Source organism: Pleurodeles waltl, chromosome 9, assembly GCF_031143425.1.
Source record: "Pleurodeles waltl isolate 20211129_DDA chromosome 9, aPleWal1.hap1.20221129, whole genome shotgun sequence".
In the NCBI taxonomy this organism is placed as follows: domain Eukaryota; kingdom Metazoa; phylum Chordata; class Amphibia; order Caudata; family Salamandridae; genus Pleurodeles; species Pleurodeles waltl.
The window spans coordinates 761,641,882-761,786,060 of NC_090448.1; positions in this window are offsets into that span (position 1 = coordinate 761,641,882).

A 144,179-nucleotide genomic window follows, 5' to 3' on the forward strand; every position below is an offset into this window, starting at 1 on the left:
CTTTAGCTCCAACTGGCAGGATCACCTGGTCCACCTGAAGAAGGTTTTGAAGGCCCTGCAAGCTGCAGGCCTCTTTATCAAGGCATCCAAATGTCAGATAGGGCAGGGAACTGTGGTTTACTTGGGACACCTGGTAGGTGTAGGCCAAGGTCAGCCACTCCAGCCCAAGATTCAGACTATTCTGGACTGGGCAGCTCCAAAAACCCAGAACCAAGTCAGGGCATTCCTTGGCTTGACTGGCTACTATAGGAGGTTTGTGGAGGGATATGGATCAATAGTGACACCCCTCACAGAACTTACCTCCAAGAAAATGCCCAAGAAGGTAAACTGGACTGTAGAATGCCAACAGGCCTTTGACACCCTGGAACAAGCTATGTGCACAGCACCAGTTCTAAAAGCTCCAGATTACTCCAAGCAGTTCATTGTGCAGACTGATGCCTCTGAACATGGGTTAGGGGCAGTTTTGTCCCAAACAATTGATGATGGCCTTGACCAGCCTGTTGCTTTCATTAGCAGGAGGTTACTCCCCAGGGAGCAGCGTTGGAGTGCCATTGAGAGCGAGGCCTTTGCTGTGGTTTGGTCCCTGAAGAAGCTGAGACCATACCTCTTTGGTACTCACTTTGTAGTTCAAACTGACCACAGACCTCTCAGATGGCTTATGCAAATGAAAGGTGAAAATCCAAAACTGTTGAGGTGGTCCATCTCCCTACAGGGAATGGACTTCATAGTGGAACGCAGACCTGGGACTGCCCATGCCAATGCAGATGGCCTTTCCAGGTTCTTCCACTTAGAAAATGAAGACTCTCTTGGGAAAGGTTAGTCTCATCCTCTTTCGTTTGGGGTTGGGGTTGTGTAAGGAAATGCCTCCTTGGCATGGTTACCCCCTGACTTTTTGCCTTTACTGATGCCAAGTTATGATTTGAAAGTGTGCTGAGGCCTGCTAACCAGGCCCCAGCACCAGTGTTCTTTCCCTAAAACTGTACCTTTGTCTCCACATTTGGCACACCCTGGCATCCAGGTAAGTCCCTTGTAACTGGTACCCCTGGTACCAAGGGCCCTGATGCCAGGGAAGGTCTCTAAGGGCTGCAGCATATCTTATGCCACCCTGGGGACCCCTCACTCAACACAGACACACTGCTTGCCAGCTTGTGTGTGCTGGTGGGGAGAAAATGACTAGGTCGACATGGCACTCCCCTCAGGGTGCCATGCCAACCTCACACTGCCTATGGCATAGATAAGTCACCCCTCTAGCAGGCCTTACAGCCCTAAGGCAGGGTGTACTATACCATAGGTGAGGGCATAGGTGCATGAGCACTATGCCCCTACGGTGTCTAAGCAGAACCTTAGACATTGTAAGTGCAGGGTAGCCATAAGAGTATATGGTCTGGGAGTCTGTCAAACACAAACTCCACAGCACCATAATGGCTACACTGAAAACTGGGAAGTTTGGTATCAAGCTTCTCAGCACAATAAATGCACACTGATGCCAGTGTACATTTTATTGTGAAATACACCCCAGAGGGCATCTTAGAGATGCCCCCTGAAAACATACCCGACTTCCAGTGTGGGATGACTAGTTTTGCCAGCCTGCCACACACCAGACATGTTGCTGGCCACATGGGGAGAGTGCCTTTGTCACTCTGTGGCTAGTAACAAAGCCTGTACTGGGTGGAGGTGCTTCTCACCTCCCCCTGCAGGAACTGTAACACCTGGCGGTGAGCCTCAAAGGCTCACCCCCTTTGTTACAGCTCCACAGGGCATCCCAGCTAGTGGAGATGCTCGCCCCCTCTGGCCACAGCCCCACTTTTGGCGGCAAGGCCGGGGGATATTATGAGAAAAACAAGGAGGAGTCATTGGCCAGTCAGGACAACCCCTAAGGTGCCCTGAGCTGAGCTGACACTGACTTTTAGAAATTCTCCATCTTGCAGATGGAGGATTCCCCCAATAGGATTAGGGATGTGCCCCCCTCCCTTCCGGGAGGAGGCACAAAGAGTGTGTAGCCACCCTCAGGGCTAGTAGCCATTGGCTACTAACCCCCCAGACCTAAACACACCCCTAAATTGAGTATTTAGGGGCCCCCAGAACCAAATAAGATAGATTCCTGCAACCCGAAGACGAAGAAGGACTGCTGACATGAAGCCCTGCAGAGAAGACGGAGACACCAACTGCTTTGGCCCCAGCCCTACCGGCCTGTCTCCCCACTTCAAGAACAACTGCAACAGCGATGCGTCCCCCAGGGTCCAGCGACCTCTGAAGCCCCAGAGGACTACCCTGCATCTAAAAGGACCAAGAACTCCCGAGGACCGCAGCCCTGTTCCAAAGAAACTGCAACTTTGCAACAAAGATGCAACTTTTAAAGACCACACGTTTCCCGCCGGAAGCGTGAGAATTTCCACTCTGCACCCGACGCCCCCGGCTCGACCTGCGGAGAAACAACACTACAGGGAGGACTCCCCGGCGACTGCGAGCCCGTGAGTAGCCAGAGTTGACCCCCCTGAGTCCCCACAGCGACGCCTGCAGAGGGAATCCAGAGGCTCCCCCTGACTGCGACTGCCTGCTTCAAAGAACCCAAGGCCTGGTAAAGACACTGCACCCGCAGCCCCCAGGACCTGAAGGATCCGACCTCCAGTGCAGAAGCGACCTCCAGGTGGCCCTCTCCCTTGCCCAGGTGGTGGCTACCCCGAGGAGCCCCCCCCTTGCCTGCCTGCTTTGCTGACGAGACCCCTGGGTCTCCCATTGAAACCAATTGCAAACCCGACGCCTGTTTGCACACTGCACCCAGCCGCCCCTGTGCCGCTGAGGGTGTACTTTCTGTGCTGACTTGTGTCCCCGGCTGGCAGACTGGAACTGGGGCACCCCTATTTCCATTGAAGCCTATGTGTTTTGAGCACCACTTTGACCTCTGCACCTGACCGGCCCTGAGCTGCTGGTGTGGTAACTTTGGGGTTGCCCTGAACCCCCAACGGTGGGCTACCTTGGACCCAACTTTGAACCCTGTAGGCGTTTTACTCACCTGCAAAACTAACCAATACTTACCTCCCCCGTGAACTGTTGAAAATTGCACTGTCTAGTTTTAAAATAGCTTATTGCCATTTTTGCTAAAACTGTACATGATATTGTGTTGATTCAAAGTTCCTAAGATACCTGATTGAAATACCTTTCATTTAAAGTATTGTTTGTAAATCTTGAACCTGTGGTTCTTAAAATAAACTAAGAAAATATATTTTTCTATATAAAAACCTATTGGCCTGGAATTGTCTTTGAGTGTGTGTTCCTCATTTATTGCCTGTGTGTGTACAACAAATGCTTAACACTACCCTCTGATAAGCCTACTGCTCGACCACACTACCACAAAATAGAGCATTAGAATTATCTCTTTTTGCCACTATCTTACCTCTAAGGGGAACCCTTGGACTCTGTGCATGCTATTTCTTACTTTGAAATAGTGCATACAGAGCCAGCTTCCTACAGAGGCACTGAAAGTTGTTATTAGAGGGGAAAGCCTTAGTTAAACATATGGAATTAGGCAGCACCTGCAGCGGGAATTCACGAGTCAAGAGGAGGTGTTGGCTACTCTACAGCGTTGAGTTGATAATGGCGACGCTTCAAGGGCAGATTGCCTTAAGGTGGGAGGTAGAATTGTGGACCTCTGGGATAGGCTAGAGAATTATGTCCGCAGGAACTATAGGCAGCCACTATTCTGGGAAGGAGACCGTTCTGGGCGTATGCTGGCTTGGCTCCTCTGGCGAGAGACACCAGTCCCCGTTATTCAGTTGCTCCGCGACTCCTCTGGGGAAAGGATTTTAGGGCAGCTGAGGATAAACGCGCACCTGCGTGAGCACTTGCGAGTTATTTATGCTGCACTACGGAGAGCGGGCGAGGCCCAGATTCGGGCGTACCTGAATGGTCTCCAGTTACCTTGTCTTACGGCAGCCCAGGCGGAGGAATTGGAAGGAGAGGTTTCATTGGACGACCTGGGAGAGGCTTTGAGTGGTATGGCAACTGGGAAAGCACCTGGTCCGGACGGGCTGCCAGTCGAATTTTATCGTACATACTCTGCTGTGCTTCTTCCTCGATTGTTGGAAATACTCCATGAGGCGCAAGGGGAGGGTCTGCTACCGGTGCATATGTGAGAAGCTCTGATAGTTATGCTACAAAAGCCAGGAAAGGAGGTTCACGACCCCAGCTCATATAGGCCTTTATCCATGCTGAATGTTGATGTTAAATTACTCGCTAAAGTATTGGCCTCTCAGTTGAGTAGAGTGGTGACGCATTTAGTGCCGGGGAAGGGAACTCATATAAACATACGGTGAGTATCGCATATAGTTCACGAGAGTCGAGGCTCTGCGTTTCCTGCAGTACAAGTGGTGCTAGATATGGAAAAAGAGTTCAACACCCTCTCATGGGACTACCTATGGGAGAAGTTGCGCAGGATGTGCATTGGTCCTGTCTTCTTATCCTGGGTGCGTCTTTTGTACTCGGAGCCCCGGGCGAGAGTGCGTACAGGGGCGATTGTGTCAGACTCCTTTATGATCGAACGCGGCACACAGCAGTGTTGCTCCCTGTCGCCGCTGCTGTTCACGTTGGCCACGGAGCCCCTAGCTATTCAACTGCGGACTGGCTTGGATGGTTGGGGTATCCAGGTGGGGGCGAGAACGCACATAATTTCATTGTATGCAGATGATGCTCTAGTGTACATATCGGAGCCTGAACAGGCGGTCCCTCTCTTGTTGGGAATGATGGATGATTTTGGGCAGGTGTCGGGTTTACGCATTAACAGACACAAAACGGTGTTGTTCCCGATGGCAGGTCTGTCTGTGGTAGAGGCTTTGGAGTTGCCCCAATTGGGCTTAACCTGGGAAACTGAATCCTTTTCATATTTAGGCATCCGAGTTGCACATTCGCCGCAATTGCAATTCAATTTAAACCTGGGAAGAGAACTGAAGGGCCTCCGTGCATCTGTTCAGTTTTGGACCTCTCTCCCACTATCAGTTATGGGTAGAGTCGCGCTCAGTAAAATGATCTTGCTTCCTCGATGCCTATATGTTATGCAGAATTCACTCTGTGAGCTCCCTCTTTTGATATTTCGGCAACTAGTGCTTTTATCCTTAGTCTGGGCAGGCAAACGATGCAGAGTTCGCATGGAAATCCTGAAACTGGACCTGGCTGATGGCTTGGGACTGCCAGGCTTATATTTATATTACTTGGCTGGGCTACTGCAGTACGCAGTCCGATGGTGTGAGGATACGCCCAATTGGGAAAAGGATTTGTTAGCCGGCTCGGTCTGTGTGGAGAGCTTTTGCATATACTAATGGGCGGCTCCAGGGTTCCGTAAGGCACACCCTACCTGGTGGAGCAGGTGTCGAGGGCTTGGGAGAGTGAGGTGGTGCGGGTCCTACATAAGGCCCCATATGCTCATCTGCTTCCCCTGTGGTGGATCCGGCCTTTTACTGAAGCTGCTGAAGTAATGGATTTTGCACAGTGGCATGCAGGGGGTTGTAACAATGCTGGTGACTTATATCATAATGGCACGTTCATTACGAGGGAGGAGGCAGACTCCATGTTTGGTATAGGTCCAAGACAGTTCTTACAATATGCAGACATCTTGCAGACGGTCAGAGACATTTGAACGTCCTTTCTGGAGGAGCCTGTTGAATCTCGCCTCCTGGCGTCATTGCTTGATCCCGGAGGTGATCGGGGCCTGCTATCCCGAACTTATAAAGCTCTCAAGGGTGACAGACAGACCGACCTTCAGGGGATTAGAGTGCAATGGGACACTAGTCTCGGAGTGGTGCTCACAGATGGGGAATGGAATAGGACCCGTTCTTTGGTGCGGAATGCGACCAGCAACGCTAGGTTTAAGTTGACGCACTTTTATTACTTACATAGAGCATTCCTGACACCTCAACGGTTAAATAGGATACTTCCCTCAAGACCTGATAGTTGTAATCGTTGTGGAGAGCAGTCGATTACATTTGATCACATGGCATGGGTCTGTGGCTCTGTCCAACCTTATCAGCATCAAGTGGTGAAGACGCTAAGGAAGGTTACTGCTGTGAGAGTGCAGGTGACAATGAAGCACTGCCTGCTGGGCCTGATCCCGGTTCCCAAAAAGGGTCGGAAAATGGCATTTAGATTTGCACAGCTGGGGCTTTTATTGGCGAAAAGTCGCATTGCGATTTGTTGGGCCAGCCTGCAACCCCGCTACATGTTACTTGGTTAAGTGATTTAGTTGAATGGGCTACTGCAGAAGAATGCTGGTTGCTGAAGGTTCGATTAGATGAGTATGCTGACCGAGATTTGGAACTCTGGCGTGCCATGAATGGTGTGCAGGAGAGCGAGAGTGAGAGTTCTTTGACTGATGCTTCTGCCCATTGAGCCCTGGTCAGGGTTGAGCCTTGGGGTGCTGGACCCAGGGATTCCCGTGGCACGAATGTGTGTCTTGGTGTGCCCAGGAAGGCATGCTTCTGGTCTTGCTATTTGAGGGGGGTCGCCATAGGTGGCTCCACCCTCGCTTCCTCGGCCTGGCCACTGTGTCACTCTGGAATGCTGCTGTGTTCCCTTGCTGGGTCTCCCCCTCCCCCCCACCCGACCAGACCTGTTGCACTAGATGAATGACGATCATTTGTAGCACTGTCCGCTGGTTTGTCGATGCTTACTATACTTACAGTGTACTGTTGTTGGTTAATATGTGATAGTGCAGTGCATTTTCTCTGAAGGGGTGGGCTCTGCTTTATCGGGCCGCTGTGTTAGTCATGTTGGTTGGGTTCCCTAATCTAACAGCACGGATGCCTTATCTCCTTGTGTGTGCTCTGTCAGAGCAGTTAAGTGGACCTGGATCTGAACTCTTCGAAATTGTATGAACATATAAGGTGCGACTGGTCTGATCTTCCCCCGCTGAAAGCACTATATAATAATGTAGTACACAGTTGTTGTATGTGTTTATCTTATGCATAAATGAACAAGTTAAAAAAAATTAAACAGATCTTTCAGTCAGTCCTAGAGAAAGGCATCCATGGCTTTCATCTCTAGATCTTGCCTCCATCTGAACAGCATGTCAACCTGCCTGTTCAATCTAAAGGCAAACTGGTGAAGCTGACAATGGAATTTAGTGAAGAATCAATTCTGGAAAGACCTCTCGCTTCAGCATCCAGTCGTTGCACTTCTTGCAGTTACCTGGAGGTCCAGTCTGCAACCAGATTGACTTTCTTGGCAACTGTTTCGCCATCACTGCGATCCTGTGATTGCTAGGCGTCCTTGGCCAGTTCAGCTAGGAGCTTCAACCTCGGCCCGTCTAGTTTGTTGATAAAGCTGACTGCCAAAATGTTGTCTATCTTTTGCAGAACACACAATCCAACCTATTTGTCGCTTGGCATCTCATCACAAATTAGCTTTCTAGGAGCTCTAGGCAGTTGATTTTTAATTATAACTCTGAACAATCACCCTGGCAACCACCTGTGAAGATTGATCTTTATCTAGTACCCCAGCCTGTCCTGCTAGCATTTGACGCTTATCAAGTCTGCAAGTAAACAGAAGATTGCCTAGACAGTTTATACTTTCATGTGGTGTAGCCACCACTGCACCACAAGTTTGGCATACTTCATCAAGAGGACCGCATCCACATAAAACAAATCCCTGTAGAGTAAGTAATCTTCAATCTGAACATCTGAAAAGTCCTAAAATGATGGCACCTAGAGAAGATAGTCTGAATTTAAGTTGACAGGAGACCCTTTATTCTCCCCAAATAAGAGATCCTTAATAATCTATCCCTAATGTTCACAAATGTTCAGCATCTAACTCTCACAGTGCTGTGTTATACCTTGAAGTCATCTCTGTATTTTTTTTTATATGAAGTACATAAACCTGAGAAGACTTTTGGTGGCATTCCAAGCAAGCCCCTAGTCCACGCTGCTCCTTGCTGATGACGGGCTAAACCCAGAAACATGTGTACAGGGATATGCAGCACTTGCTGCACCTACGGAGGTGAAAGACTCTTTTTTTTTTTAATGGACTACGAATCGACTGCATTTACCAGGATGCTTTGGGGTTATACTTTGTTGCTGGAGTGAAGGCAGTGTGCTCCCTCTCTTTGAAACTGTCTTTTGACAGTTCCCTTGAACCACGGCTGACGAGCCTTGGGAGGCACCTGTGCGCCATGAGCAGTACTTAAACCTGAGAAGACATTTGGCGGCATTCCAAGCAAGCCCCTAGTCCACGCTTCTCCCTGCTGATGACGGGCTAAACCCAGAAAAACGTGTACAGGGATATACAGCACTTGCTGCACCTACGGAGGTGAAAGACTCTTTTTACTTTTTGAACGGACTATGAATCTACTTCATTTACCAGGATGCTTTGGGGTTGTACTTTGTTGCCGAAGTGCAGGCAGTGTGCTCCCTCTCTTTGAAACTGAATTTTTGATGGCTCCCTTGAGCCACAGCTGATGATCCTTGGGAGGCACCTGTGTGTCATGAGCGGTACTTAAACCTGAGAAGACATTTGGCGGCATTCCAAGCAAGCCCCTAGTCCACACTGCTCCCTGCTAATGAAGGGCTAAACCCAGAAACAGGTGTACAGGGATATACAGCACTTACTGCACCTACGGAGGTGAAAGACTCTTTTTACTTTTGGAACGGACTATGAATCGACTGCATTTACCAGGATGCTCTGCGGTTATACTATGTTGCTGGAGTGGAGGCAGTGTGCGCCCTCTCTTTGAAACCGTCTTCTGACGGCTCCCTTAAGCCACGGCTGACAAGCCTTGGGAGGCACCTGTGCGCCATGAGCGGTACTTAAACCTGTGAAGACATTTGGCGGCATTCCAAGCAAGCCCCTAGTCCATGCTGCTCCCTGCTGATGATGTGCTAAACCCAGAAACATGTGTACAGGGATATACAGCACTTGCTGCACCTACGGAGGTGAAAGACTCTCTACTTTTTGAACGGATTACGAATCGACTGCATTTACCAGAATGCTTTGGGGTTATACTTTGTTGCTCGAGTGCAGGCAGTGTGCTCCCTTTCTTTGAAACTGGGTGAAACTGAATTTAGGTCAGCTTAATTTGTGAAATTTCAGAAGTTTGATATTATGGTTGTTACGTGAAATTACAGAAATTACAGAACTCTGCATAATTACGTGCTATTCGCTGTACCAATATACCACAAATGCATTTTAGTTTCTGTGTTTTTGTTTGTTTTTTCCATTAACGTAGATGAAATTGTGTAGTTACACAAAAGCAAATTATACTAATTTCCACTCCCTAATATAGAGCGGACCCTCCTTAAACTGAAATGTAGCACAATGTAAGCAATCACAGAAACTGTTATTGCCCTCCGTTGTGACAAGTTAACTACCTCCAACTTCATATGTTTGTGCCTTGTGCTATTGATGGACTTCGCTTCTGATTGAACTTGGGTGCAATTGAAAATTATTTAGCAAGTATTAATTCTCTCTGCTTCCTAATCTAGCTACACATATATCAGTTAGTAAATGCTGTTTGTACTTTAATGCACATTAAATATACAAATTTGATGGTGATCAATACTTGAGTTCTTCGGTTCTTTCAATAAAACGCTGCAGTGCAAAAAAGAATGCAATACTCCCATACATTTTGACTAATGTGGTCTCAGTTCACAAACTGTTGAAATTTTGTATTCCAATTGGCTTTATTTCCAGAATACTCTTCTGAATCAAGAATGTCTTTAAGCAAAATCTCAAGGAAGGTAGTTGTTCCTCTGCCATGAATCCACAAAGCGAGAGACCTCCTTGCACCAAGGTAGTATCTGGATTGTTTAGATGTATGCCACGAACCATGAAAGTTCTACTCGACAAGCCAAGATGGCAGCAGCCATCACTAGCTCTTGTGAGTTCAGGGTCCTCTGAGAAATGTAGTTAATTGACTGCCGGTATCATATGGCGCAACCTTAATGAGCCCAAAGCTTTCTGTCAGGCACTGCCAATGCCACCAGCCTGTGCACCCATTCAGTGAGTTTGGCATATAGTGCTCCCATCCCAGTTGCATAGCCAGCAGTAAGTCCAGACCCTGAGCCTGTTTTCTACACCTGTGAATAAACTTGACCACCAGAACTATGTTCCAACTGCTACTAAAATCTTAGCTGTTCCGGGATGTCTAGCAAACTTAAAATAATGAAGTCAGCTCACTGCCTGCTACCTTAACAGAACCGAAAGGAAAGTCATAGTTTTTCCTTGATGCAGAAATCCATCTTTTTCATGTCTACCATCTTGTTCCTTAGTTCAGTTCCATTTATCATTAGACTGAATTTCTATATGTAATGTTGTCATATAATGAGTCTACATCAGTGGATCCTAACCTTTTGACTTCTGTGGACCCCCACCTTATCATTAATGGAACTCAGGGACACCCACTGAATCATCATTGGAATCCGGGGACCCCCACTGAGTCATGACTGGAAGCTTGAGACCTAATTTGGCAACATTTGTTAATATTTTTTTATTTTTTAAGCAGTCACGGACCCCCTGAGAAGGCTTTGCGGACCCCCAGGGGTCCACGACCACAGGTTGAGAACGACTGGTCTACATTATTCAACCTAATAGATTGATCATTTGAAATCATAGGGGACAAATTAAAAGTGTAACATCAATTGACTCATTTTTATAACTGATCCTATCTGGACAGTGCATCACCTTTTCCATTATTGGGACTTAGGGGGTCATTTAGAGTGTGGTGTCCTATAGACCGTAACACTCGCAGTGGTGGGCTGGACTGCCACCAATGCAGCAGTCTACTGCCACAATAAAACCCTAGTGGTCAGACCACCAGGGATTCGCCAGCTCCGCCAGCATCTTGGATCCCGGTGGTCTGGAGGTGGCAGAGATCCTAATCTGCCAGGACAGCGGTGCAAGCAGCGCTGCCCTGGGGATTACGACCTCGGTCTCCACCAGTCTTTTCATGGCAGTAACACTACCATGAAAAGGCTGGTGGAGGACAGGTGCAGGGGGCAACGGGGGGCCTCTGCACTGCCCATGCACTTGGCATGGGCAGTGCAGGGGCTCCCCTGCCCAGCACCATTGCAGTGTTCACTCTGCTTTTCAGAGAAAGAACATTGCGAGATTGCTGGTGCACCCTGCAGGCTACAGCATTGTGCCAGCGCGATTTCGAACCAGTGACAATGGTTTAGCCTGTTTCTGCTAGACTGGCAGGCAGAAACCAAAGTTTCCGCCTGCCACCCTAGCAAGAAACTCTTAACTGTGCCGGCGAGGAGGTAGCCTGTGTGGCGGCAACCTCCCCATCGGAAGATCAGCAGGTGGTGAAAACCGTCCGCCGAGCTCATAATGACCCTCTTGGTCTTTAGTCTATTGCAAAGTCATAGTCAGAAAAATAACAAGGTCCACCTAAGCTGCCGGAATCAGGGTTCTTGCTGACTTTAGAAACTGCAGATTTCAGTGACGTACATATAATTCCTGAGTGTATTTTGCCCCTCACAAGTAATGTTGTCACTATTTGAAAGGCATTTTAAATATCGAACATTCCTTAGCAGTGGTAGTGTAGTTTAACTCTGCTAGTGATATATTATTTGTTTTAAGAGAAATTAACTACTGGATGAAAATGGCCCATACATGGCTTTCTCTGGGACAAACCCATCCCCAAGACTTAACAGGAAGTATCTATTTCCACAAACAATGGGCATTGTGTTGCAGATTAGGAGCACAGGAAAAGTTTTCTTTTGACTATTTTGCTATCACAAACTCCTATCTTGCATAGTAACTTGATAAAAGACCAGAAACTGATGAATGAATCTCCTAAAAATTTGCAAAGTCCTAGAAAACCCTGACTAGCCTTGACTGTGGAGGGAGTGGGCCACTGAGGAATTGCTGAAACCTTCTTTTCACAAATCTCAATACCCTCTGGTGTAATTATGTACCACCAAAATATCTTACTGTAGTAATATAGAAAACATTTATCCAACTTGACAAAATTATGTTGATTTTTCAAGCATTGTAAGCCTGTCGTCATATGTTGTATGTACATTTCTGAGAAGTCTGAATAAATCAAATTATCATCCAGTAGATAATACAAAACATATCCAAGAATCCTCATAACACTTAATCACTACCGTATTGAAATGACGCAGGAGCATTGCAGACCTAACAGCCCATACTTAGTTGCGAAATGCGGTCTTTCCTTTGTCAACCTCTCGTACTTTCATGAGCACATTTTGAAGTCCTATTTCATGAATGGCGTTGTATTGAAACTGTTATTGCCGGCCATAGAATGAAGGTTACGTTAATTTAACCGACATACTCAAAATGATCTTAAACTATGGAGTATTTATTAAATCAAAACGAATCTTTTTACTGTGATTTTCAAAAGCAAGTTAAAAAATATTGTGCATACATAACCATACCGGACCTTTAGGTAACATACAACCAGCCACTACTTTAATACTCCTCTAATAAAAGGAACCTTGTTCCTAATTACTGTCATTTGTAAATATCGTTCAAACTGCAGTTCCGTAAAACTTCCTGAAGCTCTAGAATCTAAAGGTCCTGAAACTGACTTTTTCAGTCAATTTGACAAACCATTTTCATTGCAATTATCATACGAGGCACGAACGTATGGTATTTTGCATCCGACTTAATTTCTTCACTTACAAGCCATTGTGGAGGAATCTAACCTTCCATCAGCTGCTGCCTTTCAACTTCTCTAGACGCAGTTGCCATCACCTGATTCTTGGATGATCTTTTTGTACTTCTAGAGTTTTTAACAAAATTACCTGACCTACTGCAGTTTAAACTTTGTGTATGTCTTCTCTCTATTTCTTCTTTAGATATAGGGCCTTTTGCACGGCCGAGTTGCATGGGTTTTTAGATCCAGTTACTGGGCCATTAGCTTTTCTGAATGATGTTCAGATAGACTGTCATCTTATTGCATCAGTAATTGGGACTTCTGAATATTTGGTAGAAGGATTAACTACTTGTGCAAAATCATCTTTCAATAATTGTGTTTCCCCTTTTGTTTCGGCCCACCCTGGTTCAAGGATTAAGTGATTGAACGTGTATATATAAGTTAACACATGTTATGGCCCTGTCCCATGGCTAACAACTTATTATCTAAAAAACACTATGTAACTTTCTATAAAACAATTTCCACATTCGACCTCAGAAAGTGGAAACTTTGTATAGCAAACATGATTTAGCTCCACAGCTGGAATACTCCAGCTGGCAACATTTGCACTTAGATATTACACAACAACTGCTTTTTTTGTTTGATCATCTGCAAATGTTGAGTTTACAAAAACAGTGTAACGCATTGATTAAGGTATAAAGCAAACTTCTTGGATGTCCAGTGAATCTTTCAGGGTCAACCAAATGTATGATTGAAGGCACTGCTGAATATAAACGTGTTAGAGGTCTTGTTTTTCAAACTGCACGACGTAATGCCCAAGAATCTATCTTTTGGTTTTATAGGCAGTAACACATAAATAGCATCTTTCCTCTGTCTTCTGATTGACATACGTTTCTTGCTTAACCATAATATATTCTAACCTCCCAGAACTGAACCCCTGTTGCAGTTTGGTTAAAATTTCAAATATCTGAGATTGAGCAGCTTCAAAATCAATTGCTCAGGATGGACAATAACGTGGCATAAGCAGTCCTTCAGAAAGCCCTCACCCTGAAACTTGGATCAAACAGGAGTGATGCATTCTTCTGCTTCTCTGCACAACCAATACTGACCATGCACAGAGGTAAATTTAGTAGCTTTTGCATTGTTTTTGTGCCACGCAACCCAGCAGATTTACTAAAAAGTGCAATGTAGGAATTGCGAGTTTTTCTTTTTCTTTACCCCTTGCATGGCTCAAAAACAACTGAGTTGCACCATACTGCTTGAAGGCATTTTTTAATGTACGCAAGGTGCATATGTAAGGGCAGAACCATCACAAAACAAGTGCATAACCCAAACAAAGCAGTTTTTAATTTTCACACAATACAGTGGAAATGTCGATTTGCATGGAAAAATAAAACGAGGTCAGAGAAGGTGCTAAGGAAATAAGTGCTACCATCAGCAGTATATAGAGAGGCATGAGGAAATCCACCACTCATTGTTTTACAACCTTGGTGTAATGGCTTATACGTGTCCGTTTGGTTCCACCAGCTGTCAATGCTCACTTGAACCACAATTGGAAAAACATAATAAATGTGAAGACAATTTGTGATTCATTTTTGCTAACACTTTAGCAAAATGTCCTGGGAGTGTACTTGAGGGTTAAGTTTTCTGTCGCTACTCTAACTCTTCAATTTGAGGGTGGCCTTTCCTAAAATGCACACCTTACATGTTTGTTGCTTTTTTGTATTTATTTTTTTAATGCAAATTAATTTTTAAAGTATAAATATTATAGAATTTAGTGATTATTACCCTTTTACAAATGTTTAAATAGTTTACATTTGTATTCTTGATTGACTCATTTTGAACCATAGGTGACCATGGATATGCCCGACAGCCATGGATAACCCCATCTGATATCTGAAGCCTTTGCCTGAATATTAATACAATTCTTCATTTAAAAACAAGCAGTATAGTAGTACAAACTTTTAGAATCTTAAAGTCTAGATTATACTATCTTGATCAGTCTGGAAATATCTGCCACTCACTCCACATTTGATTTGGAAAATGGCAGTAGTATATGCTGTACAATATAATAAAGCTGTCAATGGAACTCTATCATTTGATTAAGATTTGGTCAATGTCGGCGAAGAACAGTGTTCAAAATGTTTCACATTTTGCCTCTTACATATAGGTGGGCCAAAGAAAAAGATATGAAACTGCTTAAAAAATTCTTGAAGCTATTGTTTTCATGAACTTTGACTTATACTATTTAGTTCTTAAAACGAATAGTTTATGTATTATTATAATAAAGATTCTATAAAAAGCTTAATGTCTTCAGTTGTTTAGTTGTTTTGTAAGGATATATGTTAACGCTAAAGAGCTGATGTTATTTTGTGTTAATTTTGATCTAAAATATTTAATAGAATTAGGGCCTGAGTATGTGTTTGGCGGTCTGTGTGGACCGCCATGGCGGCAATTCAACTGCCTTTCATTGGGGGGGGGGGTCAGACCACCGTATTAGGATGCATACGTGGGTCCACAGACTAAAGACCACTGCGGTCTCCCGGCACCATCAGGCAGCGCAGAGTGGTGCAGTGGTGAGATAGGCCAGTGAAGCCATCGGAGCCAGTGTTTCCGGCAGACAAATTATGATGTTGACGTTTGCCAACGTGACTGTGGCGGTGCAACCACCATGACCCAGCTGGCAGAAACGGAGGCATAAAAGGAAGTAACTCACCTGCATGTAGCGTCACACATTCTGTGCTGCCATGGAGCTGATAACAAACATCCTGCCGCTGCTGTAGGAAAGTACCATCTTTCTTAGCATGTTACCCCCATTTTTACCTGTATGTCAGTATGTTTTTGCCTGTCTCACTGGGATCCTGCTGGTCAGGACCCCAGTGCTCATAATTTATGGCATAATGTTTATGTGTCAGTAGTGCTTGACTGTGTCACTGAGGCTCTGCTAACCAGAACCTCAGTGCTTATGTCCTCTCTGCTTTTAAATTTGTCACTATAGGCTAGTGACTTCATTTACCAATTGCAATTGGAACACTGGACCCCCCGTATAAGTCCCTAGCATATGGTACGTAGGTACCCAGGGCATTGGGGTTCCAGGAGATCCTTATGGGCTGCAGCATTTCTTTTGCACCCATAAGGAGCTCGGACAAACCCTTCCGCAGGCCTGCCATTGCAGCCTGCGTGTAATAGTGCACACGCTACTTCACAGTCATTTTCACTGCACTTAAGTAACTTATAAGTCACCTATATGTCTAACCTTCATTTACTGAAGGCTAGGTGCAAAGTTACTAAGTGTGAGGGCACCCTTGCACTAGCAAAGGTGCCCCCACATAGTTCAAGGCCAATTCCCGGGACCTTGTGAGTGTGGGGACGCCATTACACATGTGCACTACATATAGGTCAATTCCTATATGTAGCTTCAAAATGGTAACTCCGAATATGGCCATGTGAGGTGTCTAAGATCATAGAATTGTCCCCCCATTCCAAATCTGGTATTGAAGAGACAATTCAATGCATCCTGGGGGCCCCACCATGGACCCACAGTACTCCCAAACCAGCTGTCTGAGGCATGCAATGCAGCCACATCTGCTGCCTACTAACAGACAGGGTTCTGCCCTCCTGGGGTCTGAGCAGCTCAGTCCCAGGAAGGCAGAGCAAAGCATTGACTTTGGGAGGAGGATGTTACATTCTCTCCCTTTGGAAATAGGTGTAACAGGCTGGGGAGGGGTAGCCTCCCCCAGTCTCTGGAAATGCTTTGCAGGGCACAGATGGTGCCTTCCTTGCATAAGCCAGTCTACACCAGTTCAGGGACCCCCTGTCCCTGCTCTTGTGCGAAACTGGACAAAGGAAAGGGGAGTGACCACTACCCTGTCCATCACCACCCCAGGGGTGGTGCCCAGAGCTCCTCCAGTGTGTCCCAGACTTGTGCCATCTCATTTTCCAAGGTGTGGGGACATCCTGGAGGCCTCTGAGTGGCGAGTGCTAGCAGGTGACATCAGAGACCCCCGATAGGTCCATACCTGATAGGGTAGCCAATCCCCCTCTCAGGGATATTTAGGGTCTCTCCTGTGGGTTTCTCTTCAGATTCTACTTGCAAGTTTCCAGCAGGAATCCTCTGCAACTACTACTTCGTCCTCTGACCTTGGATCGACCACAGACTGCTCCAGGAACCGCTCTAACAGCAACAAAGTATCCAGAAGGGCTACTTTTCCTCTACAACTTCAGCTCCAGCCAGCAACTGCAACAGTTTCCATGGTGTGGACGCTCTGGGGACTCCTTGTCTGCACCCTTTACCATAAGGACCGATAAAATCTCCAATGGAGTGACGGAGTCACTTCCCTGCTCACGAAGGCACCTTCTATGTCGACGACCGGTTCTGTTGGACTCCTCTCCTGGCGACAAGCGTGCTCCTTGGAACACAGGTGGTGGACCCCTCCGACACAGACTGTCCTGAGGTCCTGCTGTCCCAATTTGGAGGAGGTAAGAGCTTGCCTTCCCCGAGTATGACAGTACCCCTGTGCACCCTGTCTTCTTCACCTCCTGCGGCCTCTGTGCACTATTTGCAAAATTCCTTCATGCACAACCTGGCCCAGGTCCCCAGCACTCTATCCTGCGATGCTCAACTCGCTGAGTGGACCTCCGGCGGCATGGGACCTTCCTTTGTAGTGCTGCACCAACCGCATTTTGCACCTCCTTTGTCCCTGTGTCCTGGTACTCCTGTGGGTGCTGTCTGGTCGACTGAGGTCTCCCTGAAGTGCTGAGAACCCCTCTTCCTCCTCATGCAGAGTTGAGGCCCCCAGGTCCCTCCTGTGTCCAGACAGTGACACTGACTCAAAACACGACTTTGCCGGAACCAAGGCTTATTGGACGAATCCAGCTCCAAAACTCACCTGCATCCAACATCTCTTCATGGGACATCCATTGCATCATGCAGGAACCCACTGACATCTTCCTTGGGTGCATTTCTGCAGTCTTCGTCCAACAAGGGACTCTTCTTTTGCACCCTCTTCTGGGTTGGCAGGGGCTCCTGTCCTTCGTGGAACTTCTTCCGACTTCTGGACTTGGTCTCCTTCCTTTGCAGGTCTTCAGGTCCAGGAATCCACCATTTGTTGTTTGCAGTCTTGCTTGGTTCTTGCAATAACTCTAATCACGACTTGTAGTGTGTCCTAAGGAAACTTGCAGTACTTTGCTCCTACTTTCCTGGGCTTTGGGGTGGGGTCATTTTCTTACCTTTACTGTATTCTTACTCTCCCAGCGATTCTCTACACACTACACTTGTCTAGGGGGGAATTTGTGGTTCGCATTCCACTTTCTTAGTATATGGTTTGTGTTGCCCTTAGACCTACTTTCTCCCATTGCATTCTATAGCATTTCCTATTGTTTGCACTATTGTATGTCTAATTACATACCTTATTTTGATGTCTGGTGTATATATTGTGTATAATACTTACCTCCGGAAGGAGTATTGCCTCTAAGATGTGTTTGGCCTTGTGTCACCCAAATAAACTACCTTTATTTATGGTAACACTGAGTATTGTCTTTACTTGTGTATAAGTACTGTGTAACTATAAGTGGTATTGCAGGAGCTTTGCATGTCTCCTAGTTCAGCCTAAGCTGCTCTGCTATAGCTACCTCTATCAGCCTAACATGCTAGAACACTACTACATTTCACTAATAAGGGATAACTGGAGCTGGTGTAAGGGGTAAGTACCCAAGTCATCCACTACAAACCAGGCCAGCCTCCTACAGCTGCTCATAGATGAAGACCAAAATCCATGCAGCTGTGGACACAACCGATAGTAAGATCATACACCTACCGTGTTCCGAAACTCAACAACAGATCATCGCGTTGCCATCTACCTGGTGTGTGGGTTACGTTTCGTTAACCAAGTACACTTATTTGTGTCCCGGTTCTGAGTCGTTCACAACTAAATGACCCAAAGGCAGCCCCATGACGCCCCCTTTGGGCAAGTCACTGACACTGCACTGCCACACTCCACAAACAAGGAACAGTGAAGTGTGCAAAACATTGTGTTACACAACAGCAACACCTCATCAACATCACACATAATTAAACTGACACCCTCACATTGCTCACATGCCATGGACTGTCATGATTTTGAGACACATATGTATGGCTGTGTCATTTAACCCAAACACATCTTCCATGAAACAACCCTGGGGTGGACCCACACATCACCCACATTGCAACACAATGAAATTACAGACACAGGGCCTTCTGGGAGTTGCAGTCAGGTCACTTCCTCTACTTCCCACACTTGACAAATGGTATCCTCCCAGCTGAGTACACTTCAATTGAGAGTTGATAAACAGGTGTATTTGGTCAAGTGGCCACTACAGACACAGGACCTCATGGGAGTTGGAGTCAGGTCACTCCCTTTACTTCCCACACTTGACAAATGGCATCCCCCCAGCTCAGTACACTTCAATTGAGAGTTCACCAACAGGGGTATTTTGGCAAGTGACCACTGGGCTGGTGGTTGGAATTATAGACACGGGGTCTTCTGGAAGATTTAGTCAGGTGACACACTCTACTTCCAATACTTGACAAATGGTATCCTCCTAGCTGAGTACACTTCAATTGAGAGTTGACAAACGGGTGTGTTTGGGCAAGTGATGTAGAAGGCTGGCCTGGCTTATAGTGGGTACCTGATGGTACTTACACCTTGTGCCAGGTCCAGTTATCCCTTATTAGTAGATAAGTAGTGTTCTAGCAGCTTAGGCTGATAGAGGTAGCTATAGCAGAGCAGCTTAGGCTGAACTAGGAGACATATAAGTGGTATAGTAGGAACTTTGCATATCATATAGCACTATATCATAAGAAAAGACAATACTCAGAGTTACTAAAAATAAAGGTACTTTATTTTAGTGACCAAATACCAAAAGTATCTTAGAGGATATACATGGGCAGTGCAGGGGCCCCCAGGGGCCCCGCGACTCCCCTTTCTGCCAGCCTTTTCATGGCGGTTCCTACCGCCATGAAAAAGCTGGCAGGAGGGGGACTCGTAATCCCCTGGGCAGCGCTGCAAGCAGCGCTGCCGTGGAGGATTACAACCGCCGGGACCAACGTGGCAGAAAACCGCCGGTCCCGGCGGTGCGACCGTGGCAGTCGTAATTCACAAGATTGCACCGCCAGCCTGTTGGCGGTGCAATCGTCAAAGCAGCCCTGGCGGTCTTTGACCACCAGGGTTGTAATGAGGGCCGATATCACAAGAAAATACAATACTCAGTTACTAAAAATAAAGGTACTTTATTTTAGTGACAATATGCCAAAGGCATCTCAGAGGATATACTCCCTTAGGAGGTAAGTAATATACACAAAATATATGCACACAAACCAAAATCAGGTAAGTAACAGTTAGAAAAGTAGTGCAAAGACTGTAGAACACAATAGAATGCAATAGGAAGAAATAGGCCTAGGGGCAACACAAACCATATACTCCAAAAGTGGAATGCAAACCACGAATGGACCCCAGGCCTAGTGTAGTGTGTAGAGGGTCACCGGGACTGTAAGAAAACACTAATGGTGTCCAAGATACCCCACCCCAAGACCCTGAAAAGTAGGAGTAAAGTTACCCTGGAGAAGTGTGGCACAATGGTTAGAGCGGCAGACACTGATGCAGAGATCTGGTCCGGGACCATGGTTCAATTCCCACCTCGGCGGGTCTTGGGCTCAATTCCCTTGGACCAGATAATTCTCGCCTCGGTGCCTCATCTAATTAATGGGGCCCACTCTGTAACTCTGGGCAATAGCTTGCTTAATCTCCACCACCGCCCTCACAGCGCTTGGATGCTTGGCTTCACCCTGGGGCTGTCCAGGAGTGGGCGCCTGACAGGGAAAAGCCAGGAGGGGTTCCACAGCGGTATGCGTACAGCGCCTTGAGACCCTAACGGGTGAGTAGTGCGCTATACAAGTGCAAAGTTTACAGTTTTACCCTACTACCCCAGAAAGACAGTAAAGTCGAGATAGGGGATTCTGCAAAGACAACAACTGACTGCAAAACAATGAAGACAGATTCCTGGACCTGACGACCTGTAAAGGAAGGGGACCAAGTCCAAGAGTCACGCAAGTGTCCAGGGGGGGCAGGAGCCCACTAAACCACAGATGAAGGTGCAAAAGGGCTACCTCCGGGTGGAGGAAGCCAAAGATTCTGCAACAACGGAAGGTGCCAGGAATTTCTTCTTTGGTCAGAAGATGTCCCATGGCGTGCTGGAGGATGCAGAATTGTTTCCACGCAGAAAGACCGCAAACAAGCCTTGCTAGCTGCAGGAGTCGCGGTTAAGGATTTTGGGTGCTGTCAGTGCCCAGGAAGGACCAGGAGGTCGCCCCTTGGAGGAGGAGACAGAGGGGACGCTCAGCAACACAAAGAGCCCATGCAGAAGCAGGCAGAAACCGCAGAAGCACCTGAACAGGCACTTAGAAGATCTGAAGACAAAGGTCGACTCAGAGCCACAAAAGAGGGTCCCACGGTGTCAGAGTCCAACTCAGCGGTTTGGGCAATGCAGGACGGAGTGCTGGGGACCTGGGCTAGGCTGTGCACAAAGGAAGTTTTGCAAAAGTGTACGGAAGCCCGAACAGCTGCAATTTACGCAGTACACAGGATTGGTGTCTGGCGTGGTAAGGCAAGGACTTACCTCCACCAAATTTGGACAGAAGAGCCACTGGACTGTCGTAGACACTTGGACCCAGCTCCTGTGTTCCAGGGACCATGCTTGTCAGGATAAGAGGGGACCCAGAGGACCGGTGATGCAGAAGTTTGGTGCCTGCGTTAGCAGGGGGAAGATTCCGTCGACCCACGGGAGATTTCTTCTTGGCTTCCAGTGCAGGGTGAAGGCAGACAGCCCTCAGAGCATGCACCACCAGGAAATAGTCGAGAAAGCCGGCAGGATGAGGCGCTACAATGTTGCTGGTAGTCTTCTTGCTACTTTGTTGCGATTATGCAGGTGTCCTGGAGCAGTCAGCGGTCGATCCTTGGCAGAAGTCAAAGAGGGAAGTGCAGAGGAACTCTGGTGAGCTTTTGCATTCCTTATCTGGTGAGATGCCCACAGGTGAGACCCCAAATAGCCCACAGAGGAGGATTGGCTACAGAGAAAGGTAAACGCCTATCAGGAGGGGTCTCTGACGTCACCTGCTGGCGCTGGCCACTCAGAGCTGTCCATTGTGCCCTCACACCTCTGTATCCAAGATGGCAGAGGTCTGGGACACACTGGAGGAGCTCTGGACACCTCCCTTGGGAGGTGCTGGTCAGGGGAGTGCTCACTCCCCTTTCCTTTGTCCAGTTTCGTGCCAGAGCAGGGCTGGGTGGGGATCCCTGAACCGGTGTAGACTGGCTTATGCAAAGAGGGCACCATCTGTGCCCTTCAAAGCATTTCAAGAGGCCAGGAGAGGCTACTCTTCCCAGGCCCTTCACACCTATTTCCAAAGGGAGAGCGTGTAACACCCTCTCTCAGAGGAAATCCTTTGTTCTGCCTTCCTGGGACCAGGCTGCCCAGGCCCCAGGGGGGCAGAAACCTGTCTGAGGGGTTGGCAGTAGCGGTAGCTGCAGTGGAGACACCGGAAAGTTAGTTTGGCAGTACCCAGGCTCTATGTTGGAGACCCAGGAATGCATGGGGGGACAATTCCATGATCCTAGACATGTTACATGGCCATGTTTGGAGTTACCATTGTGACGCTACATATAGGTAGTGACCTATACGTAGAGTATGCGTGTAATGGTGTCCCGCACTCACAAAGTCCAGGGAATTTGCCCTGAACAACGTGGGGGCACCTTGGCTAGTGCCAGGGTGCCACACACTAAGTAACTTTGCGCCTAACCTTCACCAAGTGAGGGTTAGACATATAGGTGACTTATAAGTTACTTATGTGCAGTGAAAAATGGCTGTGAAATAACATGGACGTTATTTCACTCAGGCTGCAGTGGCAGTCCTGTGTAAGAATTGTCTGAGCTCCCTATGGGTGGCAAAAGAAATGCTGCAGCCCATAGGGATCTCCTGGAACCCCAATACCCTGGGTACCTAGGTACCATACACAAGGGAATTATAAGGGTGTTCCAGTGTGCCAATGAGAATTGGTAAAATGAGTCACTAGCCTGCAGTGACAATTTTAAAAGCAGAGAGAGCATAAACACTGAGGTCCTGGTTAGCAGAGCCTCAGTGATACAGTTAGGCACCACAAAGGGAACACATACAGGGCATACTTTATGAGCACTGGGGTCCTGACTAGTAGGATCCCAGTGACACATAGGCAAAAACAAACATACATACAGTAAAAATGGGGGTAACATGCCAGGCAAGATGGTACTTTCCTACACAACCCCCCCCCCTCCCCCACCCCCCCCCCAAAAACAATGGACAATAAGACTAATCTTGCCCAGATAAGTCTTCATTGTCTAAGTGGAAATATCTGGAGGGTCCATCTGCATTGGAGTGGGTACTCCCAGGTCTATGTTCCACTGTATAGTCCATTCCCTGTAGGGATATGGACCACCTCAACAATTTAGGGTTTTCACCTTTCATTTGTTTTAGCCAAAGTAGAGGTTTGTGGTCTGTCTGAACAATACAGTGAGTACCAAACAGGTATGGCCTCAACCTTTTCAGTGCCCAGACCACAGCAAAGGCCTCCCTCTCTATGGCAGAACAACGCTTTTCTCTAGGGGTCAACCTCCTGCTGATAAAAGCGACAGGTTGATCCTGGCCCTCAGTATTCAACTGTGAAAGCACTGCCCAAACCCCTAATTCAGAAGCATCAGTCTGGACTATGAATTTCTTGGAGTAGCAAGGGCTTTTTAGGACAGGTGCAGAGCACATGGCCTGTTTGAGCTCATCAAAAGCTTTTTGACAGCTAGCTGTCCACAATACCTTTTTAGGCATTTTCTTACTAGTGAGATCATTAAGAGGGGCTGCTATGGAGCCATATTTCTTGATGAATCTCCTGTAGTACCCTGTGAGACCTAAAGAGGCTCTCACCTGGGTTTGCGTTGTAGGGGGAGCCCATTCTACAATGGTCTGGATCTTCCCTTGCAGTGGTGCAATCTGTTCCCCACCTACCAGGTGGCCCCGATAAACCACTTTCCCCTGCCCTATCTGGCATTTGAGGACTTGATAGTGAGGCATGCCTTTTGCAGGGCCTCCAAAACTTTCCACAGGTGGACCAGGTGATCATCCTAGGTGGAGCTAAAGACAGCTATATCATCTAGATATGCTGCACTAAAAGCTTCCAACCCTTGCAGGACTGTGTTCACCAACCTTTGAAAAGTGGCAGGTGCATTTTTCAGACCAAAGGGCATTACAGTAAATTGACAGTGCCACCAATAGTTGAAAATGCAGTCTTTGGTTTAGCATCTTCTAATACCTAATCTGCCAATACCCTGCAGTTAGATCAAAAGTGCTTAGATACTTGGCAGAAGCCAGTGTATCTATGAGCTCATCTGCCCTGGGTATAGGGCGAGCATCTGTTTTGGTTACTTTGTTGAGCCCTCTATAGTCAACACAAAACCTCATCTCTTTTTTTCCATCTTTACTGTGAGGTTTAGGGACAAGCACCACTGGGCTAGCCCATGGGCTTTCTGAAGGCTCAATCACTCCTAAGTCTAGCATTTTCTGAACCTCTTGTTTAATGCAGTCCTTGACATGGTCATGCTGCCTATAAATCTTACTTTTGACAGGTAAACTGTCTCCGGTATCAATTGTATGCTCACACCAAGTAGTGGTACCTGGTATCAGTGAGAAGAGTTCAGAAAATTGACTTAAAAGATTTATACAGTTATCTTTCTGCTCAGCAGTAAGACAATCTGCAAGCACTACTCCCTCCACTAAGCCACCAGCTTCAGTGGTGGAGAAGAGATCAGGGAGAGGGTCACTCTCTTCTTCCTGTCCCTCATAAGTTGCCATGAGCAGGGTGAGATCAGCCCTGTCATAGTAGGGTTTCAGGCGATTGACATGGAGCACCCTAAGGGGACTCCTGGCAGTGCCAAGGTTTACAAAATAGGTAACCTCACTTTTTTTTCAACAATTAGATGGGGTCCACTCCATTTGTCTTGGAGTGCTCTTGGGGCCACAGGCTCCAATACCCACACCTTCTGTCCTGGGTGGTACTGAGTCAGGACAGCCTTCTGGTCATGCCATTGCTTTTGCAGCTCCTGGCTGGCCTGAAGGTTTTTACTGGCCCTTTTCATGTACTCAGCCATTCAAGATCTTAGGCCAAGCACATAGTCCACAATGTCCTGTTTAGGAGCTTTCAAAGGTTGTTCCCAACCCTCCTTAACAAGAGCAAGGGGACTTCTCACAGGGTGCCCAAAGAGGAGTTCAAAGGGGCTAAAGCCCCCACCTTTTGGGGTACCTCCCTGTAAGCAAAAAGGAGGCAAGGTAACGGGACATCCCATCTCCTTCTGAGTTTTTCAGGGAGTTCCATTATCATACCTTTGAGAGTTTTATTAAACCTCTCAACCAGACCATTTGTTTGTGGATGATAAGGGGTAGTGAACTTGTAAGTTACACCACATTCCTTCCACATTGCCTTGAGGTATGCAGACATGAAGTTACTACCTCTGTCTGACACCACTTCCTTAGGGAAACCCACTCTGGAAAAGATTCCCAGGAGGGCCTTTGCCACTGCAGGAGCTGTAGTGGTCCTTGAGGGGATGGCTTCAGGGTACCTAGTGGCATGGTCCACTACCACTAGGATAAACCTATTGCCTGAAGCTGTTGGAGGGTCAAGGGGGCCAACTATGTCAACCCCTACCGTTTCAAAGTGCACCCAACCACTGGAAGTGGAATTAAGGGGGTCTTTGGAGTGCCACCAGTCTTGCCACTGGCTTGGCAGGTCATACAAGAGCAACAAAACTCTTTAGTGTCCTCTGACATATGAGGCCAGTGAAACGGGAACAAGCCTGTCCCAAGTTTTACTTTGGCCCAAATGCCCAGCCAAAGGAATGTCATGTGCCAAGGTAAAAAGAAACTCTCTGTATTGCAAGAGAATTATCAATCTCCTGGCAGCTCCAGGTTTAGAGTCCCTTGACTCAGTATATAAGAGGTTGTCTTTCCAATACACCTTATGGCTATCACTGACATCCCCATTCTGCTGTTTGACAGCTTGCTGTCTTAAACCCTCTAGTGTGGGACAGGTCTGCTGTGCTACACTCAGCTCTTCCCTAGCAGGCCCGCCTGCACCCAAAAGCTCAGCAGTGTCTGCTGTCAGCTCATCTGGTGTAGGTTCAGCACAGGGAGAGGATTCCTCTTCCTCAAAAGGGGAATCTTCTGGATAGGGAGGGATAGAGGGCAGGGATTTACCCTTTCTACCCCTAGCTTTTGGGAACACTTGGTCCATTGTTCCAGGATCCAAGTTTCCCTGTCCTTTTTGCTTTTTGGCCTGAGCCCTTGTCAAAGCAAAAATATGCCCTGGAATGCCCAGCATTGCTGCATGAGCCTCCAACTCCACTTCAGCCCAAGATGATGACTCCAAATCATTGCCTAGTAAGAAATCTACAGGTAATTCAGTGGCTACCTGTAAGGAAATGCCTCCTTGGCATGGTTACCCCCTGACTTTTTGCCTTTGCTGATGCTATGTTTTGATTTGAAAGTGTGCTGAGGCCTGCTAACCAGGCCCCAGCACCAGTGTTCTTTCCCTAACCTGTACTTTTGTTTTCACAGTTGGCACACCCTGGCATCCAGGTAAGTCCCTTGTAACTGGTACCCCTGGTACCAAGTGCCCTGATGCCAGGGAAGGTCTCTAAGGGATGCAGCATGTCTTATGCCACCCTGGGGACCCCTCACTCAGCACAGACACACTGCTTGCCAGCTTGTGTGTGCTGGTGAGGACAAAACGGGTAAGTCGACATGGCACTCCCCTCAGGGTGCCATGCCAACCTCACACTGCCTATGCAGTATAGATAAGTCACCCCTCTAGCAGGCCTTACAGCCCTAAGGCAGGGTGCACTATACCATAGGTGAGGGCACCAGTGCATGAGCACTGTGCCCCTACAGTGTCTAAGCAAAACCTTAGACATTGTAAGTGCAGGGTAGCCATAAGAGTATATGGTCTGGGAGTCTGTCAAACACGAACTCCACAGCACCATAATGGCTACACTGAAAACTGGGAAGTTTGGTATCAAACTTCTCAGCACAATAAATGCACACTGATGCCAGTGTACATTTTATTGTAACATACACCCCAGAGGGCACCTTAGAGGTGCCCGCTGAAACCTTAGCCAACTACCCGTGTAGGCTGACTGGTTTTAGCAGCCTGCCATACTCGAGACATGTTGCTGGCCACATGGGGAGAGTGCCTTTGTCACTCTGTGGCTAGTAACAAAGCCTGCACTGGGTGGAGATGCTTATCACCTCCCCCTTGCAGGAGCTCTAACACCTGGCTGTGAGCCTCAAAGGCTCACCCCCTTTGTTACAGCACCACAGGGCATTCCAGCTAGTGGAGTTGCCCGCCCCCTCCGGCCACGGTCCCACTTTTGGCGGCAAGGCCGGAGGAGATAATGAGAAAAACAAGGAGGAGTCACTGACCAGTCAGGACAGCCCCTAAGGCAACCTGAGCTGAAGTGACTCTGACTTTTAGGAATCCTCCATCTTGCAGATGGAGGATCCCCCCAATAGGGATAGGAATGTGACCCCCTCCCCTTGGGAGGAGGCACAAAGAGGGTGTAGCCACCCTCAGGGCTAGTAGCCATTGGCTACTGCCCTCCCTGACCTAAACACACCCCTAAATTCTGTATTTAGGGGCTCCCCTGAACCTAGGAACTCAGATTCCTGCAACCTAAGAAGAAGAGGACTGCTGAGCTGAAAAACCCTGCAGAGAAGACGGAGACACCAACTGCTTTGGCCCCAGCTCTACGGGCCCGTCTCCCCACTTCGAAAAGACACTGCTCAAGCGACGCTTTCCCCAGGACCAGCGACCTCTGAATCCTCAGAGGACTGCCCTGCTCTAGAAGGACCAAGAAACTCCCGAGGACAGCGGCTCTGTTCATCCAAGACTGCAACTTTGTTTCCAAAGAAGCAACTTCAAGACAACTGCGTTTCCCGCCGGAAGCATGAGACTTGCAACTCTGCACCCGACGCCCCCGGCTTGACTTGTGGAGAAACAACACTTCAGGGAGGACTCCCCGGCGACTACGAGACCGTGAGTAGCCAGAGTTGCCCCCCTGAGCCTTCACAGCGACGCCTGCAGAGGGAATCCCGAGGCTCCCCTGACCGCGACTGCCTGCTTCCCAGATCCCGACGCCTGGTAAAGACTCTGCACCCGCAGCCCCCAGGACCTGAAAGATCGGAACTCCAGTGCAGGAGTGACCCCCAGGAGGCCCTCTCCCTTGCCCAGGTGGTGGCTACCCCGAGGAGCCCCCCCCCCTTGCCTGCCTGCATCGCTGAAGAGACCCCTTGGTCTCTCATTGATTTCCATTGGAAACCTGACGTGTGTTTGCACACTGCACCCGGCCGCCCCCGTGCTGCTGAGGGTGTACTTTCTGTGCTAACTTGTGTCCCCCCCGGTGCCCTACAAAACCCCCCTGGTCTGCCCTCTGAAGACGCGGGTACTTACCTGCTGGCAGACTGGAACCGGGGCACCCCCTTCTCCATTGAACCCTATGCGTTTTGGGCACCACTTTGACCTTTGCACCTGACCGGCCCTGAGCTGCTGGTGTGGTAACTTTGGGGTTGCTCTGAACCCCCAACGGTGGGCTACTTTGGACCCAAACTTGAACACCATAGGTGGTTTACTTACCTGCAAGAACTAACAAACTCTTACTCCCCCTAGGAACTGTGAAAATTGCACTAAGGGCCAGATGTAAGTACAAAAAAATTAGCGACTCGCAATTTGCGAGCATGTGTGACTCGCAAATTGCATGTCGCTAATAGGAATGCAGGTACAATGTCTGTGTACAAATTGCGACTCGCACCCGGAGTCACAACGCAGATAGCGAGTCCGCTGTCTGCGAGGTCGCTGTTTGCGACCACGCAGAAAACGGACTCACAATTTGCGAGTACCATGTAAATTGATTGCAGGTGCTGCAGAACACTCCAGAAACCACTCCAGAACACTCTGGAAACACTTCCTGGCACATGATGATGACATCACAGCCAGGAAGTTTACTAATACACCTGGGAGGAGGGAGGACCACACCCATTTTAAACTACTGAACAGCCAACAGGAGGAACAGCAGCTACAATGGCAGAAACACCCAGAAAGAGAAAACTGAAATTTTCTGAGAAGGAGCTGGAGGTGCTGACAGAAGAATGCTGTCAGCACTATGATGATCTTTTTGGGAAGGCAGCCCTCAATGTGCCTGACTCAACAAAAAAACAACTCTGGCTGGAAATTCAGGAAAAAGTGAATCCCTGGGGGTCAGCCACAGGAGTGTGGATGAGATCAAAAAGAGGTGGTATGACCTCCGCTCCCGGACCAAGGAGAGGGTGGCAGAAAGGCTCCGGGAGATGAGAGGCACAGGAGGGGGACCATCATCCGTACCACCACCCACACCCCTGGAGGAAAGGGTGGAGGAGACCCTGGAGCAGGAGGCAGTTACAGGATTTGGAGATCTGGACACCTCTGAGCCCACTACATCAACCGGTGAGTACAATGTGATTTGCCTGTACCCCCATCAATGCCATACCCCCACCCACCATGTACACAGGGGCATGAACAACCAAGATAGCTCCATTTCAGGGTAGCAAACACCAGAATGATGCATTATGGTCAATGTAGTCAAGTAGGCAGTCAATAGGCAAATGTTTATTAGGAAGTGTGCAACAGATAGTAGACACTGACAGTTTGTTCCCCATCTCCACAGGTCTCCCACAAGACACCACCACAAGCCACAGCAGCCAGGTGCCAACAGTCAGCCAGCCCCATGAGGAAAGCACAGGAGCTGCCACCACTCCCACCTGCACCACCAACACCATCCCCTTGATGTCTACACCTGCTGCAACAGTGGTTCCGGAGGCTGCGCCAGCAACAGCCAGGAGTGCCACAGTACAGCTCACAGGGCATCCACCGCTGCGCAGGCGACGCAGGTTGAGGAGAGCAGGGCTGCAGGCTGAGTCCGGGCGTCCATCCACCACCATGACCGAGGCACAACTGCTCCGTGGTCAGCGCCTGCAGAACCAAATGTTAGGGAGAATTAGTGGGGTTCTGCACCGCTTTGTGAGGAGCAATGAGACCAGCATGCAGCAGCTCCATGCCCAATTGGACGTCATTGGCACAAACACTGGGGACCTAGCCCTGTCCATGCGGGAACTGGTGGCAGGACTACTGTCACAGAGCGAGGGTGGGTGGCGCAGGGACCGCCAGCTGCTCCAGAGGCTGGACAGGATGGCCTCATCAATTGGCAGACTGGCAGTCAACACCACTGGCCTGTCAAGAAGGACAGTCGGGCTCCAAGTGGAAATGGGCAGGGGATGTGGCAAGAGGCCTGGGCCGGATCACACATGTGATCGATTTAATGGAGGCACGGCATGTGTCCAGGGGTACAGGGGACACCCCCCAGGATAGCGAAGAGGGCTCCACTGTGAGCAGTGTCTCTGCCACTGACACTAGGTTGCTCCGGAGTGGGAGTACCAGGCAGAGCACTGCAGAACAACCTGGGACCAGCCAGGCTGGCAGAGGCCACCGTAGGTCATAGACAAAACCCTGTCCCTGATGTTGGGGCACATGACGGCAATGTGCCCCATGCATGGTTGGCTTTTCGAAGTACATGAACAGTTTGTCATTGTAAATAGTTCACTTTCTGCACATATTAAATAGTTTTTTTGTTACACTTAACAAATTAAGTTTTTGGTCAATAGGTGAGTATGGTTGAAGTTGACACGTACCTTCCAAAGTATTGGGTTGCGATGTGTTCCCGTCTCAGTCTGCCTTGATTTGTGATGCTCCGATCCCCATGATGGTGATGTGGTTGCTCCTGCTCTTCATCCTCAGAATCAGGGTCTGCAGGGGTGAGAGGTAGCCCACGTCGGGTGGCAATATTGTGCAGGATGGCGCATGCGACAACAATTTTTAATGCTGTAATGGGGGTATACTGGAGGGCACCTCCACTGCGGTGGAGGCATCTGAACCTTGCTTTCAGCAAACCAAAGGTGCGTTCAATCAGGTTCCTAGTCCTCTTATGTGCACTGTTGTATCGCCTCTCCGAATCATTGCTGGGTGTTAAGAACGGAGTCATTATCCATGGCCGTAGTGCATATGCACTGTCACCTGTTGGGCACAAACATTACACTGTTAGAAATTCCTGGTTGGTGTGCAGCATTGATCTGTGTGTATGTCTACGAGGTGTATGCAGCTCTACCTAGGAGGTATCCGTCTCCAAACTCCCCACGTTGCAAGCGTTGGTGTATCCCACTGTACCTAAAAATGTATGAGCCATGGGTACTGCCTGGAAATTTTGCGACAATGTCAGTGATGACATAATGAGCGTCACAAACAACCTGAATATTGAGTGAGTGGGTACACTTTCTGTTGCGGAACAGATATTCCAGGTTAGCAGGGGGGCATATTTGAATATGTGTCCCATCTACACACCCTATGACATGGGGAAAGTTGGCAATCCGGTAAAATTCCAACTTGGTGCTGTTCATTTCTGCCTCATTCCTGGGTAGGTATATGAAGTGAGACATGTGTGTGAGTATGGCATCTAGGAATGCCCTGAGGAACCTTGATAGTGCACTTTGAGATACCCCACCTGCCACAGCAATGACCCCCTGATAGCTCCCCGAGGCCAAGAGGTGCAGTGAGCATAGCACTTGCACATGCGTAGGGATGGCGCAGCCGCGCAGAGTCTGGCGTTCTAGCTGTGGTTTTAGTAATTTAATTAATTCTAGTATGGCTGCGCTGCTAAGTCGGTATTTGTCATATATCTTTTCCTCAGTTTGCTGAAAAAGAGTCTGCCTTGTTCTGTAAATCTTCTCCTGTCTGTGGCTCCTCCTCCTCCTCTGCTGGGCTGCGTGGACTCTCCTCCTCACTGCTATCAGGTATATCTCCGCCATCTTGAGTTACCCAGATGCCTTCTGGGTCCCCTTTTATACTTTGGTAATGATTACCACCTGCTCTGAGTTAGTGGTAAATGGGACATGCAAACTGGGCTTTTTGCGACTAGTTGCAATTTGCGAGTTGCAATTGCATATGGTTTGCGACTCGCAAATTGCGACTTCCTATTTGCGGTTCTCAAAATGGGGTTGCAATTTTTGCGAGTCGGTAACGGCTCGCATCGCTTTTTGCGAGTCGGAAATGGGATTTTTGCATCCTATTTCCGATTTTGCGCAGTCGCAAATAGCGATTCGGGCCATTTGCGACTCGCAAAACTTTGCTACATCTGGCCCTAAGTGTCTAGTTTTAAAATAGCTATATGTGATTTATGTGAAAAGTATATATGCTATTTTGATTATTCAAAGTTCCTAAAGTACCTACCTGCAATACCTTTCATTTAAAGTATTACATGTAAAACTTGAACCTGTGGTTCTTAATATAAACTAAGAAAATATATTTTTCTATACAAAAACCTATTGGCCTGGAATTGTCTCTGAGTGTGTGTTCCTCATTTATTGCCTGTGTGTGTACAACAAATGCTTAACACTACTCCTTTGATAAGCCTACTGCTCGACCACACTACCACAAAATAGAGCATTAGTATTATCTCTTTTTGCCACTATCTTACCTCTAAGGGGAACCCTTGGACTCTGTGCATACTATTCCTTACTTTGAAATAGTGCATACAGAGCCAACTTCCTACACTACCACAACTTTCTTTGGACCAGTACCCCCCCCAGTTGAGATTCACAACAGCCATGGGGTGGCTAAGTGTGTTATTATGAGCATCAGTCACTTGGTACTTCTGACCAAGTAGGTATTGATCAGGGTGAACCAGTTTCTCTGTCACCATAGTTACACTGGCTCCTGTGTCCCTGTAGGCCTCAACCTCAACACCATTGATTAGGGGTAGTTGCTTATACTTACCCATATTAAGGGGACAAGCAACCAAGGTGGCAAAGTCAATGCCACCATCAGAGACTAAAACAGCCTCTGTGGTCTCCCTAACAAGACCAACCCCAACTACACTGCCAATGGTGAGCCCAGCTACACCCTTGGATTGGCTATTTGTAGTAGACTTCCCACCACCACTGCTATTACTAGGGGCACTAGAGGTTGCAGTTGGGGTTGTGGTGGTGGTGGGAGGTTTGGTGTTTTTCTTTGGGCAAGTGGAATCACTTGCCCAATGGCCTTTTACTTTACATAAATAACACCAAGGCTTTTTCTGATTGTTAGAAGAGGATTTGGACCCACCACCCCCAGAGGATTTTTGTGGGCCTGATGAAGACTCAGAATGTTTTTTATATTTGTCCCCACCCGTGTCAGAAGACTTACCATCCTTCTTCTTGCCATCCTTGTTACCCCCTGTATGAACTTTTCTGTTCACTCTTGTTCTGACCCATTTGTCTGCATTCATTCCCATTTCTTGGGGAGAGGTCAGATCTGAGTCTACCAAGTACGGGTGCAACAAATCTGACACACAATTGTTAAGAATATGCTCTCTCAGGATTAGATTGTACAGGCTTTCATAGTCACCTTACTGCCATGCAACCAACCCTCCAAGGCCTTCACTGAACAGTCTACAAAGTCTGTCCAGTCTTGAGAGGACTATTTTCTGGTGTCTCTGAACTTAATCCTGTATTGTTCAGTGGTTAAGCCAAATCCATCCAAGAGTGCATCCTTCAAAACTTTGTCGTTGTTAGCATCACTTTCTCTGACAGTAAGGAGCCTATCCCTACCCTTACCAGTGAAAGATAGCCACAAGATAGCAGCCCACTGCCTGTTAGGGACCAACTGTACCATACCAGCCCTCTCACGTGCAGCAAACCACTTGTTAATGTCATCCCCCTCCTTGTAAGGGGGAACTATCTTATGCAGGTTTCTGGAATCTTGCTTTCTAACAGGATTACTATCAAAAACACTGCTGCTGCCACCATGGGGAACGAACCACAATCTCTGCCTTTTCCTCTCTACATCCAGAGATTCCCCACCTAAGGCCAGCTGCTGCTGTTTAAAGCTTCAGCCTGGCCTCTTCCAACCTCAGCTTTCTGAGTTCCCTTTCCATTAAGTTATCCTCAGGGTGGGAGGCTTGGGAATGGTGAGATACAGAGGAAATGTGGGAATTGGCAGAGAGAGACCTGTTCCTAACTGGCTGGACCCTAGTAACCTGGCCTTTAGGAGTGAAAGATGCCCTAATAATGTGTGACCCCCTCCCACTACCAGTGTCACTAGGTGACCCTCCCCAGTCTCTTCAGGGAACTCCTCTGAGTCTGACTGGGCACCCTCCCCTCCTACCTCCTGTTCTTGAGATGGGCTAGACTGGTTCTGGTCACTTTCTAGGAGAAGGTTAAAGAGAAAATCTTCGGTAGGATTCTTGCTAAATCCTTAAACCTCTTTCTAGGCAGAGACCCCTCAAACTTTTAAAGTTTAAACTCTCATAAGTTGCCTGAACAGTTTTGGGAGTGAGCTTTACTGCAGACATGATAGAAAAGATTTAGGACAGAGAGAGAAAAAGTTTTAGAACTTTTGAAAGTACAGAGGAAAACATTTTTTCAAACTTTTTGAAAACTTTTGGAAGTTTTCTGAACTTTTCAGAAACTTTTTAGAGAAGGCCATTTAAACTGTTTGGTTCAATGTGTATATATTGAAATATTTGGTATATGTTTTTCTCATGAAAAGCACCAATGACAAAGTGGTAAAGCAGTTACAAGTACTTATCCCACCGCTGCACCACCAATGTAGAAGGCTGGCCTGGCTTATAGTGGGTACCTTGTGGTACTTACACCTTGTGCAAGGTCCAGTTATCCCTTATTAGTAGATTAGAGGTGTTCTAGCACTTATATCATATAGCACTATATCATAAGAAAACAAAATACTCAGAGTTACTAAAAATAAAGGTACTTTATTTTAGTGACAATATGCCAAAAGTATCTCAGAGGCTATACTCCCTTAGGAGGTAAGCAATATACACAAAATATATATACCCAACCCAAAATCAGGTAAGTAACAGTTCGAAAAGTAGTGCAAACAATGTAGAACAAAATAGAATGCAATAGGAAGAAATAGGCCTAGGGGCAACACAAACCATATACTCCAAAAGTGGAATGCGAACCACGAATGGACCCCAGGCCTAGTGTAGTGTGTAGAGGGTCGCTGGGAGTGTAAGGAAACACTAAGGGTGTCCCAGATACCCCACCCCAAGACCCTGAAAAGTAGGAGTAAAGTTACCCTACTGTCCCAGAAAGACAGTAAAGTCGTGCTAGGGGATTCTGCAAGGACAACAACTGACTGCAAAACACTGAAGACGGATTCCTGGACCTGAGGACTTGTAAAGGAAGGGGACCAAGTCCAAGAGTCACGCAAGTGTCCGGGGGGGCAGGAGTCCACTAAACCCCGGATGAAGGTGCAAAAGGGCTGCCTCTGGGTGGAAGAACCCAAAGATTCTGCAACAACGGAAGGCACCAGAAACTTCTCCTTTGGTCAGAAGATGTCCCACAGTGTGCTGGAGGATGCAGTTGTTTCCACGCAGATAGACTGCAAACAAGCCTTGCTAGCTGCAAGAGTCACAGTTGAGGATTTTGGGTGCTGCCAGGGCCCAGGAAGGACCAGGAGGTCGCCCCTTGGAGGAGGAGACAGAGGTGGCGTTCACCAACACAGAGAGCCCACGCAGAAGCAGGCAGCACCCGCAGAAGCACCTGAACAGGCACTTAGAAGATCTGAGGACAACAGTCGACTCAGAGCCACAAAAGAGGGTCCCACGACGTCGGAGTCCAGCTCAGTGAGTTGAGCAATGCAGGACGGAGTGCTGGGGACCTGGGCTAGGCTGTGCACGAAGGAAGTCTTGCAAAAGTGCATGGAAGCCCGAGCAGCTGCAGTTCACGCAGTACACAGGATTATTGTCTGGCGTGGTGAGGCAAGGACTTACCTCCACCAAATTTAAATTTGGACAGAAGGGCCACTGGACTGTCGTAGACACTTGGACCCAGTTCCTGTGTTCCAGGGACCACTCTGGTCAGGATGAGAGGGGACCCAGAGGACGGGTGAAGCAGAAGTTTGGTGCCTGTGTTAGCAGGGGGAAGATTCCGTCGACTCACGGAAGATTTCTTCTTGGCTTCCAGGGCAGGGTGAAGGCAGACAGCCCTCAGAGCATGCACCACCAGGAAACAGTCGAGAAAGCTGGCAGGATGAGGCGCTACAATGTTGCTGGTAGTCTTTTTGCTACTTTGTTGCGATTATGCAGGCGTCCTGGAGCAGTCAGTGGTCGATCCTTGGCAGAAGTCAAAGACGGAAGTGCAGAGGAACTTTGGTGAGCTCTTGCATTCGTTATCTGGTGAGATGCCCACAGGAGAGACCCTAAATAGCCCACAGAGGAGGCTTGGCTACAGAGAAAGGAAGCACCTATCAGGAGGGGTCTCTGATGTCACTTGCTGGCACTGGCCACTCAGAGCTGTCCATTGTGCCCTCACACCTCTGTATCCAAGATGGCAGAGGTCCGGGACACACTGGAGGAGCACTGGGCACCTCCCCTGGGAGGTGCTGGTCTGGGGAGTGGTCACTCCCCTTTCCTTTGTCCAGTTTCGTGCCAGAGCAGGGCTGGGGGGATCCCTGAACCGGTGTAGACTGGCTTATGCAAGGAGGGCACCATCTGTGCCCTTCAAAGCATTTCCAGAGGCCAGGAGAGGCTACTGCAACCAGGCCTTTCACAACTATTTCCAAAGGGAGAGGGTGTAACACCCTTTCTCAGAGGAAATTCTTTGTTCTGCCTTCCTGGTACCAGGCTGCCCAGGCCCCAGGGGGGCAGAAACCTGTCTGAGGGGTTGGCAGCAGCGGTGTAGTGGAGCGTAGTGTAGTGCACATGTGTAATGGTGTCCCCGCTCTCACAAAGTCTGGGGAATTTGCCCTGAACAATGTGGGGCCACCTTGGCTAGTGCCAGGGTGCCCACACACTAAGTAACTTTGCACCTAACCTTCACCAAGTGAGGGTTAGACATATAGGTGACTTATAAGTTACTTAAGTGCAGTGTGAAATTGCTGTGAAATAATGTGGATGTTATTTCACTCAGCCTGCAGTGGCAGTCCTGTGTAAGAATTGTCTGAGCTCCCTATGGGTGGCAAAAGAAATGCTGCAGCCCATAGGGATCTCCTGGAACCCCAAATCCCTGGGTACCTAGGTACCATATACAAGGGAATTATAAGGGTGTTCCAGTGTGCCATTGAGAATTGGTAAAATTAGTCACTAGCCTGCAGTGACAATTTTAAAAGCAGAGAGAGTATAAACACTGAGGTCCTGGTTAGCAGAGCCTCAGTGATACAGTTAGGCACCACACAGGGAACACATACAGAGCATACTTTATGAGCACTGGGGTCTAGACTAGCAGGATCCCAGTGACACATAGGCAAAAACAAACATACATACAGTAAAAATGGGGGTAACATGCCAGGCAAGATGGTACTTTCCTACAGTTCCCATAATTGTCTTCTCAACATGGTCTTTAATAAGTCTTTCTGGCTTGCTGTATCTACTGGAGAGTTTCCTCTGTATTTTGTAGAGTTCTTTCAAATTTCCATGACTTACTACTTCCAGGGCTCCTATGGCAGACCAGTGATAAATCTTTGCTTGTCTGCTGGTAAGCTTCTCTCTGAGTCCTTGTTGGTTTTGGTGTACTCTTCTTCAGCGTTTGGTTTTTTCTGCTCTTGTTTGGCCGGTGTTCGCTTCAGCTTTACTTTCTCTCTTGGATTTTGCAGTGTCTCAGTAGAGATCCATTCGTTATGCTGTGTTTCTTGGGACCCAATTCCTCCTGGCAGGTTGATGTCACTGTTTATTTGATATTTTCACACATACTTTCTACTGTATTTCCTTGATGTAAAAGATTCTAGCTACAGAAACGTCTACCAGAAAAAATTCCAGCCTTGGGGAGAGAGGAATCTCCTTCAGAGAGCTGATGCCTTATGGTGAAAGCAAGAGATCATTGGAAGCCACAGAGCCAATCCACCTGCTGTCAAATAAGACCATCACCATCAGGACCTGGCACATTTGGACTATGTATGACACAAGCAGACTTCCCAAGTGGCAGTGGAGATGAAATAAATACAGCCTTGGCCTGCTTGACATCAGCAATACCAGATGGAAACAGCCTAGACAGAAAAGACTGGCTCCTGCTGCTGTATTCTGGGTACGAGGAAGCGAATGCCATACACACTCATGGAAAAGAAGATCAACATGAATGTACTATGCACTTACAAATGACATTGAAGAAGAGGAAAAATAAACTCCAGTCTCAAGACTCAATCTCCTGTCTATCCTGGAGAAATGCCTTGAGAGAGACATCACCATACTCATGGGGGACCTCAATGCCAAGACTGGAGCAACAACACTGGGTACAAATAAGGCAAGAGCATCTGTGACCATGATGACATGAATGAGAATGGTAAAAGGCATGCAGGTCTCTGTGCCCGGAACAGTCTGGTAATAAGCGGCAGAGTATTCCCACACAAAAACATACACCAGGCAACGTAGTAGTCACCAGACCATTCAACCAAGAATCAGATCGATCATGTCTTCATAGCCAAGAATGTCCGGCAGTCGCTGTAGGGTGCTACCATGATGAGAGAAGTAGATTTAGCGTCAACCATCCCTTTATTGTGGCCATGCAACAGCTGAAGAAAGAATGGATGGAACTGACGCTTGAGATATACTACCACCCTCCTCAAAGATGCACAGAAATGGTGTGAATACCCAGTCACCCTCAATAACAAGGTTCAAGTCCTGCAAGAACTAGAGGATGACAGAGATCTCACAACTCCTACTTCCCTTTAATGACACCTTAGAGCCAGTCATGGCAGCCTGTAAAAAGCCCACCTCAGCTCTGACGTTCAAATGGCTAATGGCAAGGCATTAATGCCTCACACAAAGAGATCCACCCTTCCTCTTGGCACACTCATCACCAGAGAGTTTGGTCATTCAAGCTTCCTGTTCCTCACGACAAATAGCGGGTACCTTCCATTCAGTGCCATCAGACAGGTAATCTAAACAGCTTGCATTGGGAAAGGAAATGTATTTGATGGGCAGTACTGCATCAGAGTCAACGAATGCCACCCGTGTTTTTTTTAGCATGATAAACTCCTCAATTTTGGGACATGGCTCAGCTGGTCACTCCACATGTCCCAGGAGGCCGTCTAAGATGGGTAGAATGCCTCACACCATATTATCAAATCTGGCCTGGACGCAGCAGATTCCAGGTTTCACGCCATGGAGACCTCCTTTTCTCTGTGCCCCCATGCCTGGCTTTGGACTTCAGGTTTCTCGTCTGATGTGCAAAACAACCTGGTGGACCTCCCCTTCAATGAAGTGTGTTTATTTGTGGACAAAGCTGGTACTACCTTGGCAAGCATTCAATGTTTGGAACTCCAACAGCATCAGCCTGTAAGGGACTAATGTGAGTTGTGATGCTTTTGGGGATTCTCTAGTGGCATGTCCTTTAGTCAGTGTCAGGTCTTCCAATCCAAGGCTCAATGATCCAGGAACCCTCTGGGCGAGCAGTATGGGGGTAGAGCTGGAGGTAAGGTCTGTGGATCCCTCTAGAAAGCCTCCTCCTTATCTTCCTCCACTGCACCAACAGGAAAACAGGTCTAGTTTGCTCCTCCAAGCTGTAAGGGAGTGCTTTCCCTTCTTTCTAGCAGCCTGAAAGGCCATTTCTTGAGGTCAGTGGGTCCTTCAAATCATATAAAGGGGTTATACCCTACCCTTCCTTCAGCCTTAACCACCCATCCCTCTCTTGCCTTCTTCTCTTCCAGTAGATTACCTTTCCGTCCTGCAGCAAGAAGTGGCAATACTCTTCATGAAAGGAGCAATGGAGCTAGTGCCAGAGCACCCCCGAATGAACCAAGTGTTTGTTGCATTAGAATTACCGTGGTTCATAGGGTTATAGTGTTACCCGGTATATTGCTGCAGAGCAGAAAGGATGTTACTATCAATATTTCCATGTTCCCAAGAAAGACGGTGATCATTGTCCAACTCTGGACCTTAGGGACTTGAATTTCTTCTTCAGGAATGAGACATTTAAGATCCTGACTCTAGATAATCTCTCGTTGCCATTGACAGCAGGAGACTGGATGCTGTTTTTTGACCTGCAAAATGCATATTTCCACATTCTGATCAAGCTGTGCCATTGTACGTAGTTGCCCTTTGTAGTGGGTTCCACACATTACCAGTTTGCAGTACTCCCGTTTAGTCTGACATCGGCACCTGTACAATTCACCAATGCGATGGTGGTTCGTGCACCAGCGTGAAAGCTGGGTTGCCAGATGTTGACACGTCATCTGTAATGGGCAGTCTTCTTACTGTTTGACCTAGTATTTTCAATCAATCTGCCTAAATGTCTCCCAGAGCCTTCTCAGCACCTCCAGTATATTGGCTTGGTTGTGGGCAGTACTTTTCTCTGTGCCTTCCTTCCTCCTCAAAGAATCCTCAACATCCAGGCAATGGTCCCACCCTTTTGAGGGATGCATAGTTCCAATCCTCAATGTCTTCCACCTGTTAGCTTCCTAAATACTGCTTGTCACACATACATGTTGGCATATGAGGTCCCTGCAGTGGTGCCTCTGCATGCCGTGGTTCCAGCACAGGGGAGACATGTTGGACACCACTGTAGTCTCCCCAGGTGCTGCAGCAGATGTGTCTTGATTTGGAAATGAGGTGACCCTACACTGTGAGATGGCCTTCAGTCCCTCTCCGACTATGGCTACAGTACTGACTCATGTCGCTGCTCTAGGATGGGTGGCTTATCTGGAGATCAGAGTCTTTTTTTTCTCTGTAGGAGGAGGCACTTCATATCAACCTGCTGGACCTGCTTGTGACTTTGCTGGCGCTTAATTCCTTCCTCCCCTCAATCCAAGATCAGTCTGTTCAGATCTTGACTGACAACACAACAGTGTTGTGCTATGTGAACAAGCAAGTGGTAGTAAGTTCTCAGCTCCTTTGCTTCAAGGCATTGAAGCTGTGGTTTTGGGCACACATTCAAGGGATCTGTTTAACAGCCTATCATCTGGTGGCATATCTGACTGTAAAATCAGACAGCCTGAGCTGGTTCTATCGTGCTGATCATGAATGGCACCTTGAGGATTTCCAGGATATCTTTGCCAAGTCGGGAGCTCCTCAGATGGACTTGTTCAACTTCTCGACAAATGTTCAATTCCAGCAGTTCTGCGCCCTCCAGTTTCTATTGAGGGGAGCCTTGGAGGATGTGTTTTTCTTGAAATGGAAGTTGCTGCTGCACCATGAGTTTACTTCCCCCACCCTCATAAAGTTGATTTCTCAAGTTTTGAGGAAAAAGCTGCCAAGTCTGGGTCCCAGTAATTCTGATTGCCCAGATCGGCCAAGGAGGTTGTGGTATGCAGAACTTTGGCACTTCTCCATTTGCCCCTGCTCAGGGTGCCATCAAGACCGGACCTTCTCTCCCAATTGACGCAAATCTTACTGCACTCCCAATCTCCAAGGTGTCCACCTTCATGTATGGAGATCAAGCGGGGACATTTAAGCTCCTTTCAGCTGCCTTCAAAGGTAGTGAACTTTATTCTGTCAGCTCATCACCCATGCACAGAATCTGTGCATTCTGGAAGGTGGAACTGTTTTGTTGTGGACTCTTTACAGTCCTGTTTGTCCCAGATTCTGCAGTTCATACTCCGTAGCTCAGAGGGGTTTTGCAATAGGTACCGTAAACAGTACTTAGCTTCATTGTCACTGTTCCACTTTCTCCTAGATTAGACTTCCTGTTCAGATGCCCTATTGTGATGCAGTTCATGAAGGGGTTGACCTGTCTGTCTCCGCCAACCCCATTTGTTATGCCCTAGTCAGACTTCAATCTTGTTCTGAGCCCATTTGTCAAAAGTGGTTGTTAACAATGAAAACAATGATTTTGGTAGTGATCATCTTGGCAAGGCGAATCACAGACGGTCAAGCCCTGAGCACCCATCCACCACTCAAATCATGTTTTCCAAATTTGTTTTTCCTGGGCTATTGATTTACTTTGAACCAAGGCTGGCTTCCTACCTAGGTGGTGACCCTTTCATTTAGGATAGTCCATTATCCTGCTAACCTACTGGAGGAGCAGCTTCACAGGTTGGATCCAAGGCAGGGGTGCTAAGGTACCTAGCTAACACAATGCAACAGGATGACCAGCTCTTTGTTGGGTTCTGCAGTTCCAAGAAAGACAAAGCGGTCCAGAAGCAGACACTGTACAAATGGATTGCTCTTTGCATCAAGACCTAATAAACCAAGAAAGAACACCTGGAAGGAATTGTGGTTCATTCTACCATTATTGTTCTCCCGACACAGAAATCTAAAAGCATACTTTTGTTATTCTATACTGCCAGGGTTCTGAAGTGCATACGGATTGTCCCCTTTGCCAGATGAGTCTTGCAAGACTTCCTCATTTAACCATCCATCAACCCTGCTCCAAGGAAGAGTACTGCTTCAGAATCTATTGTACAGGTGAGGAAATTGCAGGTAGAAGTGTCAGGCCTCAAGAGCGCTACTTGCCCACTCGCTATGGCGAGTCAGATTCCCTCTAGGTTGGTAAAAGTTTCCTTTGTATATTGCATACAGTAGGGTGGTTAAGGTACAATGGACTGGCTTGTCGTCTCTAAAGCTTCCTCTCAACATAATGATAGAGCTCTTAGGGTGAAAACCTTTATGATAAAGTCTTGCTAGAGTCCTCCTTCTTTGTCACCACTGATATCTTGCTTACAAGGTGTAGTAAAGTACCCTCTTTTTGGCATGTTACCCCCAATTTCTGCCTGATGTCAGTGTGTTTTGACTGTGTCACTGGAGTCCTGCTAATCATGACCCCAGTGCTTGTGCTCTCTCTCCTCTCAAATTGATCACTACATACTGGTGACTCAGTATTTCACTCCAAATTGGCATACTGTTCCCCTCTTATAAGTCCCTAGTATATGGTACCTAGGTACCCAGGGCATTGGGGTCCCAGGGGATCCCTATGGGCTGCAGCATTACTTTTGCCACCCATAGGGACCCCATGCAAAGGCTTCTACATGACTGCCATTGCAGCCTGGGTGAAATGGTGCATGCACCATTTCACAACCATTTATGCTGCACCAGGTCACTTATAAGTCACCTATGTCAGGCCTTCCAACCCTGAAGGCTGGGTGCAAGTACCTGTGTGTAAGGGCACCCCTGCACTAGCAGAGATGCCCCTACGTTGCCCAGGGCCTTTTTCCCAGACTTCATGAGTACGGGGATGCCATTTTACGCGTGCACTGGACATAGGTCAATACCTATGTCCAGCTTCACAATGGTAACCCCGAATATGGCCGTGGAAGGTGTCTAACAACTGGGAATTGTACCCCAATTCTGATTGTAGTATTGGTTGCACAATCCCATGCACTCTGGGGTCTCCACAGTGGACCTCCAGTGCTGCCATACCAGCCTTCTGAGGTTTTCACAGCAGCCCAGCTGCTGCCACCTCACAGACTGGTTTCTGCCCTCCTGCTGCTTGAGCAGCTCAAGCCCAGAAACGCAGAACAAAGGATCCCCTTTGGGAGAGGGGTGTTACACCCTCTCCCTTTGGAAATAGGTGTTACAGGCATGGGAGGGGTAGCCTCCCAGAGCCTCTGAAAATGTTTGAAGGGCACAGATGGTGCCCTCCTTGCATAATCCAGTCTACACCAGTTCAGGGACCCCCAGTCCATGCTCTGGCATGAAACTGGACAAAGGAAAGGGGAGTGACCACTCACCTGTCCATCACCACCCAAGGGGTGGTGCCCAGAACTCCTCCAGTGTCCCTGGGTTTTGCCATCTTGGATTCCAAGGTGGTGGGGCACTCTGGGAGCATTTGAGTGTCCAGTGCCAGCAGGTGACATCAGAGCCCTCCCCTGATAGGTGCTTACCTGTGTAGCTAGCCAGTCCCCCTTTCAGGGCTATTTAGGGTCTCTCTCCTGGGTATTTCCTCAGATTTAGATTGCAAGACTCCAGCAGGAACCCTCTGCATCCTTTACTTCATCTTCTACTGACGGAACCACAGCTGAACCCTCCAGGAACTCTACAAACTGCAACAAAGAAGCAAAGACAAGTTCTGCAACATTCTATCTTCAGCTCCTACCAGCAACTGCAACAGTTTCCAGGTCGTATATCCTCCGAGGACTGCCAGTCTTCAGCCAGCACCAGAAGAACCAAAGGAATCTCCAGTGGAGTGACAGAGTCACTTCCCTGCTTCAGCAGGCACCTCTCTGCAGCGACGACCGGTGGCGTTGGTCCCCTCTCCAGATGACGGGTGTGGATCCAGCAACACGGGTGGTGGACTAAAGTGAACCCGACAGTCCCAAGGTCCAGCTGTCCAACTTTGGTGGAGGTAAGAGCTTGCATCCCCATGCAAGACAGTACTCCTGTGCACCGTGTGACTTGCAGTTGCCAAGACTTGTGTGTGACCTTCCAAAAAGTTATTTGTGCACTGCACAGCTTAGGCCCCTAGCACTGCATTCTGTGACGCACAGCTTCCTGAGTGGTTCTGCGGAGGCGTGGGATCCCTTTGTGTCGTGCTGCATGGGCCTCCATTTGCACTTTTTTTGTCCCTGTGCTGTGGGACTCTGTTTTGCTTTCACTAATGACTGAGCTGACAAAACTCTCTGGCATGCACCTCTTGGTTCAAAGAAGACATTTATTATTATTTCACCACGAGGTTCCTAAAAAGGAGATTAGCATGTTGAAAGCACACGTTTAAAAATAGTCACAGCAATGAAAGGAAAACATACCAAAATTATTCTCAACTGCAATGTACACAGCAAATATATGTAGTTATATTATATTATGCAAAGCAAATAATGAAGTAAAAATTAATTAATCACCATAGGGCATGCCAAGCTCTTCATCTTTGAGTTCACAGTCCTACCTTTCAGCGTCTTCTAGGCTCCATGATGTTTCAGCAAGCTTATAAGGCTGCTAGCAGAGTCCTTGAGGGCAAGAGGAGTCAAGCTAATTGTGTCCCTGTGATGACTTTCTTCTTATGGACCAGTCACAGGAATATCTGGTTTCTCATCTGTAGATCAAGATTACATTCCTTCAGGGCCATGGGTTTGTGGTCAACAAGGAGAAGTTGGACCTTACTCTGTCAGTCCATCACCATTCCGTGGCTCCTGATCTGATCGACCTCAGCCTCCATGCACCTCCCGAAATCCAAGATCTTGGACTTTTTGAGGGAACTGTGGAATTAGCATGGCAGGTGGGCCTGTTGTCCTCGTCCATTCTCACCATCTTCACAGGTGCTCTTCACTATAGGGCCCTTTGAGTTTGAAAGCTGTTCATCTTTGGAAGGTCTTGGCATATTCAGAGCTGGTTCTCTTAGCAGGGGCAGCCAAGACGTAGGTCTGGTAGTGGCTGATCACTTGAGGCCTGCAATGGCAGAGCGATCTTTGGGAATGCACCAGACTGGAAAGCAAGCCATTCAGGCTGGGGCAATTATTGTGCCTACATTTCCACAGGTGGACATTGCTGAGCAGAGTTTGATTTACACATTAACTGCCATAAAGGTGATGGCTGGCTCTTTCACAGTGAAGACTATAGTAAAGGACCGCTCCTCCTTCTATGTCCTGCTGAGGATGGATAATGTATATGCATTAACTGGATGGGCAGAACAAAATCCAAGGTGCTGGAGAAACTGACCATTGATTTCTGGCATTTTTACCTGGCCAACAACGTTTCAGTGGTACCGGAGCATCCTCTGTTTTCCTCCATCATAGTGTCAGATTTGAACGTCTGATTCCGGGACAATTCCAGTGATTTGATTTTTAGTTAACATTTCCCCTACCCCAATCTTCCTTAGGTGGATGGTGTGTGGGGGGGGGGTGAACCTTGCAAAGTCTACCTCTTTGCTTTATGTCTGAAACACCACCTGGGGAAGTTCTTCTGTTTGTGCCCAAATCCGAAAGCCTGGGCAGTAGACGCTTTTCTCAAAGATTAAGGAAGATTTGCAATTATGCCACCAATCACCATGATGAGGAGGCAAATGGCAGAGAGAATCTTGTTGAGTCCTTTTCGGGGAGCTCAAGTTAGGCTTCCAGTTCTTTCCTGGGATTCTCCAGTCCTTTTATGCCCCCTGTCCTGTCCCTACTCCCCACACACCCAATGATGTAAACATTCTGAAGAATTGTTGAGGGCACCCACATCACCTATTCACAGAAGGGTCTCTCTATCTCACGGTATGGAGGATTTAATTGGCCTTTCAAAACAAACTGAGATTCTAATCCACTGGTCATGGGCGACAGTACTAACAAACTTTCTTGCTCAGCATGGCGATCATGTTCTAACTGATGTGTGGGATGGTGTTTTGATGCCAGGGGAGCTGGTATGATCCACACTGTGAACTTTCTTACAGAATTGTCAGAGGAGGACTTGGCTAATCATTCAGTCAACTCTGCACATTCAGCCATTTCGGTTGGGCACTTGCCCCTGAATGGGCTCCTTCCATCCCTTGGTCTGCAAACTACTTTTTTTATAAACTGAATTTTATTGTTTTGAATCAAAAGCACAATGGTACATATTGATGCACATTAAAGTAATGGGGGTCCGAAAGGTGCAAAATACAGTATAGAACAAAATGTTTACAAATTAGATTAGCCCACGTTATTCCAACCATTTCTCCTCATATTTTGTTGAGTTTCCAGGTGTGCAATTGTGTCCTGCAGGCTCTGAAATAGGTGGGAACCCTACCATATATCTCCCACTGTGAAGATCCCTATTTCATCCTAGCCCCAAAAACCTGATAGAGAGGTTGTGTGCCAAAAACCTATCCATTTCGGCGCTGAGTTCCATGTCCGGAGGACTACCCGAGTGGGTTCAGGGAGGTGAGAAGGGATGTGGTTCCCATAGAGCATACCTCTAATACTATCTATACCCAGGACTGTAACCTCCAGCTGAAATGCTGGATCTCCCCATCCACCATGCAGCTAGTTGTTGACTACTGTTAAATGAGCTGCCCAGTAATATAGGCAGACATCCGCTATACCCATCCTACCATTCTAGAGGGATTAAGTACACTTATCAAAGGCTATGTTGATGGGACGGTTAAGCCACAAGAATGAGTATATTTTATTTAAAAGGTTGTGAAACCAAGCTTGTGGGATGATCAGAGGGTAATTTTGTAACACATATAACAAGCGGGCAGTGCAATAATTTTAAACAGGGTTATGTGGCCCAAATGTTAAGGGGGGTGGGAGGGTTCACCCAATGGCTAATGTCTGTTGTGAGTGGGGACACAAGGGGTTTTATGTTGAGACTCCAGGTCAGATAAGGTTTAAGTGCTATATGTATTCCTAGATAACGGAAACTGAGTCTGTATTGTGAGTTGAGATTGCCAGTCTGACCCGTCCGTATCTCCACTGAGTGGGACCATGACAAATTTGTGTCAACTGAGTGTAAATCCCGATGCGAGTGAGTATTTGGAGCAGCCTTGGAATCATGGGAGATGGGCAGGAAATATAGGGAAGGATGTTGTCTGTTTATAAGGCAATACTGTCCTCTGTCGCTACTTGCCAGTCAAATACCCATATTTGTGCATCACAGTGGTTCCATGCTTCCAGGGTTTCTACGATCAGGGTGGAGAGAAATGGTGACAAGGGTCATTCCTTATTGAAGCCGTGGCCTATGGCAAAAGGGGCTGAAAAATTGCAGTTAATGGGCACCTGAGCCCAGGGGTTGGAGTACAGCACTTAGACATACATTATTTATGGGCTAGGCCTACCTTTACCATCACCTCATCAAGGAAATCCCAGTGGACAGAGTCAAATGTTTTTTTTCAAAATCTAGAATGAGGAGAGGGGTCTGATCCCCCTAGCACTGAGAGATGAGTTGAACCATATGAACTCTATGAAAGCAGTGCATGGTACTCCTCTTGAGCATAGACCTGCATTAGTCTGGGTGGAGCATAAAAGGGAGGTAAGGTAGGCAGCTGGATAGTATTTTTTAGATTTTAATTTCATTTGATGAGAGACATGGGGCAATAAGACGCACAGCGGTCGATCTGGCTTTGATAATAATACTGAGGTGGCCAGTTCGAATTCAGGCGGGAATTGCACTTTATCAATCACCTCCTGGTGTAAGGTTAGAAGGTGGGAAAGTCAGCTGGGTCTGGAAGTGTTGCTAGTATTCCAAGGGGTCCTCCAGGGGGTTGTTTCAGAGTGTCAGTGTGATTTCCTCAGGTGTGATTGGAAGGTCCAGCTCTGCCCTTTCGCTCCAAGAGTTTCGGCATGGGGATTTCGGACACCAAAGGGCAATCAGCCTCCCTCTGAAGCCAGTCTCGGGTAGCATATAGTGCACAGGAGTATTCCTCAAATGCAGCTGCAATGGCTGCCTCTATCTCCACCACCGTACTGTCCTCGGTTTTAATCGATGGAACAATCCTCAATGCCACCTCTTTTGTCCCCTGCCAGTAGGGAAGCTTGGCTGACTCATCTCCCCACGGGTAAACCCATCTTGTGGATGCCTGACTTTATTGACAGGCTTCGTCAAGAAATAGTTGACAGAGGGAAATGTTCTCTATTGCCAGTTGGTGGTGTTCCAAATCAGTCAGGTGTGCGCAGTCTGTCTGTTCAGATTGGAGGATTTTAGGGGCATATTTAAGAGCCCCTAGCGCCACCTTAGGGCCGCCATGGTGTCATTTGTTTGACGCTAAGGCAGCACTAAAGTGACATTTTCCCCGGGCCACATTTACAAAGAGGCCCAATGCATGCATTGCGCCACTTTGTAAACCTTTGTGCCACATTATTCCTGCACCAGGCATAATGTATGCAAGGGGGTGTTCTCCCATTAGGGAGACTGAAACAAATGACGCAAGGAAATCCAACAGATTTGCTTTCACCATTTGTTTCAGCATTTTTAATGCCTGCTCAGAGCAGGCGTTAAAAGAGGGCATACCATTATCTATAATGGGCCCCTATGTACTCTGCATGAGTAGTGCCAACATTTTGGTTCTACTCCTGCAGAGTACATCAACAGGATAGAAAAAAAATGACGCTATTGCCCCCTACCCTGCACCATGGTGTGCCGTATTTTAAATATGGTGCACACATGGTGGTGGTAGGGGGTGCTAAGGGGCGCAAAGAAAGAGGTGCTGCAGTACATGCAGTGCCACTTTTCTTAAATCTGCCCCTAAGTTTCTAGGTCTGTCATTTGTTGGTGTTTGGCTCTATCCTTCCCTTTCAGCTAGAACCATGCCAATCCTCAGAGGGTGATTTTACCCATCAACCATCGTGTGCAAGGGAAATTTATGGAACCCCGGTTTAGGTCATAATAATCTATTTTCTGGGCGAGAAGGTCCCTAAACTCACTTTGCTGCAGATGCCAGGCATTGAGTTGCCACATCGGACTTGGGCGCAGTGATTACCGGCCAAAGGTAAGGGTCACTGGGGCATGACCAGAAATACCTAGGAGGAATATTTGCACACCTGTGGTATTTGGGAGGTGAAAGGCCAGTAGTAGTAGTAGTAGGTCAATTCAGGACAGGAATCTGTGCACTGACGAGAGATGGCTTTATGCTTGGGTTTCAATGTTCCATGCTTGCCATACGTCACAGAAGCCTAGGCCTTCAGTCTAGTTCAGTAGCCCTCCCCATCACTGAAGTATATGCCTAAACCTGTGGAGCTTGACGCTGTGACTATGAAATTGTTGAAGTCCACTCCTGTGAGGATGATCCCATGGGGTAGCCGGAGAAAAAACGTCCGTAGGACCTCCATGGTGTGGTGTTTCAAGGTGGGTAGGATGTATACAATAATAAAATGATGTATGCTGCCTGTAAGGGTACCCTCAACCACAACGTAACCCCCAGGGGGTGCGTGTGTGTGCGAAACAACCAGGGGGAATGTCTTGTGAAGAAACCCTGCTGTTCCCCTGGTCCCCTCTGCGTATTCAACATGGTAGATTCTGTTGTATCCATGGTAGGCCAGGGAGGAGTAGTGGATACCCAGCAGTAGTGGGTTTCCTGTGGAAGCAGAACTTGCTGGACTGTGTTGTTTAGTGAAAATGAGTACTGCCCCCATTTTCATGGTTTCATTAAAGCGTTGACATTCCATGTCATCATGGTATCACAGTCCTGATGCCAGCCAGGTTGCTGAGCAGGCGTCCTCTGATCCATCTGTGGCAGGTGTCTGAAGGCTTCCACTGCGCATGGCTCCAGAGTTGTCAAAGGAACCACACAACTGCCATTATCACTGTGGGACTCTGCTCAGTGCACTTTCTGTGGTGTGCGTTGCAGTGACCCGGGACAGTCACATGTTTTTTCTGGGGTGCCATGGTCCCCACGAATGCTGTGGGGACTCTCTGGGCCATGGATATCTCGTCAGGAGTGGCAATGCGGATGCGGCCCACTGGGAGCTCCAATAGAGAGCATTCACCTTTTTGGGCCGTGTTATGCCATTAATTGTGTTTGACCACTGACTTTGTGTTTCACCACTGCGCATATACGTTTTTCAATGTTCACCAGTAGCACATTACATGTTGAATTCAGTTTAGCTGCCTATTGGCTTTAACATGGCATTAGACATTACATTTTGTATTTCGGTTAGCTGCCTATTGGCTTTAACGTGGCATTAGACATTACATTCTGTATTCAGTTTAGCTGCCTATTGGCTTTATTGTGGAGTTAGACAATGCAGTTGAGGCATTGCAGATGAGCTGTGTTTTTTCACATGGTAGACCAAGCTGTGTTTTTCGTATTTTGTTCTCACCGAACCCTAGCGGGATAAGGGAGTGTATATTTTGTGTTTGTTCCCTTCTGCCCAGCCTTGGGAAGGAACGGGCTTTGGAGACTTTGCCAACCTCCAGCTTGTTCTTTTCCAACTCTGATCTACAGTAGCCAGCATGTTTTAACTATTAGAGGAAAGGGCCTGTTAGCAGGCTTTTTCATTATAAAAGGTGTCCCTGGGCAGCAGCGAGGGGGAATTTTCCGAGGCTTCAGTCAGGAGCGGACATCAGCTGCCTGACCTCCCGTATGGGTGGAAAATCTCTTTCACGCAGTTGGACAGGAGTCATCAACTTGCAGGCATGAGAAAGATGAAGAGCAGTGATAAGCCCTACGGTGATGAATTCTGACTTTTATTCTTTGCTTTGAAGTTATGCTATAATATAATCACATATATTTGCTGTGTACATTGCAATTGAGAATCACTTTGATATATTTTCCTTTCATTGCTGTGACTACTTTTAAACGGGTGCCTCCAACCTACTAATCTCTTCTCTCAGGAACCTCATGGTGAAGTAATCATAAATGTCTTCTTTAAACTAAGAAGTGCATTCCTGAGATTGTTTTCAGCTCGGTCATTGATGAAAGCAAAACAGGCCGTTAGGCCAAACCCCGGTCTGCAAACTACTTTGATGAAATTGTATTTCCACGCCTCAGACTCCAAGTTCTCCTTCTGAATAGATATGAACTTGGCGCTCAACCTTTTCTAGTCTTTGCTCTCTAATGAGTTCCTCTTCTGAAAGCAGCTCTCAGAGAACCAAGCAAAGCCACTCTGTTTAATGTCTAGCAGACGGGTCTCTGATGTGTGGTCCTTGGGCTTGTCCGGCAGAATGTTCACCCAGGAACAGGTGAACTTTGTCATTGCAATTCGAAATAAATGTAATACTCGATCAGTAAATTACCCTTCTTTTCCTAATTCTCCTAAGCTTTGTGTTGTAATTTGTCTTAAGGCGTGTAAAGACAAGATGGCTGAGGTTCGCCATCACATTAGCCTTCCCTCCTGGAACATGGAGCATCTAAGGTCTAAGTACGTCTCTTGGTATATTTGAGTTGTATTGTTTCGATTCATTTAAAGTTTTGCTATGAAATACCTTTGAGCAATATAAGCTTTTCGGAACAGGACTAGTTATTCTGTTTGTGTGTAAAGAGTCCAGGCAAGACTAATAAATAGAAGTGAAGGTGATCTTTGCAATTCAGATGAAGAAAAGAGGACCTCTCGGAAGAAAATGTGATGGTTATTGGGGTTGCTGGCTCCTGATTGGTTTAAGTTTAGGGCAACCTACCCTGGGACTTGTAGTTTCTTCTTTCTTGCTGCTGCATATTGGCCATTGTGAGAATGTGTGTGATTAATTAACTTTTGGATGTTGTTGAAATTGGACTAAAATAATTTTATTCATAATCCTCGCTTCTGTATCCTTGATGGAATTAAAACTTTCTTTCCCAAAGGCTATAAAATTATACATTTTCTGTTTCTTCAGAAGAAATCCAAAGTTTAAAAAGTGTAATAGAGTCTTTTACTAATTTAGTATAAATTCAAAAACACTTCAATTTAGTTTTCTGCTTGACTTGATTTTCCAGAATATCTCTCTGAACAAAAATGTAATTTTTCAAACCCCAAGGATTAACATTGTTTTTTCAATATGAATCAACAAAGCTAGGGCCCTCTATGCAACAACATAGCTGATCTTTTGCCTATCAAGTACACTGTGGAACACAAAGAAAGTTATATCCTACAGTCCAAGATGGCCACGCCATCCTCAGCCCTCACAAGTTCCGGGGCCTCTGGAAAATGTAGTGCTTTGTCTACTGGCATCCTGTGGTACAACCTTAATACGTGCAAAGCTTATGTTATTCAGCATAAACACTTGATGAATACTGCAGGTCTCTCAAACCATATAAAATATTCAGTTCAGGTGAGTTTGAAGTATGACACCCCTCACACCTGTGGCCTAACCTGGAGTAGACCCTGCTTCCTGACAGGAACCAATTTCTGCTTCGGAATATTGATCAGGAAGCTTGGTCCAACAACAAGTAAACTGTCATTGAGAGTTGTGCAACAGAACTTGAGGGTGGTCCTGAGACATGAGTTTCACCTTGTCCAAGTAGACCGATCCCTTTGGCCTGTAGAATTCCAACTCTGTCTTCTGCACCTTTCTGAAGCGCCAGTAGGTAGAGGGAAAACTGATTGGGTAGAGCTGTGCATTCGTATGTCTGGCCCTAACAAAGTCACTGCAGAAACTAGGGTATGGTCACATAAGCATTTTTAGTCTGACCTTCTTATCACCCGGACACAAGATGTCTCTTAAGAAATGGATACCCTCTATATTGGAGCGGTGATACCACAACCAAAATCGAACTCTCTCAGTTTGAGCTGTACCTTATGACTTCCACTGTGTTGACCACAGAAATATTGCTCATGAAACCCAAGGTACGGGGGCAAAGACTCCCCTATTGCCCCTTTAGCAACATTTAGGTGATTTCCTCATCTATATGGGTCATCTGTTGGGAAGAAAACATTTTTGGTCTTGGGCAGCCAAACTGCCATGGAGAGACAAAAATTTCACCTGGGGCCCTTGAATTGTCGTTAAGACCTATGAATCAGTCTACACATTTGTCACTGTGGCTAAATCTATGCACAATCTCTCCCAATAGTACTTGAGAAAAGTGAGTGCAAAGGTGCCAGAGGACCCATCTAGCTCGAGTGAGGGTGGTAACTGTATGGTGGGGTTTCCTAAGGAAATTAGGAGTTGGATCAGTAAAAGCAGGTCAAAGGAAGGAAACTATTCCTTCTTTGGTACTCCTTAGGGCAGCTAACGAAGCAGCTGTGGGTGCTTGGGGAAGTAGGGGTAAAGAATAGAAGAGGAGTTTTCTTGGCCCTTCAGAAAGTGACAAAGACAACTCCTGTGGGAGTACAGACAAGCTCCTGACGTCTGATACCAGTTTAATTGACATCAGACAGATTGTTTCTTCAGAGACAAGTCTTGGTTGTAAAGCAATGCTGTTAGAAATGAGGTTTCCGGGTGGCTAGGGATGCACCTAAGCCAGCCAGAACTCACCACTCTAGCTGGGGGGCAAGTAAGTTACACATCATACCTAACCTGTGCACAGCCCCTGGTAGCTTGCAGCAGAGCAGTCAGGCTTATCCCAAGAGGCAATGTGTAAAGCGTTTCACTCCACACAGGATTGTATAAAAATATTTCCTTATATTGTAAATATATATCATAAACCTTTGACATCATGAATCATAAATACAGTGCAGATTATGCCAATACTGAAGCAGTATTCATTATCCTGGCAGGGCCAGTGGCTAAAACGATATACACTTTGACACAGGGCATGAAATGCAGTGGTTATGTTAGAGGCATTACACATGAATTATCAGATCACCATAAACATATCAGTACCGTAAAGGAACATGGGTCTAGGAGCCCCCTGCTCTCCTGTTAACAGGGATATAGGCCCTCATTACAACATTGGTGGTAAATGCCGCCTACCGCCGTGCTGACAGCCGCCAACATACCGTGACCGCAGCGCTATACCGTTACGGGTATTATGACCCACACAGAGAAATCCGCCACTATACAGACACCCACACAAGTCTGCCAGCCCAAAGGTCAGTGATAAACTGGCGGTACCAAAACCCGCACTGTTACTCCAAAAGAAATACGTCCACAGCATCATGACCCACAAATCACTGCGGCGGACACTCAACCGCAGTAAACCATTGGCGGTGCACACCGCCTCGCTCAAAATACACACACACTAACAAAACAGCACCACATTGGACAATTCAAACTACACACACCTGACAAACATACACACACCACACCCACGCACCCAAATCCAATATAAAACACCCACCCACAATACCCACAACCCCTTACAACTAAAACAAATATTGCCAACTGAGAGAGAGACAAGCCAGGAGCACCCACTGAACCTGAGCCACAAAACACCATCACCTATACACCATCCACGCACCTCACAGCACACACCCCAACACATCACCCCACACACCTTCACACATACCCCTCACACTACACCCATGGCACCACAAAGACCCCCCAGGTTCTCAGAGGAGGAGCTAAGGGTCATGGTGGAAGAAATCATCCAGGTAGAGCCACAGCTATTCGGATCACAGATGCAGCAGACGTCCATTGCTAGGAAGATGGAGTTATGGCGGAGTGTTGTGGACAGGGTCAACGCCGTGGGACAGCACCCAAGAACAAGGGATGACATCAGGAAGAGGTGGAACGACCTACGGGGGAAGGTGCGTTCTGTGGTTGCAAGACACCAGATAGCTGCACAGAGGACTGGCGGTGGACCCCCACCTCCTCCCCTACAACTAACAACATGGGAGGAGCAAGTCTTGGCAATCATTCATCCTGAGGGCCTCACAGGAGTAGCAGGAGGACTGGACTCTGGTAAGTCAAATCTTTACTACTTTATCCCCCACCCTACCTGCATGCCATCACAAACTCCTACTCCTACACTCACCCCCATCACTCCACCACCTCACATATACCCCACCATCACAATCCCACCATCCCAATACCAAGCCCTGCATGCAACACCAATGCATGGACACCCATCACAGACCTGCATGGACACCCATCACCACAGCATGCACACTAGTGACAATCACTCAGCCAAACCAAGCACAACTCACACAAGCCAAAGCGGCCTTGCTAATAACAACCATAGAGGGAAACATATCCATGCACACGATGGCATACGCAGATACCATAACACTGCAATTACATCCCCACAGGACCCCCACTGAACGTCACCAGAGAGGGGGTGCCAGCCACATCCAGTCCCCCCCTTGAAGAGGCCCACAGTGATGACAGCAGCTCTGCACGCCTTGATCATGATGACCAACCTGGCCCATCAGGTACCTCTGGATAGTCGGTGACCCAGCCACACTCCCAATCCACCACACAGCCTCCCCCTCAGGAAACACCAGCACAGCACCCACCCACCCACCGGGCCCATACCTCTGTCCCCAGGACACGTCAATCAGCAGTGTGTCCACCACTACAGGGGCCCCAGGCAACCCCACAAACACAGTACGATCAGGGACCTGGGGGCAGTGGCAGTGGGCACACCGGTCAGGGGACAGAGGCACAGGACAACAGAGAAGCTGGGAGGACTGCTGTGCGACAGGGGGAGGACAGGCCCAGGGAACCCACTCTCCACAAGGCACTTGCAGAGATCCTGGGAGCATACCACCATTCCCAGGAGACCATGGGCCAGATACTGTACAAGTTGCAGGACACCCAACGGCTGCAGGAGGGACAGTATCTGGGGATCAGGGAGGACCTGAAAGACATCCACACCAACCTGGTCACCATTGCAGGGGTGCTGGCAGACATGGCCAATACCATGAGGGAGGCAGTGTCACACCAACAGGACCCTGACACTAGCCACACCGAAGAACAGCCCTCCACCTCTGCCGGCGCCGGTGGACAGGAGGCCCCGCCACAGGACCAACAGGCCACCAGCACCCCACCCTCTGCAGGAGGAGAACCACCCCGCAAACGGTCCCTGAGATCCAGGCAAAAGCCAGAGAACATTGCCAAGACCCCCTCCAGGAAAAAAGACTCTTCTGATTGTCACCCTTCTGTCCCACTCTGTCACCCTGTCCACCTTGAACTGCCATTGCTCCACCTTGGACAATGCACCTGTGATACAAATAGACTGGACTCTACCCTGGACTTTCCTCCATCAGCAACCCAACCCATTGCAATACCCCCATTGCAATACCCCCTTGTAAGGAAATGACTCCTTGGCATGGTTACCCCCTGATTTTTTTGCCTTTTGCTGATGTCAAGTTATGATTGAAAGTGTTCTGGGACCCTGCTAACCAGGCCCCAACACCAGTAATCTTTCCCTAAACTGTACCTTTGCTTCCACAATTGGCACAGCCCTGGCACTCAGATAAGTCCCTCGTAACTAAGGGTTGCAGCATGTCTTATGCCACCTTGGGGACCCCTCACTCAGGACATGCACACTGCCTCACAGCTTGTGTGTGCTGTTGGGGAGAAAAATGACTAAGTCGACATGACACTCCCCTCAGAGTGCCATGCCAACCTCACACTGACTACGGCATAGGTAAGTCACCCCCCTCTAGCAGGCCTTACAGCCCAAAGGCTGGGTGCACTATACCACAGGTGAGGGTATATGTGCATGAGAACTATGCCCCTACAGTGTCTAAGCAAAACTTTAGACATTGTAAGTGCAGGGTAGCCATAAGAGTATATGGTCTGGGGGGTTTGTCAAACACGAACCCCACAGTTCCATAATGGCTACACTGAAATCTGGGAAGTGTGGTATCAAACTTCTCAGCACAATAAATGTACACTGATGCCAGTGTGCAATTTATTGTAAAATACACCCAAAGGGCATCTTAGAGATGCCCCTGAACACCAGTCCAACTCCTAGTGCTAGGCTGACCAGTTTCTGCCAGCCTGCCACAACCAGATGAGTTTCTGGCCACATGGGGCGAGTGCCTTTGTCACTCTGTGCCAAAGAACAAAGCCTATACTGGGTGGAGGTGCTTCTCACCTCCCCCTGCAGGAACTGTAACACCTGTGGTGAGCCTCAAAGGCTCACCCCTTTTGTTACAGTGCCACAGGGCATCCCAGCTAGTGGAGATGCCCGCCCCTCCGGCCACCGCCCCCACTTTTGGCAGCAAGACTGGAGGAGATAATTAGAAAAACAAGGAGTAGTCACCCACCAGTCAGGACAGCCCCTATAGTGTCCTGAGCTGAGGTGACCCCTGCCTTTAGAAATCCTCCATCTTGAGATTGGAGGATTTCCCCAATAGGATTAGGGATGTGTCCCCCGCCCTTCAGGGAGGAGGCACAAGGAGGGTGTAGCCACCCTCCAGGACCGTATCCATTGGCTACTGCCCCCCAGACCTAAACACACCCCTACATTTAGTATTTAGGGGCACCCAAGAACCCAGGAAATCAGATTCCTGCAACCTGAAACAAGAAGAAGGACTGCTGACCTGAAAGCCCTGCAGAGACGACAGAGACGACAACTACTTTGGCCCCAGCCCTACCGGCCAGTCTCCTGACTCGAAGAAAACTGCAACAGCGACGCATCCGACAGGGACCAGCGACCTCTGAAGCCTCAGAGGACTGCCCTGAACCAAAGGACCAAGAAACTCCTGTGAGAAGCGTCTCTGCTCAACAACAGCAAAATCTTTGGCAAAAAAGAAGCAACTTTTAAAGAACTCACTCTTCCCGCCGGAAGCATGAGACTTCACCCTCTCCACCTGATGCCCCCGGCTCGAACTCCAGAGAACCAACACCAGAGGGAGGACTCCCAGGCGACTGCAACCCCGTGAGTAGCCCGAGATGACCCCCTTGGACGTCCTCAGCAACGCATGCAGAGAGAATCCAGAGGCTCCCCCTGACCGCGACTGCCTGTAACAAGGAACCTGACGCCTGGACCAAGCACTGCACCCACAGCCCCCAGGACCAGAAGGAACCGAACCTCAGTGCAGGAGTGACCCTCAGGCGACCCTCTGTCTAGCCCAGTCAGTGGCTGGCCTGAGAAGCCCCCCTGTGCCCTGCCTGCACCGCTAGAGTGAACCCTGGGTCCCTCCATTGATTTCAATTACAAACCTGACGCCTGCTTTGCACACTGCACCCGGCCGCCCCTGTGCCGCTGAGGGTGTGTTTTGTGTGCCTACTTGTGTCCCCCCCAGTGCTCTACAAAACTCCCCTGGTCTGCCCTCCGAAGACGCAGGTACTTACCTGTAGGCAGACTGGAACCAGAGCACCCCTGTTCTTCATAGGCGCCTATGTGTTCTGGGCACCTCTTTGACCTCTGCACCTGGCCGCCCCTGAGCTGCTTGTGTGGTAACTTTGGGGTTGCCTTGAACCCCTAACAGTGGGCTGCCTATGCCCAGGAACTTAGAATTGTAAGTGTCTTACTTACCTGACAAGCTAACCATTAGTTACCTCCCCCAGGAACTGTTGATTTTTGCACTGTGTCCACTTTTAAAATAGCTTATTGCCATGTTTACTAAAACTGTGTATGCTATTGCTCTAATTCAATGTTCCTAATTTACCTTTTGTGGAGTACCTTGCATTTTATGTATTTACTTCAAAACTTGAACTTTTGGTTCTAAAAATAAATTAAGAAAATATATTTGTCTATATAAAAACTATAGGCCTGGAGTTAAGTCTTTGAGTGTGTGTTCCTCATTTATTGCCTGTGTGTGTACAACAAATGCTTAACACTACCCTCTGATAAGCTTACTGCTCAACCACACTACCACAAAATAGAGCATTAGAATTATCTAATCTTGCCACTATCTTACCTCTAAGGGGAACCCTTGGACACTGTGCACACTATCTCTCACTTTGAGATAGTATGTACAGAGACAACTTCCTACATTGGTGGATCAGCGGTGGGGTCTAAGACTTTGCATTTGCTGGACTACTCAGCCAGTGCCTGATCACTCAACTAAATTCCAAAAATTGTCATTAGAAACTTATTTTTGAAATTTGAGCTGTTTTTCTAAATTTTGTGAAGTCCTGCTAGGGCCTTGTATAAGTTCCTGTTAGCATTTCCTTTAGAGTTTAAGAGTTTGTAAAAGGTTGGATTTAAGTTCTAAAAGTAGTTTTTAGATTCTTAAAAGGTAATTCCAACTTTTAGAGAAATAATGTCTAGCACAGATGAGATGGTGGTGGAACTCATCCTCACCCCTTACCTGCATCCAGGAATGTCAGAGTTAAGGACTCTGTAAGCTAAAAAATATAAAGACTGGGTCCAACCCTACCAAAGTAAAGCTCCAGGAGCGTTTGGCAGAGTCTGCAAAGGACCACCCCTCTGAGGATAACCCTACAGAGGGGGGAATTAGTGACAAGGAGAATGATTCCCTCCCGCCTGTCCTAATGAGGGAGACCAGGGTCCCTCAAACTGTGTCTCCACAAGTAATAGTCAAAGAAACTGGTTCTTCCACAGAGGAGACCAGTAACTCTGGAAGCATTGAGGGTAGCCTTAATGAAGATGACCTCCTGTTGGCCAGAATGGCCAAAAGATTGGCTTTGGAGAGACAGCTTCTAGCCATAGAGAGGGAAAGAAAAGAAATGGGTTTGGCTCCCATCTATGGTGGCAGAAACACAACTAGGGTCAGAGAAGATACTGCCATCCTAAAAATCCCCAAAGGGATTGTAACAAAATATGAAGATGGTGATGATATCAACAAATGGTTCACAGCTTTTAAGAGGGCTTGTGCAACCAGAAAAGTAAACAGATCTCACTGGGGTGCTCTCCTTCACTGGAAAGTGTAGGGATAGACTCCTCTCCCTCTCTGGTAAAGATGCAGAATCCTATGACCTCATGAAGGCTACCCTGATTGAGGGCTTTGGATTCTCAACTGAGGAGTACAGAATTAGGTTCAGGGGGGCTCATAAATCCTCGAGCCAGACCTGGGTTGATTTTGTTGACTTCTCAGTCAGAACACTAGATGGTTGGATAACTGGCTGTGGTGTAAATGATTATGATGGGCTGTATAACTTGTTTATGAAGGAACACCTGTTAAGTGATTGTTTCAATGACAAACTGCATCAGCATATGGTAGACCTAGGTCCAATTTCTCCCCAAGAATTGGGAAAGAAGGCAGACCATTGGGTCAAGACTAGGGTGACAAAGACTTCCACAGGGGGTGACCAAAAGAAAGGGATCACAAAGCCTCCCCAGAGGAAGAATGTTGAGAAATACAAGGGAAAAAGTAAAATATTTTCTACAGGGCCCTAAAAACCTGCTCAGGAGGATGGGTCCAAAGCCTCTTCACAATCCTCATTTGGCTATAAGGGTAAAAAGTTTGATCCCAAAAAGGCCTGGTGTCGCATCTGTACTCAGCATGGACAACAAACTAGAGACAAGGTCTGTCCCAAGAAATGTCCCACAACTACTATTCCAGTTAGCACTGAATAGCCAGTCTCCAAGTGGGATCAACAGTGTGCCCAGAGCAAATCAGGGTTCACACTGAAGCTACATCAGTCTCTGAGGGTGGGGTGGACCTAGCCACACTTGCTGCCTAGCAGCCTGACATGCAAAAATACAGGTAGCACCTCTTAATCAATGGGACTAGAGTAGAAGCCCTGAGTGATACAGGTGCCAGTCACTATGGTGACACACCAACTGGTTTCCCCAGGACAATACCTGGCTGGACAGACATATCCAGTCACAAACGCTGACAATCAGACTAAAGTCCATCCCATGGCAATGGTAACTTTAGAATGGGGAGGGATCACTGGCCTGAAACAGGTGGTACTCTCTTCTACAATCCCAGTAGAATGTCTACTAGGAAATGATCTGGAGTCCTCAGCATGGGCTGAGGTAGAACTCAAAATCCCATGCAGCCGTGCTGGGTATCCCTCAACTGGTGTGTGTCAAGACAAGGGCACAGTGCAGGGATCAGGATGAAAAAGAAGTGTTGGAGTCAGGAATAATGGCCCAACCTTCCAACAGAAAAGGAAAGAAGACTGGGGAACCAGCTTCAACACAGCACAAGAAACAGGACCTCTTCTCAGGAAGATGTTCTATGCCCTGAGGGAATTGAGTCCATGGAGGTGGGACCTAATCAGGTTGAGCTCTTGGACCCAGGGGGACCCTCAAGGGAACAGCTGTGTAAGGGGCAAGAAACATGTCCCTCTCTTGAAGGCCTAAGACAGCAAGCAGCTGAGCAAGAAAAAAGAAATGTCAGTGGAACTCACAGGGTCTATTGGGAAGATTGGCTCCTTTACACTGAGGCAAGAGATCCCAAACCTGGTGCCAGTAGGAGAGTGGTAGCGCCTCAGGAGTTTAGGGAGTTCATTCTGACCTTAGCCCATGACATTCCCCTTGCTGGGCATTTGGGACAAACCAAGACATGGGAGAGATTACTCAACCATCATTTCTACTGGCCCAATATGTCCCAGAAGGTAAAGGAGTTTTGCACCTCCGGTGTCACCTGTCAAGCCAGTGGTAAGACAGGTGGCCATCCAAAGGCCACCCTCATTCTACTTCCAGTGGTGGGGGTCCCCTTTGAAAGAGTGGGAGTGGATATAGTGGGTCCACTTGAACCTCCCACAACATCAGGGAACCAATATATCCTAGAAGTAGTGGATCATGCTTCTAGGTACCCTGAGGCAATTCCCCTTAGGTCCACTACTGCCCCCTGCAGTAGCCAAGGCACTCATTAGTATTTTTTTACCAGAGTGGGATTTCCTAAGGAGGTGGTTTCTGACAGAGGTACCATTGTCAGCTTACCTGAAACATATGTGGAATGAGTGTGGGGTGACTTACAAAATCACCACACCATACCATCCACAAACCAATGGTCTTGTTGAGAGATTCAACAAGACATTAAAGGGCATGATCATGGGGCTCCCTGAAAAACTCAAAAGGAGATGGAATGTCCTCTTGCCATGCCTGCTTTTCGCCTACAGAGAGGTGCCTCAGAAGGGAGTAGGATTTTCCCCCTTTGAACGTCTGTTTGGCCATCCTGTTAGGTGACCACTAGCTCTTGTAAAAGAAGGTTGGGAGAGACCTCTCCATGAGCCTAAACAAGATGTGGTGGACTATGTACTAGGCCTACGTTCAAGGATGGCAGAGTACATGGAAAAGGCAACCAAAAACCTTGAGGCCAGCCAACAGCTCCAGAAGATGTGGTATGACTAAAAGGCTGCTATAGTTGAGTGTCAGCTAGAGCAGAAAGTCGGTTCTGGAGCCTGTGGCTCCAAGGGCACTTCAGGACAGATGGAGTGGCCCTTACCCAGTTCTTGAGAAAAAGAGTCAGGTCACCTACCTGGTTGACCAAGGCACTAGTAGGACCCCCAAGAGGGTGATCCATTTGAACCGCCTCAAACTCTTTCATGATAGGGCAGATGTAAACATGTTAATGGTTACAGATGAGGACCAGGAAGCTGAGAGTGAACCTCTCCACTGACCCTAAAGATGGCTCAGTAGATGGAGTAATTTATTCAGACACCCTCTCTGGCCAACAGCAGGCTGACTGCAGGAAGTCCTCCAGCAGTTTACTGAGCTCTTTTCTCTAACTCCTGGTCAGACACACCTGTGTACCCATGATGTGGACACAGGAGACAGTATGCCTGTCAAAAACAAAATATTTATACAGTCTGACCAAGTTAAAGAAAGCATCAAAGTGGAAGACCACAAGATGCTGGAGTTGGGAGTGATTGAGCACTCTGACAGTCCCTGGGCTAGCCCAGTGAGTTGTCTTGGGCCCCAAACCTCACACAAAAGATGGCAAGAGAGAGATTAAGTTTTGTGTGGACTACAGAGGGCTTAACTCTGTCACCAAGACAGATGCTCACCCCATTCCAAGGGCAGATGAGCTCATAGATAAATTAGGTGATGCCAAATACTTAAGTACCTTTGACTTGACAGCAGGGTACTGGCAAATAAAAATGGTACCTGGAGCAAAAGAGAAAACAGCATTCTCTACACCTGATGGGCACTATCAGTTTACTGTGATGCCCTCTGGCTTAAATAATGCCCCTGCCACCTTCCAACGGCTGGTGAATCAAGTTCTTGCTGGCTTGAAGTCCTTTAGTGCAGCTTATCTTGATGATATTGCTGTCTTTAGCTCCAACTGGCAGGATCACCTGGTCCACCTGAAGAAGATTTTGCAGGACCTGCAAGCAGCAGGCCTCTCTATCAAGGCATCTAAATGTCAGATAGGGCAGGATACTGTGGTTTACTTGGGTCACCTAGTAGGTGGAGGCCAAGCTCAGCCACTCCAACCCAAGATCCAGACTATTCTGGACTGGGTAGCTCCAAAAACCCAAACTCAAGTCAGGGCATTCCTTGGCTTGACTGGGTACTATAGGAGGTTTGTGAAGGGTTATGGATCAATAGTGATACCCCTCACAGAACTGACCTCCAAGAAAATGCCCAAGAAAGTGAACTGGACCGTGGACTGTCAAAAGGCCTTTGACACACCGAAGACAAGCTATGTGTACAGCACCAGTTTTGAAAGCTCCAGATTACTCTAAGCTGTTCATTGTGCAGACAGATGCCTCTGAGCATGGGATAGGAGCAGTCCTGTCCCAAACAAATGATGATGGCCTTGACCAGTCTGTTGCTTTTATTAGCAGGAGGTTACTCACTAGGGAGCAGCATTCGAGTGCCATTGAGAGGGAGGCCTTTGCTGTGGTCTGGTCCCTGAAGAAGTTGAGACCATACCTTTTTGGTACTCACTTCATAGTTCAAACTGACCACATACCTCTCAGATGGCTAATGCGAACGAAAGGAGAAAACTCTAAACTGTTGAGGTGGTCCATATCCCTACAGGGAATGGACTTTGTAGTTGTGACAGGCCGCCTCGAGGCAGCCCGTACACAACATCGACTGGTGCTGACTCTGCCTCAGGTGCACCGGACCTTGCTGGGGCATGAACCAATCAGCTGCTCCCTCAGACGCTGACGGAGGAACCCGGAAGTGGGATCGCGGAACTCCGAGGGACAAAATGCGCGCAACAGTGAGGCGGAGGAGAGCAGCACTGACAGACAAAAGGAAAAACCCCGAACGCAGCAAGAAGACGAGGCGGAGGCGGAGGCAGGCGGCGGAACGGACATCTTGGCGGCCCGGGAGGCAAAACGAGGAACCCCAGCCATGCTTCTGGAGAAGCGTGGCACACCCAGGTGCATTCCGCTCACCACCTAATGGGCACCAGAGGGTTGGGAGGACGGGCGGAGAAGGGAATAAGGAGTAAGGGGGAGTGGGTGGTTGGAAAAACAGAAGGGAGAAGGGAATAAAACCAATAAGACATTCTTACACTCGACAAAGCTCCCAACAGAGGGGAAACCCAGGAGTACGAGAAGGTTACAGACAGGAGCATCTCAGTAGAGTCCCCACCTATAGGAAAATATTCAGGTGAGAATAACAAAGGCAACAGCATAGAAAGGAGCAGAAGGAGAAGGTGCTATACGAAGAAGGCAATAATAAAGAGAAGTGTAGTAAAGAGACAGTGGTGGCTAAGTGGTCTAAGAAAAGGATCGCATAGCAGCAGACCCTACCAGGGAAAGAGAAGACGTAGAACTACAGAGAGAAGAGACATCAGGAAGATAGAAAGAAGGAGTTAACGTGTAAGCCAGGAGCAGAGAGAGAGAGAAAGAGGCAGAAAAAAAGCCATACGATACGAAAGAGAAGGAAGGAAAAATAACTTGTAGAAAAAAAAGGAAAAAGGGACACAAAGAGAAAAAGGAACTTACAGATTTTTCTCTGGTTCTTCCCCACACATGCGCTTCCTGGGAGCCCTGGAAGAGAAGAAAGACCACAGAAGAAGTGAAAATCCAGGGAAAAGGACAAAGAACATATAAAAGAAACAGTACCAGAGAGACGAAGAAGTTACATTATTCACTCCACAATATTATACAATAAAGCACATTCGAAACCAAACATAGAGATTCGTGTCATCCTTGAACACTGCCAACCACAAGTGGTATCAGAAGTGGGATTTTTACGGAGAACCTGTGACGACATGGAAGAGAAACCCACCTTGGCGGACATGATTGCCCAGTTGGCCGAAGGGCAGCGCCACCTACAAATAGTCTGGAAACAACAGCTTAAAGAGGCTAAGGAGGAGCAAGAGGCCTTACAAACCACTCTAAAGAGTCAAGCCACAATAATAGCCGACAACCAGTTGGTTCATGAAACAGCCCTGGGAAAATTGACGGATACCATTGCCCAAACAAATGTCCATCCTAACCTACCTAGCAGTGTGCTGCAAAGATATCGGGAACAGGAGGATCCAGATTCCTTTTTTACTAATTTCTAAAGGGTAGCCAGTACTGCTAACTGGCCTGAAGACAAATGGGGTCAATACATTGCCCCATTACTTACTGGACAGTTGCAAGCCGCTTATCAGGCAATAAACCCCGGAGAAACCCTTCCCTATACTGAGGTGAAAAAGGCTATCCTGGAACGCATCAGTTTGGATAGGGAGAGTTATAGAACAAAGTTTAGACAAAGTGGCAACACCAAAAAAAACCTGCACCTTGTATTACCGAGTGCATCATGCAGCGGGGAAATGGTTACACCCAACGGAAACCACTAGGGAGGAGATGTTCGATACTACTGTCCTCGAACAATATCTGGACACCCTACCACCCAACACACGGAACTGGGTTAGACAACATCCGGGGTTAACGAATCAGACTGCAGTAGACCTAGCCTGTGCTTACCATCGAGCACCCGATTTTTGTAATGCTCCCGGTAGACATCCCCCTCCTGCTCCTGCCCGACCCGCCCTAGCCAAGAGTATACCCCATCGACCTACGACCATGCATGGTTCTGAGCAGACTCTCCCTGCTGCTTCTGCAGCTCCGAGTTATCCAACCACAGGGCCACAATGTTATCATTGTTCTGAATGGGGGCATATTGCTCGACAGTGTCCATTAAAAAAAGACCCAGAAGAGCCGATGGAAATAGGGCTGATGAAAGGACGAGTATTATGGTCCGGAGGTAAGAGACCGACCTATGCTCTAACAGTCCTACTCAATGAGATAGAAAGGACGGCACTCGTGGATTCGGGGTGCAGTCAGAGCGTGATCCGACAGGATTTGGTCCTACCCAGGCAAGGGAATTCACAAAGTCAGGTGTTAATAGAATGTGTACAAGGGGATCAACTACCCTATCCAGTGGCTAGAGTTCACCTTAATTGGAATGGAGAAGATGAGACAATAACAGTGGGGGTGATTCCTAATCTGGGAGAGGAACTCATCCTCGGTACGGACTATGTAGACTTCACCTCTCTCCTTGATAAAGCAGGACAAGAACAGGTAAACAATGCATGGTGGGAGGAGGACCCCTGTAAGAAGTTGGCTCTGTATGTACTATTTCAAAGTAAGAAATAGCATGCACAGAGTCCAAGGGTTCCCCTTAGAGGTAAGATAGTGGCAAAAGAGATAATTCTAATGCTCTATTTTGTGGTAGTGTGGTCGAGCAGTAGGCTTATCAGAGGGTAGTGTTAAGCATTTCTTGTACACACACAGGCAATAAATGAGGAACACACACTCAAAGACAATTCCAGGCTAGTAGGTTTTTATATAGAAAAATATATTTTCTTAGTTTATTTTAAGAACCACAGGTTCAAGATTTACAAACAATACTTTAAATGAAAGGTATTTCACTTAGGAACTTTGAATTAGCAAAATAGCATATACAGTATTCACACAAATGGCATATAGCTATTTTAAAACTAGACACAGTGCAATTTTCAACAGTTCCTGGGGGAGGTAAGTGTTTGTTAGTTTTGCAGGTAAGTAAACCACCTACGGGGTTCAAAGTTGGGTCCAAGGTAGCCCACCGTTGGGGGTTCAGAGCAACCCCAAAGTTACCACACCAGCAGCTCAGGGCCGGTCAGGTGCAGAGGTCAAAGTGGTGCCCAAAACGCATAGGCTTCAATGGAGAAGGGGGTGCCCCGGTTCCAGTCTGCCAGCAGGTAAGTACCAGCGTCTTCGGAGGGCAGACCAGGGGGGTTTTGTAGGGCACCGGGGGACACACAAGTCAGCACAAAAAGTACACCCTCAGCGGCACGGGGTGGCCGGGTGCAGTGTGGAAACAGGCGTCGGTTTCGCAGTCGGTTTCAATGGGAGACCAAGGGGTCTCTTCAGCGATGTAGGCAGGCAAGGGGGGGGGGGCTCCTCGGGGTAGCCACCACCTGGGCAAGGGAAAGGGCCACCTGGGGGTTGCTCCTACACTGGAGGTCGGATCCTTCAGATCCTAGGGGCTGCGGGTGCATTGTCTTTACCAGGTGTCGGGTATTTGAAGCAGGCAGTTGCGGTCAGGGGGAGCCTCGGGATTCCCTCTGCAGGCATCGCTGTGGGGGCTCAGGGGGGTCAACTCTGGCTACTCACGGTCTCATAGTCGCCGGGGAGTCCTCCCTGTGGTGTTTGTTCTCCACAAGTCGAGCCGGGGGCGTCGGGTGCAGAGTGCAAAGTCTCACGCTTCCAGCAGGAAACGTGTGTTGTTTCAAAGTTGCTTCTTTGTTGCAAAGTTGCAGTCTTTGTGGAGCAGAGCCGCTGTCCTCGGGAGTTCTTGGTCCTTCTAGATGCAGATAGTCCTCTGAGGCTTCAGAGGTCGCTGGACCCTGTGGAACGCGTCGCTGGAGCAGTGTCTTTAGAAGTGGGGAGACAGGCCGGTAGAGCTGGGGCCAAAGCAGTTGGTGTCTCCATCTTCTCTGCTGGTTTTCAGCTCAGCAGTCCTTCTTCGTCTTAGGTTGCAGGAATCTATCTTGCTGTGTTCTGGGAGCCCCTAAATACTCAATTTAGGGGTGTGTTTAGGTCTGGGGGGTTAGTAGCCAATGGCTACTAGCCCTGAGGGTGGCTACACCCTCTTTGTGCCTCCTCCCTGAGGGGAGGGGGGCACATCCCTAATCCTATTGGGGGAATCCTCCATCTGTAAGATGGAGGATTTCTAAAAGTCAGTCACCTCAGCTCAGGACACCTTAGGGGCTGTCCTGACTGGCCAGTGACTCCTCCTTGTTTTTCTCATTATCTCCTCCAGCCTTGCTGCCAAAAGTGGGGCCGTGGCCGGAGGGGGCAGGCAACTCCACTAGCTGGAGTGCCCTGGGGTGCTGTAACAAAGGGGGTGGGCCTTTGAGGCTCACCGCCAGGTGTTACAGTCCCTGCAGGGGGAGGTGAGAAGCACCTCCGTCCAGTACAGGCTTTGCTACTAGCCACAGAGTGACAAAGGCACTCTCCCCATGTGGCCAGCAACATGTCTGGTGTGTGGCAGGCTGCTAAAACTAGTCAGCCCACACTGGTAGTCGGTTAAGGTTTCAGGGGGCACCTCTAAGGTGCCCTCTGGGGTGTATGTTACAATAAAATGTACACTGGCATCAGTGTGCATTTATTGTGCTGAGAAGTTTGATACCAAACTTCACAGTTTTCAGTGTAGCCATTATGGTGCTGTGGAGTTCGTGCATGACAGACTCCCAGACCATATACTCTTATGGCTACCCTGCACTTACAATGTCTAAGGTTTTGCTTAGACACTGTAGGGGCACAGTGCTCATGCACTTATGCCCTCACCTATGGTATAGTGCACCCTGCCGTAGGGCCTACTAGAGGGGTGACTTATCTATACCTATAGGCGGTGTGAGGTTGGCATGGCACCCTGAGGGGAGTGCCATGTCGACTTAGTTTTTTTAACCCCACTAGCACACACAAGCTGGCAAGCAGTGTGTCTGTGCTAAGTGAGGGGTCCCCAGGTTGGCATAAGACATGCTGCAGCCCTTAGAGACCTTCCCTGGCACCAGGGCCCTTGGCACCAGGGGTACCAGTTACAAGGGACTTACCTGGATGCCAGGGTGTGCCAATTGTGGAAACAAAAGTCAGGTTAGGGAAAGAACACTGGTGCTGGGGCCTGGTTAGCAGGCCTCAGCACACTTTCAAATCATAACTTGGCATCAGCAAAGGCAAAAAGTCAGGGGGTAACCATGCCAAGGAGGCATTTCCTTACACACCCCCCCCCCCAAACAAAAGAGGATGAGACTAACCTTTCTCAAGAGATTCTTCATTTTCTATGTGGAAGAACCTGGAAAGGCCATCTGCATTGGCATGGGCAGTCCCAGATCTGTGTTCCACTATAAAGTCCATTCCCTGTAGGGAGATGGACCACCTCAACAGTTTTGGATGTTCACCTTTCATTTGCATTAGCCATCTGAGAGGTCTGTGGTCAGTCTGAACTACAAAGGGAGTACCAAAGAGGTATGGTCTCAGCTTCTTCAGGGACCAAACCACAGCAAAGGCCTCCCTCTCAATGGCACTCCAACGCTGCTCCCTGGGGAGTAACCTCCTGCTAATGAAAGCAACAGGCTGGTCAAGGCAATCATCATTTGTTTGGGACAAAACCACCCCTATCCCATGTTCAGAGGCATCAGTCTGCACAATGAACTGCTTGGAGTAATCTGGAGCTTTGAGAACTGGTACTGTGCACATTGCTTGTTTCAGGGTGTCAAAGGGCTGTTGGCATTCTACAGTCCAGTTTACCTTCTTGGGCATTTTCTTGGAGGTAAGTTCTGTGAGGGGTATCACTATAGATCCATATCCCTTCACAAACCTCCTGTAGTACCCAGTCAAGCCAAGGAATGCCCTGACTTGAGTCTGGGTTTTTGGAGCTACCCAGTCCAGAATAGTCTGGATCTTGGGCTGGAGTGGCTGAACTTGGCCTTCACCTACAAGGTGTCCCAAGTAAACCACAGTTCCCTGCCCTATCTGGCATTTGGATGCCTTGATAGAGAGGCTGCTGCTTGCAGGGCCTTCAAAACCTTCTTCAGGTGGACCAGGTGATCCTGCCAGCTGGAGCTAAAGACAGCAATATCATCAAGATAAGCTGCACTAAAGGACTCCAAGCCAGCAAGGACTTGATTCACCAACCTTTGGAAGGTGGCAGGGGCATTCTTTAAACCAAAGGGCATAACAGTAAACTGATAATGCCCATCAGGTGTGGAGAATGCTGTCTTTTCTTTTGCTCCTGGTGCCATTTTGATTTGCCAGTACCCTGCTTTCAAGTCAAAGGTACTTACGTATTTGGCAGGACCTAGTTTGTCTATCAACTCATCTGCCCTTGGAATGGGATGGGCATCTGTCTTGGTGACAGAATTAGGTCCTCTGTAGTCCACACAAAACCTCATCTCTCTCTTTTCATCTTTGGTGTGAGGTTTGGGGAATAAGACTACTGGGCTAGCCCAGGGGCTGTCAGAGTGCTCAATGACTCCCAATTCCAGAATCTTGTGGACTTCCACTTTTATGCTTTCCTTAACTTGGTCAGACTGTCTGAAAATTTTGTTTTTGACAGGCATGCTGTCTCCTGTGTCCACATCATGGGTACACAGGTGTGTCTGACCAGGGATTAGGGAAAAGAGCTCAGCAAACTGTTGCAGGACCTTCCTACAGTCAGATTGCTGTTGGACAGAGAGGGTGTCTGAATAGATCACTCCATCTACTGAACTATCTTTAGGGTCTGTGGAGAGGAGATCAGGGAGAGGTTCACTCTCAGCTTCCTGGTCCTCATCTGTTACCATCAACAGATTCACATCTGCCCTGTCATGGAAGAGTTTGAGGCGGTTCACATGGATCACCCTTTTGGGGGTCCTGCTAGTGCCTAGGTCTACCGGGTAGGTGACCTGACTCTTCCTTTCTAGCACTGGGTAAGGGCCACTCCATCTGTCCTGAAGTGCACTGGGAGCCACAGGCTCCAGAACCCAGACTTTCTGCCCTGGCTGAAACTCAACCATAGCAGCCTTTTGGTCATACCAAAACTTCTGGAGTTGTTGGCTGGCCTCAAGGTTTTTGCTTGCCTTTTCCATATACTCTGCCATCCTTGAACGTAGGCCTAGTACATAGTCCACATAGTCCACTATATCTTGTTTAGGCTCATGAAGAGGTCTCTCCCAGCCTTCTTTTACAAGAGCTAGTGGTCCCCTTACAGGATGGCCAAACAGAAGTTCAAAGGGGGAAAACCCTACTCCCTTCTGAGGCACCTCTCTGTAGGCGAAAAGCAGACATGGCAAGAGGACATCCCATCTCCTTTTGAGTTTTTCAGGGAGCCCCATGATCATGCCTTTCAATGTCTTGTTAAATCTTTCAACAAGACCATTGGTTTGTGGATGGTATGGTGTGGTGAATTTGTAAGTCATCCCACACTCATTCCATGTTTCAGGTATGCTGACATAAAGTTGGTACCTCTGTCAGACACCACCTCCTTAGGAAATCCCACTCTGGTAAAAATACCAATGAGTGCTTTGGCTACTGCAGGGGCAGTAGTCGACCTAAGGGGAATTGCTTCAGGGTATCTAGTAGCATGAACCACTACTACTAGTATGTATTGGTTCCCTGAGGCTGTGGGAGGTTCAAGTGGACCCACTATGTCCACACCCACTCTTTCAAAGGGGACCCCCACCACTGGAAGTGGAATGAGGGGGCCTTTGGGTGTCCACCTGTCTTACCACTGGCTTGACAGGTGGCACAGGAGACACAAACCTCCTTGACCTTCTGGGACATGTTGGGCCAATAGAAGTGGTTGACTAATCTCTCCCATGTCTTGGTCTGTCCCAAATGCCCAGCAAGAGGAATATCATGAGCTAAGGTCAGAATGAACTCCCTAAACTCCTGAGGCACTACCACTCTCCTAGTGGCACCCGGTTTGGGATCTCTTCCCTCAGAGTAAAGGAGTCCATCTTCCCAATAGACTCTATGTGTTCCTGTTATTTTTCCTTTGGACTCTTCAGCAGCTTGCTGCCTAAGGCCTTCAAGAGAGGGACAGGTTTCTTGCCTCTTACACAACGGTTCCCTTGTGGGTCCCCCTGGGCCCAGGAGCTCAACCTGATAAGGTCCTAACTCCATGGGCTCAGTTCCCTCAGAGGGCAGAACTTCTTCCTGGGAAGAGAGGTTCTCTTTTTCTTGTTGGGTTGAAACTGGCTCCCCAGTTTTCTTTCCTTTTCTCTTGGAGGGTTGGGCCCTTTTTCCAGGCTCCAACACCACTTTTTCACCCTGAGCCTTGCACTGTGCCCTTGTCTTGACACACACCAGTTCAGGGATACCCAGCATGGCTGCATGGGTTTTGAGTTCTACCTCAGCCCATGCTGAGGACTCCAGGTCATTTCCAAGCAAACAGTCTACAGGGATATTTGAGGAGACCACCACCTGTTTCAGGCCATTGACCCCTCCCCACTCTAAAGTTACCATAGCCATGGGATGTACTTTAGTCTGATTGTCACCTTTGATGACTGGATAAGTTTGTCCAGCCAGGTATTGACCAGGGGAACCCAGTTTCTCTGTCACCATGGTGACACTGGCACCTGTATCCCTCAGGCCTTTTACACTTGTCCCATTAATTAAGAGTTGCTGCCTGTATTTTTGCATATTAGGGGGTCAGGCAGCCAGTGTGGCTAAATCCACCCCACCCTCAGAGACTAATGTAGCTTCAGTGTGAACCCTGATTTGCTCTGGGCACACTGTTGATCCCACTTGGAGACTGGACATTCCAGTGTTAGCTGGAGTAGAGTTAGAAGTGGAACCTTTCTTGGGACAGGCCTTGTCTCCAGTTTGGTGTCCTGGCTGATTACAGCTACGACACCAGGCCTTTTTGGGATCAAAGTTTTTACCCTTGTACCCAAAATTGGATTGTGAAGAGGCTCTGGACCCTCCCTCCTGAGCAGGTTTTTGGGGCCCTATAGAAGGCTCTTTACTTTTCCCTTTGGATGTCTCAACACTCTTCCCCTGGGGAGTCTTTGTGACCCCTTTCTTTTGGTCAACCCCCTGTGGAAGTCTTGGCCCAATGGTCCGCCTTCTTTCCCAATTCTTGGGGAGAAATTGGTCCTAGGTCTATCAGATGCTGATGCAGTTTATCATTGAAACAATTACTTAACAGGTGTTCTTATCACAAATAAATTGTACAGCCCATCATAATCATTTACACCACTGCCTTGAATCCAACCATCCAGTGTTTTTACTGAGTAGTAAACAAAATCAACCCAGGTCTGGCCTGGCTCGAGGATTTTTGAGCCCCCCTGAACCTAATTCTATACTCCTCAGTGGAGAATCCAAAGCCCTCAATCAGGGTAGCCTTCATGAGGTCATAGGATTCTGCATCTTTTCCAGAGAGTGTGAGGAGTCTATCCCTACACTTTCCAGTGAACATTTCCCAAAGGAGAGCACCCCAGTGAGATCTGTTTACTTTTCTGGTTGCACAAGCCCTCTCAAAAGCTGTGAACCATTTGGTGATGTCATCACCATCTTCATATTTAGTTACAATCCCTTTTGGGATTTTCAACATGTCCGGAGAATCTCTGACCCTATTTATGTTGCTGCCACCATTGATGGGACCAAAACCCATCTCTTGTCTTTCCCTTTCTATGGCTAGGAGCTGTCTCTCTAAAGCCAATCTTTTGGTCATCCTGGCTAGCAGGAGTTCCTCCTCATTGAGGCTATCCTCAATGATTCCAGAGGTGCTGGACTCTCCTGTGAGAGAAGCAGCATCTCTGACTATCACTTGTGGAGACAGGGTTTGAGGGACCCTGTGCTCCCTAACTAGGACTGGAGGTGGGAATTCCTCCACATCACTAGCTTCCCCCTCTGGGAGGTTATCCTCAGAGGGGTTGTTCTTAACAAATTCTGCCAAAAGCTCCTGGAGCTGTGCTTTGGTAGGGTTTGAACCAGTTTTAATCTTTTTGGTTTTGCAGAGAGACCTTAACTCTGACATCTTAAGATGCAGGTAAGGGGTGACGTTGAGTTCCATCACATTCTCTTCTGCATTAGACATTATGGGGGTCATTCTGACCCTGGCGGTCATTGACCGCCAGGGCCAACGACCACGGAAGCACCGCCAACAGGCTGGCGGTGCTTCCTGGCCAATTCTGACCGCGGCGGTAAAGCCGCGGTCAGAAAAGGGAAACCGGCGGTTTCCCGCCGGTTTTCCCCTGGCCAAAGGAATCCTCCATGGCGGTGCTGCAAGCAGCGCCGCCATGGGGATTCCGACCCCCTTCCCGCCAGCCTGTTCCTGGCGGTTTACACCGCCAGGAAGAGGCTGGCAGGAACGGGTGTCGTGGGGCACCTGGGGGCCCCTGCACTGCCCATGCCACTAGCATGGGCAGTGCAGGGGCCCCCTAACAGGGCCCCAGCAAGATTTTCAGTGTCTGCTTGGCAGACACTGAAAATCGCGACGGGTGCCACTGCACCCGTCGCACCTCAGCAAATCCGCCGGCTCCATTCGGAGCCGGCTTCATCTTTGCTGGGGCTTTCCCGCTGGGCCGGCGGGCGATCTTTTGCAGATCGCCCGCCGGCCCAGCGGGAAAGTCGGAATGCCCCCGCGGTCATCTGACCGCGGGGCGGTGTTTGGGCGGTTTCCGCCCGGCGGGCGGTGCCCGCCGCCCGCCGGGTTCGGAATGACCCCCTATGTTTCTAAAAGTTGGAATACTTTTTAAGAATCTAAAACTATCTCTAGAACTTAATTCAAACTTTTACAAAACTTTTAAACTCTAAAAGAAATGCTAACAGGGACTAACACAAGGCCGTAGCAGGACTTTTAAACATTTAGAAAAATAGCTCAAATTTCAAAAATCAGTTTCTAATGACAATTTTTGGAATTTAGTCGTGTGATCAGGAATTGGCTGAGTAGTCCAAAAAATGCAAAGTCTTGTACCCCACCGCTGATCCACCATAGTAGGAAGTTGGCTCTGTATATACTATTTCCAAGTAAGAAATAGCATGCACAGAGTCCAAGGGTTCCCTTTAGAGGTAAGATAGTGGCAAAAAGAGATCATTCTAATGCTCTATTTTGTGGTAGTGTGGTCGAGCAGTAGGCTTATCAGAGGGTAGTGTTAAGCATTTGTTGTACACACACAGGCAATAAATGAGGAACACACACTCAAAGACAATTCCAGGCCAATAGGTTTTTATATTGAAAAATATCTTTTCTTAGTTTATTTTAAGAACCACAGGTTCAAGATTTACAAACAATACTTTAAATGAAAGGTATTTCATTAGGAACTTTGAATTAGCAAAATAGCATATACAGTTTTCACACAAATGGCATATAGCTATTTTAAAACTAGACACAGTGCAATTTTCAACAGTTCCTGGGGGAGGTAAGTGTTTGTTAGTTTTGCAGGTAAGTAAACCACCTACGGGGTTCAAAGTTGGGTCCAAGGTAGCCCACCGTTGGGGGTTCAGAGCAACCCCAAAGTTACCACACCAGCAGCTCAGGGCCGGTCAGGTGCAGAGGTCAAAGTGGTGCCCAAAACGCATAGGCTTCAATGAAGAAGGGGTGCCCCGGTTCCAGTCTGCCAGCAGGTAAGTACCCGTGTCTTCGGAGGGCAAACCAGGGGGGTTTTGTAGGGCACTGGGGGGGACACAAGTCAGCACAAAAAGTACACCCTCAGCGGCACAGGGGCGGCCGGGTGCAGTGTGGAAACAGGAGTCGGGTTCGCAATAGGTTTCAATGGGAGACCAAGGGGTCTCTTCAGCGATGCAGACAGGCAAGGGGGGGGGGAGCTCCTCGGGGTAGCCACCACCTGGGCAAGGGAGAGGGCCACCTGGGGGTCGCTCCTACACTGGAGATCGGATCCTTCAGGTCCTGGGGGCTGCGGGTGCAGTGTCTTTACCAGGTGTCGGGTCTTTGAAGCAGGCAGCCGCGGTCAGGGGGAGCCTCGAGATTCCCTCTGCAGGCGTCGCTGTGGGGGCTCAGGGGGGTCAACTCTGGCTACTCACGGTCTCGTAGTCGCCGGGGAGTCCTCCCTGTGGTGTTTGTTCTCCACAATTCAAGCCGGGGGCGTCGGGTGCAGAGTGAAAAGTCTCACGCTTCCGGTGGGAAACGTGTCTTGTTTCAAAGTTGCTTCTTTGTTGCAAAGTTGCAGTCTTTGTGGAGCAGAGCCGCTGTCCTCGGGAGTTTTTGGTCCTTCTAGATGCAGGGTAGTCCTCTGAGGCTTCAGAGGTCGCTGGACCCTGTGGAACGCGTCGCTGGAGCAGTGTCTTTAGAAGTGGGGAGACAGGCCGGTAGAGCTGGGGCCAAAGCAGTTGGTGTCTCCGTCTTCTCTGCAGGTTTTCAGCCCAGCAGTCCTTCTTCGTCTTAGGTTGCAGGAATCTATCTTGCTGTGTTCTGGGAGCCCCTAAATACTCAATTTAGGGGAGTGTTTAGATCTGGGGGGTTAGTAGCCAATGGCTACTAGCCCTGAGGGTGGCTACACCCTCTTTGTGCCTTCTCCCTGAGGGGAGGGGGGCACATCCCTAATCCTATTGGGGGAATCCTCCATCTGTAAGATGGAGGATTTCTAAAAGTCAGAGTCACCTCAGCTCAGGAAACCTTAGGGGCTGTCCTGACTGGCCAGTGACTCCTCCTTGTTTTTCTCATTATCTCCTCCGGCCTTGCCGCCAAAAGTGGGGCCGTGGCCGGAGGGGGCGGGCAACTCCACTAGCTGGAGTGCCCCGGGGTGCTGTAACAAAGGGGGTGAGCCTTTGAGGCTCACCGCCAGGTGTTACAGTTCCTGCAGGGGGAGATGAGAAGCACCTCCACCCAGTACAGGCTTTGTTACTAGCCACAGAGTGACAAAGGCACTCTCCCCATGTGGCCAGCAACATGTCTGGTGTGTGGAAGGCTGCTAAAACTAGTCAGCCCACACTAGTAGTCGGTTAAGGTTTCAGGGGGCACCTCTAAGGTGCCCTCTGGGGTGTATGTTACAATAAAATGTACACTGGCATCAGTGTGCATTTATTGTGCTGAGAAGTTTGATACCAAACTTCACAGTTTTCAGTGTAGCCATTATGGTGCTTTGGAGTTCGTGTATGATAGACTCCCAGACCATATACTCTTGCACTTACAATGTCTAAGGTTTTGCTTAGACACTGTAGGGGCATAGTGCTCATGCACTTATGCCCTCACCTATGGTATAGTGCACCCTGCCTTAGGGCTGTAAGGCCTGCTAGAGGGGTGACTTATCTATACCTATAGGCAGTGTGAGGTTGGCATGGCATCCTGAGGGGAGTGCCATGTTGACTTAGTCTTTTAACCCACTAGCACACACAAGCTGGCAAGCAGTGTGTTTGTGCTAAGTGAGGGGTCCCCAGGGTGGCATAAGACATGCTGCAGCCCTTAGAGACCTTCCCTGGCATCAGGGCCCTTGGTACCAGGGGTACCAGTTACAAGGGACTTACCTGGATGCCAAGGTGTGCCAATTGTGGAAACAAAAGTACAGGTTATTGAAAGAACACTGGTGCTGGGGCCTGGTTAGCAGACCTCAGTACACTTTCAAATCATAACTTGGCATCAGCAAACTCAAATAGTCAGGGGGTAACCATGCCAAGGAGGCATTTCCTTACACTCCCTTTGGGGTTAGCGAGGAAGAGAACAGAAAACCATGAATCAAACTCAGTAGAAAACAGAAGAGAGAACAACGGCGGGTTTATCAAAATCTCCAAGACCCCAGAAATCCAGACCCCACAACCTCCCCAGCCATCATCTGCACAATCAAGGAAGACTTTCGACAATGTCAACTTGAAGTCCTCACACTGTAACATGCATGGCACCAAGCCTTACACCTGGACGGACATGTGGTAGGTCCCAAGTTCCTGGTAAAAAACAATTTATTGTATAGAAACCACTCCACCGTATGGGAAAGAGCATTACAGTTAGTGGTACCACGAAGCCATAGAGAGCAGGTCTTACAATTAGCCCATGGTGATAATGGGGAAGGGCATATGGGGAGAGAGAAAACGGAAGAGGCAGTGTTGCGGCGGTTTTATTGGCCTGACGTGTTTGGGGATATTAGGAAACATTGTTCTGAGTGCCAAAAATGTCAACTCCTGAATCTCTCTCCACACCGTCCAGTTCCCCTCCAACCTCTCCCCATTATAGAGACTCCTTTTTCTAGAGTTGAGATGGACATTGTAGGACCCCTAACTCCTTCGGTAAGAGGACGCCAATATATCCTTGTGTTAGTTGATTACGCGACTTGATATCCTGAAGCCATACCAATCCCCAGTATGCACACAAAAACCCTTGCCCAGGCAATGATAGAATTGTTTTCGCGAGTTGGGTTTCCTAAAGAAATTCTCACCGATCAAGGGACTCCCATTATGTCAAGACTTATGGCAGAAGAATGCCATTCCTTAGGGGTTAAACAAATAAGAACTACAGTGTACCATCCCCAGACAGACGGACGGACTAGTGGAAAGATATTAATACTATTAAATACTATTAAATCTCTTCTTCGTAAAAGTATTTCTGAAGCCGGAAAAGATTGGGAAAAAAACTGCCTCTGGTGCTCTATGCCATACGCACCCATGTCGAGACCTCCACAGGACATAGCCCCTTTGAACTGTTATTTGGGAGACAGCCCTGTACCCTTTTAGAAATGTTAGCCGAACAATGGGAAGAATCAGAAGAAGAGGTTAAAGACATCTTAACATATACCAGAGAACTAAGAGAAAACCTCCACACAGTATGGGAAGAGGCTCATACTACATTACGAGAGGCCCAAACAAAAACAGCTGTACGATGCTAAAAGTATATATCGAAGTCTGAAGGTGGGAGACAAGGCATTAGTATTGCTACCCAGTTGCGAAAATAATCTACTAGCACGGTGGCAGGGCCCATATGAGGTCTTAGAACAGATCAATCCCACCACATATAGACTCGCCATACCCCAGGGCTCGGGAAGGGACCAAATATATCACATCAATCTGTTAAAAAAATTTCAGGAACCCACAAATTAACGTCCTGTATTATATATCGTACAGGAGACAAACAATGAGATTCCCCTTCCTCCCCTTCCAACTAGCCCACCACATGAGGACCCTACGCCTCAAATAAATCCCACTCTTCCAGGCCCGTATCTCATGCAACTGCATACCCTGGTCAATAACAACCGAGACGTGTTTTCAAAGTCTCCAGGACGCACCTCACTAGTACAGCGTGCTATTCGTATTAAGTCCGACACCATAGCCAGAAAGAGGCCCTATCGTATCCCTGAGGCGAAAAAGAAAATCATAGACAAGAAGTGCAAACTATGCTAGAGGCAGGCATCATCGAACCATCCACTAGTCCATGGTGTTCCCCTGTGGTGTTAGTACCAAAGCCCGATGGAAGCACTCGTTTTTGTGTTGACTTCACACGTGTCAACGCTCTATCACAGTTTGACGCATATCCCATGCCCAGCATAGACGAACTCCTCGATAGGCTGGGTCAAGCCCGTTATATGTCTACATTAGATTTAACAAAAGGGTATTGGCAAATACCGTTACGACCAGAAGATAAAGAAAAGACCACATTCGATACTCCATCAGGTCTTTATCTCTTTACAGTCGTTCCGTTTGGTCTTCATGGGGCCCCTGCCACCTTTCAGAGACTTATAGACAGGATATTGCGACCTTACCATCAGTATGCGGCGGCATATCTCGATGATATTGTGGTATACAGCATGACCTGGGAAGACCACCTGAAACACTCAGCCAACATTCTACAGGCACTGAGAGAAGCCAACCTTACAGCTAACCCTGAGAAATGCAAGTTGGGACACACAATTATTAAATATTTGGGATATATATTGGGAGAAGCACATGTTAGACCCCAGATAGAGAAAATACAGGCGATCACCAATATCACCCTACCCCGCACAAAGAAAGATATACGAGCTTTCCTGGGTCTCGTAGGCTACTATAGACAATTCATACCACAATTCTCCACCACAGCTGGACCTCTTACTGACCTTTTACGGAAAACTTGTCCAAACATTTTACCCCCTCTCTCAGATATAGAACGACAGAGCTTTGAGACGCTAAAGACCGCGTTGACATCCGGACCGGTGTTGTGTTGTCCGGACTTCCAGAAACCCTTTATTGTACAAACCGATGCCTCAGATGTAGGTCTCGGGTCGTCCTTTTACAAGAACAAGACAATGGGACTCTACTCCCAGTTGTATACGTAAGTCAAAAACTCCTTCCACAGGAACTCCATTACCCCACATTAGAAAAGGAATCTTTGGCTATCAAATGGGAGGTGGAATCCGTGCGATATTATTTAGCGGGCAGAACTTTCACTTTAGTGACTGACCATGCTCCCCTTACCTGGCTTGCCCAAAATAAGGACACCAACTCTCGTGTACTCCGATGGTTCCTCTCACTCCAGCCTTTCTCCTTCCAGATACGGCATTCCCCGGGTTCCCTCATGGCGAACGCTGACTTTTTATCGCGCTATCCGTCTTCGAAACGTCTCTATCAGCCGCTCGCTAGGGGGAGTCTATGTGACAGGCTGCCTCGAGGCAGCCCGTACACAACATCGACTGGTGCTGACTCTGCCCCAGGTGCACGGACCTTCCTGGGGCAGGAACCAATTAGCTGCTCCCTCAGACGCTGACGGAGGAACCCGGAAGTGGGATCGCGGAACTCCGAGGGACAGAAAAGCCGGCGTTCACGTGACGAAACGTGCACAACAGTGAGGCAGAGGAGAGCGCCGCTGACAGACAGAAGGAAAAACCCCGAATGCAGCAAGAAGACGAGGCGGAGGCAGGCGGCGGAACGGACATCTCAGCGGCCCGGGATGCAAAACGAGTAACCCCAGCCACGCTTCTGGAGAAGCGTGGCACACCCAGGTGCGTTCCGCTCACCACCTAATGGGCACCAGAGGGTTGGGAGGACGGGCAGAGAAGGGAATAAGGAGTAAGGGGGAATGGGTGGTTTGGAAAACAGAAGGGAGAAGGGAATAAAACCAATAAGACATTCTTACACTCGACAAAGCTCCCAACAGAGGGGAAACCCAGGAGTAAGAGAAGGTTACAGACAGGAGCATCTCAGTGGTGTCCCCACCTATAGGAAAATATTCAGGGGAGAATAACGAAGGCAACAGCACAGAAAGGAGCAGAAGGAGAAGGTGCTATACGAAGAAGGCAATAATAAAGAAAGAGAAGTCTAGTAAAGAGACAGTGGTGGCTAAGAGGTCTAAGAAAAGGATCGCATAGCAGCAGACCCTACCAGGGAAAGAGAAGACGTAGAACTATAGAGAGAAGAGACATCAGGAAGATAGAAAGATAGAGTTAACGTGTAAGCCAGGAGCAGAGAGACAGAGAGAGAGAAAGAGAGAGAAAAAAAAGACATACGATACGAAAGAGAAGGAAGGAAAAAGAAGTTGTAGAAAAAAAATAAAGGAAAAGGGACACAAAGAGAAAAAGGAACTTACATATTTTTCTCTGGTTCTTCCCCACACATGCGCTTCCTGGGAGCCCTGGAAGAGAAGAAAGACCACAGTAGAAGTGAAAATCCAGGGAAAAGGACAAGGAACATATAAAAGAAACAGTACCAGAGGAACGAAGAAGTTACATTATTCACTCCACAATATTATACAATAAAGCACATTCGAAACCAAACATAGAGATTCGTGTCATCCTTGAACTCGGCCAACCACAGTAGTGGAACACAGATCTGGGACTGCCCATACCAATGCTGATGGTCTTTCCAGGTTCTTCCACTTAGATAATGAAGACTCTCTTGGGAAAGGTTAGTCTCATCCTTTTTCGTTTGGGGGGGGGCTGTGTAAGGAAATACCTCCTTGGCATGGTTACCCCCTGACTTTTTGCCTTTTGCTGATGCCAAGTTATGATTGAAAGTGTGCTAGGACCCTGCTAACCAGGCCCCAACACCAGTGCTCTTTCCCTAAACGGTACCTTTGCTTCCACAATTGCACAGCCCTGGCACTCAGATAAGTCCCTTCTAAATGGTACCCCTGGTACCAAGGGCCCTGATGCCAGAGAAGGTCTCAAAGGGCTGCAGCATGTCACTCAGCACACTGCCTCACAGCTTGTGTGTACTGCTGGGGAGAAAATGACTCAGTCGACATGGCACTGCCCTCAGAGTGCCATGCCAACCTCACCCTGCCTGTGGCAATAGTAAGTCACCCCTCTAGCAGGCCTTACAGCCCTAAGGCAGGGTGCACTATACAACAGGTGAGGGCATTTTTGCATGCGCACTATGCCCCTACAGTGTCTAAACAAAACCTTAGACATTGTAAGTGCAGGGTAGCCATAAGAGTATATGGTCTGGGAGTTTGTCAAACACGAACCCCACAGTTCCATAATGGCTACACTGAAATCTGGGAAGTTTGGTATCAAACTTCTCAGCACAATAAATGCACACTGAAGCCAGTGTGGAATTCATTGTAAAATACACCCGGAGGGCATCTTAGAGATGCCCCCTGAATACCAGTCCAACTACTAGTGCTAGGCTGACCAGTTTTTGCCAGCCTGCCACAACCAGACGAGTTTCTGGCCACATGGGGAGGATGCCTTTGTCACTCTGTGGCCAGGAACAAAGCCTGTACTGGGTGGAGGTGCTTCTCTCCTCCCCATGCAGGAACTGTAACACCTTGCGGTGAGCCTCAAAGGTTCACCCCTTTTGTTACAGCGCCACAGGGCATCCCAGATAGTGGAGATGCCCACCCCTCCGGCCACTGCCCCCACTTTTGGCGGTAAGGCTGGAAGAGATCATTAGAAAAACAAGGAGGAGCCACCCAGCAGCCAGGAGAGCCCCTAAGGTGTCCTGAGCTGAGGTGACCCCTGCCTTTAGAAATCCTCCATCTTGAGATTGGAGGATTCCCCCAATAGGATTAAGGATGTGTCTCCCTCCTCTCAGGGAGGAGGCACAAAGAGGGTGTAGCCACCCTCCAGGACAGTAGCCATTGGCTACTGCCCCGAGACCTAAACACACCCCATAATTTAGTTTTTAGGGGTACTCAAGAACCCAGGAAATCAGATTCCTGCAACCTGAAACAAGAAGAAGGACTGCTGACCTGAAAGACCTGCAGAGACAACGGAGATGACAACTGCTTTGGACCCAGCCCTACCGGCCTGTCTCCTGACTCGAAGAAAACTGCAACAGCGACGCATCGGACAGGGACCAGCGACCTCTGAATCCTCAGAGGACTGCCCTGAACCACAGGACCAAGAAGCTCCTGTGAGCAGCGGCTCTGCTCAACAACAGCAACATCTTTGGCTTCAAAGAAGCAACTTTTAAAGAACTCACTCTTCCCGCCGGAAGAGTGAGACTTCACCCTCTGCACCAGATGCCCCCGGCTCTAACTCCAGAGAACCAACACCACAGGGAGGACTCCCAGACGACTGCGACCTCGTAAGTAGCCCGAGACGACCCCCCTGGACCCCTACAGCGACGCATGCAGAGAGAATCTAGAGGCTCCCCCTGACCGCAACTGCCTGTAACAAGGAACCCGACGCCTGGACCAAGCACTGCACCCGCAGCCCCCAGGACCAGAAGGAATCAAACCTCAGTGCAGGAGTGACCCTCAGGCGACCCTCTGCCTAGCCCAGTCGGTGGCTGGCCCGAGAAGCCTCCCTGTGCCCTGCCTGCACCGCTAGAGTGAACCCTGGGACCCTCCATTGATTTCAATTACAAACCTGACGCCTGCTTTGCACACTGCACCCGGCCACCCCTGTGCCGCTGAGGGTGTGTTTTATGTGCCTACTTGTGTCCCCCTGAGTGCTCTACAAAACCCCCCTGGTCTGCCCTCCGAAGACACAGGTACACCTGTAGGCAGACTGGAACCAGAGCACCCCTGTTCTTCATAGGCACCTGTGTGTTTTGGGCACCTCTTTGACCTCTGTACCTGATGGCCCTGGGCTGCTGGTGGGGTAACTTTGGGGTTGCCATGAACCCCCAACAGTGGGCTGCCTATGCCCAGGAACTTAGACTTGTAAGTGTCTTACTTACCTGACAAACTAATCATTATTTACTTCCCCCAGGAACCGTTGATTTTTGCACTGTCCACTTTTAAAATAGCTTATGCCATTTTTACTAAAACTGTGTACGCTATTGCTCTAATTCAAAGTTCCTAACTTACCTGTGTGGAGTACCTTGTATTTTATGCATTTACTTCAAATCTTGAACTTGTTCTAAAAATAAACTAAGAAAATATATTTTTCTATATAAAAACTATTGGCCTGGAGTTAAGTCTTTGAGTGTGTGTTCCTCATTTATTGCCTGTGTGTGTACAACAGATGCTTAACACTACCCTCTGATAAGCCTACTGCTTGACCACATTACCACAAAATAGACCATTAGAATTATCTAATTTTGCCACTATCTTACCTCTAAGGGGAACCCTTGGACTCTATGCACACTATCTCTCACTTTGAGATAGTATATACAGAGCCAACCTTCTACACCCCTCCACTTATTAGGACCAAAATAAACACCCTTTGAACAAATTCAAGTATGGAGTCTGTGGATTATATGACACATGTATTAGTTTCACAAACTGTAAAGACTGCATTTCTAATCCACTGTAATATTAACATAGGTATAACCTGTAGTGGGCAGCAGTAAACATACCAGGAGCCAGAGTGGGGCACAGAGATCTGAAAATAGAGATGCCAAAGGGTACAGTAAGTGGCCATAGACATAGGGAAATCAGGCTGCCATGTTCAATGTCAAACACAAAACTGCAATGGAAGGTGAAGGTACAGTGTCTTACCTGTGTGTTACTGGAAGTACTGTTGAATGAGTGTACTTCTGCTGTCCACATATTCTCCTCTGCCTCCTCTTCGTCACTGTCCACAGGCTCCACCGCTGCCACAAGACCATCTACAGGCTCATCCTCCTGCAGAAAAAGCAACCTGGCGTCTCAAGGCCAGGTTGTGCAACATGCAACTATGATCTGGCACACCTTCTTGGGTGAGTAGTACAGGGATTCAGCTGTCAGATGGAGGCACTGATATCTGGCTTTCAGGAGGCCAAAGGTTCTTTCAATTATCCTCCTTGTTCCCCCATGTGCCTCATTGTAACGTTCCTCTGCCCTTGTCCTGGCATTCCTCACTGGGGCCAGTAGCCATGAAAGGTTGGGGTAACCAGAGTCACCTGTAAATATCGAGGGATACCTGTTAGCCACACACTCACCCTTAGGGCCAAACCCACACCCAAATACCTACATCAACTGGGTGGGGACCATGGGCTCCCCTATTAGCCACACCCGGTGCCTCCAGAGTTGAGACATCACATATGGAATGCTACTATTCCTCAAGATAAAGGCATCAAGGACACAGCCAGGATACTTGGCATTGACATGGGAGATGTACTGGTCTGCCAAACACACCATCTGCACATTCAGAGAGTGAAAGCTTTTTCTATTCCTGAACACCTGTTCCTTTCTCCTGGGGGGGGGATATGTGTACCATCAATGGCACCAATGATGTTGGGGATATGTCCCAGGGCATAAAAGTCAGCCTTCGCTGTGGGCAAATCCTCCACCTGGGGGAATACAATGTAGCTGCGCATGTGTTTCAGCAGGGCAGACAACACTCTGGTCAGCACGTTGGAGAACATTGGCTGAGACATCCCTGATGCCATGGCCACTGTCGCTTGGAAGGAACCACTTGCCAGGAAATGGAGCACTGACAGGACCTGCACTAGAGGGGGGATACCTGTGGGGTGGTGGATAGCTGAAATCAGGTCTGGCTCCAATTGGGCACACAGTTCTTGGATTGTTGCCCTATCAAGTCTGTAGGTCAGGATAATGTACCTGTCCTCCACAGTCGCCAGGTCCACCAGGGGTCTGTATACGGGGGGATGTCTCCATATCCTATTCATCCTCAGCGGTTGAACTCTAGGGTGAAAACCGGTGAGCAGAGGGTCATATTCACACATATGTGAAAATAAAAATGCATTTCTTCCTTTACAGAAACAGTATGTGAATTTGAGAGTCAGTTGATGTGCCAATGTCTGCTGTGAAGCAGATAGGTGCCATGGCATGTGCCCCCCTGAAATGGCGGCTGCCTGACCTGTGAGGAGAGATAAGTGGAAATGAGGTAATTCCGCTGGTGTTGTGCACAACCTCGCATTGGTTATCATTGGGCCCTAAGGGTTCCAGGAGCCAATGGCGATGTACTCCGGCGGTGACGGTACGCACCGCCGCGGACATAACCGCCATTTTCTATCTGTTCACTCACTTGCTACCTGACCTTCAACAGGAGAGGACCTATACTGCAAGTGCTGCTGTGACCTGCGTCTGGAAGCAACAATGGCTCAAATGTCTGGGAAAGGGGCCCCCGCCTTCACTTCGGAGGAGCTAGAGAGACTGGTGGATGGTGTCCTACCCCAGTACACTTTACTCGATGGTCCACCAGACAAACAGGTGAGTACACTGTGAGCATGATGCGTGGCATGTGACTGTATGGATTGCTGTGTGTGTAAAGCTGCATGTCTGGTGGTCAATGTCTGTGCATAAGGGGATGGGAGGGATATTGTGGGCCATGAGTGTAACAGTCCGGACGGTATGACTAATCCATTTTTCTATGTATATTTTCCTGCAGGTCAGCGCCCATCAGAAAAAGGATATTTGGCGTCCCATCGCCAAGGAGGTGCGGACCCTGGGGGTCTTTGATAGGTGGAGCACCCACTGCCGCAAACAGTAGGAGGACCTGTGCCACTGGGCAAGGAAAACGGCAGAGGCCCAGCTGGGGCTGGCCTCCCAACGAGGAAGGGGTGCCCATTGTACCCTACCCCCCTGATGTTCTGCATCCTGGCGGTGGCCTATCCAGAGTTGGATGGGCACTTGAAGGCATCACAGCAGCCACAAAGGGGTGAGTACAGATTCAGAATCATGACTATGCACGCGTTAAGGTTTTACCTGGGTGGGGGATGTGGGCGGTGGGTGCCCCTAGGCCAGGGCGAACATGGCAGGGTAGGTCCCTTGTTGGGCAGGCTCTGAAGCACTCCAATCCCAATAGTGTTAGTGGGAACCTACTACTGGGCAGGGTCTTTGGGTTTCAGGTGTGCAGTTAATGGCGATAAGCAACGTACCCCATGGCCTGGTGACTAGCTTTGTAACTGGTAGTGCATGGCCTAGTGCATAGGGTTGATCCCTGTGTGTTGTGTACGCCAACAGTAGTGTTGTTGCTGGCATTGACCAAGTGTATCCTCTGTCTCTCCCCACCCTTTTTGTTTTGTCACCCTGTCCTTGTGTGCATTAGCATCATCTGGCGGAGGAGCAGAGGCACCGGCGACGGAGGGAGCTGCATCCAACATGGGCCTGGAGGCCGAATCCACCGACAATGAGGGCACCAGTGGGATGGAGGGCGAGGGGAGCACCACGACGGAGACAGGAGGGGACACTACCAACAGCGACTCCTCCTCCGATGGAAGCTCCCTGGCGGACACCTCTGTGCTCCCCCCAACAACAGGCTACCCCCTGTACCAGCACCGCCCTCTCAGCAGCCCCTCAGCATGTTTCCTGTGCCCGCTCACCCAGGAGGGTGGGCATCTCCTTCGCTTCAGGCATCTCAGCCCCTGCCACAGTCAGCCCTGCTGCCCTCTGTGAGGAGGCTATTGACCTCCTGAGATCCCTCACTGTTGGGCAGCCAACCATAATGAATGCCATCCAGGGTGTTGCAGGGCATTTGCAACAAACAAATGCATACCTAGAGGGCATTCACTATGGCGTGGCGGCCCAACAGAGAGCATTCCATGCTCTGGCCTCCGCATTGATAGCATCCATTGTCCCTGTCTACAGCCTCCCCCCTCCACCTTCCTCTACCCAGTCCCAATCCCCTTAAACCCAACCTATCCCAAGCACACCTTCAGACCAGCAATCACCCAAATTAACACACAGAAGTGGCACAGGCAAACACAAGCACCACACTTTATCTCACAGGCACTGACACAAGCACCATCCCCATGCAGACACACTAACATCCACTGCCTCCACTGTGTCCCCCTCCTCCGCCTCGTCCACCTCCCTCCCAGTAGTGTCTCCACTCACACCTGCATGCACTACATCCTCATTCACTACCTCCATCACCAGCACGCCTATCACTACACGCCTCTCACTGGCAGTCACCACCCCACATCCATGCACACGTCCCCTGTGTCTTCTCCCACTGTGTCTGTGACCCCTCCTCCCAAAGTACACAAACGTAAGCACCCATCCACCCAATAGCCATCCACCTCACAACAGCATCATGCTCCTGCACCTGCACCCAACCACAGCAGACTGACACCTCCTACAACCACTCCCTCTTCCTCCACTCCCAAACCTTCACCCTCTTCCTGCCCAGTGTCCCTAAGAAGCTTTTCCTCGCCAACATTGACCTCTTCCCTACCCACCCCATCCTTCACCTCAGGCTCAGAACCCAGACCAGAACCTCAGCCACCCAGTCCACGGCCGCTGTGGTTTCTGCAGCTGTGAGAGGCTCCAAGGAGGCACCCGTCAGCCCAGCCAGTGTGCCACCAACACCTGAGAAGGCCAAGAAGGGTCTGCCACCTGGCAAGGGCAAGAAGGGGACAGCATCCAGCAAGGGGAATGAGGCACAACCCGCCAGCAAGGCCAAGTCAAAGATTCCAGCTGGCCGAAGCAAGGAGGCACCACCGTCTGCCAAGGGCAGGAAGGGGCACAGAATACCAGCCATGGCACTTCAGCCACCCGAGGCTGCAGGTGAAGGCCCGGAGGCTATCATCACAACCACCAGTATCGCCACCTGCACCGCGGCCAGCACCGCCATCTGCACCACTGCCAGCAGCAGTAGCCCCAGTGGGCAGCCGTCCGAGGCTGCAGGTGAAGGCCTGGAGGCTACCACCACAACCGCCAGTATCGCCACCTGCACCGCGGCCAGCATCGCCACCTGCACCGCCGCAGGCAGCACCACTGCCAGCAGCAGCAGCCCCAGTGGGCAGCTGCCTGAGGCTGCAGGTGAAGGCCTGGAGGCTACCACCACAATTGCCAGTATCGCTACCTGCACCGCAGGCAGCACCACTACATGCACCGCAGCCAGCACCGCCACCTGCACCGCCGCAAGCAGCACCACTCCCAGCAACAGCAGCCCCAGTGGCTAGCCGTCTGAGGCTGCAGGTGAAGGCCTGGAGGCTACCACCACCACTGCCAGCACCGCCACCTGCAGCGCAACTGCGATTCACTGAGCAGCCATCACCACCGGAGAGCAGTGTGTAGTGGTGACTACATGGGCTGCAGTGCCTCCTGGCCCCTGCAAAAGCTGTTGTTGTGACACCCAGGTGAGAGACTGTGACCTTGCACTCCAAAACATCTGCATCACAGGGCGCAATGCCCCCTCCAGAACGAGTGGAAGAAAGCATCCACTCAGCCCCTCCTTGCCAGGATGAAGCACATTGGGCACAGGGCCCCCTCCAGAACCAGTGGAAGAAGCCATCCACTCACCGCATCCTTGCCAGGATGAAGCACACTGGGCACAAGGCCCCCTCCAGAACCAGTGGAAGAAGGCATCCACTCAGCCTCTCCTTGCCAGGATGAAGCACACTGGGCACAAGGCCCCCTCCAGAACCAGTGGAACAAGCCATCCACTCAGCCCCTCCTTGCCAGCATGAAGCACACTGGGCACAAGGCCCCCTCCAGAACTAGTGGAAGAAGCCATCCACTTAGCCTCTCATTGCCAGGATAAAGCACACTGGGCACAATGCCAGCTCCAGAACCAGTGGAAGAAGGCATCCACTTGAGAGACTGTGGCCTTGCACTCTCCAGGACCAAGCAGTGGGCAAACCACCCACTTGAGAGACTGTGGCCTTGCACTCCCAGGACCAAGCAGTGGGCATGAAGCTCCCTCCAGGAGCAGTGGCGTTGTACATATTGTACATACTGTTTTTTCTTTATGAACGTTTTTCTAAGTATTACTAATATTACACTAATTTGACTCCATTCCTTTTGTCCTTGCGTTATTCCTGAGGGTTATGGGGTGTATATGTAATGTTGTTGCATGTGTTTGTGTGTATAGTGTTGTGAGTGAGGGTGGGGGTGTTGCGTTTTGCATGTGTGTGTCACTCTCGTTTTCCTCCCCCTTCCCTCGTGTGCTAGGTGCAGTACTCACCGTGGTTGTCGTCGCCGGCGTTCATGCTCCTGGTGTATGAGAAGATACACCAGCATGGGGAACACCGCCAGTTCGGGCTCCATGGCGTCCTGGTTCTTTCTTAAGTGTCGAGAGGTGAGTCATTTCCCTTCAGAGTACTGTTTCCGCTGTGCTTTTGAGGGCGTTGGTACCGCCCCAGAAAAGCTGGCGGATGGGCGGGTTGTAGTAGAGTGGGCAGTACATTGTCTTCCGCCTGGCTGTTGGCGGTTACCGCTGCGGTGTTTGTTGCTACCGCTGTGGCGGTCAGAGTGTAAAAGTGGCTTTAACACCGTCGCCAGGGTTGTAATGAGGGCCATAGTCTTTGCAGTGTCCTGCTTGCAACGAGTGTGTTTGTGCCGAAAGCACAGGCTCAGAGACACCAGTGTGCCTCTAATTCAGGATATGGTCATCTGGCAAAAATCGTAGGCCACAGGACTCCTGTGCACCTTCTATTTATATAACGGTAAGCTTGCAGTGATTGGATCTTGAGTGGGCATCCGTGGAGGATTCAGCCACCTGTGTGCCTCAACAAGTATCCCTGCCCCTTAGGTATGGTCCACATGAAGGGGGGCACACATACACTATAGATTAGGGCGGGGCGACTCGAACTGTAGAGGGGAGCTAGGAGACCACCCATGGTCCCAATAAAAAGGGGCAGCTGCCCGTGATCACACAGTGCTGCTGCAGCAAAACTACAATACCAGGCAGTTAGAGGTGGCCTCCACGACCTCGGGCAGTCTCCTGAAAGTGAAGGAAGGGTCATCGGCTCACCACCGACGGAGGGTGTGGTGCAAATCACCTCACAGTACCTGGCCTCGTAGGAAACCTCCTTGTTCTTTTGCAACACATTGGGAGCCGAGACAGGCTCCGGAATCGTCCAGCACGGTCAGTGAGCTTCTGGCGAATCCTCTTGTGTACGTCAATGCGGTCAGTTGGCAGGGCCTTGTGTTCCTTAGATGCCCGGGTGTGCCAGGCACCATCACCATTCAATGGGCTACCCTTGGGTGGCGGCGGTTCTCCCATTTGTAGGGTGCATTGCTGGGGGCAGGGAGGAGTAGAAGCACACAGCCCCTGAAGCCTGTATCCTCCTCACCAGGGTGAGGTGCGAAATATGGGTCTAAAGCTGAGCAAGTAATGTACAAGTTACTTACCTTTGATAACGAAATATCTGGTGTAGACATATTCTAGTTGCAGATTCCTTACTTCAGAATTTTCCCCCAGGTGTCAGACAGGATCCGGAGATTTTTTCTTCGAGCAATACCAAGAGCGTCGGTAGGTGGCGTTGGTTGACTCCGCAGGCATTGGTGGTGTCATAGTCGCCATGATGACGTCGGGAGTAGTACATAGACACCGCCTCAGCGCAGTGACCTCAGTTTCTTTTACAACTTTCCACACCAAAGCGCAGAGCCGCTAAGAACACTGAGATTGGCGCGCTAGAGCTAAGGACCTGAAGGGGGAATCCCTGTTCCTAGAAATCAGTTCGCAAGCGGGGAAGATGGGTGGATCAGTAAGGAATCTGCAACTAGAATATGTCTCTACCAGATATTTAGTTACCAAAGGTAAGCAACTTGTACACCTGATAGAGACTTCTAGTTACAGATTCCTTATCTTCAAATAGATACCCTAGCAATGCCATCCTAGGAGGTGGGCTGCGAACCAAGATCATACTAGAAAGTCCTGCAGGATCGAATGACCAAAGTAGCCGTCCCGACGGACCTGACTGTCCAGGCAGTAGTGTTTATCAAACGTGTGCAGGGATTACCACGTAGCTGCCTGGCAGATATCCAGGACAGGAACTCCACGTGCTAACGCAGTGGACGCAGCAGTCGCTCTGGTGGAATGAGCATGCAAGCCCTCAGGAGGTTGCTTCTTGGACAAAGCTTAGCAAATCTTGATGCAAAGAAGTACCCATCGAGAGATGGTACGTTTTTGCACCGCCTTCCCTTTCTTCGCACCCACATACCTGACAAAGAGCTGATCGTCCACCCAGAAATCTTTAGTACGATTAAGATGGAATGCCAATGCTCTTTTTGGGTCCAGACGGTGGAGTCTCCCCTCCTCATGGGAAGGATGTGGGGGTGCATTAAAAGTAGGCAAGGTGATGGATGGACTGGCCTACATGAAAAGGCGTAACAACCTTGGGAAGGAAGGAAGCCTTAGTGCGCAACACCACTTTGTCAGGGTGCACAGACAAGAATGTTGGCTTGGAAGAAAGGGCTTGAAGCTCACTCTGCGAGCAGAAGTGATGGCAACAAGAAGGAAAGTCTTGAAAGTGAGGAGTCATAAAGGGCTATTGTGCATCGGCTCAAAGGGAGTGCACATTAAGTAGGTATGGACAAGATTGAGGTCCCACTGAGGCATGATAAATGGAGTGGGAGGAAAAAAATGGGTGACACCTATAAGGAATCTATTCACAATAGGAGATTTAAAGAGTGAGGGCTGATCAGATAGCCTAAGAAAGGCCAAAATGGCAGATACATACCCTTTAAAGGTGCCCACAGCAGAGCCCTGCTGGGCCAAAGAAAGAATGAACAAAAGAACCTCAGATAGAGGGGCATAGAGGGGATCAACAGATTTGTTGGTACACCATGCCACAAATTTATGCCGACAGGCGTATATCATTTTGTTGGGGGAATGCCTGGCTTCCAAGATAACATCACACACTTTGGGTGGAAGATCAAAAGTCGTCAAGTGGCGCCAGTCGTTCCTGATCTTCTTGAGAACTCTGGACAGAAGTGGCATAGGCGGAAAGGAGGCCAGCGTTCCATTCGAGACGAAAAGCAACTCTGAGCGAGTGCCGCCTTGAAAACTCCAACGTGCAAAACAGATGACAATGCGCGTTCTCTGCGGAGGCAAACAGATCTAACCAAGGCTCTCCCCAATGTTGAAAGAGACCTTGCACCATCTCTGGATGGAGACGCCATTTGTGATCGGCTGTGAATCGATGGCTGAGTTTGTCCACTCTGGCATTGAGAGAACCTGCCAGATGTTGAACCACCAGGGTAATGCCCTGATGTTCCAGCCATGTCCAGAGACGTAGTGCCTCCTGACAAAGGGTCCAGGACCCTACTCCGCCTTGTTTGTTTCAGTACCACATGACGGTAGTATTGTCTGTGAACACCTGCACTACTTTCCCTTCGAGAGAGTGAAGAAATGCTTTCAACGCAAGCCTGATCCCCCTGGAGCTCCAGAATATTGATATAGAGCCCAGACTCCACTGGAAACCAGAGGCCTCTGATCTCCGCCTCTCCCATGTGGCCACCCCAACCCAGAAGCGACGCATTTGTCACTATGGATTGATCTGGCTGGGGAAGGGAGAGGGATCTGCTGTGGACCCAATGCAGATTCGAAAGCCACCACTGCAGGTCTTTCGCGGTCCCCTTCGAGAACTGGATCATGTTGGAGAGATTCCCCTGATGCTGCGCCCACTGGAACTTCAAGTCCCCTTGCAGAGCCCGCATATGCCATCTGGCATGTGTCACTAGCCGGATGCAGGAGGCCATGAGGCCCAGCAGCCTCAGAGTCAGTCTCACTGAAACCCAAAACAGAGGCTGAAATATCGTAATAATAGCCTGAATATCTTGGACTCGCTTTTTGGGAGGATAAGCCAGAAACAGCCAGAAAAGCTCTGATGAAAGGGAGCGCCTAAGAGGGAGTCAGATGTGACTTCACACATTGATAGTGAACCCCAGCGCGTGCAGGAGGCTTGCTGTAGTCTGAAGGTGGGAGACGACTTTCTGGGGTGACTGCCTTCATTAGCCAGTCGTCGAGGTAGGGAAAGACTGAGACCCCTACCCTTCGCAGATGAGCTGCAACCACCGCCATCACTTTTCGTGAACACCCGAGGGGGGCTGGTAAGGCCGAATGGAAGCACGGCAAACTGATAGTGTTCGTGACCTATCACGAATCACAGGTAACATCTGTGGGCAGGCAGGATGGGAATGTGGAAATAAGCGTCCTGCAAGTCCAATGCTACCATCTAATCTCCTGGGTCTAAGGCAGACAGGACCTGAGCCAGCGTAAGCATTCTGAATTTCTCCTTCTTGAGGACGTAGTTGAGGTCCCGAAGGTCTAGGATAGGACGTGAAACCTTGTCCTTTTTCAGCACTAGAAAGTAGCGGGAATAACAACCACAACAAATCTGGCACGGGGACCTTCACTATGGATCCCATGGCCAAGAGAGCTGCCACTTCCTGACGGACAAGTGCCTAATAATCCTCCGGGAGTTGGCTGATTGAAGGAGGCATGGCTGGTGGGGCAGATTCAAAAGGGAGGGAATAGCCCTTTCAAACTATCTGCAAAACCCACCTGTCCATAGTGATGGATTCCCAGTGGGCCAGGTGATGGCGAATCCTGCTGCCAACTGGATCGGAGTGAGGGGACGGAGGCTGCAGCGGGGGTGGGTGGACTGGGCAGACCTCTAGTTCCCTGTCCCACCCCCACGTGGGATTCCGCGTCCCCGGCCACGCAGTGGCTAAACAGCATGGGTGACACAGTGGCTAGGTGGGGGACGCGACAGGGAGCCCCTTCTGTGGACACGAAAGGGGTGAAAGGTGGACTGTTGGTGGTGAGGGGCAGCGGAAATGCCAAGGGATCAAGCAGTAGCCCGGAAGTCCTTGAATCTGTCCAAGGCTGAGTCCGCCTTGCCTCCAAAGAGACTGGAGCCATCAAAGGGCATTGGAGACTGTTGGACATCCCCCGAAAAACCAGAAGTACGCAACCAGGTGTGGCGTCTCAAGGCCACCATCATAGCAACCGATCTGCCCAGAGTCTCGGTCGTGTCCAGCCCACTTCGGATCATGAACTTAGCCGCATCTCTCCCATCGTTGACAGCTTGGGACACGATAGCACGGGCCTCCTCCGGTATCTGCGGCAGAACTTGTGCAACCGTATACCACAGAGTGTAGGTATAGCGGCCCAAAAGGCATGCAGCGTTCACAGACCACAGCCCGAGACTGGAGGAAGAAAACATCTACTTCCCAAATTGTTCCAGCCTTTTTGATTCTCTATTCGGGAGTGTGGAAATGCGCCAGAGGAAGAGGAAGCCTGGATGACAAGACTCTCAGGCGTGGGGTATTGGGAAGGGAATTTAGGGTCGTTTGGTGCGGTCCGATGGCAGTGTGCGATAGTCCTGTTCACAGAAGGTCCCCATGTTGTGTTTGGACCAAATACCCAAAGGGACATCAGTGAGGGCTTCATTGAATGGCAAAAGAGGCTTCGATGTGGAAGTCCCTGGCAGAAGCACCTCCATCAGGAGATTGGACTGAGGAGGCAGAAGGGGCTCCCAACACTGGAGGGAACCCACAGATGACCAGGCAGCACCCACGGAGGTCCTAGGACAAGGGGAAAAAGAAGGTGCAAATTGCGGTTGGTTTCAGCACTACAAAAGAAGGTCCCACGCCACCGGAGAACAACTCAGCGAGTTGAGCTTGGCAGGATAAAGTGCTGGGGACCTGGGCCAGGCTGTGCATGAAGGGTTCTTCCAAATATGGCACAGAGGCCTCAGGAGGTGAAGATGACACAGTGCACAGGGGTACTGTCACAAATGGGGAACGCAAGCTCTTACCTCCTCCAAATTTGGATAGCAGGACCTTAGGACAGTCTGTGTCGAAGGGGTCCACCACCTGTGTTCCAATGAGCATGCTCGACACCAAGAGAGGAGTCCAAGAGAACCGGTCGTCGTCTTAGAAGGTACCTGCTGGAGCAGGAAAGTGACTATGTCACTCCACAGGAGATTTCTTCAGTCCCTCTGGTGCAGGATGAAGACAGGGAGTCCCCAGAGCATGCACACCATGGAAACTGTTACAGTTGCTAGCTGGAGCTGAAGTTGCAGTGTCAAAGTAGCCCTTCTGGATACTTTTTTTGCAGTTACAGCGGTTCCTGGAACAGTCTGCGGTCGATCCGAGGTCAGAGGATGAAGCAGTGGTTGCAGAGGATTCCTGATGGAAACTTGCAAGCAGAACCTGAAGAGAAACCCACAGGAGAGACCCTAAATAGCCGTGAGAGAGGGATTGGCTACCTTATCAGGTATGGACCTATCAGGCAGGGTCTCTGAAGTCACCTGCTGGCATTGCCCACTCAGAGGCCTCCTGAGTGTCCCCAGACCCTGGAAAACAAGATGGCTGAAGTCTGGGACACACTGGAGGAGCTCTGGGCACCACCCCTGGGGTGGTGATGGACAGGGGAGTGGTCACTCCCATTTCCTTTGTCCAGTTTCGTGCCAGAGCAGACTGGGGGTCCCTGAACCGGTGTAGGCTGGATTATGCAAGGAGGGCACCATCTGTGCCCTTCAAAGCATTTCCAGAGGCTCTGGGAGGATACCCCTCCCATGCTTGTAACACCAATTTCCAAAGGGAGAGGGTGTAACACCCTCTCCTAAAGGAAATGCATTGTTCTGCCTTCCTGGGATTGAGCTGCTCAAGCCCCAGGAGGGCAGAAGCCTGTCTGTGAGTGGCAGCAGCTGGGGCTGCATGGAAAACCTCAGAAGGCTGGTATGGCAGTACTGAGGGTCCACTGTGGAGCTCCAAGAATGCATGGGATTGTGCAACCAATACTGGAATCAGTATTGGGGTACAATTCCCAATTGTTATACTTCTTACATGGCCATATTCAGAGTTACCATTGTGAAGCTGTACATGGGTATTGACCTATGTCCAGTGCACACTTAAAATGGCGTCCCCGCACACATGAAGTCCGGAAAAATGTGCCTGGACAACATAGGGGCAGCTCTACTAGTGCAGGGGTGCCCTCACACACAGGTACTTTGCACCTAGCCTTCAGGGTTTGAAGGCCTGACATATAGGTGACTTATAAGTGGCCTGGTACAGTGAAAATGGCTGTGAAATAGTGCCTGTACTGTTTCACACAGGCTGCAATGGCAGTCCGGTAGAAGCCTTTGCATGGTCTCCCTATGGATGGCTTAAGAAATGCTGCAGCCCATATGGATCCCCTGGAACGCCAGTGCCCTGCATACCTAGGTACCGTAAACTAGGGACTTATAAGGGGTGACCAGTATGCCAATTTGGAGTGAAATTCTGGGTTACCAGTATGTAAGGACACATTTGGAACCAGACAGAGCATAAGCACCGGGGTGCTGGTTAGCAAGATCCGAGTGACACAGTCAAGTATACTGACAAAAACGGTGAAACATACTGACAAGTAGGCCACAAACCATAGGCACTGCGGTCCTGACCAGCAGGATCCCAGCGACATAATCTAAACACACTGAGAAACAGGCCAACAAAGGGGGTAACCATGCTAGAAAGAGGCTACTTTCTCATAATAAGGCACATACCTATGACCAATTAAGGAAAATTTGCAAGCTGTAGAAAATCGATACTGGTAAAAGCCTCAAAACAGAAACTTAGGTTTCTGGTGGCCCAGTATGAAAGAGATCATCCCCCAGATAAGAATGATGATGATGCATCTGTGGTAGATGAAGATCCTGTGGAGAATAGGGATGAGGGTAGCTCCTCTTCTCTCAGCAGCTTTACACTGTAGGAAAGTACCATCTTTCTTGGCATGTTGTAAGGAAATGCCTCCTTGGCATGGTTACCCCCTGACTTTTTGCCTTTTGTTGATGCCAGTTATGATTGACAGTGTGCTGGGACCCTGCGAACCATGCCCCAGCACTAGTGTTCTTTCCCTAAACTGTACATTTGCTTCCACAATTGGCACAGCCCTGGCACCCAGATAAGTCCCTTGTAAATGGTACCCCTGGTACCAAGGGTCCTGATGCCAGGGAGGGTCTCTAAGGGCTGCAGCATGTCTTATGCCATCCTGGGGACCCCTCAGTCAGCACATGCACACTGCCTCACAGCTTGCGTGTGCTGGTGGGGAGAAAATGACTAAGTCGACATGGCACTCCCCTAAGAGTGCCATGCCCACCTCACACTGCCTGTGGCATAAGTAAGTCACCCCTCAGGCATGCCTTACAGCCCTATACTTCAGGTGATGGCATATGTGCATGAGCACTATGCCCTACAGTGTCTAAGCAAAACCATAGACATTGTAAGTGCAGGGTAGCCATAAAGAGTATATGGTCTGGGAGTTTGTCAAACACGAACTCCAGCGTTCCATAATGGCTACACTGAAATCTGGGAAGTTTGGTATCAAACTTTGCCGCACCATAAATGCACACTGATGCCAGTGTGGAATTTATTGTATGATGCACCCAGAGGGCATCTTAGAGATGCCCCCTGAATACCAGTCTGACTCCTAGTGCTAGGCTGACCAGTATCTGCCAGACTGCCACAACCAGACGAGTTTCTGGCCACATGGGGAGAGTGCCATTGTTAATCTGTGGCCAGGAAAAAAGCCTGTACTGGGTGGAGGTGCTTCTCACCTCCCCCTGCAGGAACTGTAACACCTGGCGGTGAGCCTTAAGGGCTCATGCCTTTTGTTACAGCACCCCAGGGCATCCAAGCTAGTGGAGATGCCCGCCCCTCCAGCCACGGCCCCCACTTTTGGCGGCAAGTCTGGAGGAGATACTGAGAAAAACAAGGAGGAGTCACCCACCACTCAGGACAGCCCCTAAGGTGCCCTGAGCTGAGGTGTCCCCTGCCTTTAGAAACCCTCCATCCTGAGATTGGAGGATTCCCCCAATAGGATTAGGGATGTGCCCCCCTCCCCTCAGGGAGGAGGCACAAAGAGGGTGTAACCACCCTCCGGGTCAGTAGCCATTGGCTACTGCCCTCCTGATCTAAACACACCCCTAAATCTAGTATTTAGGGGCGACACAGAACCCAGGAAATCAGATTCCTGCAACCTCCAACAACAAGAAGGACTGCTGACCTGAAAGCCCTGCAGAGACGACGGAGACGTCAACTGACTTGGCCCCAGCCCTACCGGCCTGTCTCCAGACTCAAAGAACCTGCACAGCACCGCATCCGACAGGGAGCAGCGACCTCTGAAGCCTCAGAGGACTGCCCTGAACTCAAAGGACCAAGAAACTCCTTGAACAGTGGCACTGTTCAAAAACAGCAACAACTTTGAAACTTTCTTGCAACTTTTAAAAACTTAACTTTTCCCGCCGGAAGCATGAGACTTCACCCTCTGCACCCGACGCCCCCGGCTCGAGCTCCAGAGAACCAATACTGCAGGGAGGACTCCCAGGCAACTGCAACCTCGTGAGTAACCTGAGATGACCCCCCTGGACCCTCACAGCCACGCATGCAGAGAGGATCCAGAGGCTCCCCCTGACCACAACTGCCCGGAACAAAGAACCCAACGCCTGGACTAAGCACTGCACCCGCAACCCCAAGGACCAGAAGGAACCAAACTCCAGTGCAGGAGCAACCACCTGGTGACCCTCTGCCTAGCCCAGTCGGTGGCTGGCCTGAGAAGCCCCTCTGTGCCCTGCCTGCACAGCTAGAGTTACCCCTGGGTCCATCTATTGATTCCTATTGACAACCTGATGCCTGCTTTGCACACTGCACCCGGCCGCCCCTGTGCCGCTGAGGGTGTGTTTTGTATGCCTACTTGTGTCCCCCCCCCAGTGTTCTACAAAACCCCCCTGGTCTGTCCTCTGAAGACACATGTACTTACCAGTTGGCAGACTGGAACGGGAGCACCCCTGTTTTTCATAGGCGCCTATGCGTTTTGGGCCCTCCTTTGACCTCTGCACCTGACCTGTGTTGCTGGTGCAGTGACTTTGGGGTTGCCTTGAACCCCCAAAGGTGGGCTGTCTATGCCCAGGAACTTGAACTTGTAAGTGCCTTACTTACCTGAAAAACTAACCAATACTTACCTCCCCCAGGAACTGGTGGTTTTTGCAGTGTCCCCTTTTAAAATAGCTTATTGCCATTTTAACTAAAACTGTGTATGTTACTGCTCTAATTCAAAGTTCCTTACTTACCTGTGTGGAGTACCTTGCATTTTATGTATTTACTTCAAATCTTGTGGTTCTAAAAGAAATTCAGAAAATATATTTTTCTATATAAAAACTATTGGCCTGGAGTTAAGTCTTTGAGTGTGTGTTCCTCATTTAATGCCTGCGTATGTACAACAAATGCTTAACACCACCCTCTGTAAGCCTACTGCTTGACCACACTACCACAAAATAGAGCATTAGAATGATCTAATTTTGCCACTATCAACCTCTAAGGGGAACCCTTGGACTCTGTGCACACTTTCTCTCACTTTGAGATAGTATATACAGAGCCAACTTCCTACATTGGTGGATCAGCGGTGAGGTCTAAGCTTTGCATTTGCTGGACTACTCAGCCAATACCTGATCACACGACTGAATTCCAAAAATTGTCATTAGAAACTGATTTATGAAATTTGAGCTATTTTTCAAAATTTTAAAAAATCCTGCTTGGGCCTTGTGTAAGTTCCTGTTAGCATTTCTTTTAGAGTTTAAAAGTTTGTAAGAGTTTGGATTTAGGTTCCAGAAGTAGTTTTTAGATTCTTAAAAAGTAATCCCAACTTTTAGAGAAATATAGTGGGTCATTACAACATTGGCGGTAAAAGCCGCTTACCGCCGTGCAGAAGACCGCCAACACACCGCCGTGGCAATCCGCCACAGCTATTATGACCCACATCCCGAAATCCGACAAAATTCAGACACCCACACAAGTCCGACGTGATAAACTGGCGGAAACAAAACCTCCACTGTCACGCCAACAGAAATACGCCCATGCTATCACGACCCACGAATCCACGCGGCGGTCTTTCAACCGCAGTAGAAGTAGAAGAAACTTTATTCGGTATGAAGAAAAATTCATCCATTACAACAAATAATCACCAATACATTATAAAAATACTAATAAAAACCATATAAGGTAAAAAACACCCATCATAAAAACATATACATATATATATATATAAAGATAAAAAAAGAAAAAGATAAAAACCTCATTCATAAAAACAGAAATAGAATAAAAGAAATCACTCTAAAAATTCTACATTTTTGCGCCAAGTAGTAGCTCCCTTCAGGAATGATCCCAGTCCCTTCCATACCAATACATCTGAGGCCATTTGCAGCCACATAAAAGCAGGACGGTATTGCACGAAACCCTTGGGCCTTAGGAGCGGTAATAGAAATCGAGTTCTAAATGGTGCATAAAAGACACAAAACAGTGTAAAATGGATCAAGGTCTGATGGGACACCCCATCACAGGGACAGGGTCTAATACATTTTTCCCCATACTGACCTAAGGGGAAGCACAAATTACTTCTAATGATCCCCAAGCGAAATCGAGTTATGAGAGACCTTTCCCTCACATCCTTAATTTCTAAAAGATATCGCTCAGGACCCACCCACATCTTTAGCATAATAAAATTCCTGATCGATTTTTTCCCTAGAACCTCCCCCTCCCTCTTGGTCTCCTGGATTCTCAGAAAGTTATCCTTAACCCATTTCTTATCGTAGCTAGTCAGGTCCTCGGGATAGTCAAACAATTCAGGCCGCCCCAGGTCATGTGCCATCTTCCTTATGTGCGACAGCCAGGGAATAAGCTTTACATTGTCGCAGGCTAGACACTCCCTTAGAATATCCCTATTAAGAGTGGCGTGTTTGTTACTCCAAACTGAGATCCATAACAGAAGGGGAGCCAGCTGGGTAGTGTCCTGTACATACTCAAGCTCGAGTTCCAGGTGAAGGCAAAAACCAGGAATATTTTGTCCAACACCCAGAAGCCTTCTACAAAAATGATGATCTTCCACCATAAGGGCTTGGGTGTCCCTAAACCCCCAAAGTGCCGAACCATACAGGAGGACAGGTAGGCATTTCCGCCTATAGATTTCAAGCAGGGGTTTGATAGGTTTACTACCTACCCTAGCCGCAAAGTCAAAGGTTGCACCAACTGTTGCCTGAAAAAGCACAATCCTTCTAGCAATACAGGGTTTCCAAGATCCTTTCTCATCAAAAATGACCCCTAAGTATGGGAACTCATGGACTCTGCTAATAACTTGATCCTCCACCCTTAGCTCCCCCACCCTACTCATAGGTTTACCACAAACCATAAAATGCTATTTCTTAAAATTGACCTCCAGTCCCAAAGCTGACATAAAGATAACATAAGCTCTAACTAATTCTCGGAGACCATTCATCGTGCGGGCCATGAGGACCGCGTCATCCGCATACGTCAGCTCAGGGATATCAATACCCTTCACCTTCGGGACATCCCTACAGTGTTCCATCAGAAAATCGGACAGTCCATTTGTATATAGAAGGAACAAGGTAGGGGCCAAAACACAACCCTGGCGCACACCCCTTGAGAGCTTAAAAGCCTCCGAACATTCCCCATTAGGGCCCACCCTCACATTTGCAACTGTCCCTGAATGGAGATATCGGAGAAGCTCTACAATATTAGGATCCAACCCTAACTGAATTAGCCTCTTCCATAATAAAGACCGGTTCACTTTATCAAAAGCACAGCTAAGGTCCATAAATGCAAGATAAAGGGTACCTTTCCTGGCCTGCGTGTATTTACCGATTATCATCAGTAAATTGAGACATTGTTCTTGCGTGCCGAGGCCTTCCCTGAAGCCATACTGTTCCCGACTTAAAATATCATTTCCTATCATCCAGGCCTCCAGACGGCCTAGGATAATCCGTCCCGGAATCTTCGCAGAGGAGTCCAAGAGTGATATAGGGCGATAAGACTTGGGATCATTACGATCACCCTTTTTAAACACTGGGACTATACATGCCAGTCTCCAAGAGGCAGGAATGCCCACAGTGACGGCTGCATTGAGGACATTTAGGAGAATGGGTGCCCATAACTGAGGGTTAGCTTTATACAGGTCCATAGGGATCAAGTCCGGGCCCGGAGCTTTATTACGCACGCTACTCTGTATCGCATCAATAACCTCCTGTAGTGAAAACCTGATTGCTAGGTTAGGAGCCACATCATACACCCTCTCCCGAATATTTCTTAGGGGTGTACCCTCAAATATTCTACAGAAATGAGTTACCCAGGCCTCCGGGGCGATATTACAGCCAAGGCCCTCAGAGGTTTCTGTTTCAAAGGAACCTCTATTTACCACCTTCCAAAACAGGCCAGGGTCCTTCAAAGCTGTAGCACGCTCTAACTCTTCCCAGGCTTTATCTTTATATTTTAGCTTACTATCCCTCAGGGCCCTTTTATACCTTACTCTAGCTTCTTTTACGAGAACCCAATCTCTAGGGTGAATCTTGGTAGCCATCTTTAAATTTGCCCTTGCATCATAGCAGGTTTTGTCGTACCAGCCACATTTGTGTTTACTAGGGTGGCTGCCTACTGAAAAGAGGCAGTCTCTGACTGCTGCATTTAATACTGTTATCGCATCTATAACAGTCGTGGGATTTGGCGCTTCTGTCAGGAGTATTTCCATAAATAGATGTAAGTTGTCCCCACAACCCTTCCTACAACTTTTTGAGAGTCAACTTGCTTCCACCCAAGCCTCCTACCCTGGTCCTTTGTCACCACCGCTACAGGCCTACCTCGTCCTAGTAAACATAAGGCCCCAGGGAGTGTAAAGGACAGTATAAGGGGATTATGATCGCTAAAGCACTCGCCTAAAACTTTGCCCCCAATCACCAGGTCTCTCATAGGAGGAGACACAAATATGTAATCAATGGTGGATCCAGACCCTCTTCCCACATAGGTTGGAAGTTGGTGGGTGCCTACTGCTTCAATATCATAAGAATTTAAGAGGCCCATCTTCCTGAGTTCCTTTAATAGAACCCTGCCTCTAGAGTCCTGCAGACCATGCACTAAGTAGTCCTCGCAGTCACGGATGAAGGGATTAACCACAGTGCTAAACCTGCCCAACTTGGCATTAAAGTCACCAGAGATGATGGCACGAAATTCCAATCCCACCTTCTCCATTCTATATTTCATAACCTGGAGAAAGGAGAACAAGGCCCCAATTTGGCACCCCACATCCCACACAGCAATATAAAAGTTGACCAATAATATATTAAAATGATTAGAGAAGAGTACCCATACCAGCAATATACCTTGATGGTTACAGTTAATTTGAAAGGCACCCACTATCTTTGAGAGGCGAATTAGGGTAACCAGGCCACCTTTCGAGCGACCACCAAGAGACTGCACAGCTGGAATTGCATATCTGTCATACCCATCCCACACAGACAGCCCCTCCGACCAGGTTTCCTGAAGCATGATGACATCATAGTTAGCCACACACCCAACCCATGCTTGATCAGATAACTTAGCATCATAACCCGCAATGTTCCATGAGATAAGATTACACTGTGTGGACACCTCTTCTTGTACAGCCAGCGCCTCGGCGCATTGTCAATCCACCCCCTCCAAGGATAGGTTGCTGTTGGTTCTTCTGCTATTTACCTGCAGGCTAATCTGACCCAGGGGGAGATTCCTCCCAGAACCAAGAGATACCCCAGTACTCGGACGCATGTGATCGTAGAAATAGCCCAAAGGAACCATACCCATTTTACCTGCTCTAGGGACAGGAGAGCGAAGGCTAGAGAGAAGCCTTTTAGTCAGGGCAGGATATCTGACATTTATAATAATACAGTCTTCATTTCCCACCTTATTATTAGGACCGACCCAGCCAATTCTTCTGGCAAACAGAATATCCTTGAAGTCCTTACATGAAAAATCACAGTTATTGCTCAGCCAATGGCCAACCTTATTTATAAGTTGGTTTGTAGACTCAGTTGCCCCAGAAACAAGAGCAGGCACATTCGTCAGGACTACCACATAGGGGGCACACGCTGGGGGGAGATCCAAGCAAGCCAAGGAGGGCCTGAGCGTTGGCGGGTTCAAAATATAGTTTCCAGACCACAGTAGGCCACCCCCCTCAGCAGCCACAGAAACCGTATCAGGCTGCCTCCTGCAGCTAAACATATTGGCAGTCCCCTCTGGCCTCAATGAAGACGTTGGTGCAGTCGGGGCAGTCTCAACACAAGCACCCTGACCCCCAGAGTTTACAGGATTCACCAATAGGTAAGATGATTTATCCATGGGCGGTATTCCATTGGCGGTACACACTGCTGTGCTCAAAATACACACACATCTCCAAAACACCACCACATTGGACAATTTGAAAGACACACACCTGATACACATACACACACCACTCCCACACACTCAATACTATATAAAACACACACCCACATCACCCACAAACCCCTATGACAAAAAAATCTGAAAGAAGGCCAGAGAGAGACACCACCAGCCACAAACTAGCAGCCACACGCACTCAACACCATCACCCACACTACTTCCACGCACAAAACACCACACACCACTACATATCACCACACTTATCACAACATACACCACCCCACACATCACCTACACCACCCCATGGCACGGCAAAGACACCCCAGGTTCTCAGAGGAGGAGCTCAGGGTCATGGTGGAGGAAATCGTACGGATAGAGCCACAGCTATTTGGCTCACAGGTGCAGCACACCTCCATTGCTAGGAAGATGGAGCTATGGAGAAGAATAGTCGACAGGGTCAACGCAGTGGGACAGCACCCAAGAAATAGGGACGACATCAGGAAGAGGTGGAACGGCCGACTGGGGAAGGTGCGTTCCGTGGTCTCCAGAAACAACATCACGGTACAGCGGACTGGCGGCGGACCCCCACCTCCTCCCCCACAACTAACAACATGGGAGGAGCAGGTCTTGACAATAATGCATCCTGAGGGCCTCGCAGGAGTAGGTGGAGGAATGGACTCTGGTAAGTCAAATCTTAACTATCATATCCCCCACCCTACCTGCATGCTATCACAGACCCCCACCCTCGCCCCCACCCCTATCACTCCAACTCCTCACAAATGTACCAATATCACAAACCACCCATCCCAACACCAAGCCCTGCATGCAAAAACAAAGCATGGACACCCATCACTAAAGCATGCCCACTGCACATACCCATAACACCCCCCTCAACCATCATCACACAAGCCCACACACAGGAATGCCAGCACTGGGGTACACGGTCACCCACCCATTGCACACCATGAAACACACAGATGCAATAATCATGCCTTTCCACCCCTGCAGGACCACTACCCAACGTCACCAGACAGGAGGGTCCAGACATCTCCACCCCACCCATTGAAGGGGCCCACAGTGATGACAGCAGCTCTGTCCAACTGGACCTAGATGACCAGCCCGGACCATCGTGGGCCTCGGGACAGTCGGTTCCCCTCACACAGGCACAGACCTTCCACCCTCTGGTAACACCAGCACAGCACCCACCCAGTGTGCCCATACCTCCGTCCCCAGGACACGTCAATCAGCTGTGTGTCCACCACTACAGGGAACCCAGGATAACCCACCACCCCAACAACAACAGGGACCTGGGGGCAGTGGTAGTGAGCACACGGTCCAGGGGACGGAGGCACAGGAACACAGGGGAACTGGGAGGGCTGCCGTGCGACAGGGGGCAGACAGGCCTAGGGAACCCACTCTCCACGAGGCCCTCTCCTCCATCATGGGAGCATACCACCACTCCCAGGAGACGGTCCTGGGCAAGTTTCAGGAGACCCAGCGCCTGCAGGAGGAACAGTATATGGGCTTCAGGGAGGAACTCAGAACCATCAGCACCGCCCTGGGCACCATCGTAGGGGTGCTGAAGGAGATACTAAACACCAGGAGGGACACTGTGGCACTCCAAGGGGCCCCTGACACTAGCCAGGACGATGAACTGCCCACCACCTCCGCTGGCGCTAGTGGACAGGAGGCACCGCCACAGGACCACCACACCAGCACCCCACCCCCTGCAGACGGAGAACCACCCCGCAAGCGGTCCCTGAGAACCAGAAACAAGACAGAGCACGATGTCAAGACCCCCACCAAGAAATAAGACCACCCTGATTGTCATCCTACTGTCCCACTTTGTAACCCTGTCCATATTGGAACTGCCCCAGCTCCATTTCCAATGCCCATATGGGCAATGCACCTGTGAGACTCAAAGACTGGACTCTGCCATGGACAGTCCTCCACCATCACCCCTCACCATTTTACAACCCCCCTCCAATATTTAGCACTTAAATAAACACCCTTGAACCACAAAACAACTTGGAGTCAGTCTGTGATTTAGAAAATGTATTATAGCAATGACAGTGACAAAATGCGTTCTCAAATGTAATGTCAACATACCTATGTCACACATCTCAAGTCCATGAGGAATCTAAGCAGATGACACACGTTGGAAACCACACCTGTGAAACCGTAATGGAAATGTACAACTCAGTTACTATATACTGGTTGAAATCGACAGACGGCATAGAGGTAGAAGTGTGAAAGTACCTGTAGTAGGCAGGAATGTATTCTCACCTGTGTGTCACTGGAAATATTGCTGGATAACTGAGTCCCTGTTGTCAATGTCTTCTTCCTCTGCTTCCTCCTCATCACTGTCCACAGGCTCCACAGCTGCCACAACACCGTCATCTGGACCATCCTCCTGCAGAAAAGGCACCTGGCGTCGCAAAGCCAAATTGTGAAGCATACAGCAAGCCACGATGATCTGGCACACCTTCCTTGGTGAGTAGAATAGGGAACCCCCTGTCATATGGAGGCACCTGAACCTGGCCTTCAGGAGGCCGAAGGTGCGTTCGATCACCCTCCTAGTCTGCCCATGGGCCTCATTGAAGCGTTCCTCTGCCCTGGTCCTGGGATTCCTCACTGGGGTCAGTAGCCATGTTAACAGACAGGTTGGGGTAACCAGAGTCGCCTAATAGCCACACCCGGTGCCTCTGGAGTTTACCCATCACATAAGGGATGCTGCTATTCTGCAGGGTGTAGGCGTCATGCACTGAGCCAGGGAACATAGCATTTACCTGGGAGATGTACTGGTCTGCCAAACATACCATCTGTACATTCATGGAATGATAACTCTTCCGGTTCCTTTACACCTGTTCACTCCTGTGGGGGTGACCAGAGCTACAAGGGTCCCATCAATGGCACATATGATGTTAGGGATATGTCCGAAGGCATTGAAGTCACCTTTCACTGTAGGCAAATCCTCCACCTGCAGGAAAACTATGTAGCTCCGCATGTGTTTCAGCAGGGCAGACAACACTCTGGACAACATGTTAAGAGAACATTGGCTGGGACATGCCTGATGCAATGGCCACTGTTGTTTGAAATGACCCACTTGCAACGAAATGGAGCAATGATAGCACCTGCACTTGAGGGGGGATTCCTGTGGGATGGCGGATTGCTGACATCAGGTCTGGCTCCAACTGGGTACACAGTTCCTGGATTGTGGCACGGTCAAACCTGTAGGTGATGATTAAATGTCGCTCCTCCATTGTCAACAGGTTCACCAGCATTCGGTACACCGGAGGATTCCACCATCTCCTCACATGTCCCAGCGGACGGTGCCTAGGAAGGACAACAGCGACAACAGAGTCAAACAACTCCGAGGTATGTACCCACAGTCTACACAGAACACGAAACATAATCCAAAAAGTTGCCTGTATGTGTGTTGAGTCTAGGCCTAGGTATGTATGACGCAGTTGAAAATGAAGCCATGTGGGCCCCTGAAATGGCGGCTGCCTGACCTCTAAACTGGGACAATGGGAGGTGAAGTAACTGCGCTGGAGTTGTACACCGGCGCGGTAGGCGGTCGAAGACCGCGGCTCAATGCTGCATTGGTTAACATTGGACCCTATGGGTCCCAGGAGCCAATGACGAAGTGCACCGGCTGTGATGGTACGCACCACCGCGGACGTGACCGCCATTTTCTATCTGTTTAATCACTCGATACCTGATCTTCGACAGGAGAGGACCTACACTGCAAGTGCTGCTGTGACCTCGGTCTGGAAGAGACAATGGCTCGTGCGTCTGGGGAAAGGGCCCCTGCCTTCACTGCACAGGAGTTGGAGAAGCTCGTGGACGGGGTCCTCCCCCAGTACACGCTACTCTACGGTCCTCGAAGACCAACAGGTAAGTACACAGGGAGCACGTTGTATGGGCTATGCCTGAGTGGAGAGGGCTGGTTGTAAGAAGGAAGGGGCCACGGTTCTGAGTGCATGATTGACTGTGAATGCATGTGCCACATGGGAAGGGTAGGGATGTGGGCCACTCACTTAGACGGTGCAGTTGCTAATGACTTCTCTTCTTGCCCTGCACATTTCATTTAGGTCAGCGCCCACCAGAAGAAGGATATTTGGCGTGCCATCGCCAAGGACGTCCGGAACCTGGAGGTCCACCACAGACGGAGCACCCACTGCCAGAAGAGATGGGAGGACATTTGCTGCTGAAGCAAGAAGACGGCGGAGGCTCAGCTGGGGATGGCCTCCAAACGTGGGAGGGGTGCCCGTCGCACCATGACCCCCCTGATGTTACGGATCCCGGCGGTGGCCTACCCTGAGTTGGATGGGCGCTTGAGGGCATCACAGCAGACAGAAGGGGGTGAGTACAACATCATTCTGCGGACTTTGCGTGCAGTGAAGGTGTCTGGGTGGGGGAGGAGGGCTGTGGGTTCCCCTAGGCCAGGGCGAGTTCCGTAGGCTAGGCCCCTCCGTAATGCAGGCCATGTGGCACTCCACCCCACCTCTGTAGAGTGCCAAGTACAGGTATACATGCCCCTGTGTCATCTATGTGTGCAGATGTCGACCATAGCCATGTAGGCCATATCCCAGGAACTGCATCTGTAGAGCCCAATAGCGCGGCGTAGTGCAGGGGGCTGCTGTGTCTGTATTGTCCGCCAACGGTAGCGGTAAGCCATGCACTCAACATGTCTTTCTTCTGTTTCCCCCCCCCCCTTTTTGTGGTCTCCCTGTTCTTGTGTGCATCAGCATCATCAGGCGGAAGTACAGAGGCACCGGAGCATGAGGGAGCTGCATCCCACATGGCCATGGAGGGCCACACCACGGACTCAGAATACACCAGTGGGACGGAGGGCGAGGGGAGCTTCACGGCGGTCACAGGATCTGCAACCAGTGACACGGACTCGTCCTCCGATGGGAGCTCCCTTGTGGTGGCGGCAAAATCTGTGCCCCCCACTTCTACAGGTACAGCCGCCACCCCGCCTACCCGCACCGCCCTCCCAGCAGCCCCTCAGCCTTCACCCGTGCCCGCTCACCCACAAGGGTGGGCATCACCTTCGCCCCAGGCACCTCAGCCCCTGCCCCTGTCACCTCTGCTGCCCTCAGTGAGGAGGCCATTGACCTCCTCAGGTCACTCACTGTTGGGCAGTCTACCATTTTGAATGCCATCCAGGGTGTAGAAAGGGAATTGCAACACACAAATGCATTCCTGGAGGGCATTCATTCTGGTCAGGCTGCCCTTCATCGAACCCTGCAAACTCTGGCCTCAGCACTGATGGCAGCCATTGTTCCTGTCTCTAGCCTCCCCCCTCCAACTTCCTCCACCAAGACCCAATCCCCTGTACCCCAGCCTATCCCAAGCACACCATCAGACCAGCATGCACACACCTCACCACACAAGAGAAGCTCAGGCAAACATAAGCACCACACATCCCACAGGCACTCACGCAAGCATCACACACATACAGACACACCAACATCCACTGCCTCCACTGTGTCCCCCTCCTCGTCGTCTCTCTCCCTCCCAGTCTCGTCTACACTCTCACCTGCATGCACTACCACTACAGCCACTAGGTCCCGTACCAGCACACCCACCACCACACCCCGCTCACGTACACTCACCACCCCCACTACCATTTACATGTCCCCTGTGTCCTCTCCCAGTGTGTCTGTGACGCCCCCTCCCAAAGTACACAAACGCAGGCACACACCCACCCAACATACATCCACCTCACAACAGCCTCCAGCACATGCACCTGCACCCAAAGCCACAAAAGTTACACCTCCTACAACCACCTCCTCTTCCTCCACTCCCAGACCCCCTCCAGCTACCCGTCCCAGTGTTCCTAAGAAACTTTTCCTGACCAAGCTTGACCTCTTTCCCTCCCCCCCCCCTCCCATTCATAGGTCCCGTACTAGCACCTCAGCCAAAAAATCTCCGGGACCAGTGGTGCCTGTTGTTAGAGGTATGTGGAGTGCACCAGGCACCAGGGCAGCCAGTGTGACACGGAGCCACAGCACAGCCAGTCCCCCCCGTGAAGCACCAGAAGTAGGACCGTGCCCGGCAGGAGTGGGGGAAGACTCCAGCCAGCAAAGCCGCTCACAAGGGTCCAGGGGGGAGTTTCCACTCAGCTGTGACTCCTCCCAAGGTGGGGAAGGGGCAGAAGAAATCACCAAAGTCTGGGAGGAGCAGCACGGGGGAGAAGACCGCCATCATCCCCGCTGCCCAGGAGGCCACCGCCAGACCAATTGTCACTGGCCAGGAGGCCACCGCCAGAGTCAGTGCCCAGGAGGGCAGTCCGATCGTCACTGGCCAGGAGGCCACCGCCAGCCACAGCCTAGCTGCCCAGGAGGGCCCCGGCAGCCACAGCCCAGCTGCCCAATGATGGACCGCCAGCCCCAGCCCAGCTGGGCAATGAAGGACCGCCATGGCAAGCACCGCTGAACAGGGCAAGCACCGCTGAACAGGGCAAGGACCACTGACAGGGCAAAGACCGCCATGGCAAACACCACTGAACAGGGCAAGCACCGCTGAACAGGGCAAAGACCGCCATGGCAAGCACCGCTGAACATGGCAAGCACCGCTGAACAGGGCAAGGACCGCCAACTCAAGCACCGCTAGCCCATGAGCGGCAGGGGCAGGGACGCAACTGGGACCGTCACGGGGAGAGTGATGCACTCTGGGCACCAGCCCCCCCGCCAGAACCAGTAGAGAAAGGCATCCACTACCTCTGTCCTTGGCAGGATGAAGCACTCTGGGCACCAGTCCCCCTCCAGAACCAGTGGAGAAAGGCATCCACTACCTCTGTCCTGCACAGGATGAAGCACTCTGGGCACCAGTCCCCCTCCAGAACCAGTGGAGAAAGGCATCCACTACCTCTGTCCTTGGCAGGATGAAGCACTCTGGGCACCAGTCCCCCTCCAGAACCAGTGGAGAAAGGCATCCACTACCTCTGTCCTGCACAGGATGAAGCACTCTGGGCACCAGTCCCCCTCCAGAACCAGTGGAGAAAGGCATCCACTTGAGAGACTGTGGCTTTGCACTCCCCAGGATTGTACAGTGGGCAACCCACCCACTGTATAGACTTGAGAGACTGGCTTTGCACTCCCCAGGATTGAACAGTGGGCAAACCACCCACTGTAGAGACTTGAGAGACTGTGGCTTTGCACTCCCCAGGATTGAACAGTGGGCAACCCACCCACTGTAGAGACTTGAGAGACTGTGGCTTTGCACTCCCCAGGATTGAACAGTGGGCAAACCACCCACTGTAGAGACTTGAGAGACTGTGGCTTTGCACTCCCCAGGATTGAACAGTGGGCAAACCACCCACTGTAGAGACTTGAGAGACTGTGGCTTTGCACTCCCCAGGATACATCAATGGGCATGGAGCCCCCTCGTGGATCTGGCGTGGTGCACTCATCCGGCTGAGGTGCCCCCCCTTTCTTTCCCCCTGAGGTGCCTGTTGTATTTGTATCTGATGCCCCAGCAGTGTTCTCTCCGTTTTGATCAGGTATCTTGTGTGGGCCTCGCCCATGCATTTTGGGCCCAGTGGTCCACGGACAATGACTTGTGCATTACCTGCACTACTAATCGTGGTGTATATTTTGTTTCATGTGTATATATATATGTATATATTTGGTTACTGTATTTTGACATATTACAGTGGTTCCACTCATTTCCTTTTGTCTTTGCATTCTTCCGGGGGGGTTGGGGGTTGTTACTGTAATGTTTGGATATGCATTGGCATGTGTGTTGTAGTGGGTGAGGGTGGGGGTGGGGGTGTTGCGTGTGTGTGTCCCGTCTTTTGCCTCCCCCTCCCCTATGTCGTAGGTGCAGTACTCACCGTTGTCTTCACCGCCGGCGTTGATGATCGTCGTACAGGAGCAGGAAGACTAGTGCAGGAAGGATATGGAGTTCAGGCTCCATGGTGTCGTCGTTCCTCGTGGAGTGTGTAGAGGTGAGCGTTTTCCCTTTGAAATGGCTGTTTCCGCCGTGTCTTTATCCGCAGTGAATCCGCCCCGGAAAAGGTGGCAGATTGGTAGGTTGTGATACTATGGGCGGTACATTGTCTTCCGCCTGTCTGTTGGCGGTGACCGCCGCGCTGTTTGTTTGTACCGCCGTGGCGGTCGGAGTGTTAAAGTGGCTGTCTTTGTTGGCGGTTTCCGCCACGGTCATAATTCCAATTTTTTTACCGCCGGCCTGTTGGTGGTCTTACCGCTGCTTTAACACCGTCCGCCAGGGTTGTAATGACCCCCATAGTCTAGCACAGATGAGATGGTAGTGGAACTCAACCTCACCCCTTACCTGCATCTAGGGATGTCAGAGTTAAGGACTTTCTCTAAGCTAAAAAATATAATGACTGGGTCCAACCCTACCAAAGTAAAGCTCCAGGAGCTTTTGGCAGAGTTTGCAAAGGACCACCCCTCTGAGGATAATCCTACATATGGGGAAGTCCGTGACCACGAGGATGATTCCCTCCCTCCTGTCCTAACCAGGGAGAACAGGATTTCTCACAGCCTGACTCCACAAGTGATAGTCAGAGAGACTGGTTCTTCCACAGGAGAGACCTGTAACTCTGGAAGCATTGAGGGCAGCCTCAATGAAGATGACCTCCTGTTAGCCAGGATGGCCAAATAATTGGCTTTGGAGAGACAGCTCCTAGCCATAGAAAGGGAAAGGCAAGAGATGGGTTTAGCTCCCATAAATGGTGGCAGTAACTGAAATAGGGTCAGAGAGAATATTGACATCCTAAAAAACTCCAAAGGGATTGTAACAAAATATGAAGATGGTAATGACATCACCAAATGGTTCACAGCTTTTGAGAGGGCTTGTGCAACCAGAAAAGTAAACAAATCTCACTGGGGTGCTCTCCTTTGGGAAATGTTCACTGGAAAGTGTAGGGATAGACTCCTCACACTCTCTAGTAAAGATGCACAATCCTATGACCTCGTGAAGGCTACCCTGATTGAGGGCTTTGGATTCTCAACTGAGGAGTACAGGATTAGGTTCAGGGGGCTAAAAAATCCTCGAGACAGACCTGGGTTGATTTTGTTGACTTCTCAGTCAAAACAGTAGATGGTTGGATAACTGGCAGTGGTGTAAATGATTATGATAGGCTGTATAACTTCTTTATGAAAGAGCACCTGTTAAGTAATTGTTTCAATGACAAACTGCATCAACATGTGGTAGACCAAAGGTCCAATTTCTCCCCAAGAATTGGGAAAGAAGGCAGACCATTGGGTCAAGACTAGGGTGACCAAAACTTCCACAGGGGGTGACCAAAAGAAAGGGGTCACAAAGCCTTCCCAGGGGAAGAGTGTTGAGACATCCAAGGGAAAAAGTAGAGAGTCTTCTACAAGGCCCCAAAAACCTGCTCAGGAGGGTGGGCCCAGAGCCTCTTCACAGTCCTCAAATGAGTATAAGGGTAAAACCTTTGATCCAAAGAAGGCCTGGTGTTGCATCTGTACTCAGCATGGACACCAAACTGGAGACAAGGCCTGTCCCAAGAAAAGTCCCACAGCAAATACTACTCCAGTTAGCACTGGAATAGCCAGTCTCCAGGAGGGATCAACAGTGTGCCCAGAGCAAATCAGGGTTCACACAGAAGCTACATTAGTCTCTGAGGGTGGGGTGGACCTAGCCACACTTGCTGCCTGGCCGCCTAACATGCAAAAATACAGGCAGCAGCTCTTAATCAATGGGACTAGAGTAGAAGCCCTGAGGGATACAGGTGCCAGTGTCACAATGGTGACAGACAAACTGGTTTCCTCAGGACAGTACCTGGCTAGACAGACATATCCAGTCACAAATGCTGACAATCAAACTAAAGTCCATCCCATGGCAATGGTAACTTTAGAATGGGGAGGGGTCACTGGCATGAAACAGGTGGTAGTCTCCGCTGCAATCCCAGTAGAATGTCTGCTAGGAAATGATCTGGAGTCCTCAGCATGAGCTCTATCTCAGCCCAAGACCCATGCAGCCATGTTGGGTATCCCTGAACTGGTGTGTGTCAAGACAAGGGCACAGTGCAGGGCTCAGGGTGAAAAAGAAGTGTTGGAGTCTGGAATAATGGCCCAACCTTCCAAGAGAAAAGGAAAGAAGACTGGGGAACCCGCTTCAACACAGCAAAATAAACAGAACCTCTCTTCCCAGGAAGAAGTTCTATCACCTGAGGGAACGGAGTCCATGGAGCTGGGACCTTACCAGTTTGAGCTCTTGGGCCCAGGGGGACCCTCAAGGGAACAGCTGTGTAAGGGGCAAGAAACTGGTCCCTCTCTTAAAGGCCTAAGACAGCAAGCAGCTGAGCAAGAAAAAGGAAATGTCAGTGGAACTCACAGGGTCTATTGGGAAGATGGACTCCTTTGCACTAAAGGAAGAGATCCCAAACCTGGTGCCACTAGGAGAGTGGTAGTGCCTCAGGAGTTTAGGGAGTTCCTTCTGACCTTAGCCCATGACATTCCCCTTGTTAGGCATTTGGGACAAACCAAGACATGGGAGAGATTAGTCAACCATTTCTACTGGCCCAATATGTCCCAGAAGGTAAAGGAGTTGTGCACCTTCTGTGTCACCTGTCAATCCAGTGGTAAGACAGGTGGCCATCCAAAGGCCCCCCTCATTCCACTTCCAGTGGTGTGAGTCTCCTTTGAAAGAGTGGGAGTGGATATAGTGGGTACACTGGAACCTCCCACAGCATCAGGGAACCAGTATATCCTATCCTAGTAGTAGTGGATCATGCTACTAAGTACCCTGAAGCAATTCCCCTTAGGTTCACTACTGCCCCTGCAGTAGCCAAAGCACTCATAGGTATTTTTACCAGAGTGGGATTTCCTAAGGAGGTGGTTTCTGACAGAGGTACCAACTTCATGTCAGCTTACCTGAAACATATGTGGAATGACTGTGGGGTGACGTATAAATTCACCACACCATACCATCCCATCCACAAACCAATGGTCTTGTTGAGAGATTTAACAAGACATTGAAGGGCATGATCATGGGGCTCCCTGACAAACTCAAAAGGAGATGGGATGTCCTCTTGCCATGCCTGCTTTTCGCCTACAGAGAGGTGCCACAGAAGGCAGTAGGGGTTTCTCCCTTTGAGCTTCTGTTTGACCATCCTGACCACTAGCACCTGTAAAAGAAGGCTGGGAGAGACCTCTCCATGAGCCTAAACAAGATGTGGCGGACTATGTACTAGGCCTACGTTCAAGGATGGCAGAGTACATGGAAAAGGCAAGCAAAAGCCTTGAGGCCAGCCAAAAGCTCCAGAAGATGTGGTATGACCAAAAGGCTGCTATGGTTGAGTTTCAGCCAGGGCAGAAAGTCTGGGTTCTGGAGCCTGTGGCTCCAAAGGCGCTTCAGGACAGATGGAGTGGCCCTTACCCAGTTCTTGAGAAAAAGAGGTCACCTACTTGGTAGACCTAGGCACTAGCAGGACGCCCAAAAGGTTGATCCATGTGAACCGCCTCAAACTTTTTCATGATAGGGCAGATGTAAACATGTTAATGGTTAAAGATGAGTGAACCTCCCCCTGATCTCTTCTCCACTGACCCCAAAGATGGCTCAGGAGATGGAGTGATCTATTCAGACACCCTCTCTGGCCAACAGAAGGCTGACTGCAGGCAAGTCCTCCAGCAGTTTGCTGAGCTCTTTTCTTTAACCCCTGGTCAGACACACCTGTGTAGCCATGATGTGGACACGGGAGACAGTATGCCTGTCAAGAATAAAATATTCAGACAGTCTGACCAAGTTAAGGAAAGCATCAAAGTGGAAGTCCACAAGATGCTGGAGTTGGGAGTGATTGAGCATTCTGACAGTCCCTGGGATAGCCCAGTGGTCTTGGTCCCCAAACCTCACACAAAAGATGGCAAGAGAGAAATGAGGTTTTGTGTGGACTACAGAGGGCTCAACTCTGTTACCAAGACAGATGCTCACCCCATCCCAAGGGCAGATGAGCTCCTAGATAAATTAGGTGATGCCAAATACTTAAGTACCTTTGACTTAACAGCAGGGTACTGGCAAATCAAAATGGCAAATGGAGCAAAAGAGAAAACAGCATTCTCTACACCTGATGGGCACTACCAGTTTACTGTGATGCCCTTTGGCTTAAAGACTGCCCCTGCCACCTTCCAAAGGTTGGTGAATCAAGTCCTTGCTGGCTTGGAGTCCTTTAGTGCAGCTTATCTTGATGATATTGCTGTCTTTAGCTCCAACTGGCAGGATCACCTAGTCCACCTGAAAAAGGTTTAGCAGGCCCTGCAAGCAGCCGGCCTCTCTGTCATGGCATCTAAATGTCAGATAGGGTAGGGTACTGTGGTTTACTTGGGTCACCTTTTCGGTGGAGGCCAGGTTCAGCCACTCCAACCCAAGATCCAGACTATTCTGGACTGGGTAGCTCCAAAAACCCAGACTCAAGTCAGGGCATTCCTTGGCTTGACTGGGTACTATAGGAGGTTTGTGAAGGGTTATGGATCAATAGTGACACCCCTCACAGAACTGACCTCCAAGAAAGTGAACTGGACCGTGGACTGTCAAAAGGCCTTTGACACCCTGAAGCAAGCTATGTGTACAGCCCTAGTTTTGAAAGCTCCAGATTACTCTAAGCAGTTCATTGTGCAGACAGATGCCTCTGAGCATGGGATAGGATCAGTCCTGTCCCAAACAAATGATGATGGCCTTCACCAGCCTGTTGCTTTTATTAGCAGGAGGTTACTCCCCAGGAAGCAGCGTTGGAGTGCCATTGAGAGGGAGGCCTTTGCTGGGGTCTGGTCCCTGAAAAAGTTGAGACCATACCTTTTTGGTACTCACTTCATAGTTCAAACTGACCACAGACCTCTCAGATGGCTGATGCAAATTAAAGGAGAAAACCCTTGACTGTTGAGGTGGTCAATATCCCTACAGGGAACAGACTTTGTAGTGGAACACGGACCTGGGGCTGCCCATGCCAAAGCTGATGGCCTTTCCAGGTTCATCCACTTAGAAAATGAAGACTCTCTTGGGAAAGGTTAGTCTCATCCTCTTTTGTTTGGGGGGGGGGTTGTGTAAGGAAATGCCTCCTTGGCATGGTTACCCCCTGACTTTTTGCCTTTTGTTGATGCCAGTTATGATTGAAAGTGTGCTGGGACCTTGCTAACCAGGCCCCAGCACCAGTGTTCTTTTCCTAAACTGTACCTTTGTTCGAACAATTGGCACAGCCCTGGCACCCAGATAAGTCCCTTGTAAATGGTACCCCTGGTACGAAGGGCCCTGATGCCAGGGAAGGTCTCTAATGACTGCAGCATGTCGTATGCCACCCTGGGGACCCCTCACTCAGCACATGCACACTGCCTCACAGCTGGGTGTGATGGTGGGGAGAAAATGACTAAGTTGACATGGCACTCCCGTCAGGGTGCCATGCCCAGCTCTCACTGCCTGTGGCGAAGGTAAGTCACCCCTCTAGCAGGCCTTACAGCCCTAAGGCAGGGTGCACTATACCACAGGTGAGGGCATATGTGTGAGCACTATGCCCCTACAGTGTCTAAGCAAAACCTTAGACATTGTAAGTGCAGGGTAGCCATAAAGAGTATATGGTCTGGAGTTTGTCAAACACGAACTCCACCGTTCCATAATGGCTACACTGAAATCTGGGAAGTTTGGTATCAAGCTTATCAGCACAACAAATGCACACTGATGCCAGTGTGGAATTTATTGTAAGATGCACCCAGAGGGCATCTTAGAGATGCCCCCTGAATACCAGTCCAACTCCTAGTGCTAGGCTGACCAGTTTCTGCCAGCCTGCCACAACCAGACAAGTTGCTGGCCACATGGGGAGAGTGCCTTTGTCACTCTCTGGCCAGGAACAAAGCCTGTACTGGGTAAAGGTTCTTCTCACCTCCCCCTGCAGGAAGTGTAACACCTGGCGGTGAGCCTCAAGGGTTCATGCCTTTTTTTACAGCATCCCAGGGCATCCCAGCTAATGGGGATGCCCACCCCTCTGGCCACGGCCCCCACGTTTGACGGCAAGGCTGGAGGAGATCATGAGAAAAAAAAGGAGGAGTCACCCACCAGTCAGGACTGCCCCTAAGGTGCCCTGAGCTGAGGTGACACCTGCCTTTAGAAATCCTCCATCTTGAGATTGGAGGATTCCCGCAATAGGATTAGGGATGTGCCAAAGAGGGTGTAGCCACCCTCCAGGACCGTAGCCATTGGCTACTGCCCTCCTGACCTAAACACACCCCTAAATCTAATATTTAGGGGCTACCAGAACCCAGGAAATCAGATTCCTGCAACCTACAACAAGAAGGACTGCTGACCTGAAAGCCCTGCAGAGACGACGGAGACGACAACTGATTTGGCCCCAGCCCTACCGGCCTGTCTCCAGACTCAAAGAACCTGCACAGCGACGCATCTGACAGGGACCAGCGACCTCTGAAGCCTCAGAGGACTGCCCTGAATCCGAAGGACCAAGAAACTCCCGTGAACAGTGGCACTGTTCAAAAACAGCAACAACTTTGCAACTTTCTTGCAACTTTTAAAGACTTCACTCTTCCCGCCGGAAGCATGAGACTTCACCCTCTGCACCAGACTCCTCTGGCTCGAGCTCCAGAGAACCAAAACTACAGTGAGGACTCCCAGGTGACTGCGACCTCGTGAGTAACCTAAGACAACCCCCCGGACCCCCACAGCAATGCATGCAGAGAGGATCCAGAGGCTCCCCCTGACCCTGGAACAAAGAACCCGATGCCTGGACCAAGCACTGCACCCGCAGCCCCCAGGACCAGAAGGAACCGAGATCCAGTGCAGGAGCGACCACCAGGCGACCCTCTGCCTAGCCGAGTCAGTGGCTGGCCCAAGAACCCCCCCGTGCCCTGTCTGAACCGCTAGAGTGACCCCCGGGTCCCTCCATTGATTCCTATTGACAACCCGATGCATGCTTTGCGCACTGCACCTGGCCGCCCCTGTGCGGCTGAGGGTGTATTTTGTATGCCAACTTGTGTCCCCCCTAGTGCTCTACAAAACCCCCCTGGTCTGCCCTCCGAAGACGCTGGTACTTACCTGTTGGCAGAGTGGAACCGGAGAACCTCTGTTCTTCATAGGCACCTATGTGTTTTGGGCCCTCCTTTGACCTCTGCACCTGACCGGCCCTGTGTTGCTGGTGCAGTGACTTTGGGGTTGCCTTGAACCCCCAACAGTGGGCTGTCTATGCCCAGGAACTTGAACTTGTAAGTGCCTTACTTACCTGGAAAACTAACCAATACTTACCTCCCCCAGGAACTGTTGATTTTTGCACTGTGTCCACTTTTAAAATAGCTTATTGCCATTTTAACTAAAACTGTGTATGTTACTGCTCTAATTCAAAGTTCCTTACTTACCTGTGTGGAGTACCTTGCATGTTATGTATTTACTTCAAATCTTGTGATTCTAAAATAAATTAAGAAAATATATTATTCTATATAAAAAATATTGGCCTGGAGTTAAGTCTTTGAGTGTGTGTTCCTCATGTATTGCCTGTGTGTATACAACAAATTCTTAACACTACCCTCTGATAAGCCTACTGCTCGACCACACTACCACAAAATACAGCATTAGAATTATATAATTTTGCCACTATCAACCTGTAGGGGAACCCTTGGACTCTGTGCACATTATCTCTCACTTTGAGATAGTATATACAGAGCCAACTTCCTACACGTTACTCCCACTTTCTGCCTGTTTGTCAGTATGTTTTGTCTGTCTCACTGGGATCCTGCTGGTCAGAACCCCAGTGCTTATGGCTTGTGGCCTAGTGTGTGTTTTGTCATTAGTGCTTAACTGTATCACTGAAGTTCTGCTAGCCAGAACTCCAGTGCTTATGCTCTCTCTGCTTCCAAATTAGTCACTATACCTAAGTGACTTCATATTCCAATTGGCACACTGGACCCCCCTTATAAGTCCGTAGTATATGGTACCTATGTTCCCAGGGCATTGGGGTTCCTGGAAATCCTTATGGGCTGTAGCATTTATTTTGCCACCCATAAGGGGCGCAGACAAATCCTTCTTCAGGACTGACAAGCATGCTTCCTGGAACACAGGTGGTGGACCCTTTCGACCCAGGCTGTCCTAAGGTCCAGCTGTCCAAACTTGGCAGAGGTAAGAGCTTGCCTTCCCGGTTTGCCACAGTACCCCTGTGCCACCATTTCATCTCTAGCTCCTGAGGAATCTGTGCACTATTTGCAAGAATCCTTTGTGCATGGCGTGGCCCAGTTCCCCAGCACTCTATCCTGCGATGCTCAACTCGCTGAGTTGTTCTCCGGCGGCTTGGGACCTTCTTTTGTAGTGCTGCAGCATCTACAATTTGCATCTTCTTTGTGCCCGTGTCTTGGGACTCCCGTGGGTGCTGCCTGGTCATCTGTGGGTTCCCTCCAGTGTTGGGAGAACCATCTGCCTCTTCAGTCTGCATCGAGGTCCCCAGGTCCCTCCTGGGTCCAGACAGCGCCATTTTGACGCAAACCGCGACATTGCTTGAAACAAGGCTTGTTGGACGAAAGCAGCACTGCAACTCACCTGTATCCAACATCTCAACATGGGACATCCTTTGCATCACACAGCCATCTTTTTTGGTGTTCTTCTGCAGATTTCTTCTAACCGGAGAATCCTCTTTTGAACCATCTTGTAGGTTGGCAGGGGTTCCTGTCCTTCCTGGAATCTTCAGCGACTTCTGGGCTTGATCTCCTCTCTTCACAGGTCCTAATGTCCAGAAATCCACCATCTGTTGCTTGCAGTCTTGCTTGGTTCTTGCAATAACTCTTATCACGACTTGTAGTATGTCCTGAGGAAACTTGCAGTACTTTACTCCTACTTTCCCGGGCTCTGGGGTGGGGTATTTTACTCACATTTGTGTTTTTTTACACTCCCAGCACCCCTCTACACAGTACACTTCCCTAGGGGGGAATTCGTGATTCGCATTCCACTTTCTTAGTATATGGTTTGTGTTGCCGCTATGCCTATTTCTTCCTATTCCATTCTATGGTATTTTCTATTGTTTGCCCTATTCTGTGACTATTTACTTTTGGCCTCTAATGTATATATTGTGTATAATACTTACCTCCAGAAGGAGTATTGCCTCTAAGAAATTTTTGGCCTTGTGTCACTAAAATAAAGTACCTTTATTTTTGGTAACACTGAGTATTGTCTTTTATTATGTATAAGTACTGCATAACTATAGCGGTATTGCAGGAACTTTGCATGTCTCCTAGTTCAGTCTAAGCTGCTCTGCTACAGTTACCTCTAGACTGCTAGAACACTGCCTACATTTCACTAATAAGGGGTAACTGGACCTTGAATAAGGTGTAAGCACCTAAGGTACCCACTACAAACCAAGCCAGCCTCCTACAGAGGGTCACTCTCTTTCTCCTGCCCCTCACCTGTAGCCATGTGTAGGAGTAAATCAGCCCTATCATAGTAAGGTTTAAGGCGGTTGACATAAAGTACCCTAAGGAGACTTCTGGCAGTGCAAGGTCTACCAGGTAGGTGACCTCAACTTTCTTCTCCATAATGAGATGGGGTCCTTTTCATTTGTCTTGGAGTGCTCTTGGGGCCACAGGCTCCAATACCCCCACCTTCTGTCCTGGGTGGTACTCAGTTAGGACAGCCTTCTGGTCATGCCATTGCTTTTGAAGCTCTTGGCTGCCCTGGAGGTTCTTAGTGGCCTTTTTCATGTACTCAGCCATTCCGGATCTTAGGCCAAGTACATAGTCCACAATTATTTGTTTAGGGAGCTTCAATGGTTGCTCCCACCCCTCTTTCACAAGATCAAGGGTACCCCTAACAGGTTGACCAAATAGGAGTTCAAAGGCGATGTAGCCCACTCCTTTCTGGGGTACCACCCTGTAGGCAGAAAGGAACCATGGCAAGAGGACATCCAATCTCCTTCTGAGTTTTTCAGAGAATCCCATGATCATACCTTTGAGAGTTTTGTTAAACCTCTCAACCAGTCCATTTGTTTGTGGATGATAGGGTGTGGTGAATTTGTATGTTACACCACACTCCTTCCACACAGCTTTCAAGTATGCAGACATGAAGTCACTACCCCTGTCTGATTCAACTTCCTTAGGGAACCCCCCCTGGAAAATATTCCCAGGAGGGCCTTTGCCACTGAAGGTGCTGTAGTGGTCCTTAAGGGGATTGCTTCTGGGTACCTTGAAGCATGGTCCACTGCCACAAGGATGAACCTATTCCCAGAAGCTGTTGGAGGGTCATGTGGGCCAACAATTTCAACCCCTACCTTTTCAAAGGGTACCCCAACCACTGGGAGTGGGATTAAGGGGGCCTTTGGGGTGCCACCAGTCTTGCCACTGGCTTGGCACGTCACACAGGAGCGACAAAACTCCTTGGTGTCCTCTGACCTATGAGGCCAGTGAAAATGAGCAACACATCTGTCCCATGTTTACTTTGCCCCCTAATGTCCAGCCAAGGAATTATCATGTGCCAGAGTTAGAAGGAATTCCCTATACTGTAAAGGGATGACCAGTCTTCTAGTGGCACCAGGTTTAGGGTCCCTTGCCTCATTACAGAGGAGATTGTTCTCCCAGTAAACTCTGTGGGAATCAGTGATATCCCCATTTCGCTGCTTGACAGCTTGCTGTCTAAGACCCTCTTGTGTGGGACAGGTTTGCTGTACCGCACCAATTCCTCCCTGGCAGGCCCCCCTGCACCCAACAGCCCAGTTGTCAGCTTCAAGCTCCTCTGGTGTAGGTTCTGCACAGGGAGTTGACTCCTCCTCATCAAAAGGGGAATCTTCTGGAGAGGGGGGGCTAGTGGACAAGGGTTTGCCCTTCCTACCCTTAGTTTTTGGGAGCACTTGGTCCATTGTTCCAGGATCCAAGCTTACCTGTCCTCTTTGCTTTTTGGCCTGAGCCCTGTTGAGAGCAAAGATATGCCCTTGAATGCCCAGCATTGCTGCATTGGCCTCCAACTCCACTTCAGCCCAAGCTGAAGTTTCCAAATCATTGCCTAAGAGACACTCTACAGGTAAGTCAGTGGATACCACAACCTTCTTTTGGACCAGTAACCTCCCCCAGTTGAGATTCATAACTGCCATGGGGTGGCTAACAGTGTTGTTATGGGCGTCGGTCACTTGGTACTGATGACCAAGTAGGTGTCGCTCAGGGACAACCAGTTTCTCCATCACCATAGTGACAATGGTACCCATGTCCCTGTAGGCCTCAACCTGAACACCATTTATTAGGGGTAGTTGCTTGTACTTATCCATGTTACCGGGGCAAGCAACTAAGGTGGAAAGGTCAATGCCACCATCAGAGACTAAAACAGCCTCAGTGGTCTCCCTAACTAGACCAACCTCCACTAAATTACCAAAACTGAGCCCAGTTACACCCTTTGATTGGCTATTAGTAGTGTTTTCCCACCACCACTGCTATTACTAGGGGCACTAGTGGAAGCAGTGGGGGGTTGTGGTGGTGAGAGGTTTGGTGTTTATCTTGGGACAGGTGGGGTCACCTGCCCAATGGCCTTTATGATTACATAAATAACACCAAGGCTTTTTCTGCTGATTTGAAAATGATTTGGACCCACCACCCCCAGAGGATCTTTGTGGGCCTGATAAAGACTCTGAAATTTATTTTGTTATCTCTGTCCCCATCCTTCTCATGAGACTTACCATCCTTCTTCTTGCTGTCTTTGTCACCCCCTGTATGAACTTTCCTGCTCACCCTTGTTCTGACCCATTTGTCTGCCTTCTTTCCCAATTCTTGGGGAGAGGTCAGATCTGAGTCCACAAGATATTGGTGCATCAAATCTGACACACAGTTGTTCAGTATATGCTCTCTCAGAATTAGATTATACAGGCTTTCATAGTTAGTCACCGTACTGCCATTTAACCAACCTTCTAGGGCCTTCACTGAACAGTCCACAAAGCCTATCCAGTCCTGTGAAGAATTCCTTTCTGGTCTCTCTGAACCCGATTCTATATTGTTCAGTGGTTAAGTCTAGACTATCCAAGAGTGCACTTTTCACAACATGGTAGTTGTCTGACTCATCCTCCCTGACGATAAGGAGTCTGTCTCTCCCCTTGCCAGTGAAAGGGAACCACAGGATAGCAGCCCACTGTGCTTGAGGGACCCTCTGAACTTTACAGGCCCTCTCAAGTGCAGCAAACCACTTATAAATGTCATCCCCATCCTTGTAAGGGGGAACAACCTTGTGCAGATTTCTGGAATCAAATATATGTTATCTAACACTGGAGGTCCTGAAACTACTGCTGCTGCCACCAAGGGGACCTAACCCCAACCCATGCCTTTCCCTTTCCATAGCTAGGAATTCCCTGTCTAAGGCCAACTGTTGCTGCTGTAGCCTCAGTCTGGCCTCTTCCAACCTCAGATTTCTGTGTTCGCTGTCTAGGGACTGATCCTCAGGGTTGGATGTGTGTGACCCCTCTGAGACAGAAGTGACATGGGAATTGGCAGAGGCAGATCTTTCTCTAACCTGAGTAACTCTAGTTACCTGGCCTCTAGGTGTGAAGGGAGCCCTACTTGTGTGTGACCGCCTTCCCACTACCAGCTACACTAGGAGGTTTGTTGATGGAAAGATTTGTGGAAGGACCCTCCCCAGGATCTTCAGAATGCTCTCCTGAGTCTACCTGGTTGGAATCCTCCTCTACCTCCCCCTCTGACTATACCTGACCAGTGGTATTGTCCCTGGTCATCCTGCAGGAGGAGATATAAGAGAAATTCCTTGTTGAGGTTCATCCCAATCACTAAACATCTTTCTATGCAGAGACCCCTCAAACTTTTGAAATTCAAACTTTCATAAGTTGTCTTTACAACCCTGGGGATAGCCTCTACACCAGACATAGTAACAGAAAGAGTTAGGGTAAAGAGGAAAAAGCTTAGTAAACAATTTGGCCTAACTTTTTAGAGAAAAGAAAAACATTTCAAAAACATCTGAAACTTTTAGAACGTTTTAAAGAACTTTTTAGAAAGTGAAAAATGACTTCTAGGTACAATTATGTATAGCTCTAAGTATTGGAATATACTTTTCTTGTAAAAAGCACTTGTAAGAAAGTGGTAAAACAATTGCAAGTACTTATCCCACCGCTGTACCACCAATGTAGGAGGCTGGTGTAGGAAAGTACAATTTTCCTTGGCATGTTACCCCCATTTTAACATGTATGTCAGTATGTTTTTGCCTGTCTCACTGGGATCCTGCTGGTCAGGACCTCAGTTCTCATAGTTTATGGCCTAATCTGTGTAGAGCTTAACTGTGTCACTGAGGCTCTGCTAATCAGAACCTCAGTGCTTCTGCTCTCTGCTTTTAAATTTGTCACTGTAGGCTAGTGACTTCATTTACCAATTTCAATTGGCATACTGGACCCCCCTTATAGGTCCCTAGTATATGGTACCTAGGTACCCAGGGCATTGGGGTTCCAAGAGATCCATATGGGCAGCAGCATTTGTTTTGCCACCCATAAGGAGCTCAGACAAATCCTTTCACAGGACTGCCATTGCACCCTGCGTGTAATAACACACACCTTATTTCACAGCCATTTTCACTGCACTTAAATAACTTATAAGTCATCTATATGTCAAACCTTCACTTGCTGAAGGTTAGGTGCAAAGTTACTAAGTGTGAGGGCACCCTTGCACTTGCAAAGGTGTCCCCACATAGTTCAGGGCCATTTTCCTGGACTTTGTGAGTGCGGGGACACTATTACACGCGTGCACTACATATAGTTCAATACCTATATGTAGCTTCACAATGGTAACTCCAAATATGGCCATGTAACATGTCTAAGATCATTGAATCGTACCCCCCATTCCAAATCTGGTATTGGGGAGCCTATTCCATGGATCCTTGGGGTTCAGCATGGACCCCCAGTACTGCCAAATCAGCTCTCTGAGGCTTGCACTGCAGCTACAGCTGCTGCCACCTCACAGACAGGATTCTGCCCTCCTGGGGTCTGGGCAGCCCAGTCCCAGGAAGGCAGAACAAAGCACTTTCTCTGTGAGCAGGGTGTTACACCCTCTCCCTTTGGAAATAGGTGTTACAGGCTGGGGAGGGGTAGCCTCCCCAGTCTCTGGAAATACTTTGAAGGGCACAGATGGTGCCCTCCTTCCATAAGCCAATCTACACCGGTTCAGGGACCCCTTCTCCCCTGCTCTGGAGCGAAACTGGATAAAGGAAAGGGGAGTGACCACTACTCTGTCCATCACCACCCTAGGGGTGGTGCTCAGAGCTCCTCCAGTGTGTCCCAGACTTCAGCCATCTTGCTTTGCAAGGTGTGGGGGCACTCTGGAGGCCTCTGAGTGGCCAGTGCCAGCAGGTGACATCAGATACCCCTCCTTATAGGTCCTTAGCTGATAAGGTAGCCAATCCCCCTCTCAAGGCTATTTAGGGTCTCTCCGGTGGGTTCTCTTCAGATTCTGCTTGCAAGTTTCCTTCAGGAATCCTCTGCAACAACTTCAGCTTCCTCTGACCTCGGATCAACCCAGCCTGCTCCAATAAAAGCTGTAATTGCAACAAAGTATCCAGTACTTTTCTTCAGCAACCCCATCTCCAAGTCAGCAACTGCAACAGTTTCCATGGTGTGCATGCTCTGAGGACTCTCTGTCTTCATCCTGCACCAGAAGGACCAAAGAAGTCTCCTGTGGAGTGACGGAGTCACTCCCCTGCTCCAAGCAGTCACCTTCCAAGACGACGACCAGTACCCTTGGACTCCTCTCACAGCAACGAGCATGCTCCTAAGGACACAGAGGGTGGACATCATCGACATAGACTGTCCTGAGGTCCTGCTGATGCAATTTGGAGGAGGTAAGACCTTGCCTTCCCTGAGAGTGACGGTACCCCTGTGTACTGCGTCTTCTTCACCTCCTGAGGCCTCTGTGCACTCTTTGCAAAATTGCTTCATGCACAGCCTGACCCAGGTCCCCAGCACTCCACCCTGCGATGCTCAACTCGCTGAGTTGTTCTCCGGCGGCATGGGACCTTCCTTTGTTGTGCTGCATCAACCGTGTTTTGCACCTCCTTTGTCCCTGTGTCTTGGGACCTCCGGGGGTGCTGGCTGGCATCCTGAGGGCTCTCTAAAGCGCTGATGGTCCCCTCGTCCTCCTCACACAGCGTTGAGGCCCCCAGGTCCCTCCTGGGTCCATCCAGTGCCATTTTGACACAAAACGCACTTTTGTCATAGCCAAGGCTTGATGGTGACTTCCAACTCAAAATCACATCTGCAATGATCTTCACGTCGTGGGACATTCTTTGCATCATGAAGGAACCAGCTGGCATCTTCTTAGGGTGCATTTCTGCATTCTTCGACTAACTGTGGACTCTTCTTTTGCATCCTCTTCTTGGTTGGCAGGGGCTCCTGTCCTTCCTGGAACTTCTTTCGACTTCTGGACTTGGTCCCCTTCCTTTGCAGGTCTTCAGGTCCAGGAATCCAGCAGTTGTTCTTTGCAGACCTGGTTGGCTGCTGCAAAATCGAGGTGTAGTGTGTCTGAAGGAAGCTTGCAGTACTTTACTCCTGCTTTTCTGGGCTCTGGGGTGGGGTAATTTACTTACCTTCACTGTATTCTTACTCTCCCAGCGATTCTGCACACACTACACTTGTCTAGGAGGGAATTCGTGATTCACATTCCACTTTTAGTATATGGTTTGTGTTGCTCCTAGACCTATTTTCTCCACATGCAATCTATAGCGTGTCCTATTGTTTGCATTGTTCTATGACTATTTAGTTGTCCAATTTTGGTGTCTAGTGTATATATTGTGTATAATACTTACCTCCGGAAGGAGTATTGCCTCTAAGATATTTTTGGCCTTGTGTCACTCGAATACTCAGTGTTACCAAAAAATAAAGGTACTTTATTTTAGTGACAAGGCCAAAAATATCTTAGAGGCAATACTCTTTCTGGAGGTAAGTATTACTCATAATATATACACTAGAGACAAAAAATCAGGTAAGTAAATAGTCATAGAATAGTGCAAACAGTAGAGAATAAAATAGAATGTAATAGGCCTAGGGACAACACAAACCATATAGTAAGAAAGTGGAATGCGAATCACGAATTTCCCCGTAGGCAAGTGTAGTGTGTGGAGGGGCACTGGGAGTCTAAGAGAACACCAAAGGTAAGTATAATGCCCCACCCCAGAGCCCAGTAAAGTAGGAGTAAAGTACTGCAAGTTTCCTTAGGACACACTACAAGTCGTGATAAGAGTTATTGCAAGAACCAAGCAAGACTGCAAGCAACAAATGTTGGGTTCCTGGACCTGAAGACCTGTGAAGAGAGGAGACAAAGTCCAGAGGTCGCAGAAGATTCCAGGAAGGACAGGAGCCCCTGCCAACCTAGAAGATGGTGCAAAAGAGGATTTTCCGGTTAGAAGTCTGCAGAAGAGCACCAAAGAAGATTGCTGCAGGTTCCTGCATGGTGCAGGAGATGTCCCACGTCAAGATGTTGGATGCAGGTTGTTTGCGTCGCTGGATTCATCCAACAAGCCTTGGTTCAAACAAGGCTGCAGATTACATCAAAATGGCGCTGCCTGGACCCAGGAGGGACTGAGAAGGCAGAGGGAGCTCTCAACACTGGAGAGAGCCCACAGATTACCAGGCAGCACCCACGGGAGTCACAGGACATGGTGACAAAGTAGGTGCAAATTGTGGTTGGTGCAGCACAACAAAAGAAGGTCCCACGCCGCCGGAGAACAACTCAGGGAGTAGTGGGTCACAGGATGGAGTGCTGGGGACCTGGGCTACACTGTGCATGAAGAGTTCTTGGAAGAAGTGCACAGAAGCCGAAGGAGCTGGAGATGACGCGGTGCACAGGGGTACTGTTGCAAACCGGGAAGGCAAGCTCTTACCTCCAACAAACTTGGGCAGCTGGACCTTAGGACAGTCTGGGTCTTGTTGGTCCACCACCTGTGTTCCAGGGAGCACGCTTGTCGTCAGGAGAGGAGTCCCAGAGAACTGGTCGTCCTCGCAGAAGGTGCCTGTAGGAGCAGGGAAGTAACTCCGTCACTCAACTGGAGATTCCTTCGGTTCTTCTGGTGCAGGGTGAAGACAGGGAGTCCTCAGAGTATGAAGACCTTGAAAATGTCGCAAATGCAGGCTGGAGCTGAAGTTGCAGGTCACAGGAGACGTCCTGGATACTTTATTGCAGTTACAGCGGTTCCTGGAGCAATCTGCAATAGATCCGACAGTCAGAAGCTGAAGCAGAGGATGCAGAGGATTCCTGGAGGAGTCTTGCACGCTGAATCTGAAGAGACACCCACAGGAGAGACCTAAGTAGCCCTGAGAGGGGGTTTGGCTGCCTACCCAGGTATGCACCTATCAGGAGGGGTGTCTGACGCCACCTGCTTGCAGTAGACACTCAGAGATCTCCAGTGTCCCCACACCTTGGAAAACAAGATGGCTAATACCAGGGACACACTGGAGGAGCTCTGGGCACCGCCCCTAGGGTGGTGATGGACAGGGGAGTGGTCACTCCCCTTTCCCTTGTCCAGTTTCGTGCCAGAGCAGGGACCGGGGTTCCCTGAACCAGTGTAGACTGGCCGTGCTCAGATTTCTTGAACGCCTGTTCAAGTGCTTCTGCAGGTGCTGCCTGCTTCTGCATGAGCTCTCTGTGCTCCTGAGCACCCCCTCTGTCTCCTCCTCCAAGGGGCGACCTCCTGGTCCTTCCTGGGCCCTGGAAGCACCCATTTTCTTCAACTGTGACCTTTGCAGCTAGCAAGGCTTGTTTGCGGTCTTTCTGCATGGAAACAACTCTGCATTCTCCAGCACGCCGTGGGGCATCTTCTGTGTGAAAGAGAAGTTCCTGGCATCTTCCGTTGTTGTAGAATCGTCAGCTTCTTTCACCTTGAGGCAGCCATTATGCACCTTCATCCGGGGTTTAGTGGGCTCCTGCCCCCCCTGGACACTTTCGTGACTCTTGGACTTGGTCCCCTTCCCTTGCAGGTCCCTAGGTCCAAGAATCCGTCTTCAGTGCTTTGCAGTCTGTTGTGGTCTTTGCAGAATCTCCTATCACGACTTTAGTGTGTTTCTTGGGAAGTAGGGTAACTTTACTCCTACTTTTCAGGGTCTTGGGGAAGGGTATCTTGGACACCCTTAGTGTTTTCTTACACTCTCAGTGATCCTCTACACACTACACTAGGCCTGGGGTCCCTAAGTGGTTTGCATTCCACTTTCTTAGTATATGGTTTGTGTTGCCCAGAGGCCTTTTGCATCCTATTGTTTTCTACAGTTTGCACTACTTTCCAAGCTGTTTACTTAACTAATTTTAGTTTGTGCCACATTATGTTTAAACCATGGCCTTAGGGCCTGTAATGGTAGAACTCCATCTGATATGAACAGCGCACCAACTTTCAAAAGGGGCATGTCTATAAGCACTATTGATTACTTCTTGGTCGATGTTGGTTGTGGCCCCATTTGGTAGACATGAAAGTAGAAGTGAGATGTGATAGTGACCATTTCCCTTTGCTCCTTACCCTTTCTGGAGAAATGTTCAGGAGAACACTTAATAACTATGCTACAATAATTCCGCCACCTTTCTGGAACAACAAATTTACTAAGATTACTTAGCCAAAAGTGATGTCCAACCCTCACCATATTAGAGCAATATATCAAATTTTCTTAAATAGTTTGGCTGAGTACGAAGATCAGGCTGTGGGGAATATTCCGATTCTCAAAATACATGACAGCATGACTACTCAGCTACGGGGTTTCTTTTACAAAACAAGGCGGTCAAAGCCACATGAAGGGAAAGGGGCACGTAAGGGATGGTTCGATGAGAGGTGCTCAGAGGCTAAGTCTGGATTAAGAGCAGCAGTAATGTTTGGTTCCCAGGGGGAAATTAAACAAGCTAGGTCCTTATACAAAGTAACCTTGTCTAATGCAAAAAAGGGGTGGGAGGATTCCCTGTGGCAGGAATTATTAGATGCTTCCAGAGAGAAGAATAACAAGCGTTTTTGGGAACTCCTGTCTAAAAGAGAAAATGGAGGTAGGAGTTGTCCCAGCAACCATATTCAACCAGAAAGCTTGGTAGAGCATTTTACTACTCTTTATGCCCTACCAGAGGGCCCAATGGACACCAATGTGGTCCACTCTCCAACAAAACTGTTGGATTCAAATTCCAGCACAGCCCTCCAAGTGGAGGCCCAGTGTGTCCCTGAGGGTTACCTCACCTTTAAAGTAGAAGAAACCCTTGAGGCTATAAATAGCCTGAAACCTGGCAAAGCACCTGGACCGGACAAGCTTCCTGGAGATCTCTATAGATCGGAACCATATATCTGGTCCTGGTATATTAATGCCATCTCAAATAGCATAGCTGCAGGGGGACAAATTCCAGGTACATGGAAGGGGGCAGTGATCATACCCATTTATAAAAAAGGAAATGTTAATCTTCCAGCTAACTATAGGCCAATAAGCCTTATAGACAACTTACAAAAGATCTTTGCTAAACAAATTTTGCAGAGGCTAACCATTTGGGTTGAGGAGTACCAAATCCTTTCCCAATTACAGGCAGGGTTTCGTGCTAAAACTAGCACGATAGACCAGGTCTTTTGACTGGCCATATTGTATTGGAAATATGTTCTTGTTGCCAAGCAGTGCCTGTATGTAGTATTTATAGACCTGCGATCGGCTTTTGATTTAGTCCCAAGAGCCAAACTGTGGGAAGTGCTGGGTAGATTGGGAGTTCCAGAGGACCTACTACTCCTGTTAAAACGATTACATGAGAACACTTATGCCCAAGTGAGGTGGGGTGAACAAGGCGAATTGACAGAACAGATCCCAATTAGAAGGGGAGTTCGCCAAGGTTGTGTGCTAGCCCCCTACTATTCACCATATTTATCAATGAAGTAGTAAAAGCTGTGTCCATAGGCCAGGACGATGCCCCCTCCCTGAACCCACCAAAAATCCCCATCCTGCTCTTCGCCGATGATTCGCTTCTCATCTCTAAGACACCAATGGGTTTGCAAATCCTCGTTGACCGGTTTAACCAAGTTTGTAGCGATCATGGGTTGGAGGTTAATATCAACAAAACCAAACTGATGGTGTTATCCAAGGGACCTAGGAAAAAATGTTCCATTCATATTGAGGGAGTACCCTTGAAGGAAGTAAGCTCTATAGATTACCTGGGAGTCAGGCTAACTAGTAAACTATCATGGGAAGAGCAGATTACAAAAAGTGCAGGGCTCCTACAACACAGAGCCTCATCCATATTGCGTTTTTATCAAAGCACCTCTACAAAAGTTGTTTCCCCAGCAATAAAAATTTATACAGCTAAGGCTCAAGGTGCAGCCCTGTACGGGGCGGAGGTATGGGGTTACGCTAACTGTAACAAGATTAGTGTGGGGGAAAACAATTTTGCAAGGGCTTTAACTGCCTGTCCACGCACCACACCCCTGCTTCCATTATTTCTAGATCTGGGGTTAAGCCAAGTAGCAGATCTAGCTACTTTAAGACCTCTCCTTTATTGGATCAGGTTATGGATAACCCCTGAACTAGATATATATAAGACCTCATTACTCGATCTATTAAAATGCCAAAACGCTATCACTCTTCCCTGGATTCGCCATGTGGCCCATTGGCTTCGGCTATTGGGCCTGGGTGATTATTGGGAAAATCCCCATAAATTAGAGAGACGGCATAAAAATGTTTTAAAGTTAACCTATTGGTCTTATGTTAGGGATAACTACATAACCCACAAATCCCATGGTCGCTTAATTAATTCCTTCATTGATATTAAATGGTCCCCAAAGTTTGAAGCCTATCTGGATATTATACCGGATATGCAGGGCAAGAGCTTATATGCAAGGTTTCGTTTTGGCTCTTTGCCCTTGATGTCATTGATCCATAGGTGGGGATCGATTAATCTTCCCAATATATGCCCTGCCTGTGGCAGTACTTTTGAAACCATTGAGCACTTCATGTTCTTCTGCCCAGCCTATGCGATTCCGCGGTCAAAATGGATTCGCAATATTTGCAGGGCTATGGGATTTAAGAACTGCTCTTTGGCTCTACGGGTTCTAAAAAGCCATAATTCAGTCGACGTAATTCTTTTAGTAAGCAAGTATTTAGTAACAGCTTGGCGCATACGATGCCATCTTCAAAAAGTAATCTAAGGCCCTATTTCTTTTATAGATAAGTTTTAGAGTCTTATGTGTAATTCAAGTCATTGTTTTAATGTTTTTATACCAATTTATAGATGTGTATTTATTTATTTACTTAAGTATTACTTATTATCTTTGTTTTTATGTGCTTTTATGGTCATTGATCGAATAAAGCTGCTGATGATGATGATGAAAAAACAAATTTTAGTTTGTGTGTATATTTTGTGTATTTTACTTACCTCCTGAGGGAGTATATCCTCTGAGATATTTTTGGCACATTGTCACTAAAATAAACCACCTTTATTTGTAGTAACTCTGAGTATTGTGATTCTTATGATATAGTGCTATATGATATAAGTGGTATAGTAGGAGCTTTGCATGTCTCCTAGTTCAGCCTAAGTTGCTCTGCTATAGCGACCTCTATCAGCCTAAGCTGCTAGAACACTACTAATCTACTAATAAGGGATAACTGGACCTGGCACAAGGTGTAAGTACCATCAGGTACCCACTATAAGCCAGGCCAGCCTCCTACATTGGTGGTGCAGCGGTGGGATAAGTACTTGTAACTGCTTTACCACTTTGTCATTGGTGCTTTTCATAAGAAAAACATATACCAATACTTAAAAATATACACAGTTAACTTAAACAGTTTAACTTTCTTTATACAAACTTTCTAAAAAGTTTCTAAGAAGTTTTCAAAAGTTTTGAAAATTTTGAAAAGTTTTTCTCTTTTCGTTAAACGTTTCTAAAAGTTTTTTTTCTCTGTCCTAAACCCTTTCTAACAACCATGTCTGCAGTAGAACTTACTCCCACAGTTGTCCGGGCAACCTATGATAGTTTAAACTTTAAAAGTTTGAGGGGTCTCTGCATAGAAAGAGGTTTAAGCATTGGTAAGAACCCTACCAAAGATCTTCTCCTTAGCCTTCTCCTAGAAAGTGACCAGAACCAGTCTGGCCCATCCCAGGGGTCAGGAGGTAGAGGAGGGGAGGTACCCAGCAAGAATCAGGGGAGAGCCCTGGGGACTCTGGGGAGGGTTCATCCAAGGACCTGCCAGCTAACGGGCCTCCTAGTGACACTAGTAGTGGGAGGGGGTCACACACTAGTAGGGCACCTTTCACTCCAAAAGACCAGGTTACTAGAGTCCAGCCAGTTAGAGACAGATCCACTTCTGCCAATTCCCACATTTCCTCTGTGTCTCAGAATTCCCAAGCCTCCCCCCCTGAGAATGACACCCTAGACAGGGAACTCAGAAAGCTGAGGTTGGAAGAGGCCAGGTTGAAGCTGAGACAGCAGCAGTTGGCCTTAGACAGGGAATCTTTAGATGTAGAGAGGGAAAGACAGAGGTTGGGGTTAGTTCCCCATGGTGGCAGCAGCAGTGTTTTTGATAGTAATCCTGTAAGAGAACAAAATTCTAGAAACCTACATAAGGTAGTCCCCCCTTACAAGGAGGGGGATGGCATTAACAAGTGGTTTGCTGCACTTGAGAGGGCCTGTATGGTACAGTTGGTCCCTCAAAGGCTGTGGGCTGCTATCTTGTGGCTATATTTCACCTGTAAGGGTAGGGATAGGCTCCTTACTGTCAGAGAAAGTGATGCTAATAACTACAAAGTTTTGAAGGATGCACTCTTAGATGGATGTGGCTTAACCACTGAACAATACAGGATAAAGTTCAGATATACCAGAAAAGAGTCCTCCCAAGACTGGACAGACTTTGTAGACTGTTCAGTGAAGGCCTTGGAGGGCTGGTTACATGGCAGTAAGGTGACTGACTATGAAAGCCTGTATAATCTCAGGATAAGCATGGGGATAAAATTAAAAACAAAGATCCTTCTTCACATCCTAAACACTTGTCAGGGGGTGGGGATAAATCATCTTCTTCCTCTTCTTCACAACCCACACACACTAAAAAGCCTTGGTGCTATGTGTGTAAAAATAAAGGCCATTGGCCAGGGGATAAGTCCTGCCCAGGTAAGGGCCCTGAGCCTACCACCACTAATACATCAAACTCTAGTGCCCCTAGCAGTAGTGGTAATAGTGGTGGGACTGCTGGCAACAGTCAAAATAAGGGTGAAGTTGGGTTCACTTTTGGGTCCATAATAGAAACTGGGGTAGTCAGTCCCAAGACAGTTTCTGTCACACCTGGTGGCATTGGCCTTGCCACACTGGCTGCTTGTCCCCTTACAATAGATAAGTACAGGCAGTCAGTTTTAATAAATGGCGTTGAGACCCAGGCCTACATGGACACAGGTGCCAGTATCACCTTGGTGACTGAAAACCTAGTGTCTCCTGCACAACACCTTTTTTGACAACAGTACAAGATTATTGATGTCTGTTAGAAATGGGGTTTTTGATTGGCAGTCACCCCATTTCTAACAGACATCAATAATCTTGTACTAAGGCAGCAGGCCAACAGCAAGGCAGCAGTCCTTTGTAGAAAAGCAGACAGGTGAGTCCTTTGAGCAGCCAGGCAGTTCTTCTTGGCAGGATGTAGTTTCTGGTTCAGGTTTCTTCTCCAGCAAGTGTCTGATGAGGTAGGGCAGAGGCCCTGTTTTATACTAAGTTGTGCCTTTGAAGTGGGGGTGACTTCAAAGAGTGTCTAAGAAAGGCACCAAGGGGCATATTTATACTCTGTTTGCGGCGAATGTGCGTCAAAAATTTTGACGCACTTTCAGCGCAAACGTTGCCCCATATTTAACCCTGACGCCCGAGCCGGCGCACAAGGGAAATGGCGCTATGTGCGCCAGTTTTTGGAAGCGGCACCCCGCCCTGCGTTAATGACATGCAGGGTAGGCGTTCCCGTCCAAAAACCGACGCACACAGCGGTGCGTCGTATTTATGCTTCCGGGCAAAAATCACTCCCGCGCGGCAGGCGGCGCAAAAAAATCACGCAAAGCACGAATATCGTGAAATTTTAACGCCTGGGTCAGGGCAGGCGTTAAAATGGTGCAAACACACCTGTACTTAATCAGAACACACAGAACAAACAACAGAGCAGCAGAGCAGCAACAGGGAGACATGGAGGTGCTTTTTCTTCAGCGTGCACGTAGACGCAGAGCCCTGCAGCAACAACAGCAGCTACAACAACAACAGCAGGGACCCCAAAGACAGCGCAGAAGGCAGGAGAGGATATTCCGCCCAAGAACAACCCTGCATGGCCTCAGGGAACGAGACATCATCCAGAGGTACCGGTTGAACTGGCAGGCCATTCAGCAGCTGCTGACAAATATTGAACAGCAATTGGCCTTCACTTTAGTGACTCCATGCACTATCCCAATAGAAACAAAGCTGCTTGCCGTACTTCACATGCTGGCAAGTGGCTCCTTTCAGACAACTGGTGCCCTGGTTGGTGGAATATCACAACCATCTTTCTCCGCATTCCTGCCTAAAGTACTGGATGCCATCATTCGCCTGACACCCCGCCACATCTGCTTCCCTAACACACTGCAGAAGCAGCAGGAAACCAAACAGGGGTTCTACGCCATCAGTGGCTTCCCGCACGTCCTTGGTGCAATCGACTGCACACACGTACGCCTTGTGCCACCTGCTGCAACTGAACACCTCTACCGCAACAGGAAGCACACACATTCCATCAACGTGCAGGCCATAGTCGATCACCAAGGACTGATCAGCAACATTGTGGCTAAATATCCTGGGAGTGTACATGACGCATTCATCTTCCGTCACTGCACCATCAACCAACACTTCCAGGATGGACGATATGGCAATGGACTACTTGTTGGTAAGGACAAAAATCTACTTATATACTCACTGCACAGAAACCCTCTAGGATAAACAACCCATACACCACAATAGCAACACCTAGCCAGGAACACACTGAGGTACTCACATCACTAGCCATGTTTCACAAGTCACCATTGAACCTCTCACACATTGGAATTTACTCTACAGCTTAGTGTGAAGACATTAATGACTGTGGTTGCCTAAATGTCACCTTGCAAATTTGAAGGCTCACAATAACCTGTACAGTAATACAATGCATACGTTTTAAGGGATGGGATGGCCTGGGTATGTTCATATGAACGTTTCTAATACACTTTCATGTTTCAACTCTGCATGGAACTATCTTCACACCCCCAGTGAGGACACACGGACACCTGTGTCACAAGTCACAATGCAAGGGAGGGCACACTGTACTTGAGAAACCAATACATCCTGCTGACAAACAGTTAGCCAACAAACACTTGCTCAGCCAAGGAAAAAAAACAATGCCAAAGTTTTCACCAACAACCATAGGTTGTCACATTAGTACACAAAATAGTCACAGACAACACAACACAACTACTGCCATCAAAGATCCGTACAACAATGCCTCCTACATCTAATTGATACCATTCTGTGTTTCTCTTTCAGCTGATCAGGGGTATGGCATCCAGCATTGGATAATGACACCATATGGGAACCCAAATACTGCTGCTGAGCGGGCATACAATGACGCCCACAAGAGTACACGCAGCATTGTGGAGCAGACCTTTGGGATCCTAAAGTCAAGGTTCCGCTGCCTTGACATCACTGGCGGTAGCCTACTCTATTCCCCAGAGATGGTCTGTAAGATCATACTCACTTGTGCCATATTACACAATATTTGCGTGAAAAGGAACATTCCCCTCCTTGAACCGGACCCAGACATGCCTGAGGATGACGATGAGGAGGATGCTGGCCTGCAACAGGAGGGGGAACAACCTAACACGGCAGCAGGAGTGCGTAGGCGCCAACAGCTTGTCAACAATTTTTTTACTTAATTTATTATAATCACTTGTATTCCACACTTGTAAATAAACACAGATAACAAACACCACATCATGCTTTGGCCTATTCATTTCTGACCACCTTTAGTTTGAAATTGCTGAAGATGAATGTCGTCTCATTGAGCAAGAATGCTATAACATTCATCACACCAAAAATAAACATCACAAATGTATGCACAGAGTGTAGGATGTGACATGATACATTACCATACACAGAGCCCAACAAGAGTACAAATGTGACAATTACAGATGCCGGATCCAAACAACTGAAACAGTCTCTCATCCAGCCCAAAATTGGAGATCATTTGAAAGTCACATCACACGTGTTCAGAGACAGGGTGGGACCATCCATGTGTACGTGACCATGTCATCAATGGCTTCTCTCAAGTGTGTGAGATGAGCAATACACAATTGGTACAACATCAGCTGCCACTAACTCAGGAGGAGACCTTGAAGTTACAGTGACAACATACACCCAGACAGGTGATAGTGGATCCACATTCCCACACACATGTACACATATGTCATACAATCAACCTAATATTTGAAAGTAGACCATCACAGTTGTGTCCCAGTTTGAACCTAGCAGGAAGATTGTAACATGACACTAAACCAGTTTATGCAGAAAGGGACACAGACAACCAAAAAATTATTCTCATTATCACATCGGGAACGCTGAGAGTCTTGCAAACATAGTCACAGGAAAATGGTATGCAAGTTAGCTCCAATTCATCATTACTGCAAACGTCAAATGGGCTAATGAGATGAATGAATGGTCAACAGTCATTCATACCATATGGCCTTACATTAGCCTGCTGCTGCAGGTTTGCCACGATATAATAAATATACTCCATGGATACAGTAGCTATTCTGGATGGTCAAATCCTAGGGTGCTGGGGGCCTAAGTCCACCTCTACCGCCCCCAAAACATACAAGAATCATGTACTTGTGAACTAAACACATGCATAAGGCACATGTGTGGCCTCCATGTCATAAGTCCAACACAAATCTGAAACACAAAATCATAATGGGACATGGTTAGCCCCATAAAAACTGTAAGTGACTCTTCCACTCCCTGTTAGGACTACAGATAAAAGCATCACCATCATAAATGTGGACACATTTTGGAGAAGGAATACATAATGGTATCCCATCCATCATTTCAAAATAGCCATCAGCAATTAAACCAAATATGTCGTCAAATATGGTCAATACATTAGTTAACGTATCCCAAACATTACAGTGTGAATGCCTTCTATACATAAAACAACGGACATGTGTCATATCCAAACACAAATGTGTATCACATCGCACCGTTTGACCATGACAAATCACCTTTCCAAAGGTAAAAACATGAAGACATAAGGATAAATTTGCTCCATATTCTACGCATACAGCATGGGCGTCATAATTTGTTCACGTACATGAGTGCACACAATGCAGAGTCAAATACAAATGTATCCAAAAGTGTCTTAATATTTTGTCTTCAAAGTATAATTTACATCCACAATATTTTTGACTCTGCATCATGTGCACTACTGTACGTGTAAAAACATTGACGCCCATGATGTATGTGTGGTAAAATTGACGCTACATGGACAATATGTTGGTCATCTCATGTACAATAAAAATTATTAATATTCATATCATATTTTTTCACTCCGCATCATGTGCACTACTGTACGTGTAAAACAAATGACGCCCATGATGTATGCGTGGTAAAATTGACGCTACATGGACAATATGTTGGTCATCTCATGTACAATAAAAATTATTAATATTCATATCATATTTTTTCACTCCGCATCATGTGCACTAGTGTACGTGTAAAAAAATTTACGCCCATGATGTATGCGTGGTAAAATTGACGCTACATGGACAATATGTTGGTCATCTCATGTACAATAAAAATGTATTAATATTCATATCATATTTTTTCACTCCGCATCATGTGCACTACTGTATGTGTAAAAAAATTGACGCCCATGATGTATGCGTGGTAAAATTGACGCTACATGGACAATATGTTGGTCATCTCATGTACAATAAAAATTATTAATATTCATATCATATTTTTTCACTCCGCATCATGTGCACTACTGTACGTGTAAAAAAAAATGACGCCCATGATGTATGCGTGGTAAAATTGACGCTACATGGACAATATGTTGGTCATCTCATGTACAATAAAAATTATTAATATTCATATCATATTTTTTCACTCCGCATCATGTGCACTAAATGCGTAAAAAAAAATGACGCACAACTGTGTATGCGTGAAAATATGACGCATAACGGGAAAATAAAAACGGCGGCCATTTTATGCAGGAAGTGATGTAATAGGATATCCTGTTTACCAAATCTGTACTGGGAGTTAACTTTCACTTTCACTTTGCAGTCTCAGATTTATCTAGACTGTGTGGTTGTGTGAAAGGTGTTGTCCTGTGTTTTACTGCTTTAGTGTCCTGTGTGCCTTGTATTTTGTCTTAGTGTCAATCTATTATTGTTGTATAACATTGTCTCAGTCTGTTTAGTCTTGTTTTGTCTATACCTGTGATAGTTTGTATTGTCTGTGGGAGTCTGTTGTGGGTAGCATAGTTTGGGGGGTTAGTTGGGCTATTTTTCTCCTTCTTCTTTTTCTTTCACACCTCTACCTTTCCCCATTTCCCACTTTTACTTTCATATTTCATTTGTCCATTTTTAGACCTCTCAATATGTCAGGTAGGCCTCGCCTGTCCAGGATGGGTGAAGACGAATTGGGGGGGTTCATATGGCTAGTAAGCCATTTCCTCCCACTGATGCTGGAGGCTGGGGGCCGTGTGATACAGGGGTATCACACGGAGGCGAGGAAAATCCGGTGGGAGAAGGTGCGCCATCACCTTGTCCGGGTCTACGGGAGTCAGTGAAATGTCCATCAACTCAAGCACCGCTGGGCAGATCTGATCACCAGGGAACAGGACCTGCTGGACCACCTGGGACTCCGGATTGGTGGCCATGTTGGTGAGTACAAATAAATTACATGGGAATAATAGAAATCTGTGTGTGAACATGTGATGATTGTTAGCCAATCTGCAAAATAAGTAGCTGACTGTGTGTAATGCTAGGGAAACCTAGGCCCATGGTTAAACACATAAATCCCCATTTTTGCAACACATGTACACGCAATAACAGCAGTAAAATCCAACATCTATTTGTATTTTGCTAAGTAGCCCCCTCTCTGCGTCACAAAATGATGCAAATGCTGCGCTACAAAGGTATACATATGTGTCCTAATGTGTATTTGTTGCAGAATGTGTATGAAGACCAATGCTACCAGTCCGATGGCTCATTTTTGCAACACATACCAGATGCCTGTAGCTGCATGTAATGTAGTGTTGCATTTGTGTCAGAAAAGCAACACGTGAACTGCTCTATTTGTACTCTACTGGTCATAATGGCCAGTGAGTACGTCATGTAGAAACAACATACCTATATATGTAAACGCCATAGCTAGACAGAAATTTGGAAACACATGATGATGCTATACATGTGTGTTGCCTTCACGTCACATGAAGTTAGTCATGTTGTCCACACATATGTCACATGTGTGTCTGGTTGCTGTGTGTTGAACCTGTCCACATAGCCTGTTTGATTGTGAGTGGTCATGCAGTCCTCATGGACCCAGTTTTGGAATGTCTCTCTGGGATGCACATGCTGAGATGTACGGATAACATTATTGTTTGGGCATACTAATGGAGGATTAACTTGGACAACACATGACTGTCCTGGCCACTGCATGAGTGTAGTAGGGTGTGTCACTGGAGCAGGAGACTCATCCAATGATAATGTTGAATACAAAGTCATCCATGCAGGATGAGCATGTGTGAAAGTGTATCATTACCATGTCATATTCACACAGTGTCATTGTAACAGAAATTATTTGTCCGTTCACCCAGTCTGAGTATATTCTTCCTTTCATGCTTTACAAGTGGACCAGCCCCGTACACCGTGGGAGAGGTGGCACATTTTGACGACCCCGATACCTACAGTGAGTGTCGCCTGAGTGCTATTTTCATTGTTTGGTAATGAAGCATGATGGATTACTGTGTGTTCAAGAGAATTCATGATTTGATGCGCTGGCCGTTCATTGGCTTTGTTGTTTTAGTGTGATATCAAATAGGAATAACGTTTCTGTAATGCAATACCTAGTCATCTCTCAGATTGAGGGGCTGTAGGTCATTCAATTTGGGTGGCAATTGGGAATGGTATGACTCATTTGGAATACACTGGTCAATGTTAGACTTGGTCAGGGACTTGCCATTAACTGAGTCTGCATATCAGACTGACAGTCTCCCAGATAGCTTAGGCACATGGCTTTGATGACAAGTGCTTCTTCCTAGTTGAGGATGGACTGTGTACACTGTAGGTCGGATCTTCAGGGGGCATGTACTTCCACAAGGTGAACTCGAAGTGTGTGTGACTTGAGTGCAATGGCCTAGGTGTTCTGTTGAATCATGTGAATGGGTGTTCTACCTCCTCTGTGTGTGTTGTAAAACATGCCTCACTAATAGTATGTTATGTTGGGCTAAGTCATATCATTTTGACATGTGTGGACCTGGGATGTGACAAGGTTGGGCTGACTACAACGTGTTGCTAGCCCTTCATAGGTGTTGTGTGTGAAGGCACATACTTGTTGAACTTTCTGTACACTCCTGGGTGTGCATTGAACATGGGATTGTTGGTTGTTCTTCCCACACCACCCACAAAGACTGGGATGTTACTGTGAAACAGGGTACCTAGACTGTAGCAACCAGTATGTTACACGTACTTAACACCTTTTGTGACTTGAGTTAGTACCTAGGGCCAGATGTAGCAAAATGTCTACACGTTGCAAATGGCATAAATTTCTGTTTGTGAGTTGCAAACGTCTGTTTCCTATTCCAAAATGTATTTGGTGGTCATGTACATATTAGCAAAATGCTTTTCAAAATGCAAATAATAAAGGGGTTTACCAGACCTACTTGCAACTCACAGTGGTAGGCAATCCCATTTGCAACCGAGTACGTGGTTGCAAAGTGATTTGCTGTTATCATCCACTTGAAGTGGATGGTAACCAACTTGCTGACTGGAAGGGGTCCTCATTGTAAACCTTCACCTTTGTGAGTGGACCAAAATAATCCTGCGCAAAACAGCCAGTGGTCTAAGGGACCAATAATTACCGTGAAAATTTCCAAGTTGAATTGTTGTGATTTTTAACTAATTGCAGCTCATTTTCCTTTCAGGTAAACGGCCTACACTTGGGGAAAAATAACTTGCTTTATTTAAAAGCAGTCACGTCTATGGAGTTCTGCTGTTCCCAGCAGGCCTCCATCCCCGTGAGTGCCCATAGTTGCTAAGGTGGGGCAACTTGGAACCCACATCATTGATGTTCATGAGGTGGGTTTTAGGGACCCCATAGCGACTCGCAGACGGTGTCAGAGACACCGTTCTGCATTGCAAATTGCTAGTTGATTTTTCAAAATTCCTACATCTGGCCCCTAGTGTGGACATATGATTCTGGGCCAGGGGTTCAATCTTAGCACACAACTAATTCCAAATGCCATTGAGTGAGGAGTGTG